At 35.4% G+C, this 110,152-nt stretch overlaps 12 protein-coding genes across 19 annotated transcripts; 3 read left to right on the forward strand and 9 right to left on the reverse strand.

The window, feature by feature from the left end:
• The first annotated feature begins 18,812 nt into the window (after nucleotides 1-18,812).
• LOC113712111 (uncharacterized) lies at nucleotides 18,813-24,509 on the forward strand. Of its 2 annotated transcripts, none has more exons than XM_027235401.2 (10): nucleotides 18,813-19,689; nucleotides 19,795-19,902; nucleotides 21,008-21,030; nucleotides 21,540-21,965; nucleotides 22,039-22,358; nucleotides 22,655-22,735; nucleotides 23,002-23,134; nucleotides 23,229-23,371; nucleotides 23,576-23,705; nucleotides 23,895-24,509. In XM_027235401.2, the coding sequence occupies exons 1-10, from the start codon at nucleotides 19,046-19,048 to the stop codon at nucleotides 24,260-24,262; spliced, it is 2,376 nt and encodes a 791-aa protein (XP_027091202.1). In that variant the 5' UTR covers nucleotides 18,813-19,045; the 3' UTR covers nucleotides 24,263-24,509. The 2 variants fall into 2 exon arrangements, with proteins under 2 accessions (XP_027091202.1, XP_027091203.1); XM_027235402.2 differs by having other exon boundaries at nucleotides 18,814-19,689; nucleotides 22,655-22,717.
• Nucleotides 24,510-24,845: 336 nt separating this feature from the next.
• Nucleotides 24,846-26,082, reverse strand: LOC140015260 (uncharacterized). Its single transcript, XM_072067189.1, has 3 exons — nucleotides 25,734-26,082; nucleotides 25,287-25,628; nucleotides 24,846-25,198 (listed from the first exon to the last, which is right to left on the reverse strand). Exons 1-3 carry the CDS (start codon nucleotides 26,080-26,082, stop codon nucleotides 24,846-24,848), a joined length of 1,044 nt encoding a protein of 347 aa, XP_071923290.1.
• Nucleotides 26,083-42,611: 16,529 nt separating this feature from the next.
• On the forward strand, nucleotides 42,612-43,295 carry LOC113711525 (probable serine/threonine-protein kinase PIX13). Its single transcript, XM_072067190.1, has 3 exons — nucleotides 42,612-42,676; nucleotides 42,735-42,784; nucleotides 42,940-43,295. The coding sequence occupies exons 1-3, from the start codon at nucleotides 42,612-42,614 to the stop codon at nucleotides 43,293-43,295; spliced, it is 471 nt and encodes a 156-aa protein (XP_071923291.1).
• A 1,510-nt stretch (nucleotides 43,296-44,805) lies between these two features.
• LOC113711147 (serine/threonine-protein kinase ZRK1) lies at nucleotides 44,806-50,263 on the reverse strand. Of its 3 annotated transcripts, none has more exons than XM_072067851.1 (2): nucleotides 48,955-50,261; nucleotides 44,806-44,824 (listed from the first exon to the last, which is right to left on the reverse strand). In XM_072067851.1, exon 1 carries the CDS (start codon nucleotides 50,065-50,067, stop codon nucleotides 49,039-49,041), a length of 1,029 nt encoding a protein of 342 aa, XP_071923952.1. In that variant the 5' UTR covers nucleotides 50,068-50,261; the 3' UTR covers nucleotides 44,806-44,824; nucleotides 48,955-49,038. The 3 variants fall into 3 exon arrangements, with proteins under 3 accessions (XP_071923952.1, XP_027090124.1, XP_071923953.1); XM_027234323.2 differs by lacking the exon at nucleotides 44,806-44,824 and adding an exon at nucleotides 44,872-45,257; XM_072067852.1 differs by lacking the exon at nucleotides 44,806-44,824 and having other exon boundaries at nucleotides 48,756-49,201; nucleotides 49,270-50,263.
• Nucleotides 50,264-52,213: 1,950 nt separating this feature from the next.
• Nucleotides 52,214-54,212, reverse strand: LOC113711933 (non-functional pseudokinase ZED1-like). 2 transcript variants are annotated; one of them, XR_003453183.2, is made up of 3 exons: nucleotides 54,020-54,212; nucleotides 52,699-53,875; nucleotides 52,214-52,406 (listed from the first exon to the last, which is right to left on the reverse strand). XR_003453183.2 is itself a non-coding variant. In XM_027235174.2 (2 exons), exon 2 carries the CDS (start codon nucleotides 53,849-53,851, stop codon nucleotides 52,790-52,792), a length of 1,062 nt encoding a protein of 353 aa, XP_027090975.2. In that variant the 5' UTR covers nucleotides 53,852-53,875; nucleotides 54,020-54,212; the 3' UTR covers nucleotides 52,563-52,789. The 2 variants fall into 2 exon arrangements, 1 of the variants encoding a protein (XP_027090975.2); XM_027235174.2 differs by lacking the exon at nucleotides 52,214-52,406 and having other exon boundaries at nucleotides 52,563-53,875.
• Nucleotides 54,213-55,886: 1,674 nt separating this feature from the next.
• Nucleotides 55,887-56,960, reverse strand: LOC113711526 (non-functional pseudokinase ZED1-like). The gene has a single exon (XM_027234685.1). It carries the CDS (start codon nucleotides 56,958-56,960, stop codon nucleotides 55,887-55,889), a length of 1,074 nt encoding a protein of 357 aa, XP_027090486.1.
• Nucleotides 56,961-58,258: 1,298 nt separating this feature from the next.
• LOC113711055 (non-functional pseudokinase ZED1-like) lies at nucleotides 58,259-59,541 on the reverse strand. The gene has a single exon (XM_027234197.2). The coding sequence runs from the start codon at nucleotides 59,452-59,454 to the stop codon at nucleotides 58,378-58,380; it is 1,077 nt and encodes a 358-aa protein (XP_027089998.1). The 5' UTR covers nucleotides 59,455-59,541; the 3' UTR covers nucleotides 58,259-58,377.
• Nucleotides 59,542-60,629: 1,088 nt separating this feature from the next.
• On the forward strand, nucleotides 60,630-66,275 carry LOC113710933 (UV-stimulated scaffold protein A homolog). Of its 4 annotated transcripts, none has more exons than XR_011821927.1 (4): nucleotides 60,630-60,894; nucleotides 62,116-63,958; nucleotides 64,913-65,281; nucleotides 65,768-66,275. XR_011821927.1 is itself a non-coding variant. In XM_072067492.1 (3 exons), exons 1-2 carry the CDS (start codon nucleotides 60,643-60,645, stop codon nucleotides 63,933-63,935), a joined length of 2,025 nt encoding a protein of 674 aa, XP_071923593.1. In that variant the 5' UTR covers nucleotides 60,631-60,642; the 3' UTR covers nucleotides 63,936-63,958; nucleotides 65,768-66,275. The 4 variants fall into 4 exon arrangements, 1 of the variants encoding a protein (XP_071923593.1); XR_011821925.1 differs by having other exon boundaries at nucleotides 60,632-60,894; nucleotides 62,163-63,958; XR_011821926.1 differs by having other exon boundaries at nucleotides 60,632-60,894; nucleotides 62,163-63,958; nucleotides 64,913-65,277.
• A 4,469-nt stretch (nucleotides 66,276-70,744) lies between these two features.
• On the reverse strand, nucleotides 70,745-75,303 carry LOC113711527 (serine/threonine-protein kinase ZRK1-like). The gene is made up of 6 exons (XM_072067191.1): nucleotides 75,084-75,303; nucleotides 74,695-74,946; nucleotides 74,241-74,298; nucleotides 73,419-73,470; nucleotides 71,728-73,047; nucleotides 70,745-71,567 (listed from the first exon to the last, which is right to left on the reverse strand). The coding sequence occupies exons 5-6, from the start codon at nucleotides 72,429-72,431 to the stop codon at nucleotides 70,976-70,978; spliced, it is 1,296 nt and encodes a 431-aa protein (XP_071923292.1). The 5' UTR covers nucleotides 72,432-73,047; nucleotides 73,419-73,470; nucleotides 74,241-74,298; nucleotides 74,695-74,946; nucleotides 75,084-75,303; the 3' UTR covers nucleotides 70,745-70,975.
• A 145-nt stretch (nucleotides 75,304-75,448) lies between these two features.
• LOC113713408 (serine/threonine-protein kinase ZRK1-like) lies at nucleotides 75,449-77,212 on the reverse strand. Its single transcript, XM_027237131.2, has one exon. The coding sequence runs from the start codon at nucleotides 76,710-76,712 to the stop codon at nucleotides 75,678-75,680; it is 1,035 nt and encodes a 344-aa protein (XP_027092932.2). The 5' UTR covers nucleotides 76,713-77,212; the 3' UTR covers nucleotides 75,449-75,677.
• Nucleotides 77,213-90,129: 12,917 nt separating this feature from the next.
• On the reverse strand, nucleotides 90,130-94,916 carry LOC113712942 (methyl jasmonate esterase 1). Its single transcript, XM_027236585.2, has one exon. It carries the CDS (start codon nucleotides 94,753-94,755, stop codon nucleotides 93,922-93,924), a length of 834 nt encoding a protein of 277 aa, XP_027092386.1. The 5' UTR covers nucleotides 94,756-94,916; the 3' UTR covers nucleotides 90,130-93,921.
• A 6,009-nt stretch (nucleotides 94,917-100,925) lies between these two features.
• Nucleotides 100,926-104,227, reverse strand: LOC113711530 (non-functional pseudokinase ZED1-like). Its single transcript, XM_027234688.2, has 2 exons — nucleotides 103,041-104,227; nucleotides 100,926-101,577 (listed from the first exon to the last, which is right to left on the reverse strand). The coding sequence occupies exons 1-2, from the start codon at nucleotides 104,078-104,080 to the stop codon at nucleotides 101,535-101,537; spliced, it is 1,083 nt and encodes a 360-aa protein (XP_027090489.2). The 5' UTR covers nucleotides 104,081-104,227; the 3' UTR covers nucleotides 100,926-101,534.
• Between the last annotated feature and the right edge of the window lie 5,925 nt (nucleotides 104,228-110,152).

Consider the following 110,152-nt stretch of genomic DNA (forward strand, 5'->3'; position numbering starts at 1 on the left):
AAAGAGGGAATGCAGTATATTCATTCACACCAACGGAAGTTCACTATGTTCTGAACTCGGAAGGATTTCATTCATGCCAGGAATGAAGTATTTTTGTATATTTTATGCTTATGGTTATTCCTCCCTGCTATGGAGAATCTTCCCTAGCGTGCCTGGAAGCATCCGAGTGCATTCACACCAATGTTCATTACCGAATATTCTGAGTCTTTGTCTATTTTTCTGTTTGTTTGTCGGTTATTTTTTTAGCATGATCATGAGTCTAATTGTGTAATTATCAATTATTGGCAATTCCACATTTATTATGAAATGATGTGATGCGGGGTGGAAGCGTAATAAACTAAAGGGGTTCACCAACACCATCCATAAGGAAGAAACAAGGGTTGATTTATGATCAAGCTTGAAAATATCATGATCCAAATAAAAATCTAGGAACATGAGAAAACTCACATAATTGGAATTTCCAATCAAATTTAAATATTATTTGATAAAAAAAGAGTTAATCCAACAGGGTCTAGATATGTCTATTTATTAGCACTACTATGAATACATAAGAAATACGAAATAATTAGTCTAGATACTTAACTAATAAGATTCACCTAAAACTTCTAATTAGGATAGGAAACAAAATAATACAAAAATAGGAAAACAAACATCAAAACGACCCTAAACGCCGGTCTTTAGGCCGGACATACTCTGATGATCACCAACAGGATATCCAGCGCCGATCATGAAGCCAGACTTGGCGTCGGGCTTCCTCTAAACTTTGACGCGCATGGCTTTCTTTTTCTTTCTTCTTGCTTTTCTTCGAATGGAACCTCGCCACCAACAATAACAATAATATCATACTAAAATAAATAAAAATAACAATAAAATGATAAAAAATATCCTAATTAAGAACCCTAAATTAAGCGTTACCGATACAAACAAGAGACTCGTGAATCCGTGGGGTCTCCATTTTGTATCAGACTTTCTCACTTAAAAAGAACTTGTCCTCTAGTTCTACAGAGAAGTTTAATAAGGAATCATGAAAAGACATAGCTATGATCCTGCCATGAATTTTATAGGGTCGATGCTTGCAATGAAACTTTTACACCCAATTGTGAATGTAGGAAGTTGTATATGATCCTGACACAATTTCAAAATCAACAACGTTGTAATCCACCATAGTCAAAATAAACTTTAGGATGTTTCCCTGATTGACAAGAAACTCAACCTGTTCTTCACATAAAATTGTCAATAGAAGAAAATTTATCAAACATAATTTTTCCATCAAAAGTGGTATTTTTTTGGCTTGGGAAAACAGCTGATCCCATGAATGTGATGGACAACCCAAGAAGTGCGATGGATTTGCAATTGGAGGAATTTTGTTGATTCAATATCCACAAGGTCTTTTATTTCCATCATCCTAGATCACAATTACATCGTCAAATTTACTAGACGCCAAATCTAGTTGGAGTTCAGCAGTTGAATTACGAACTTCAATGTCTTTGGCGCCTTCAACTTTCTTTGTACCTGTTTTAAAATTATAATCTATAAACAACAAATTAGTCTCTTTCAATTGATTAGACCAAAATTGTGAACTAGGCGTCTATTGCATTCGAATGATATTTTTGCCATCTTTGACAAATCAATAGACATTTTTCCTTCCATAGAAAATCACATCCCGATCATGTATTGCCACAGTCTCCCAAATAATACATAATATGCATCCATATCTACAACATCACGCATGACTGATTGATAAGCTTTAATCCAGAGGTTAAATTAATTCCCTAATTATTTTCTTGTCAAGCTATTAACGCATCACACAATTATATTTTGGATTATTTCTCGATGCATCTAAATTGTGCCTAACCAAATTTTACATCTCTCTCGAGACCACAAACATTCAATTAAACCCTTTAACAACTTTGGTGATATAAGTGCGTTATACAATCCTAACCTACTCTCGTAACTAAGTTAAATATGTTAATTTATCTGGTGCACGGTTGCATCTCCATTCTCAATTTGATACAAACCCTAAAGTCATGTTCATGGTGATCAGCCATAAACACGCAATAAAAAGGCAAGATAAATAAATTATAGAAAAAGAAAAGAACTTTAATTGAGAAAGTTAATCAAGGCTTCTTTGTAAGAAATCAAGTCTTCTTTATAAGAACCCTAACCCTAGCATAAATTGAGTGCAACATTGTGAAGGAATCAAACCACAAGTTCAAGAAGTAATACAAAGGGAAGAAATTGAGATAGAAAAACTTCCCAATGCTCGTCGCCAATTTTCTCCCTTGTGCTCCTTGATTCTCTTCTGTTGATCTTGATCTCTCAAGAACAAGCTATAAGAAGATGTAAAAGTATATTGCTCTTGCTAAAACTAGTGTTTTTCCTCCCTTAAAATGACCTAAATAACTCCTATTTATAACCTCTAGAAGTTACAAGTGAATCCCCTTTGGATTAGGTTTCTTTCAGCTTTAAAACAAACGTGCGCGTCAAGACCTGATGAAGACCGGCGCCGAAGTTCCTTTGGACTTCAGTTGCTCGCTTCGTCAGACCAACACCGGCGATAGGACCAGTGCAAACACTGGTGTCGGAGTTGGTCTCTCAAACTCCGATTCGTTTCCTTTCTTAGCCGTTTCTGATTAACACCTTGTTATTTTCCTGCAACATCAAAACAATACTAAATTAAGCGGCTCTACATCCTGATGGGTGCTATTAGGATCCAAGCGCGAAAAACACAACTATTGAGATATCAAGTATACAACGATTTAATGGAAAATAAACCACAAACATGAAAGATAAACGATACACAATATTTAACGTGGTTCGACTCTACCATCGAGTCTACGTCCATAGAGAGAAATCCGTTCTTTATTATGAGTGAAAAACCTTATACAAGAATACAACTTGAATCCAATCCCAACCCTTGTATACTATCTCTCATCTCCCAAGAACCCTCTCTCACACCCCATGTATAAGGCTACATGATGCATTTGTGTCTTCTTTTATGTCTCTTGTGTAGTATACCAACCCACCTATTTATAGGGAATATTATTTGGTCAAAATCCAAATAACAATAGAAAATCAATTCTAATTTCTAGACTTACACAGAATAGGAAATAACTTCTAATTTTAAACTAAATAGAATATTCATTGGCTACCACTTCAAGTAATTAAAACTAATTAGAAAACTACTTACTTCCACACAAAACAAAAAATCTATCTAAAAGAAATTAAGCCAATTATCTAGCAAATCTCCACCTTAACAAAAATTTCTTTTAGCAATCATTTGATTTCAATTACCAAATCATATGATATCGAATTATACACCCGAATCAATACAGTCCTAACACCAAATTGATTCAATCGGCAAATGAACATGTGTAGTTACCCCGAGTCCAACTTCCAGTTGACTCGTGAGAAGGTGGCTCAATTCACCATCTCCCTTTACAGGATTTCTTCTCACCACTACTTGCAATCCGGGATCCCCTTCTGTGAGCTCTAACCATAACTATTGAGGCAATCAAGTGGAAAAATCACCATATTTTTTTTCATCCTCAGGACTGTCTCGCCACATGTGATTTTCAATACTCCACCTAAAATAAAAAACTCGTAACTGGCAGAGTTTTCTGGCGCGTGAAAATTAGATCTCTTGATTTTTTTGGGACACGTGCCACACTACCCAAAGAACATAATCGAAATCTAAAATCCAACAGAATGGAATATCAACCGTTGGAGGTGTGAGAAAGTTTCTACCGATTCACGTCCATAATCAATATTGGACTCAATATTTTCCTTGACTCTTAAATCACCTGCCTAGATTCACCGTCAAGCGCCTCCATGCTTTTCAGCTTTCCATTCTTCACCATCAATGCTTTTTGCCAAGCCATTGAAACAAGAGTATCACCCATTAAATTATTCAATTGGTAACAACCACCAACCCACTTAATCTCAATAGTTAATCAGGATCCAACTTTGAACAACCAAGCACTTGATCCAACCATTCATTTGCTAGGATCCAAGTGTTTCTGAGCAACCCAATCTCGCAACTGAGTTCTAATACCACTTGTTAGGATCCAAGCGCAGAACATACAACTATTGAGATATCAAGTATACAATAATTTAATGGCAAACAAGCCATAAGCATGAAAAATAAACGACACACAATATTTAACGTGGTTCGACTCCACCATTGAGCCTACGTCCACGAAGAGAAATCCGTTCTTTATTATGAGAGAAAAATCCTATACAAGAATACAAGTTGAACTCAAATCCAACTCTTATATACCATCTCTCATCTCCCAAGAACTGTCTCTCACATCCCATGTATAAGGCTACATGATGCCCTTATGTCCCTTGTGTGTCTCTTGTATAGTATACTAATCAACTTATTTATAGGGAACATTATTTGATCAAAACCCAAATAACAATAGGAAATCAATTCTAATTCGTAGACTTACACAGAATAGGAAATAACTTCTAATTCTAAACTAAATAGAATATTCCTTGGCTACTACTTCAAGTAACTAAAACCAATTAAAAAACTAGTTACTTCCACATAAAATAAAAAATCTAGCTAAAAGAATTTAAGCCAATTTTCTAACAGGTGCAAAAAGATATCACTACTTTGTCACAAAACTACCCATATAGTTACAATTTACACCTTGTCAATAACACTATTGGTGTAATATTTGCCTATTGAAAAAAGGAACTAAACACTTCTCAACTACTTTAACAGGCTGTACATTTTTTATCCTACTAATCATGTAAGCCTTAGGATGTAGTTCAATAGGCAAATTCAATTGCCAAATCAGAAAGTTGATTAGAAATTTTGCACCTGAACCTAAAGATTTGCTCACGCTATGTTTTAGCTTCTTTCTTTGGCTCGATTCGATGAACCACATACACTAGTCGCTTATAGTCTTCTTCCTCTTCATCCTTGTCCTCATAGATATATTCCCTCCTCTTCTCCTTGTTTGCTTGTGGCTCCATTATTTTTAGTAAAATTCACTGGCTTTCGTTGTGGACAATTATTTGAATGATGTCCGAGTTGTTCGCACCTCCAACACTTATTTGTCATTGGCTTGGCATAGGGATTTGCATTAGTTTTTATTACTGCTTCTTTGTAGCCCCCTTCATTTCACCATTTTGCTTTTTATCTTCTCTATACCTGCCTTGATGAACCGTTGGTGCTGGCTAAGACTTCTTATCAATTGGCGGTTTTATGGACTCTTCTACATGATCCTCGCGAACTCATTCTCCTTGCATTTCTTTTCCAAGCCAAATTTAATTCGACATTCAAGTCTAAGTTGTTAACATTTGACAACGTAAGAATTATTTTATACCAATTTCATCCCATATATATATACTCTTTTTCAAACCATCTAAAAATCTTGACATGAGCTGTCCCTCGGTCTTTGTAATGTTGTTACAGGAAAGTAACTGCAAAAATTTAGTTTAATATTCATGAACAGACCTATTAACTTGGGTTTAGTGTTGAAATTGGGAGAACAAGTACTGCCATTATCTGGTGGTAAAAATCTAACAGTCACAAGATGCTTAATCTGGACCTATGTCCTTACAGGTTGTTTTCCCAAGTGACACCTTTGAGCTTGTAACTGCTTCCACCAAGACAACGTGCCACCCTTTAATCAATAAGCCACAAGCTTGGCTTATCAATTTTCTTGGATGTTCATGTAATCGAAGAATCTATCCATTTCTAAAATTCAATCCAAGAAATCATTGATTTCCAAATTACTGATGACAAAGGGAACATCCACCTTCAATTTGAACTTTGTAGGCTCTCAATTTCGACATTGATTACCCTTTTAATTAGGGCTTTCCCTACCAAAATCAATTAACATCTCATTGTTCTACTCCCTCCATCCCTTTGAAAGTATCCTACTTCTCATTTTGGGATGTCTCAAAATATTTGTCCTGTTGAGAAAGTTAAAGCACCTTTTTGGTTTTTTTTTTTCCAATGTAACCCCTCCCTCTAATCATATATATGTTATCATTCAAATTCAAATATTGAATTTGTGGGGGCAATTCAAAATTGGAAAGAGAAGTACAAACATCACAATCAAACTACTATTCTTAAAAAGTTGGATTCTTGAAATAGAACCAAATAATTGGGACGGAGAGACTACTTATTTTCCTGATAGGCCTACTCTCTATAAGATCTTCTTTGCTCTATGTTGACTAGGGTTTGGTTAAGAGATACTTTCTCGTCTTGATCGCCTTGTCAATTCTATCCCTGGTTGCTTTATAAATCCATGTCTTGAACACACACATCAAGGGTCTTTTTCATGCAAGTAAAACGGGTTCCTAGGTCATTGCAAATATGCTCCAAACAATCCAAGCATTCATTTTAAATCTACGCTTCAATTGTAAAGGCAGAAGATCTATCACCTAATTTGTTACCGACCATTGATTTAATTTAGGAACAGGAAAAACCTGCTCAAGTACCAAGTCACATGAGGCGAAAGTGTGATAAATCATAAGGGTTTCATGAACACTCTCCATAAGGAAGAAACAGGGGTTGATTCATGATCAAACTTGAAAATATCAAGATTTAACAAGAATCTAGAAACGTGAGAAAACTCACACAATTGGAATTTCCAATCAAAATTTGAATATTATTTGATAAAAGAGGGTTAATACAAAAGGTTCTACACATGCCTATATATGTGCTACAAGCACAACTATGAATACATGAGGAGTAGAAAATAATTAGTCTAGTTACTTAACTAATAATAAACTCCTTGAACATCTAATTAGAATAAGAAACTAAATAATACAAAAATAGAAAAATAGACATCAAAACAACCCTACACATGATTAGTCTTTAGGCCAGATGTACTCTAAGGATCACCAATAGGATATCCAACACCGGGTATGAAACCAGACTTGGCGTTGGACTTCTTCTGAAGTTTGACGTGCGCGACTTTCTTCTTCTATTTTCTAGCTCTCCTTCACATAGACCCCAGCTACCAACAATGTTAGATATTTTTCAAAATTTGAACATTTGCATGACGGGGACCCATCTAGGACCCGACATATGGCCATCATTGTCTGATTTTTGTAATGCTCAAAAGTTGTTCAAGTCTATTTGGCACCTTTTCATATTTTTTATAGTTAATTACCATCCAATTAGTATTTAAACATTTAAAAACTGTTTGAACACTTGCATTGAATTTGGGGAAAACTCAAATACACAAATCAGTGGTGAAAGGTTGCGACTCTTAATCATTTCCAATCTCAACTCTATAAAGGTCTAGTAGGGATGGTTTGCTGCAAAAGATCATTTTCCTACTATTAGAATTCTTTGCAAAAACACACCATAGTTCAAGTAGATTTGTCTAATTTTTTGCAAGAATTAAGGCAAAAAACTTTCAAATTATCCTAAAAGATATTTGTCCAAGGTTGCACACAAAATTTTGGACAAATAAAGTTTAAAGAAAAGTGATCTTGAGTCGCGATTTGAAATCTTTTTGAATTATTTGCTTTGTAACTTTTAACGATTTTCTTTTGTATTATCTCCAATAATCTTTAGACTTTATTCTTCTTGTGTAACAATGGCAAGTTCGTTGAAGGAATTAGCAACCAACTTTGTGAAGTTTGATCATTTTGATGGAGGAGATTTCATAAGGTGGCAAAAACGAGTTCATTTCCTTCTCACATCCCTGCAAGTGATCTATGTATTAACCATTGCAAAACCACTCACCATCAATCTTGAGGAAGATACTCTTGATGACATTCAACGGCATCAAAAGTGGGAGAATGATGATGAGATTTTTCACAGACATATTCTCAACATCATGAGTGAGGAATTTTTTGATGTCAACCATACCATTACAACCGTAAAGAAATTTTGGAACCAGTTGGAGTCAAAACACATGCATAAGGATGCAATAAGTAAAAAGTTCCTTGTTTCATCTTTTAATAATTATAAAATGGTAGACAATAAATATATAATGGAACAATTTGCTGAACTTGAAAGGTTTTTTAACTATTACAATCAACACGACTTACACATAGATGAAGCCATTGTTATGTGTTCTATTATAGATAAAATGCCAACTTTGATCTTGAAAAAATTTTAAGAGAGATCTTAAACATAAGAAAGAGGAAATCTCTCTTAAAACTCTTGCTAAATCCCTTTGTTTAGAAGAGGAAATTCACATGTAGGAAAAGAAGGATAATCAAATCTTTGAAAAGAATGAAGACTCTATCACAAAAGTGCATGTGATTGAAGAGAGACAATCAAGCAAGTTCTAAGGTAGCAAGAGAGGCCAACGGTCAAAGAGTCAACCCAAAAACAATAAGAAAAGGAAGAACGAAAAATGTTTCTATTGCGAAAAGGAAGGACACTACAAGTTTGAATGCAAAATCCTTAAAAACAAGAAGGAGAAGGAGAAACAAGACTCTTTGAACAACGCAAGCAAAAATCTAGTTGCTATGATTTCTGAAACCAACTTGGTAGAAGATGATTTTGATTGGTGGGTTGATTCTGGTGCTACATGACACATTTGCAACAACAAGAAATTCTTCAAGTCCATGAAACATTCAGATGAATGTGGTGCATATAGGAAATTCTACCACCATTCCGGTTCAAGAAGTCAATGAAATAGAATTAAAATTAACTTTCGAAAATATTGTAACTTTAACTAACGTACTTTATGTATCAAAAGTTAGGAAGAACTTATTGTCGGATGGTTTATTAAACAAATTTGGCTTTAAACTTATTTTTGAGCCTAACGAGTTTGTTTTGTCCAAGAGTAGTATGTTTGTATGCAAGAGTTATCTTTGTAATGGAATGTTCAACTTGAATATACTTGCTATTACTAACAATAAGAATAATGTTATTTCTGCATATTTGGTTGAGTTTTCTTTTAGTTTATGGCATAATAAATTTGGTCATGTTAATTATAGAAGAATGCATGAAATGATGAAACTTGATATTTTACCATATTATGACAAAAATGAAGGAAAATGTAATATATGCATGTTAACAAAGATTACAAGAAGTCCATTTTCGAAAATTGAAAGAATTTCCAAAGTATTGGACTTGATTTATAGTGGAGTATATGACTTACGACACACCTACTTTAGGAGGGAATAAGTATTTTGTCATATTTATAAATGATTTCTTTAGATACTACTATGTTTATTTGTTACATTCGAAAGATGAAGTCATGCATAAATTTAAAAGTTATAAAAGTGAAGTTGAATTTCATCATGAAACATTTGTGAAGTACTTAAGGTCCGATAGAGGTGAAGCATATCAACTGGGATTAAAATTGATATCAACTATATATTTTGAGTCAATAGGGACTAAAAATGAAGTTACGACTCCTTATATACCACAATAAAATGATGTAGTTAAAAGGAAAAATCGTGTATTAACAGAAATGGTTAATGCACTTTTGTGAAATTCTAACCTTAGTAAAGGTTTTTGGGATGAAACTTTATTGATGTCTTGTCACATTCTAAATAGAATGCCAAATAAAAGGAATTCTATACCCTCTATGATCTTTGAAATAAAAGGAACTCTAATCTCAACTATTTAAGAGTTTGGGATTGTAGGGTTATTGTAAAACTTCCAAAACCTAAGAAACGAGGTGTTGAGTGCATATTGTTAAAATATGCACATAATAGCAAAGCTTGTAGGTTCATGGTATTTGAATCTAATGATTCAATTTTGGTTAATATCATAATTGAGTTTAAAGATGTTATTTTTGAAGAAAATAAATTCACTGTCATTTCTAAAATAAAGGATGATATTTCAAAATCAAGTGGATTAAAAAAAGGATGAATTAACAAAAAATGATGGAAATGAATCTATTGAGTTAAGAAGGAGCAAAAGAGCTAAAAAGTCAAAAGACTTTGGTTTGGACTTTTATATGTATCTAGTCGAAAGAACTAGAGATATGTTAAGCAATCAAATCTCTAATTGCTTCAATACTGAGGCTAGTCTTAAGACATTTGAAGAAGCAATGAGATCACATGATAATCCCTTTTGGAAGGAAGCAATAAATGATGAAATGGACTCAATTATGGATAATAAAATTTAAAAATTGGTAGACTTACCACTTGGTTCAAAACCAATAGGTTGTAAGTGAATTTTCAAGAAGAAAATGAAAGTTGATGAAACTATTGATAAGTTCAAGACCAAGTTAGGTGTGAAAGGGTACACATAAAAATATAGTGTGGACTATTTTGACACCTATTCTCTAGTAGCAAGAATTGCTACAATTCAAGTACTGCTTACTCTAGTTTCAAACCAAATTTTAATCGTACACCAAATGGATGTTAAAATAGCATTTTTTAATGGTGATTTGGATGAAAAAATTTACATGCAATAACTTGAAGGATTTGTAGTACTTGGACAAGAGTACAAGATGCATAAACTTGTTAAATCCTTATATAGGTTAAAACAAACACCTAAACAATGGCATAAAAATTTTGACCAAGTTATACTTACTAATGGATTCAAGGTTAATGAATCTAATAAGTGCATTTATAGCAAGTTTAATAAAGGTAAAGATGTCATAATTTGCTTATATGTGGATGACATGTTAATATTTGAGACTGATTTAGAGCAAGTCAAATTCACCAAAACTTTACTTTCTAACACGTTTGATATGAAAGACATGGGTGAAACAAATGTCATATTGAGCATAAAAATCTCAAGAGACAAACAATATAATGTTGTCTCAATCACATTATATTGAAAAGATTCTTAGCAAGTTCAATCAAAATGAATGTGTGCCAACTTCAACACCATCAGATCCTAAAATAACCTTTGTGAAAAATGAAAGGAATCCAATTTCTCAATTAGAATATGCCAAAATTATAGGATATTTAATGTATGCAATGACATGTACTAGAACAAATATTGCATATGCTGTTGGTATATTAAATAGATATACAAGGAATTCTAATAGGTTACATTGGCAATGTGTAATTAGATATTTGAAGTACTTGAAAGCCACTAAGGACTATAGTATTTGTTATACTAGTTATCCTTCAATTTTAGAAAGATTTTCAAATACTAGTTGGATCACTAATAGAGATAATCACTCGTTGACAAGTGATTGGATTTTTATGTTAGGTGGTGGTGCAGTTTTCTGGGGATTTAAGATGTAAACTTGTATCATCGATTCCACAATGTTAGTTGTGTTTGTAGCTCTTGTTTCAGTTTGTAAAGAACTTGAATGGTTACGAAATTTACGTTATGATATACCATTATGGCCAAAATCATTGTCGCCTATCTCAATACATAGTAATAGTACAACTACACTTGTTGAAACATATAGTTAAGTGTATAATGACAAATCAAGGCATATTAGTTGAGACATAGTTATGTGAAAGATTTGATCACAAATGGTGTTATATCAATTGACTTTGTGAAATCTAGTAGAAACTTGAGTGATACTTTGACAAAAAATTGTCAAGAGACTTGATGTTAAAAACATCAATGGGGATGGATTTAAAGTCCAAACTTAATAACTATTAATGATGGAATCTCAATTCAACGTTAGATACAACGTCTAACCTTGAATTCAATGAGTGAAAGCACATCTAGGGGTGGCAATGGGGCGGGATTGGGGTGGGGGAAGTCCCCCACCCCCACCCCCCGCCCCGTGGGGGATCCTTCCCCCACCCCCCATCCCATTGTCAAATAACTCTCTCCGTCCCCCGCCCCACTCCCCGTCCCGTTTCCACCCCGGGGAAAGAAATTAACTTATCATAAATGTTTATTTACAATAATACAATTATAAACAATGTTAAATAAGATTAAAAAGCTGTCAAGATAGAAATAAAGCATAACAAGTCAAGTTACATTCAGTGCGGAGGAAGGGAACCGATCGAAATAAAAAAGGGTTAGGACCAAAACAGGTTGGAATTGGATAGCTTAGTCTTTGGGAAGGGGGCGTTACAAACAAATCAACAATAGTCCAAGAAATTTCTTCAGTTTTTGCGACGGCCGTTGATACTGACTAGCGTTGTACTTGTAAGTAAGGGTACAACTCTAGGAAATTTAGGATTGTATTATATATATATTTATTGTATATGGGGGACGAGGCGGGGGATGGGGCGGGTGTATGTTTCCCCACCCTCCCGCCCCGTTTTAAGGCGGGGGGAAATATTTTGCCCCTGTCCCCGCTCCATCCCTCGCCCCATTTCTACCCTCGCGGTGCGGGTGCCTGCGGGCACCCACCCCCATTGCCATCCTTAAGCACATCATTCTAATGATTGGAGCACTATTTCATTTTTCATTCCAAGGTAAAATAGTGTATTTTATTCTTCCTTATTCATAGTTAGGTTGAGTTGTTGACTTTTAATGAATCTTGAAAGTGCTATTAGTGGCGGGGGCACTAAGATGTTGCCTATATGAATGTAAGTTTGGCAAACTACAGAGTTAAGAATTTTGCTTTGAAACATTCATGAAAGGATAGTGATACAAGACCGTAAAATGTATCATTAAAAAACTATAGTTGTGTATTGATCTATGTGTGATGTCTTTATGATGTTAATCTAATGTACAAGTGGCTCAAAACTGGTCCATTATTTTGTATTGATTAGTTTCAAAGAACTCTAATTAAGATAGTGGTTCAATCAAAAGACACCATTATTTATATATATAATTGTTAGATTATTATGTGACCTTTTGAAAGTAGAAGTCTATTTTCTAAATCTTGAAAATGACGAGAGATTATTAGATATTTTTCAAAATTTGATCATTTGCATGATGGGGGTCCGTCTTAGAACCCGACTTAAGATCCATCACTGTTTGGTTCTTGCAATGTTTAGAAATTATTCAAATCTATTTGACACCTCTTCATATTTTTTATAGTTAATTACCATCTAATTGGTGTTTAAACATCCAAAAAATCGTCTGAAGACTTGTATTGATGTTGAGAAACCTTTTGGCCAACACAAATACACAAATTAGTGGTGACAGATTGCAACTCTTGATCATTTCCAATCTCAACTCTATAAAGATCTAGTAGGGATGGTTTCCTATTGCTAATTTTTTTTTTTGCAAAAGAACACCATAGTTCAAGTAAATTTGTCTAATTTTATGCAAGAGTTAAGGCAAATATCTTTCAAATTGTGCTAAAGGATATTTATCCAAAATCTTTGCACATAAATTTCTGGACAAATAAAACCTAAAAGAAAGTGATCTCAAGTCACAATTTGAAATTTTTCTGCATTATTTGCTTTGTAATTTTTAGTCATTTTCTCTTGTATTATTCCCAATAAACAACAACAATAATACCTTGCTAAAATAAATAAAAATAACAATAGAACTACAGTAAAGATACTAATTAAAAACTCTAAACTAAGTATTATCGATGCAAACGAGAGATTCTTGAACCTGAGGATTCTCAATCTATATCACAATTAAAGGGAACTTTCACCTCTTTTATTGTTTGAAAACCTGAATGAAAGTTGTAGCAAACTAGCAATAGTTCAAGAGGTCTTGGCCATATGATTACAATGGGAAGGATAAAGGATTTGATATTGGATAATTAGTTCAAAGACTCAAAAATGTTCAAAAGATAAATGAGCCCAAGCTTACGTGAAAAAATGAGCCCTTTTTGTAGAGATCATAATGGGATTTTGCCAATTGCAACCAATGTTTTAAAGCTCGGACCGTTAATTGAACTGGTGAGGTGTTCGGGTCAAGGTTCAACCGGTCGGACTGATTCAAATCTGGTTCAATGAATTTTTTTTAAAAATAATTTATATCAATATATATATGCACAAAATAAGACATGCAATGGACTAATTTAAAACTTTATATGATGAAAAGTTTAATATTTTCGAATAACTTGGATTTTCAAAAATAAATTTTTAAAATTATAAGTTGAAACAAATAAATTTCATCTCAATTTCAATTATATCTAACAAAAAATAATCTTAAATCCAACCCAAAAATACCACAATATTTTGAAATTATACAAAATTCACATCTATGGGAATTTAGACATTGTGAGTTTAAAATTTAATTTATGTTTTTGAGATTTAGATATTGCAATTAAAAAAAAAAAAGAAATTTGGAGTTTGAAAGAAGTTAGGAGAATCGAAAATAGAAATGTAAATTTGATAAGAAACAAAAAATGAGATAAAAGTGAATGGTTGTGGCATTTAATAATTAGTTTTTAGAGTTAAAGAAAAATAATTCTTTTTTTTAAATTTTTTTCAATTTAATGGACAAAAATAAAATTAAAAGATGGAAGAAAACATCAATAAATTAAAACTAAAGAGGTTTGATTAAAAAGGGAGTGACAAAAGAAAAGAAGAGAGAGAGAGAGAGAGAGAGTTGATCATTAGAAAAAAAGAATCATGATAGAATGAAATTTTGTAAGAAAAACAAAGAAAAAAAAGATGGATGTTTGTTTATATAAATGTGTTATAACAAAAAACTAATAGGATGTGATGGTACAATGGTTACTATATTGGTTTTCTATCACAAAGGTCTTGAGTTTGATCTTTGGTAATTGCGTTTTGCAAAACTTAAAAAAATATTGAGGGGAAAGTTGAAAAACTGGAAATCACCGGTTCGACTTGGTTCACCAGTTTTGATGAGTTTGACCGGTTTCATTACAAAGTCAACTTTAGTATAGAACTGGACCGGTGCCATGGCCGGTTCGTCCGGTTCGATTTTCAAAACATTGATTGCAACTTAGATCCAAACTTTGTTTGGATAGAATATTATTTGGAATAATTACTGTAACATTTTTTGTGATTTAATGTATGTGAGATAAAAAAATGGATGAAAATATAAAAAGATGGATTAAAAAATGTGTTTATGATGCAAACGAAATATTATTTAAAATAATTGGCTATCCAAACAAACTGCAACAGTAATCCGGACACAGTATTAGGTGTTTTCCAGATTAGGTGTTTTCCGGATAATTGGCTAAGAAATCCGGATAATTGGCTAAGAAATCCGGACACAGTATTAGTTGTTTTCCAGATTAATGTATGGACAGGAGAATTCTCAATTTTGTGGACATGACTTCGGCATTCGTGGCACGTAGCAAGAAACTTCCAAGCACTTGCTCTGGTGCTTTAATTGAAATTCCAAGAAACCAGATTTGCTAATATAGGATAAATTACAAATCCTGCCCAGTGATTTTACTTATTATCACATAATCCCCTATGGTTAGTAAATAGCAGCATAACCACCCCTTGGTTTAACTTTTTTTTTTTTTTGATAAAAAGGATAATTTCATTTCAATATTTGCACTAGTGACAACAAGTACATCAAACATGATACAAATATTTATCGATTTGAAAATCAAATGATACAACAAATCTAAAAAATTATAAATTTGATCATAGCATTGAAACTCCAGAAATATCTTCCAACAGATGTATATCATTACAATTTAACAAATCTGTATCCATGTCTTTTTGTTAGATAGTCGAATTTGATAAAAACTGCTTCAAGTTCAAGCTCAAAGAAAATTTTAGATTTGATTGTTGAGATTTACCAAATCTTTAATTTCTCCAACTGAAAAAGGGCGAAAAATGAAAAACACTCTCATAAGAATATTTTAGAAAAAATAAAACGTCCACTAAAAAATTTAGAGAAGAAGAATGTCTCACTAGGAAACCTAGGAGAGATCAATCTCTCATTAGGAAACCGTAAAAGAGAATTTATTCAAGAAAAGGAAATAACTAGGTAAAGAGTTCCTACCCGCAGGGGAAGACTAGATTGTCTAGTCTTTCCCTGTTGGAGAGTCAAATTGGAGGAGTGTTAAAGAGAAGGAAAAGAGAATGGATTCTAGAGAGAAAACGGAGGAAGTTTCAAGGAGAGGGAGCCATTCACATGCGTAACCACCGTTCGATTGTTAGATAGTTGAATTTGATAAAAATTGCTTCAAGCTCAAAGAAAATTTTAGATTTGATTTCCAGAATTGGTTGTTGAGATTTACCAAATCTTTAATTTCTCCAACTGAAAAAGGTGAAAAATGAAAAACACTCTCATGAGAATATTTTAGAGAAAATAAAACGTCCACTAAAAAATTTAGAGAAGAAGAATGTCTCACTAGGAAACCTAGGAGAGATCAATCTCTCGTTAGGAAACCGTAAAAGAGAATTTATCCAAGAAAAGGAAATAACTAGGTAAAGAGTTCCTACCCGCAGGGGAAGACCAGATTGTCTAGTCTTTCCCTGTTGGAGAGTCAAATTGGAGGAGTGTTAAAGAGAAGGAAAAGAGAATGGATTCTAGAGAGAAAACGGAGGAAGTTTCAAGGAGAGGGAGCCATTCACATGCGTAACCACCGTTCGATTGTTAGATAGTTGAATTTGATAAAAATTGCTTCAAGCTCAAAGAAAATTTTAGATTTGATTTCCAGAATTGGTTGTTGAGATTTACCAAATCTTTAATTTCTCCAACTGAAAAAGGTGAAAAATGAAAAACACTCTCATGAGAATATTTTAGAGAAAATAAAACGTCCACTAAAAAATTTAGAGAAGAAGAATGTCTCACTAGGAAACCTAGGAGAGATCAATCTCTCGTTAGAAAACCGTAAAAGAGAATTTATTCAAGAAAAGGAAATAACTAGGTAAAGAGTTCCTACCCGCAGGGGAAGACCAGATTGTCTAGTCTTTCCCTGTTGGAGAGTCAAATTGGAGGAGTGTTAAAGAGAAGGAAAAGAGAATGGATTCCAGAGAGAAAACGGAGGAAGTTTCAAGGAGAGGGAGCCATTCACATGCGTAACCACCGTTTGATTGTTAGATAGTCGAATTTGATAAAAACTGCTTCAAGCTCAAAGAAAATTTTAGATTTGATTTCCAGAATTGGTTGTTAAGATTTACCAAATCTTTAATTTCTCCAACTGAAAAAGGCAAAAAATGAAAAACACTCTCATGAGAATATTTTAGAGAAAATAAAACGTCCACTAAAAAATTTAGAGAAGAAGAATATCTCACTAGGAAACCTAGGAGAGATCAATCTCTCGTTAGGAAACCGTAAAAGAGAATTTATTCAAGAAAAGGAAATAACTAGGTAAAGAGTTCCTACCCGCAAGGGAAGACCAGATTGTCTAGTCTTTCCCTATTGGGGAGTCAAATTGGAGGAGTGTTAAAGAGAAGGAAAAGAGAATGGATTCCAGAGAGAAAACGGAGGGAGTTTCAAGAAGAGGGAGCCATTCACATGCGTAACCACCGTTCGATTGTTAGATAGTCGAATTTTGATAAAAACTGCTTCAAGCTCAAAGAAAATTTTAGATTTGATTTCCAAAATTGGTTGTTAAGATTTACCAAATCTTTAATTTCTCTAGCTGAAAAAGGTGAAAAATGAAAAACACTCTCATGAGAATATTTTAGAGAAAATAAAACGTCCACTAAAAAATTTAGAGAAGAAGAATGTCTCACTAGGAAACCTAGGAGAGATCAATCTCTCGTTAGGAAACCGTAAAAGAGAATTTATTCAAGAAAAGAAAATAATTAGGTAAAGAGTTCCTACCCGCAGGGGAAGACCAGATTGTCTAGTCTTTCCCTGTTGGAAGTCAAATTGGAGGAGTGTTAAAGAGAAGGAAAAGAGAATGGATTCCAGAGAGAAAACGGAGGAAGTTTCAAGGAGAGGGAGCCATTCACATGCGTAACCACCGTTTGGGTTAATGGAAAGTAGAAAATCAACGAAAATAACCTCTCTAATGCAAGACAGTTTCGTGCAACCAAATGAACTTATTGCAAGTATAGTACTAAATGACATTCTTTACAACTAAATTAACAAATTAATTCTAAATGATAACCAAATGAACTTATTCTAAGTACTAAATGTCATTTTTTTTTATCTTAGTTATAAATGGTCTAGAATTATTTCATTTTGATTATGGTACTACTTAAACGAATTGAACATTCCCAATTGATTCAATAATGTTAGTAATCAAAATAAAAACTAAAATGTTACCAATTGATTTAATAATGTTATTGATTAAGATCAAAATTTCTCCCATTTAAAACTATTTGTCAATATTTGCGCTCCATTTCCGTTTATCTTATGTTTACAATTTCTAGCTCAAAGAAATGCAAAATGTTAAATAGTTAGAATTTTAAGATTGTTGGATTCTTAGGAAAAGCTTAAAACATGCAAGAAAAGAATTTCTTTATTGACTTCAAAAATCTTTATAAAAAAATCATGGGCCATTTGCATAGTTATGAACTTTATATATATACATATAAGAAAAAATATACGGGGTTTATATAATAGTTAAGTATATAATAGTAACTATATACGGGGTTTATGTACTTTAAATAATAGTTTTGTATATGGGGTTTGCCAAAAAAAATATGAAAAAATGTAAAAAAAATGCCAAATTTGGATGGATATTTACACCCCTTATTTACCTTAATAGTACTCAAATAAAGAGCAAATAATCTAAGTTCAATGCACATTGCATCTCAATTAATGTGTTTCAAATTCAATTGAAGAAAAGAAAGTTAAATTGACATGATAAACAACAAATGTAAAAACAATTTAGCTTTAGTTGAAATTATGTTCAACTTAGCCATATCCAAGCAAGCAACAAAAACTGTTCAGATAATTTTTTCAATGTTAAATAATCAGCACAATAAAAAATAAATAACTTTTTTTTTAAGAAAAACATTAATTCAAAGGTGGCTAAATCATATATATATATATATATGTATATAAACTCTCATAATATAAACTAAAATTATAAAAAATTAGGAGAGCCAACTTTATTTTATACATATATTCACACATTATCAATTAAAATTTTCAAAACGTAGGCAACCCCTTGACTACGCCATTAATAATACGTGTATACAGACTAGTTCAAAATGCTTGCGAGAAGACTAGTTGATTACCTGTCAGAGTCAACTGAATAATACAACAACTAGTTCAAACACTTTTCCAGTGGTCTACATCTTTAGTTTCCAGTTGAAACACATGCTGTTCTTATTAGAGAACCCGAGATCATCTGAATTTGATGATTTAAGACTATTGATAACCTGATTTTCACTAGGAGAGTGTGATACTAGTCATGATCGAAATAGATTATAGATGGCTAGGAGTTATGACAACTGGGAAAGGCTGGTGACAGCCACCCTGAGAAGAGAAGATCTCCGCCTCACCGCTCAGAGGACCCCAAGTGACCTTTCCTTGGCGTCATTATCACCATTTTCCTCCTTCAATCTAGCTTCTTCCTCTCGACAAGTTTCATCTTTCAACTTATCCAGGTTATTGGTGGGGGAATCATTTTCATACAATCAAATTCTCCAAGTGACAGATTACTTGAGTGCATCCAACCTCATCAAGCATGGCAACTCTGGGGATCTCTTTTATGGAGTTTTAAAAAGACGGATTGGAGTTTTAAAAAGAGGGACTCAAGTTATAGTCAAGAAAATTGATCTTTCATCGGTCACCAAAGAATCCCGTTTCATAGCAGAACTGCAAGTTCTTGGGGAGGTTTCTCATCATCATAGATTTATCCCTCTGATTGGTCATTGCTTGGAGAACGAAAAGAAGTTTCTGGTTTACAAGAATATGGCTATCAAGGATCTGTCAACTTCTTTGCCTCGGAAAATCGATTCAGGTAATCTTAGACAATTACCATTGATGGACTGGATAACCAGGTTGAAGATGGCAACTGAAGTTGCTGAGGGTTTATGCTATCTGCATCAATGTGTCCCTCCCCTTGTTCACAGGTAGCTGAGATGTTCCTCACTTTGTTCCTAGAAAACTTTTGTTATTTGCATGTTTATTTTGGCTTTTGGGACATAAGCTGCAGCTTATCTTTCCTATTGTTCTAGCAACATTCAAGCAAGTAGCATACATCTTGATGACAAGTTTGAAGTGAGGTTAAGCCTTTTTGAGGTCTTTGCTGAAGAAAACAACATGCGTCAGAATGGTATTTCCAGGTCAGTGAAGTAGTCGAAACTTTAAAGGGTAAATTACATACAACCCCCTGTAGTTTTATCTATTACCACATGACCTCCATAAGGTTTCTAAATGTCCACTTCACCCTTATAGTTTTATGTGAAGTGAAAATTTGACGAAAAATAGCTATGTAATGTCATTAGTTGAAATACTAATAGTGTCTTTACTTAAATATTAAATTAAGCAATAGTTTAAACACCTTGCATAAAAGCATAGGGAGATTGCGTGGATAAATGCAAAAATCACACGGGAATAAAGTAATATTTATACAAATCATAAGAGGTTACATGGATATTAAGATTTTATCATATGCGCTTTTAAAAATGCATTTGGTATAAACACCATAACTAATTGTGCATTTCGTTCATTTTCTGCTTTACATAAAACCACAAGGGGGTTATGTGGCCATTTTAAAACCTTAGAGGGGTCATTTGGAATTCTGTAAAATCACAGGGAGGTGATAAGTAATTTACCCAACTTTGAAAGCTCTGAGCTCATTGTGATATTACCTTTCAACATTTCTCTAGCATTAGCTGTGTTTGACTTTTCTGTGGTTGCGGTAAAAGAAAGAAGTTGTGTGAGAATGCTTACATGTAAAATCTTTAGCAGAATGGAAGCACATACACATCAGCAACTGAGTCAAAATTGATTGGTGTAACAATTCATTTTCTTGTTTTTCACATCGATAGACATTAAAATTGTCCTGTTAAGGGCATTTGGCTTCACATAAAATGCTAATTTTATAGATGAAGGAGGGCGTACATATAAGCTTACCTCCTTTACAACAAAATAAATCAAGCCAAGATTGCAACATCCCCAAATAGCCGTCTGCTGTCTTGAAAATGGAAAAGGGACCAGGAATTAACTTCTTTAGTTGATATGACATCTATCAGTCAGATTGATACTTGATGCTCTTCTATTTTACATGTGAGACTGGTGTTACATTCATCTTTCCCATGATTCTACAAGTATTTGGTTCTTGGGGGTGTCTTAGCTATACCTGCCAAACTGAAACCATCACTCTTTTGCTTACCAATTTTACAAATTTTATGTCTGACTTGTATATTTCATTCTTAATATTCTCAGGGCATTTGGACAAGGCATTATTGGTACATAAAGTTTCACTCAACGATAGTTCCACATCATCCACATCTGTTATTCCACATGATATGGTTGAATAAGCATGAAGCATATTTAGTGTAACCTTAACTACCTAGAATTTTTGAGTTCAGTCTAGTTTATTCTATATAATTACATAGACCTGATTTTGCCAAAGAACCTCATGTATACATGTCTATGCCATAGCAATACTAGGCAAAACCATCTTCTTGATCATTTTGAGGTAATAAGGAAATATAGAGTAGTGTTGGACTGATATTCCCTATTAAAAGATGGAAATGATAAAGCTATTTTCACAAAGCCTTCCAGATTCAGCTATAGGGTTGCTATTCTTCCCCATGTTCCATGACAATTGCTAAAGCAGATAGATCATGCTGCGTCCTTTTCTTTTCAATACATTAAGCAACTTTTTGGTGACCCGGTAAACATTTGTGAATTTCATTTTGAAAGTAGTTATACTATAGATGATGTGCTCTAGTCTATTATCTTGAACAATCAGGTACATCTAAAGAAAGTCATACGTCATGTTCCAATGATGTTTATAACTTTGGAAAGGTCCTGCTAGAGCTAGTTACAGGAAAGCTGGGTTTAAGTGCCACAGATGATTCCACCACCAATGGTTGGATGGCAAATGTACTGTCTTATATTCTCCCAGATAATGCTGAACTCATTATGAACATCATCGACTCATCTTTAGTCATGGCTAAGCATGTCTTGGCCCAAGTATGGGCAGTTTCTTTTATTGCTAAGGCGTGTCTCAGTCCTGAATCTTCTAAACGTCCCCAAATGGCTCAGATACTTTTGGCTTTAGAGCATATCAAATCATCAGGTTTCACTAGTAGAACCCCCAAGACTACTGGTAATAATGACTCAGTTGGAGTAGCTATGGAGATTGCAGAGACACTCTGGGGATCTAAACTTGAAGGTTGGTTTATGGATGTCATTAGCATTTTAAGAACGTGAAATGACGAATGCGAAAATAAAAGTATATCTTGCAGGAAGGACAGGGCCGGCAACTGCTTATACAGAAACTTTAGGAAGTGGTACTGCCTCAAGTAACCATGGAATCTCACAAGCTGGTGGCTCTGAGGAGACTTGTCCAAATGGAGGGATCTTTGCTCATCCCAGTCTAACTACTTTCTCTTATTCAGAACTTTTGGAAGCAACCAGACATTTTGGAAGTGACCTGGCGGTTAGAGAGGTTGAATTCGGGAGAGTATACCAAGCCTGGCTTCCAGACAAATCCTCGTCAAAGCATGGCAATGGATCTCTAGTTGCTGTCAGAAATATGTCATCTGAATATATGCAGCTATTAAAGGTAATGGAAACCAATCTTGTAAGTAGCAACTAACTCTAGATCTCTAAAGAAATCCATTCCTTTCAATTGGTATCTAATTTCCAAGCTTTGCCCGTTCCTATTGCAAATGTACTTTCTGCCTCGCACAACACAAGAACATATCCTCCTAAGCTCTCTGGAAATTTTTTGCTATTATTTCTATATGAGAAATTTATCATTGGCAAACTCAGTGGTAATTGAACTTTAATTCTCTTTTTGGTTGCTTATTGAAACTTTTCTGTGTTGCTTTATATTTTTCTTACACATTTTCTGGGCAGTCTCGTATACGCTCACTTGCTGTCAGAAACATGTCCTCTGAATACATGAAGCAGCTAGTAAAGGTAATGGAAACCAAACTTGTAAGTAGCAAGTCACTTTAGATCTCTAACAAAATCCATTCCTTATGAATTTGTATCTTGCTCCTTCCTATATTAATTGTACTTTCTACCTCGTACAACACAAGCACATATCCACCTAAGTTCTCTGGAAATTTTTTGTTGTTATCTCCATATGCGAAATTTATCATTGGCAAACTCAGTGGTAATTGAACTTCAATATGCTTTTTGGTTACTTGTTCAAACTTTCCTGTGTTGCTTTAATATTTTCTTTTGCATCTTCTGGGCAGTCTCGTATACACTCACTTGGAAAACTATCTCATCCTAACCTAGTCAAGTTCCTCGGATACTGTGAGGAGAAAGAGCTCTTTGTTGTCCACGAATTTATGCAAAATGGCAGCCTAGACAACCATCTCTTTGCAGGTGAGATTTGGATTATATTGTTCTAATAGGATCTCAGACAATCTAAGCATGATCTATCTTTATTGAAATAATCTTGATACTTGGATGTCTTTAGGGGGCTCTGATGTTCAGCCACTTTCCTGGGACACAAGACTTAACATTTTAATTGGAGCAGCTCGAGGCCTAGCATTCTTGCATGCAACAGAGAAGCAAGGTTTTCGTGAATATTTCGGTACCTCAGATATCTTGCTTGATGTTGTAAGTTGAGAAGCAAAATATTTGACCAATACAAGTTTGCTGCATGTGCAATCAAATAATATACATCCACCAGAGTTTATCAAACTACTTTAGAAAATTTAAAATGCATGCCACCTTTTATATATCTTCAGTAAAACTGCTGACAAATCATTTACTGATGCAATTCTCATCCATCTCAAATTTGGTATACTATCTTGTTTTCAGGATTACAATGTGAAGATATTGGGTGTTGGCCCTGCAAAGATAGCCCCCTATGAAGTACATCCTAATTTTTTCCGGAATAGAAGAGATGTTGATCCTCCTCCTGGGAATGTCTTTCCAGGTGCAGATGCAGGTAACTCATCCAGATTGATCTCTTGAGATTCCAGACTAGAGGTTTCGGATCTTGTGGCACAAAAGCACTGCCAAAGGAAGTAAAGCTCCAGTAATAGCTTAATCAGATTCCAAAAAATTTATTTTTTGACTTAACAAAACAAAAAAAAAAGAGTTTATAATGCGAATAATTGTCTCTCCCATGCAACAGGGCTTATGAATGTGAAAAGCGATGTGTATGATTTTGGTGTGGTATTGGTTGCAATGCTAACTGGTTTATCTACAAAGAACAGACATCGACTTAGTTGGGTGGAAATCCATCCAATCACATACTTTATGAGTCTCGAAAGAAACAAATTGGAGAAAATTATGGATCCAAAGTTAGAAGGCAAATATCCTTTTAAACCTGCACAAAAATTGGCTTTTCTTGCGTCCATGTGTCTTCAACATGAACCGCAATTCAGGCCATCAATGAAAGAAGTTGTCGAGGAACTTGAACGTGTTGCAGCTGCTAAGGAGGAAGGAAATAGAAGAGCCCTGATAAAGCAGAAAGCACATCAACATATCCAGCAACTTTAGCAGTCTTGATAGTTCTAGGATTCTATCAATGCTTTGATGGAACCCAGCCGATAATAGCTTACTGTTGTTATCTCTCTTAAAAATTAACAGATCCTTTCGTATGTTTGTCCTGATTAGCTAACTGATGTCTTCTACAGCTTCCTGTTGCTTTGGCAATCTAAGACTCATTTGTCTGTAAAAGGTAACAGTGATCAGAGCTTTATAGTCCTTTGATTAAGAATCAGCTTGAGGGACCAAAATTTATTAACAGTTGCAAGTGATAATCATTGAAAACAATGTACATGCTCACGCATCAAAACACTGGTTCTGTAACTGTACATGGTCAACCACCAATCCATTATCAATCAACTCCCAAATGTTGTTTTTAAATATTTGGGCTTCAACTCTTAGCTTGAGAAAAGATTTACCCCATGTCAAAATTCAATAATTTTGTACTTTTAACAGCCTTCCAATTGAAGCTGAAGCTTTGCAACTCAAGAAAGTTGTGGCCACTCTAGGAAAGATTAACCGTACAATCTATTTTTTGTTTTTTACAACAAACGGAAGCAGTACTTTTATATATTAACACTTGATAGTACAAGAGTTAGTTATAAAAAGGAGCAACTGCTCTCATATCTTTCCTTGCTATATCCATTAGCCATACTGAGAACTCAATGTCCCATTCTATGTCATGTACTAGTTTGATTGCATGTTGAACTAGTATATAGCTACACATATTCCCTGCTCTATACACAAAAGAGAAGTCACACTGTTCAAAACCTTCTTTCATCTCCTCAATATCCTCTAGGACTGTTGCAATGCTAATGTCTTGAACATTGCTTGCATTGATTTGGTTGACCATGGATTTGCAGTCTGATTGGACTTCTATCTTAGTCCATCCTGCATCTTTGGTCATCATAAGCGCAGCTCTTACTGCCAGAGCTTCTTCCTCAATAGCTGTTCCATTCTTGTGTTCCATTATAGCCCTTGCTTTCATTAGTTTTCCAGTCTAGTTCCTTGCTATGATTCCCTGTCCTGTTCTTACAGATTGATTTGAGATGGCTGCATCTGTGGTTAACCCCTGGCTTTGGTGGTTCCCATCTCTCCTGTTGTTTCTGCTGTGTTGTTAATGTTTTGGCTTTTTCCTCTTCAGTTTCATTATCCATTTCGAACTCCATCCATTCCTGTTGTGCCATTTGCACTATGTCTCTCTCTTCTGTCACTCTGTGCTCAAAGGTTCGTTTGTTTCTTGCCTTCCACAGCTGCCACAAAAGATTGACTGTGAGGTTAATTCGATCTCTTCCCTGAGCTTTTTCCTCTACTTGAATTAATATTTCCCACCACCTCCATATATTATCTCTTAGCTCTGTGGCCCTTTCCCATTTGACTGGTGCCATTTTCCATGTCATTTCTCCCATTGGACAATGGAAAAACAAGTGCTCTACTGTCTCAGTTGCCTCCCCACAGCACTCACATATCTAATCTCCTTTACCTGTTCTCCTATAGATGACCTCTTTTATTGGCAAGCAGTTTTGTAGAACTTTCCACATGAAGTGTTTCAGTTTCACCTTCACATTCAGCTTCCAAAGTTTCTTCCAGACTCTGTGTTTTCTTATCTCCCAGCTTGTGTCCTCTCTCGCTTCCTTCCTCCTTCCATCACTATGTATGTCCTGCTTAGCAATTGCATAGCCAGATTTTACTGTATATGAGCTTGATTTGGAGTGTTTCAAGAACATCCTGTCTTTCCTCCTATATAGCCTCAGAGGGATGCTGGCTATTAACTCTGCCTCTTTTTGATTGAACAACTGTTGTAGCTTTAGCTGATCCCACTTTCCTTCCATGATTATATCACTTACTCTCTGAAATTGGCAGTTCTTAGGTCTATTTGATGAGGGCAACTTCCTGTTATCCACTTATCTTTTCAAATCTCCTCTGTGCTTCCATCTCCAATCCTCTTCCATAATCCATTAAATAACAGGTGTCTGGCACTGTGAATACTCTTCCAGGTCCAAGAAGCTGAGTTAGGGGGTTTCTTATTCATCCAGTGATCTCTCACATACTTAGCTTTGATAACTCTGCTTACTAACAAATTTGGAGCTCTGATGAACCTCTAAATTTGTTTTGCAAGCAGGGCTGTATTAAGTGCTTCCAAGTCTCTAAAACCAATCCTTCTTTTGCCTTTCACCTCTGTCAACTTCTTCCAACTAGCCCAATGCACTTTGTTCTGCTTTTCACCATTTTCCCACCAAAAGTTTCCTATTCTTGAGCTAATATCCTTACACAGGCTTTTAGGAAGTTTGAAGCAGGACGTTGTATAGTTTAGAATTGCCATGATAGCAGCTTTGATCCTTATTTTGCTCTTCACATACCCAAAAACTTGGTTCTTGGATTTTGCAATTGCCATTGGTAATCCAAGGTATGTCCCACTTGTGGCTTCTTTCATGTTTTCCAGCACCTCACCAATCTTCTTTCTATCTTGGTTTAGTGTGTTCCTACTGAATACATTGCTGACTTTTTAAAATCACCACTTGCCCTGGAGCTTTCTCATATTGTTTGGGGATCTCTTTTACTGTCCTTGCTTCCTATTTAGTTGCTTTACAACACAGTAAAGAGTCATCTGCCAAAAAAGAGGTGTGAAAGAACAGGACTAGCGTTGCAGATTTTTATTCATGTCAAGGATTTGTCATCCACAGCTTTCTTGAGTAATCCAGAAAGTCCTTCAGCACAGATCATTACTATATAAAAAGTATAAATGTTGGTATTGGGTAGTGCAAGTGTAAGCACTTTTTTATCTTAGTTTTTATTATTCCTAACTTACCCTCATGTCTTCTAATTAGAATTATTGCATTTTAATGTGGTACTAATTAAAAGAAATAAAACACTCCAATTGATTATATTTTAATGGTATTGGTAATTATAATTAAAAAATTCTCATTAAAAACTATTTACCTATCCTTGGACTTCATCTCCTATTATTATACGTATCAAAATTTCTTAATTGAAGCATGAAAAATTTCTCATTAGTCGTTAGTTGAGATTATTAAAAAAAAATCAATTTCCAAAAATAGATACCCTCTAGAAATGGAGAAACATACAATGACAAGAAAACCCTTATTCATCTGTATATCTTTACACAAATATCACAAGTAAATTTTACAATTATGCACTTTTACCAATATGAAGAATTTTTCATGTTGCATCCAATGAAATTTCAATATACAAAAAATGATGACACCTTTATAACTGATAGGTAAATAGTTTTTAATGAGGAATTTTTAATTATAATTACCAATACCATTAAAATGTAATCAATTGGAGTCTTTTATTTCTTTTAATTCTAATTAAAATGCAATAATTCTAATTAAAAGATATGAGGGTAAGTTAGGAATAACAAAAACTAAGATAAAAAAGTAACTATATAAAAAGTATGAATGTTGGTATTGGGTTGCACTACTTAAAGTGGCACTAATTAAAAGAAATAAAACACTCCAATTGATTACATTTTAATGGTATTGGTAATTATAATTAAAAATTCCTCATTAAAAACTATTTACCTACCCTTAGACTCCATCTCCTATTATTATACGTATCAAAATTTCTTAATTGAAGCATGAAAAATTTCTCATTAGTCGTTAGTTGAGATTATTAAAAAAAATCAATTTCCAAAAATAGATACCCTCTAGAAATGGAGAAACATACAATGACAAGAAAATCCTTATTCATCTGTATATTTTCACACAAATATCACAAGTAAATTTTACAATTATGCACTTTTACCAATATGAAGAATTTTTCATGTTGCACCCGATGAAATTTCAATATACAAAAAATGATGACACTTTTATAACTAAAATAGCAGTATTAAACTAGAAAAAAGAAATCTAAAATAGCACCATACAAACCACTATTATCATTAATAACAACTGATCAAAACAAGAAAAACTGAAATAAAATTGAAAACTATTTATAAAATGAAATAAAGTAAATAGCAAATGAATTAAAAAGCTAGAATACAATTCAAATAGTACCAAAGACAACATCCAAATCACTGATATCCAAGGGAAGACAAACATTGTTATTGACAATAATATAGTAATGCTTCATTTGTGTTGGTTTGAGCAGACTACATCCATCCATCAAGTCAGAAACCATCTCCAATGATAAAATAAGGATTATAATAAGAGTAAATATAAAATGAAAATGATATCTAAATTGTTTTTGGTGATATCCAAAATACCCTTATTTTTTTAAGGATTACATATATTTATTGTATTGTAATATTAGTGAATAATGGAAGCGATTATGAAATGAAAAGCTTTAAAATTAAGTAAATTTCATTTATGGTGACAATTGTAATTAGATAGATTTAATGTATTCCAATAATTGATAATAATGATAGCGGTTATGGATTAAAAGTTAGCAATTAAAAACTAAAACACTACAATATACAAAAAATTAATATTAAAATTATTAATTAGCCACAATTCTCATTCCAATTTCATGATCATCAAAAAAAAATATTAAAACCAAAAATATTGTCCTCATATGAAAAAAGTAGACCTGTTGCTCTTGTTTCGCATTGGATTGTGCTAAAAACATGAATAAAAGAAAAAGAAAATAGAAAAACTCCAACTATCTCTATCTATAAAATTTCAATTGTTAGAATGTATAAGCCAAAAAAACTTTACGTGGTGGATCGTTTATACTCCATTATTGACAAAAATAGAATTAACATAATACAAAGAATTTAAATACATGTATGTTTATTTTTCTAACTTAATTATATTCTTCGTTTATAAAAAAATTGTGATGATTGTGGTTTATATGCAATAGAGTCATGAATATACAATAATTTTGGTAAAACATGATATTATCAATATTTGATATATTAGAGTTCAAGCTATAAATCAAAAAGTGTTTTATTCATGATTTCAAATTCAATCCTAAGGGATATGTCAACTACATTGGAATGTTTTCTGCCTCATTTCATTTAATAAAATTTTTAAAAGTAACTAGTTTAAAAAAATAAATAACATTAAAATACTATATTAGGATGTTGATGATCAAAATTTTATAAAAAATTTTTAGTATCTGAAAAATATATATTTTAAGCTATGACAATCACGTGCAAAGCACGTGAACTATTACTAGTAATAAATAAGGGGATAAAGGATCTCCCTGTCTCAGGCCTCTGCTAGGTAGAACATGTCCTACTTTGCCACCAATTAAGTTAAAAGAGTAAGAAACAGAACAAACATAGACCATGATCCACCTAACAAAGATGGGACAAAATCCCATTTGCATCATCATTCTCCCAAGAAAAGTCCACTCAATTCTATCGCACGCCTTAGACCTGTCCAGTTTAATGGTCATGAATCCAGTTTTGCCTTTTCTTTTGTTTTTCAAAAGGTGAAGAATTTCCTGAGCAATCAAAAAATTGTCAAGAATCTGTCTTCTTGGGATAAAGATTGTCAAGATTAACCGTACCATCTATTGCCCTCAAAACTATGTACCTTCTGGTTTCTTCTACAAAGACTAAAATTAACGTTTTGCTCGAACAATTTGTCTTTTAAATTCACCCATTACCTCGGGCCTATTGTAATGATCAAATGATAATGTTAATGGATTCTGGAAGGCAAGAAGAACATATTTGTAATTGAGGTAGAAAAAGGAAGATAAAAGACCGTAAATGAAAAAGGAAAAATAACAAAACAGGAAAAGGAACAGAAGAAAAACTTTCAAGAAAGGGAAAACTATATATAAAGAAAGCAAATTATAAGGTCCATCTGTGGATGTTAGCCTAGGCTAAAAAGTAACAAAATTATGTAGTATTGGAAAACTGATTCTACACTGTCAGGTTCTTTTTCTTTTGAATATTTTGTGCTTTGGAACTACAGAGGAGGTAGCAAAGAGGGAATGCAGGTAATGAGTTTGGCGGCATCAAGTAGTTTCTTGGCAGATCAGAATATCAAAATCCAGAATAACCATAAGCCAGAATTGCTTCTGATCCCGGAAGCGTGCTTGTATAGCAAACTGAAGTATTTTGCGTGACAGTTGCAAGTGTTTTTATCCTATCAATGAGTTATCTTAACAGTTATGATCATTATCATCTCCGTATCACTCACTCAATCATGCTTAGATGGAAGTTTCTCGCTGCTATGGAGAATCTGCCCTGCATGCCGGGAAGTATCCGAGTGCATTCACACCAATGTTCATTGCCAGACATCCTGAGTCTTTGTTTGTTTTTCTGTTTGTCTGTCTGTTATTATTATTTTTTTTAGCATGATCAGTAAGGCTAATTGTGCAGTTATCGTTTATTGGCAATTCCACATTTATTTTGAATAGACTAAAAGCAAATTTCACCTCTTTTGTTGTTTGAAAACCTGAATGAAGTTTGTAGCAGACTAGCACTAGTTCAAGAGGTCTTGGTCCCAGGATTACAACAGGATGGATGAAGGATTTGATACCACATATTTAGGGTTCAAAGTCTCAAAATGTTCAAAAGATAAATGAGCCTATACTTAACCGAAATTTTGTAAAGAGATCATAAAGGGATGCTGCAGCCAATTGCAACTTAGATTTTGGAGAATAAATTAGTTTCCTGATGGCTAAGGAGTCAAGTATTGACGCACATTTGGGTAGATCCGATCTTCAAAGATCTAACGGTCCAAATTGTGACGCAACATCTCACTAAGTGACGTGGCACAATCTGAATTATTAGATTTTTGAATACCAGGTCTACCCAAATTTTGGCCAATACTATTGGGTGTGTCCAGATCAGTATATGGACAGGAGAATTCTCAATTTTGCGCACGTACCAGGAAACTTGCTCTGGTGCTCTAATTGAAATTCCAAGAAACTTCCAAGCATTTGCTAAATAGGGTAAATTACAAATACCACCCAGTGATTTTACTTATTACCATATAATCCCCTATGATTAGTAAATGGCAGCATGCATATCCTCCATTTTTGGTTTAATGGAAAGTGGAAAAATGAACGAAAGTAACCCCCACTAATGCGTTACAGAGCCGTGCAACCAAATGAACTTATTCTGAGTATTTAATGACATTCTTTACAACTAAATTGACAAATTAATACTAAATGATAAGTTGTACGATGTGTCTATATAATCCCGTCTAGGCAAGTGGAGTGTAAGTAATATTTAATTATGAATCACCTATACTTGGTTTTTTTTTTTAAAAAAAAAAAAAAAACTTTTTACTAGTACGGGAGGGATAGGATTTAAGAAATTGGAGAGGGAGATGGGGATTAGAGCTCGAGATTTCTAAATTCTAGAACCCCAATCTCAATACTAAATATGAATGGTCTAGGCAAGTAGAGTGTAAGTAATTTTTTGTTAATTATGAATAGTCTAGGCAAGCCGAGTATAAGTAATTTTTTTTAGTTTTGGCTATAACCAAATATTTTATTTCAGTTATGGTACTAATTAAATGAATTTAATGTTACCAATTAATTTAATAATGTCAGTAATTAAAATGAACACTAAAACATTACCAATTAATTCAATGATGTTGTTGATTCAAATGAAAATTTCTCCCATTTCAAACTATTTACTAACATTTGCACTTCATTTCCTAATATTTCTTGTGTTTAAAATTTCTTGCTCAAAGCAATGACAAAATGTTAAATAGCTAGAATTTTAAGATTATTGGATATTAATGTGGAAAAATACATGCTCTTGGGACAAACCGAAGACATGCAAGAAAAAAAAGTCCTTTATTGACTTGAAAAATCTTTATAAGATGATCATGAGCCATTTGCATAGTGCATAATTATGTACTACTACTTTATATGAATATGAAAAAAAATAAGAAAAAATGCCAATATCCGATGGATTATACACACCTTATTAACCGTAATGGTACTCAAATAAAGAGCAAACAGTCCAAGTTCAGTGAACATTCCATCTCAATTTTAATATGTTTCAAATTCATCAGAAAAAAAGATGAGTTAAATTGACCTACTACTCTTCTTCTCCAACTTCTCTCTACTGCTCCTTTTTTCTGGATGCCTTCGTTTCCAGGAGGGAGATCACCATGGTCTTCCTCTCATAGGTTTTGTTTTTGTTATTTTCCTAATAAAGTCTTCTAAATTTTCTTAGTGGGATTTCTCTGTTCCTCCTATGGTTGCTAGTGAGAATTTTTGTTCTCCTTAGAGTTCCTAGTGAGATTTTGTATTATTTTCCTTGTTTTGTTATTTAAATTTGAATTTACTTCAGATCTAGTTGTCAGATCTGAATTTATTTTAGGTTTCAGTCTATGTCGGCAGATCTCATCAACTTTATTAGAGTTTACAATTGTTGATTAGCAGATTTGACGATTGCAACATGCACAGAGTGGACTGCAGCAATTTATTCTATGAGGAGATGATTTTAAAATTGATGGTATTTTTAAGATCTATTCTTAATTTCTTAATTTTTTTGTATCTGTTAAATTGCAGATCTACAATTTTAGTACATGTTTTATCTGACATTAGGGCAACGATGTATATCAATCATGCTGGATGTTTTCTAGCAATCCATTAATGAAATATGTTTTGTTATAAAAAAATTGACCTAAAAAACAACAAACATAAAAATAATTTAGCTTTAATTGAAATTATGTTCAACTTAACCATATTTAAGAAAACAACGAAAATTGTTCATATATTTCATCTATAAACAACGAACCAACTCTAATTTCATTGCCATAATTCTTTTTCCTTTGATTAAAAAAATAAATTAGATGAATATGTATTCAAACAAACAAAAAAAAGGATAGTAGTATAATAAAATAAAATAAAATAAAATAAGAAAAAATTCCATAGTTGAAAAAGAAAAAATAGACAAATAGCTAGAAATAATTACATGTGATAGATCGTTAACACCCCATCAATGATATATCCAATCAAAATTATTTTTACAGCTTAAATCTTTATTTTACTAATGTTTAGCAATTTTTTTTACCCTTGGACATATGCATGTCCGAGAAATTTACCTTGCTAATGTCCATAATTTTGTTTCTTACTTCCAACTCGATGTATGCATGTACATTTCTTATAGAGAATCAATACCGGTACATCAGAGTTTGGATTATGATTTATCTAGAAAGGTCAAAAATACTTTAAGAAAACATTCCCATATAAGAGTTCAAAATTTAAAAATATTTTTACAAAAATTGATTAAAGGAACTAAAAATATATATAAGAATTATTCCATTCTAAAACTGATAATCAAAATTTTATAAAAAATTTTAGTATCTTAAAAGTGTTATATTTAAGATTAATACAATCACTTGCAAAACACGTTAAGTATTACTAGTCCAATAAGAAGTGCAAGTATCAAAATCACAAAAACTCAAACATTTTAGTTAAGTTTAAGTCTATATCAAAGGATGTACATTGGATGATACAACTGTAACATTAATAATAAAAAGATCACACAATTCACGAGCATATAAACAGAGTATATTACCAAAAATATCAAGATGTATAACCAAGCAAACAAAATATAAAAATATATTACTTCTAGGTATAATGGGCATTTTAATTAATATTATTACTACTAAGGCAACTTTTTTTGTCTGTTTCCACTTTACATGAAACCACGACCGCCAGGGATTGGGTGGCCTTTATCAAATCATAGGGAATTCCGTGGTATTAAGTGAAACTACAGGACAATTTAACACATGCATACAGACTAGTTCAAAGTGTTTGCGAGAAGACTAGTTGATTAGCTTGCAGAGTCAACTGAACAATACACCGACTAGTTCAAACATTTCTGCATCAAAAGTTTCCAATTGAACCTGAGATCATCTGAATTTGATGATTTGTTACCATTGATTTTCAATAGGAAAGTGATGATAGTCATGATGGAAAGATCATAGATGCCTAGGAGTTGTGACAACTGGGAAAGGCTGGTGACAGCCACCCTGAGAAGAGAAGATCTCCGCCTCACTGCACTGAGGACTCCAAGTGAGCTTTCCCTGGCATCATTATCATCATTTTCCTCCTTCAATCTAGCTTCTTCCTCTCGACGAGTTTCATCTTTCGACTTCTCCAGCTTGTTGGTGGGGGATTCATTGTCATACAATCAAATTCTCCAAGCAACGGATTACTTGAGTGAAAACAAGCTCATCAAGCATGGCGACTCTGGGGATCTCTTTTTTGGAGTTCTAGAAGGAGGGACTCCGGTTATAGTCAAGAAAATTGATCTCTCATCAGTCGCCAAAGAATCCCTTTTCATAGAAGAACTGGAAATTCTTGCGAAGGTTTCTCATCATCATAGATTTGTCCCTCTGATTGGTCATTGCTTGGAGAATGAGAAGGAGAAGTTTCTTGTCTACAAGAATATGGCTAAAAAGGATTTGTTAACTTTCTTCTCTAGAAAAATAGATTCAGGTAATCTTAGAAAATTACGATTGGTGGACTGGATAACGAGGTTGAAGATAGCAACTGAAGTTGCTGAGGGTTTATGCTATCTACACCAATGTGTCCCTCCCCTTGTTCACAGGTAGCTGAGATGTTCCTCACTTTTTCCTAGCAAACTTTTATTATTTGCATGTTTATTTTAGCTTTTGGGACATAAGCTGCAGCTTATCTTTCTATTGTTCTAGCAACATTCAAGCAAGTAGCATACTTCTTGATGACAAGTTTGAAGTGAGGTTAAGCCTCTATGAGGTCTTTGCTGAAGAAAACAACATGCGTCAGAATGGTATTTCCAGGTCAGTGCAGTAGCCAAAAGTTTAAAAGCTCTGTGCTCATTGCACATTGATAGACATCAAAATTGTCCTGTTAAGGGCGTTTGGCTTCGCATATAATGCTAATTTTATATATAAAGGAGGGCGTAGATATAAGCTTACTCCCTTTACAACAAAATTAATCAAGCCAAGATTGCAACATCCCCAAATAGCCATCTGCTGTCTTGAAAATGTAGAAGGGATCAGGAATTAACTTCTTTAGTTGATATGACATCTATCAGTCAGATTGACACCTAATGCTCCTCAATTTTACATGTGAAACTGGTGTTACATTCTGCTTTTCCATGATTCTACAAGTATTTGGTTCTTGGGGATGTCTAAACTATGCCCGCCAAACTGAAACCATCACTCGTTTGCTTACCCAGTTTTCAAATTTGATGTCTGACATGTATATTTCATTCTTAATATTCTCAGGGCATTTGGACAAGGCACCATTGGTACGTAAAGTTTTATTCAGTGATAGTCCCTCATCAAGAAACATTTGTTATTCCACATGAGTGGTTGAATTGGCACGAAGCGTACCTATTGTAACCTTAACATATAGAATTGTTGAGTCCAATTTAGTTTATTCTATACAATTACATAGACCTGATTTTGCTAAAAGGACCTCGCGTATACATGTCTATGCCATAGTAATACTAGGCAAAACCATCTACTTGATCATTTTGAAGTAATAAGGAAATACAGTGTAGTGTTGGACGGATATTCCCTATTAAAAGATGAAAATGATAAAGCAATTTTCATAGAATTTTCCAGATTCAGCTACAAGGTTGCTCTTCTTCCCCATGTTCCATGACAATTGCTAAAGCAAATAGATCTTGCTGTGTCCTTTAATTTTCAATACATTCAGTAACCTTTGGGTTCCCTGGTAATCATTCATTTGAAAGTTGTTACGGATTATATGCAGGCTGATTTGTAGGGATTAGATAGCTGTCACAGATTGATATAGGCTGATTTGTAGGGATTAGATAGCTGTCACAGATTGATATAGGCTGATTTGTAGGGATTAGATAGCTAACAAATGTAGACTAGTTTGTAGCCTAAATTATAGGAATTAGAGGACTGATTTATTGTAATAGGATATCTTCCTATTATAAGATGTCTATACCTGTATATATACCCTTACGATTGATGAATAAAAATATGGGGAATTTATTCTCTTCCTCTGAAATTCACATGGTATCAGAGCAAGGTTTGTTCATAAATTTTTTTTTTTCTGGGTTGTTGGGTGTGAGGGAAGCTGCTGCCATATTCAAGGTACAGGCTTTAGAGGTTCCTTTATAGACACCGCCAACTCAGGGAGGTACGTAGTACCGATTGGTCAGAACCCAGCACCTCTCCTCTGTCTCTCGACGCTATTTGCATACCTGTTTGTGGGTCAACATCGATCTAGGTGTGGGACTTGGCTACAACAGGTTTTTCTTGTGGGTAATCTGTTATCTTGTTGAATTTTCTTAGCAATTATGTCTGACAAAAAGCCTGGAGTTGTTTCTGATATAGTTCCGCTGGTTTCAAAAATCACGGAACATAAGTTAACTGGAATTAATTTTCTTGATTGGAACAATACTATTGAATTATATCTGCTCAGTATTTCTATGGATGGCCATCTGACTGATGATCCACCTACGGATGACTCTAAATTGTCTTGGATGAGAGAGGATGCTCGCTTGTATATACAGATCCGTAATTCTATTGATAGTGAGGTGGTTGGTCTGGTGACTCATTGTAAGACAGTAAAACAATTAATGAACTATTTACAGTTCTTATATTCTGGAAAAGGAAATTTCTCTCGTATCTATGATGTTTGCAAGGATTTTTACAGGGCAGATAAAGGAGACAAGTCTCTCACCAGTTATTTTATGGACTTCAAGAAAACATATGAAGAGCTCAATATGCTGCTTCCCTTCAGTTGTGATGTGGAGGAACAACGAAATCAGCGAGCGAAGATGGCGGTTATGAGTTTTCTAGCCGGTCTTCCGTCTGAATTTGAGACTGCTAAATCTCAAATTCTTTCCGGTTCAGAAATTTCCAGTCTAGAAGATGCTTTTCGAAGGGTTCTCCGTACAGAGAATACGTTACCTGTTCTATCTACTCAGCCTAACAGTGTTCTTCTTAGCCGAACTACCACAGCTGATTCAGGAAGACAACACTACAAGAGTAATGGCAACAGTACGAGCATGGGGTCGGGGCCCAACCACTCTGATAAGAATACTAGCAATCATGGACAGGAGCAAGGAGAGATTGTATGTCACTACTGTCATAAACCAGGTCATATCAAGCGAGACTGTCGGAAGCTGCAGTATAAGAAGGCTCACTCTGCCCATATTGCATCTAGTTGTGCGACCTCTGACAAGCATGTTACAATATCTGCGGATGAGTATGCTAGATTGACTCAGTTTCAAGAAACAGTGAAACAGCCATCTGGTCATGTTACTGCTCCTGTCGAGACAGGTAAACCCAATGCATGTCTTGTTTCCTCTTCTCCAAAATGGGTCATTGATTCTGGTGCTACTGATCACATGACAGGTAATCCTAGTTTACTTTCTAACTTTCAGCCACATAAATCTATCACTCCTGTTACTTTAGCCGATGGTTCAACATCCAGTGTTATTGGGTCTGGAACCACTCAGCCCACATCATCTCTCCATTTATCATCTGTTCTGAGTCTACCACAACTATCTTTTAATCTGATTTCTGTCAGCAAACTTACTCGTGCTCTTAATTGTTGTGTCTCATTTTTTCCTGGTTATTGTTCATTTCAGGATCTCATGACGAAGAAGATTATTGGTGAGGGACATGAGTCTGACGGTCTCTACATTCTTGATACACCGAAACCAGGGTCTATAGCTTGTGCTGGAACAATCTCTCCTTTTGAAGCACATTGTCGATTGGGTCATCCTTCGCTTTCTATGTTGAAGAAACTTTGTCCTCAGTTTTCAAACATTACTTCCTTAGATTGTGAGTCTTGTCAGTTTACTAAACATCATCGTCTTAGTTCTAGTCCTAGAATCAATAAGCGAGCTACTGCTCCCTTCGAGTTAGTACATTCTGATGTTTGGGGTCCTTGTCCAGTTACCTCTAAAACTGGTTTCAGATATTTTGTTACCTTTGTGGATGATTATTCTAGAATGACATGGCTTTATTTGATGCAAAGTCGCTCAGAACTATTTCTTCACTTTTCTTCCTTTTGTGCTGAAATTCGAACCCAATTTGGTAAACCTGTACAAATTTTGCGAAGTGATAATGCAAAAGAATATGTTTCAAGCAGTTTTCAGAAATACATGCTTGAGCAGGGTATTCTTCATCAGACCTCTTGTGTTGACACCCCTTCTCAAAATGGGGTTGCCGAGAGAAAGAATAGACACCTTCTTGAAACTGCTCGAGCTTTGTTATTTCAAATGAAGGTTCCTAAATGTTTCTGGGCTGATGCTCTATCTACTGCTTGTTTTCTAATCAATCGTATGCCTTCCTCTGTTTTGTCTGGTAATACTCCTTTCCACACTCTATTTCCAAATAAACAGTTGTTTCCTATAGAACCAAAGATATTCGGTTGTACTTGTTTTGTTCGGGATGTTCGTCCTCAAGTTACAAAACTTGATCCTAAGTCCTTAAAGTGTATGTTTCTGGGTTATTCTCGCATGCAAAAAGGGTATCGTTGTTATTGTCCTAGTCTTGGTAAGTATCTTGTGTCTGCTGATGTTACTTTTTTGGAACAAACACCTTTATCTTCATCTTCAGGCTCTTCAAGTTCTGTGAGTCCAGGGGAGGATGATGATTTGTTAATCTATAGTGTCATACCAAATTTGGGTCCGCCTCCTTCTACACCGGTTAAGCCTCCCATCAAATATACCTACTCACGTTGGGCACATCAGCCCAGTTTTGACTTGGTCCTTGAGTCTCCAGAATCATGTCCTGATGAACCAGTCTCTTTGTCATCAGATCCGGCTGCCAACGATGATCTTGATCTCCCTATTGCTCACAGAAAAGGTAAACGTGCATGTACTTATCCAATCTCTTCAGTTGTTTCCTACCATCATTTGTCTTCCTCTTCTTGTGCTTTTCTTACATCCCTAGACACTGTTTCTGTACCTAAGACTGTTCGAGAGGCATTAGCTCATCCCGGATGGCGGACTGCTATGATTGAGGAAATGAATGCTCTAGATGTCAATGGTACATGGACTTTGGTTACCTTACCTGCAGGTAAACAAGCCATTGGATGTAAATGGGTGTTTACTGTCAAAATGAATTCTGATGGCTCCATTTCTCGATTGAAAGCTCGACTTGTTGCTAAAGGATATGCTCAAATTTATGGGGTGGATTATCATGATACTTTTTCTCCTGTTGCTAAACTTGCTTCGGTCAGGTTGTTTATCTCCCTTGCTGCAGCTTATGACTGGCCTCTGCATCAGTTAGACATCAAGAATGCATTTCTTCATGGTGATCTTCAGGAGGAGGTATATATGGAGCAACCACCTGGTTTTGTTGCTCAAGGGGGGTATGGGAAAGGGAAAGTCTGTCGTCTGCAAAAATCTCTATATGGCTTGAAACAGAGTCCTCGGGCTTGGTTTGGAAAATTTAGCCAAGCTATTGAGAAATTTGGGATGCAGAAAAGCAAGTCAGATCATTCTATTTTCTATAGACACTCTAATGGAGGTATTATTCTGTTAGTTGTATATGTGGATGATATTGTAATCACAGGTAGCGACTCTAGCGGAATTTCGTCTCTAAAGTCCTTTCTTCATACTCAGTTCTATACCAAAGACTTGGGGATGTTAAAGTATTTCTTGGGAGTTGAAGTTAGCAGGAGTAAGAAGGGAATCTTTCTATCACAGAGAAAGTATGTACTTGATTTACTGTCGGAGTCGGGAAAGTTGGGTGCTAAACCATGTAGTACCCCAATGGTTCCTAATTTACAATTAACCAAAGAAGGTGAATTGTGTGCAGATCCTGAGAGGTACAGAAGACTAATCGGAAAGTTGAATTATCTTACTGTGACACATCCTGATATTGCTTATTCAGTGAGTGTGTTAAGCCAATATATGTCCTCACCAACTGTTGACCATTGGAAAGCAGTCGAACAAGTTTTGCACTATTTAAAATGTGCTCCTGGACGTGGAATCCTATATGGCAATCATGGTCATACTAGGATTGAATGTTTTTCAGATTCAGATTGGGCAGGGTGTAAGGAAGATAGGAGATCTACTTCAGGATATTGTGTTTTTGTTGGGGGAAATTTGGTCTCATGGAAGAGTAAGAAACAGAATGTCGTCTCACGATCCAGTGCGGAAGCTGAATATAGAGCTATGGCCAAGTCTGTGTGTGAAGTCATATGGGTATATCAGCTCCTTACTGAAGTAGGAATTAAGGTCTCAGTACCTGCCAAGCTATGGTGTGATAATCAAGCTGCACTTCACATTGCTTCCAATCCAGTCTTTCATGAACGAACGAAACACATTGAGATTGATTGTCATTTTGTTCGTGAAAAGATCCAACAAGGTTTGATCACTACAGGTTATGTGAAGACTGGAGAACAATTAGGTGATATATTCACAAAAGCTCTTAACGGGGTCCGGATTGATTATCTATGTAACAAGCTGGGCATGATTAATATCTATGCTCCAGCTTGAGGGGGAGTGTTACGGATTATATGCAGGCTGATTTGTAGGGATTAGATAGCTGTCACAGATTGATATAGGCTGATTTGTAGGGATTAGATAGCTAACAAATGTAGGCTAGTTTGTAGCCTAAATTATAGGAATTAGAGGACTGATTTATTGTAATAGGATATCTTCCTATTATAAGATGTCTATACCTGTATATATACCCTTACGATTGATGAATAAAAATATGGGGAATTTATTCTCTTCCTCTGAAATTCACAAAAGTTAACAACGGTAGATGATGTGCTGGATATTCTTGTCTAAGTTAGTCTATTATCTTGAATGATCAGGTACATCTAATGAAAGTTATGCATCGTGTTCGTATGATGTTTATAGCTTTGGAAAGGTCCTGCTGGAGCTAGTCACAGGAAAGCTGGGTTTAAGTGCCACAGATGATTCCACCACCAATGGTTGGATAGCAAATTTGCTGTCTTATATTCTCCCTGACAATTCTGAACTCATTATAAACATCGTTGACTCATCTTTAGACATGGCTAGGCATGTCTTGGCCCACGTATGGGCAGTTTCTTTTATTGCTAAGGCATGTCTCAGTCCTGAATCTGCTAAACGACCCCAAATGCCTCAGATACTTTTGGCTTTAGAGCATATCAAATCATCAAGCTTCACCAGTAAACGTCCCAAGACTACGGGTGATCATGACTCACTTAGAGCAGCTATGGAGATTGCAGAGATACTCTGGGGATCTAAACTTGTAGGTTGGTTTATGAACGTCATTAGCATTTTGAGAATTTGAAATGTCGAATGCCAAAAGTAAAAGTATATCTTGCAGGAAGGACAGCTCATGCAACTGCTTATACAGAAAGTTTAGGAAGTGGCACTGCCTCAAGGAACCATAAATTCTCACAAGCTGGTGGCTTTGAGAAGACACATCCAAATGGAGGGATCTTCGCTCACCCCAGTTTAACTATTTTCTCTTATTCAGAACTTAGAACCGCAACCAGACATTTTGGATGTGACATAGCTGTGACAGAAGTTGAATTTGGGAGAGTATACCAAGCCTGGCTTCGAGACAAATCCTCGTCAAAGCATGGCAATGGATCGGTAGTTGCTGTTAGAAATATGTCTTCTGAATATATGCAGTTATTTAAGGTAATGGAAACCAATCTTGTAAGTAGCAACTAACTTTAGATCTCTAGCAAAACCAATCCTTTCAACTGGCATCTAATTTCCAACTGCCAAGTGTTGCTCCGTCCTGGTTCAAACATACTTTCCACCTCGTACAACACAAGAGCATATCCTCCTAAGATCTCTGGAAAGTTTTTGCCATCATCTCCATAATCCATATGAGAAATCTATCATTGGCAAACTCAGTGGTAGCTGAACTTTAATTTGCTTTTTCGTTATTCAAACTTTTCTGTGATGCTTTATGTTTTTCTTTCATATTTTCTGGGCAGTCTCGTGTACTGTCACTTGGAAGGCTTTCTCATCCTAACATAGTCGAGTTCCTTGGATATTGTGAGGACAAAGACCTACTTGTTGTCCATGAATTTATGCAAAGTGGCTGCCTAGACAACCATCTCTTTAGAGGTGAGATTTAGATTATATTGCACTATTAGTATCTCAAACAATCTAAGCATCATCTATTTTTAGAAAATTTTCAATTGAAATAATCTTGATACTTGGATGTCTCTAGCTGGCTCTGATGTTCAGCCACTTTCCTGGGACACAAGACTTAACATTTTAATTGGAGCAGCTCGAGGCCTAGCCTTCTTGCATGCAACACAAAAGCAAGGTTTTTATGAATATTTTGGTACCTCAGACATCCTGCTTGATGGTGTAAGTTGAGAAGCAAATATTTGATCAATACAAGTTTATTGCATGTGCAATCAAATAACATAAATCTATCAGAGTTTATCAAACGACTTGAAAAAATTTAACGTGCATGCCGAGTTTTATATGTCATCAATAAAACTGCTGAGATATCATTTAGCGATGCGATTAGCATCCATCTCAATTTTGTTTATCTTGATTTCAGGCTTTCAATGCAAAGATATCAGGTTTTGGCACAGCAAAGATTATTCTTCCGATTCATGAAGTACATCCAAATTTTTTTAGGAATGGAAGATATTCTGATGCTCCTCCTGAGAATGTCTTTCCATTTGCAGGTAACCCATCCAGATTGATCTCTTGAGGTTCTAGAATAAAGGTTTTGGATCTTGCGGTGCAACAGCGCTACCAAAGAAAATAAAGCTCGATTACTAGCTTAACAGGACTTGGAAAGATGAGATCATAATGCTAATAACTCTCCCTCATGTAACAGGGCTAATGAATGTGGAAACCGATGTATATGGTTTTTCTGTGGAAACCGATGTATATGGTTTTGGTGTGGTATTGGTTGCATTGCTAACAGGTTTATCTACAAATGGATGGCATCAACTTAGTTGGGGTGAAATCCATCCAATTCCATATTTTATGAATCTCGAAAGAAACAAATTGGTGAAAATTATGGATCCAAAGTTAGAGGGCAAATATCCTTTTAAAGCTGCACAAAAATTAGGTTCTCTTGCTTCCATGTGTCTTCAATATGAACCCCAATTCAGGCCATCAATGAAAGTTGTTGTCGAGGTACTTGAACGTGTTGCAGCTGCTAAGTGGAAAGACAAGAGCCCTGGATAAATCAGAAAGCTCATCAGCAGGTCCAGCAACTTTAGCAGTCTTAATAGTTCTAGCATTCTATCAATGCTTTGATGGAATCCAGCCAATAATAGCTACCTGTTGTTTTCTCTTCTAAAAATTAACGGATCCTTTCGTATGTTTGTCCTGGTTAGTTGACTGATGTCTACTACAGCTTTCTGTTTCTTTGGTAATCCAAGCCTCACTTGCCTGTGAAAGGTAATGGTGAATACAGCTTTACAGTCCTTTGATGGATGTCCTTTTAAGAATGAGCTTGAGCGACCAAGGTGAAGCCCCTTAACATTTGCTAGTCATTATTACTAAAAACAATATACATGCTCACACATCAAATCACTAGTACTTACAACTCCATTATCAATCGACTCTCAAATGTCGGATGTAATTATTTGTGCCTCAACTCTTAGCTTGAGAAAAGATGTACCATCTCAAAATTCAGTGATTCACTTTTAACAGCCTTCCAATTGAAGCTGAAGCTTTGCAACCCAAGAAAGTTGTGGCTGCCCTCAGAACTATGTACCTTCTGGTTTCTTTTACAAAGACCAAAATTAACTTTTAGCTCAAATCGTTTTGTCTTTCTAATTTCACCCATTACCTCAGGCCTATTCTTGTGATCACATGATAATGTTAAAGGATTCTGGAAGGCAAAAAGAACGTACTGGTAACGGAAGTAGATAAACGAAGATAAAAAACGTAAATGAAAAGAAAAATTAACAAAACAGAAAATGGAACTGAAGAAAAACTTAAAAAAAAAAAAGGAAAACTATATGAAAGAAAGCAAATTATAGAAAGGCCATCTGTGGATGTTAGCCTAGGCTAAAAAGCAACAAAATCATACAGTATTGAATTTCTGTTTCTACACCGTCAATGATATTTTTTAATTTTTTGAATATTTTGTGCTTTGGAACTGCAAAGGAGGTAGCAAAGAGGGAATGCAGGTAATGAGTTGGCGCCATCAAGTAGGTTCCTGGCAAATTGGAATATCCAAGTGCAGAATAACCATAAGACGGAATTGCTTCTGAACTCGAATACGTGCTTGTATGGAAAACTGAAGTATTTTGCGTGACAATGGCAAGTGGCTTGATCCTATCAATTAATTATTTTAACACTTATCATCATTATCATCTCCATATCAATCACTCAATCATGGCTAGATGAAAGTTTCTCGCTGCTATGGAGAATCTCCCCAGGATGCCTGGAAGTATCCGAGTGCATTCACACCATTGTTCATTGCCAGACATTCTGAGTCTTTGTTTGTTTTTCTGTTTGTCTGTCTGTTATTATTATTATTTTTTTTTAGCATGATCAGTAAGGTTAATTGTGCAGTTATCGCTTATTGGCAATTCCACATTTATTTTGAATAGACTAAAAGCAAATTTCACCTCTTTTATTGTTTGAAAACCTGAATGAAGGTTGTAGAAGACTAGCACTAGCTCAAAAGGTCTTGGTTCCAGGATTACAACAATTTCTGTGATGAAGCTTTTGAGAGACGGTGTAATTTTCCCTTCCAGTTCCTGCGTCAAAAATGTAAAGCGAATTGAATCAATCATTCTGTAGGTGGTTCCGGATCAAACAATTTCCTAGTCCACGAGAGTTGTAATTATCATGGTCAAGGATCATAATTGTGAGAATATGCTGTGAAGAAGCCTAAGCACTTGGTTACAAGTTCATCAGAATGGCGTAACTCCTTGCTCAACAAGTTCATGCCTAGTTTCTCAAACCTAATTCCAGATTGCTTCCTATTAAAGCTGTCAGAGATTAGCACATTTTTCATATTTGCAGATATATTTTGCAGCATCCCATTTGCCTTCTACTTTAGCATGGACAAATTCATGGTACTATTTATAGGGTAAACTACGACACTGTCCACCCCTTACGCGCCAGCCATTCCCTCCTCGATCGCCACCTCTACCACTCCCGCTTGTCTCACCTGGTTTTAGCTGGAACCTGTGCAGAAATTCATTGTCCATGCTCAAAGGTTAAACTTGCCATTAAGAAAAAATGGAAAATTTGTATTAAAAAAAAATAATCAACAGATTTCAATCAATTGGTTTATGGTAATATAAGGGCAGAAACAATACGTTGTTACTTTTCAATTCCGTGGGATGAGACTCAGGTAGATTCATAAGCATCCAAATTTTGACAAGAATAAGGTATCACTATAAGAACAAACATTTTTCCAATTTAGTTATAAGGCTAATCTTTTTTGCCATGTTCCATGACAATCAATAGAGCGAATATATCTTCCTCTGTCCTTTTGTTTTCGATACCTCCGGCAATTTTTTGCCCCCCCCGATACTTCAGTGTTGAAATTCTTATTCAAAAAAGTTGAAATAGTCATCGATGTACTGGAAATTCTTCTCAAAATTAGTCTTATTTTGTTGAGCCACCAGGTACATCAGGGGCAACTTATGCATCATGTGCCCTTGATGTTTATAGCCTTGGAAACGTACTGCTTGAGCTAGTTACTGGAAACCTGGTTTAAGTGCCAGAGATGATTTTGCCATCAATGATTGGTTGGAAAATCTGATGGCTTATATTCTCCCTGATGATGAGGAACTCATTGTAATCATCATGGAATCACCTTTAGTCACAAGTAACTATTTTTTGAACCAAGCATGGGCAGTTGCTCTTACTGCCAAGGCATGTCTCAGTCCCGAATCTGCTAAACGACCCCAAATGGCGCGGATACTTTTAGCTTTAGGGCATATTAAATCAGTAAGGTTCAGTATTACCAGCTTCAAGGCTACTGATAAGCATGGCTCTGTTAGGGCGGCTTTGGAGATTGTAGAAATTCTCTGGGGATCTAACATCATTGGTTGGTTTATGAACATCTTTATCTTTCTGCGGATTTGAAACGACTAATGGTAAACAGATTAGCGTATCATGCAGGAAAGATACCAAATGCAACTGCATGTACAACAGCTTTAGGCAGTGGCTCTGCCTTAAGGAACCATGGAATCTCAGAAGCTGGTGGTATTGAGGAGACTTATCCATCCCTCAGCCCACTTTAACTATTTTCTATCATGCAGAACTTATGGATGCAATCACTAGACATTTTTGTACGAATGCAACCAGATATTTTGGAAGTGTACTGGTGAGAGAAGTTGAATGCAGGAGAATATACCAAGCTTGGCTTCAAGAAAAGTCCACATTGAAGAGTGGCCAGAAATATGCAACCATATAAGGTAATGGAAAGAACTTGTAATTTGTAACTAACTTCTCTCTAACAAACTTTATTCATTTCAAGTGGTATCTAATTTCCTTTTACCTTACAAGAATTGGTCCTACCCATTTCAAAGCTGGTCCTTTTTGCTTTATAAAACACTGGAAGATACCTTTCTAAGCTTTCTGGAATCTTTTGTTGTCATCTACATTAAAGTTATTTATAGTTCGAAAACTCTTTGATAATTAAAGGTAAATAGTGGAGACTGGAGACCCTTGTTGTTCTTTGCTGTTATATATTTTGAACTTTTGTAAGTTGTTTCAAGTGTTAAATTCACATTCTCTTGAGTATGCTGTCTCATATATGCTGGCTTGGAAGACTCTGTCACCCCAACCTGATCAAGCTCCATGGATATTATTTGGAGGACGATGAATATATGCAAAGGGGCAGGCTAGAGAACCATCTCTTTAGAAGTGACGTTTTAATTATTTTGCTCTGATAGCATCTCGGACAATCTGAGCATCATGTACTTGTGGTAATCTTCAATTTCAATAATGTAGATACATTGATGTCTTTAGATGGCTCTGATTTTCCACCACTTTCCTGGGACACAAGGCTCAAGATTTTAGTTGGAGTAGCTCAAGGCCTAGCATTCCTGCATGCAACTGAGTGAGAGGCAAGGTTTTTATGAATATTTCGGCACATCAGATATCTTGCTTGATCACCTAAGTTGAGATGCAACATTTGACCAATACAAGTTCATTGCATGTGCAACCTCATATTACTACCTATGTACTGCAGTTTATCAGACTGCATTAACAGTTTAAGATGCTTGCTGCTTTTGTGTTTTTGATCAATAAAATTGATGACAAGATCGTTTGCCAAATGAAATCCTCATTCCTTTTAGATTTTGGTTAAGTATGTTATTTCAGGCTTACAAATGGGAAGATATCAGGTTTTGGCACAGCAGAGTTACGTTGTCTAAGTGATTGCTATGAAGTACATCCTAATTTTCTTACGAGGGAAAGACATTTGGATGTTCCTCTTGAGATTGTCCCATATCATATCCCAAGAAGTAACAAGCCAGATTGATCTCTTGAGATTCTATCTATGTATGAGGTTGTGGATCTGTAGTACAGCAGGGCTACCGACCGAAACATAGCTCGGGAGCTTGCTTACAAGGATCCAGAAAAAGTCGACTAACTGAAAGATAAGGTCATAATGCCAATAACTGTCTCGTGTAACAGGACTTATGAATGTGAAGAGCGATGTGTATGGTTTTGGTGTGGTATTGGTTGCTGTACGCTAACAGATTTTATTCCCTAAGGGTAAACATCGGCTTAGTTGGGGTGAAATCCATCCAGTTGATTTCTTCATGCCTCGTAAGGATTTCAAGAGTCAGTTGGAGAAAATCATGGATCCACAGTTAGAAAGCAAATATTCTTCAAAAGTTGCTCAAGAAATAGGTTCTCTTGCTTCCTTTTGTCTTCACCATAATCCTAAATTCAGGCCAAATATGGAACTAGTTGTGAAGGACTAGAAAGTATTACATCTGCTTAGCAGCAGATAAAAGAGCTCTAGATAAATCAGAAAGCTCATCACCATGGCCCGCTAGCACTGCAGTCTTAGTTCTTCACTTGTACAAAGCATTGACGGTTATCTGTCCAATTATAGCTACAACTCTTGAGAAAGGGTAATCCGTTCAATAATAGCTATAACTCTTGCTTTCTCCAATAACATTTAGCAGATCCTTTCACATGTTTGACCTAATTAATTGACTTATAATTTCTACTGCTTCCTGTTTCAAGCCTCATTTGCATGTTTTTCGTGGAAGATACGATGATAGCTGTAATGTAGATAGATCATAATGGCTAGAGTTCTAAGACAACAAAGAAAGGGTGGTCACAGCCACACTGCACAGACACCATCCGCGTATCATTGGTCCAAGGATCCCGAATGGCATTTCCTTATCATCATCTTCCTGCTTTAGTTTCAGCTGCTTATTTCACCTAGTGACATCTTCCAACTTCTTGAGCTTACTGGTAGGGTATTCACATCAATTTACAGTATCAAATTCTCCAAGCCACAGATTACTTTTCTGATTCAAAATTATAATGTAGGCCGCTCTTGGGATCTACTTACAGTGTTTTAGAAGATGGAATCGAGTAGCCGTTAGAAAATTGATTCATCCTTGGTCAAGAAACAATCATATCATTTAAGAATTGGAAATTCTCTGGATAGTTCTTATCCTAGATTGGTTCCTCTTCTTCGCCATTAACTTGAGAATAGGAATGAGATTATTGTTTAAATCTGGTTAACAAACATATTGGTTCTGGTGTTCGATAAAGATACAGTAGATACAGATATGTTACTCTGCTTACTAAAAGCTTGGAAGTTCTACCGAATTTACTGAACTTATGACAACATTATTCATTGATCAACCCTAGTTCCTTTAAAAGGTTAACAAGCTTACCGTACCTGTCTCTTACACGCAATGATGTAGCTTCCAATTCAGCTAGTTCATGCCCTAGTTCTGAACCTCCATCCTGCAGTGCTTTCTACTTAATGCTGACCATGGTTAGCACAGTTCTCTATCTTGCAGAGCTCTTTAGCAACTTGAATCATATCAGGCCTATTGGGTGCCTTCGTCTGAGTACACATCATTGCAAGGTCCAAGAAAGCTTGAAATTGCTTGTCTTGCATTACATTTCCTTCCGTCCAAATTCTAGGATCCAGAATGTTGTTAGATTGATTCTTATCAATATAATACTTGACATAATCCACGATATCTACCTTTTCACCTCCATGATTCTTGCACATGGCTTCTTTTCCAGTTAAAAGCACCAGTAGGAGCACACCCATGCTGTACACATCAGTTTTCTCAGTAACAATGCCTGATTCCAAGTGTTCAGGATCTACAAAACCCCATGTTCCCATTACAACGTCTTCTACCTGTGATTTTCCTGGAGGAAGCTTTACGGAGAGGGAGAAATCAAATAGTTTAGGAGTACCATCCTTGTCTAAGATGACTGTAGACGGCTTTAAGTTCCTATAGACTATAGGTGTAGCAAATGCATTGTGCAGATAAGTAATTGCATTGGCAATGCCCTTTGCTATCTGCATTCTGCTTTTCCAAGATAACAGTTTCTCATCGTCTGGGTAATAGAGGAGATCAGCAAGCAGCTGAGTTGCAGAGCATTCATACACCAAAGCAGGAAATTTCAATTCCAGGCAGCAGCCTCTAAGCTTCAGGATATTCTTGACGTGGCTCATCTGCGAAGAAACCGTTATATCACGAATAGGTCCACGGAAAACATGAGGGCTGATGGCTTCATATTCGCAGAATCTCTTGACAAAGATTTGTTTTTCTCCAAGAGAACCTCGAAACATGCATCCACTGTCTCCCAGGAAGACTTTTTCTGTGAAGTCCTTCGTTGCTCCAAGGAGTTCTTTCAGCGAAAAGGTTCGAATTGGATTTTCATATCTTCCACCAAAAGAAGCCATTAACTCCTCTAGCAGGGCACCTCCATTCTCCAAGAAGAAGGGTGAGGTTTCATCTTCCTTCTGTCGTTTTCTGAAGAGAGGTATCATTTTTTGGCTTTGGTCCTCAAGAAAATTGCTCAGATATCATAAAACCAGTAATTCATTCTAAGGTATGGGAAGTATCTCTAGTTGCCTATATATCAAACTTAATTCTGATTTAAATAATTGATCAGCTTAGACTATGCATAGAACTTCAGAGAAGATCCGAGCAGATTTGGTGGTTTTACTTTGACATTTTGGCACGCATTTGTCTTGTTTTGGCCCCATTTCCTTACTGTCAGGTCCACTTCAATGAGTTCTTGTCTCGTACGCTACGGCAAAACATCAAACTCGGTTGCTTTTTCGTCATTAAAATCTTATCCGGTGATCAAGAGTTCAATAAATGGGATGTTGCATGAGACATACCATCCAATATTTTTTGTTGACTAGGGAACATTTTTTGTTGACAAGGGAACGCAGCCGCTATTCGAGAGTGCACACTACAATAGCTAGCAACCTCTTCTAGGACAGGGTTTGCCTAATACGTCTTATCCCTCTATGTGAAAATATAGTCAAGTTATATCATTATTCTCAATAGAAAAAATTGATGACTATGATATATCTCTGAAGCTGCATCCCGTTTTTGATGACTATGATATGTCTCTAAAGTTTTTGAGGATATTTAGGTAAAATTCGGCCAAAAGAGTGAAAAAAAAATATAAAGGATTCCTCATAGGATCAAATTTGATACCCCTACCATTAAATAAATAATAATATATTATGACGCCAAATTCAACAGCCATTTTTTTAGGGTTTTTTTTTTGAAGGAAGTGTATTTGTTTATTATAAGAAGAGAATTTGGAGTACAAATAGATTTAGGTTGAAATTAGATTAAAGTTGTTGTTTACATGGAAATGAAATCTTTAAACAACGGGAAGAACAAAAATTCCAAGAAACGTTAAATCTGGAAACGGCCTTCAGTAACTATAACTGAAGAAGTGCCAATAGTGCATTATCCCCTGTATACGAAAGAGAAACCATATCCTTGGCGTAGATAGAAACGGCAACTCATGAATATATAAGTCATTTTAGTATTGTAGTCATGAATATATTAAATGTAATTTTAATTTGGTAGTTAAGTGACTTGGACTTTTGAGGATTTGGGGCCGTAACAGTTGGAGGAAGCAACGGTTCCAGAAGGTTGATGATCAAGATTTGGCCAAAAAAATGTAAAGTCCAAATTTCATCTTGTACATCATTTTTCACATCATGTGTAGGGTTCACAAAATTTTGGTCTATAATTACGCATCACGCAAAGTGAGTTACATCATGTGTAAATTGAGTTATATCTTGCGTAAAATACACAAAATCGATCCGAACGGTTTCTATGCTGACTATTCCTGCCCCAAATTCAACTTTTGATATCATAGGTAATTCTAAGTGTCCTTTTTTAATTCTAACTCTTTCCTTTGAAATAGAGTTGTTGAGTGGTGGCTTCGCATGCAATCAGACGTTCTTAGAGGTATTTTTAAAAAATTTTAGTGTAACTATGCATGTGAAAATTTTTTATGTAAATAGATGTTTTTGGGGATGCTCTTGAGAGTGCTTTTAAGTATGCATTTTGGGATATTTTTAGAATTTAAAAATTTTTTGAAAAACATTTTGAAAATTAAAAACACCAACCACCGCCATCAGTGATCGCGACCACCTCCCTTCTCTTTTCTCCTTCCTCCTCCTCCCTCTTTCTTTCCGTCCGCCTCCTTCCTCCCCCAGCAGCGCACTTATATTCTCAAAGAATAAGAGTGAGATTTAATCTTTTTTCTGTCATTGTCTAAAGCACGGTAGCATTTTTTGGTTTTTGGTCCTTCAGGAAATTGCTTGGAGATCATAAAAGTAGTAGTTCAGCTAAAGGTATGAACAGAATCTCTAGGAGTGTTCTGATTGAGTTATAGAGAAGGTGAGACTATGAAAAGGACTTCTGAAACAATCCAAGCAGATTTGGTGGTTGGCTTTTAGCATCATTTGTCAAATTAAGTATTAGGTCCAATTCAATGAATGCCTGACCTCGAACGCCACAGTGACACATCAAAGTTATTGGTTTTTCATCATCAAAGTGTGGGACCTGGGAATAAAGAGTTCAAAAAACATCTGACAGTTGTTTGAGAAATACCATCTACATTCAATGAAGGAAAGATCAGTATACTAACTCAAAAAGCTCTTGGTAATATCCTTATAATATATATATATTTTTTGTAATTAATAGAGATAATGGACCTCCAAAAATATTAGCTGGGATTGAGTTCCTCTACAAAAAATGAGATAAGGAGGCGTAATATATAGAAACAACAATCTTCCTGCAGCATCACTCAGTCTGTTTTGGATTATCCAATGCAATATTCCTTCACTTCCTGAAAGATGGCTAAAAATCTGAACTCAACATTTGTTTGGTTGAGCTTGTTGGAAATCTAAAGAGTACAGATAAATATTTATGTTGCAGAACATATTTAGTTTCTAGTCAATTTTCAGTTACTCCAGATTGCTTTTAATGCCAATTATGAAGCCTATTTGATGTTATCTATGCAATAATTTTCTCAGAGATGAAGTTTGATTACACTGTTATAATGAAGCATGTCTCAGGAAGTCATGGAAAATTGAGAGAGATTTCTGTGTAACTGAAGTTCAGATTATTATTGACTTTACCTACAGACGTACTACTGTATCTTGAAGCTGTACTGTAAGAACATGGATCGGGCCTTTGAGCTCATTCAATGATCAGGTGGTGGTGGTAGAGCTAGCAACGAACAGCCTTCTCAATATGGAGGAGCTCTTTTGCAACATCAAGCATATCCGGTCTATCAGCTCTTTCATATTCTGTGCATCTTAAAGCCAGATCCAGGAACGCCAGCAAATTCTGCCTGAGCCCGTCACTGTTTTCTCCTTCAAAAATCTGTGGATCCAAAATTTGGTTAATTTGAGCATTGTCAAGGCAGTCTTTGATGTAATCTCTGACATGAATCCGTTCTACTGTTCCTTCTTGATACTTCACCATTGCTGTTTCTCCAGTGAAAAGCACAAGCATGAACATTCCAAAGCCAAAAACATCTGTCTTCTGAGTAATAAAGCCTGTAATCGTGTATTGAGGCTCTAAGTATCCAAATGTCCCTTTAACACGATCTTCCACCTGCAGTTCTCCAGGAGGAAGAGATATTGAAAATGTGAAGTCAAAAAGTTTAGCAACACCACATTGGTCTATTATCACTTTATTTGGCGTCAAATCTCTATAAATAATCGGTGTAGGAAACGCAGAATGAAGATAACCAATAACATTGGCGATGTCCTTGGCAATCTTTATTCTACTTCCCCAAGACAGTCGTTTAGCATCATTTTTGTGGCTGAGATACTTGGCAAGAAGTTCAGTTCCAGCACATTCATACACTATAGCTGGACACTTGAATTCAAAACTGCATCCAATGAGCTTGAAGACATTCTTGAGGTGGCTCATCTGTGAAGTAATCACTAAGTCGCGGGTAGCTCCACGAAGAACGCATTTATCAGAGTCGCCTATATTGCTGTAAAGTTTAACTAATATTGGACGGCCTTCTAAGTTACCTCTGAACATGTAACCATTATCAGTCATGTGAGGAACTTGCTCTGAGAAATTGTTCGATGCCCTGATGAGTTGTTTTGCAGTGAAGCTTTTAATTGGAAGCTTGTATCGTCCTCCAAAAGATTCAATTAGCTCTTCCAAGACTAGACTTCCATTCTTCAAGAAGTTGGAAGATCTCTCTTCTTCTTCTTCCTCCTCCTCGTTTCTTGCTTTAAGAAATGGTAAAGCTTTTCTGATACAATCCATGTAAGGATGTTTTTGAATATGGTTCTGAAATCACATTAGAGCAAAAGGAATTCGATTATCTTAGAACACATACAGAACAAAACATTATTATCAAAATGAAGCATCTGATATCAGAATTTTAGGAGTTAAGGTTTACAGCTTACAAAAGATAGATGAAAATTTAATTACCTGTAACTTCTGTAAAAAGATTGTGAAGGGAACCAGTTGCAACCAGAACGCTAAACAGAGAAACGTTGGACTTCTGATGATAGCTAAGAAAAGTCAGAAACAATTTGAGGTCTTTCGAGATGGAGATCAGCTTTCCTGCAGCAGAATATCCAATCGACTTTGACATTCAATGCATGTACCAAGAAAGATCTAAGCACGCGCTGTCAATGAAACTCCATGTGAATTTACTATTATGTCCTCAATATTTTTGCCTAATCTGCTAATTTACCCTTTATCAACTCTATTTCAGGGAAAAATTAATTAAAAAAAAAAAGAAGAAAGGTGTGCCTCGTGACCATTGTATAGATGTTTTTTTTTTTTTTTCCCTCCATACTTTTTATGTTTGATGAAGATCTTGTACTTACAGTAATAAAACTAGTGGTTAGTAACTAATCAGATTATTACATACATCACCAAAATAAGCAATTGACTCCTCTGCCTGTCTATAACGGAGCTACCAAAACAAGATAACTTGCCCTTGAAAAGAGATTTAAAGTCCGTTTTAAATTTTTAATCGAGAATTTAAATCTCCACCGTATAGTTAAAAAATTTCAAAGAGTATATTTGTGCACTCCTTTGGTCCTTTCCTCTAATCCCTTATTCGACTTAATTGGGTTGCCCCTCCCCTTAGTCAAGAAGAGTGAGATTTTTTCTTTCTTCTGCCTTTATTCAACACAGAGCAACATCTTTTTCCTTTTTGGGCTCCACAAAGAAATTGCTGAGAGTTTGTATTGAATGAGAAAGGTCGGAGAATTGGCTAGGCAAGTACGAATGCATTCAACAGCTACCCAATGCAATGACCATATGAAGTTTGGTTTAGACCTAAACTGTAAAGGCCATATTAAGATACTTCCCAGCAGATGCTTGGTGCTTTCCACGATTTTCAATATACGTGTGTCTGGAACAGAACTAGTCCCGCTGCAGAAAAATGTGTTTGCACCTCCTTATTAATTAGTTGGTACTTGTGACTATTGTAGTTCTTGATGTTTTTCAGACACTTAAATAGTTGAATTGAAGATCTCATCTACATTTAGAAAAGTAGAGCTTAACATATGTTGCTTAGATAAAAGAAATACTCTTACCTATCCGATCCATGGTTCGCCATTGCGGGTCGCGTTCCTATCGCGGTTTCGGTTGTTCCGCATCTGTCACGGCATATCAGTTGAATATCAGGTGATACGCACATTATAGCACATGAAAGTTTCCAAAAATTTTGAAAAAATTACTAAAATTAGAAAATACCAAAAAGGCACAATTAAAAAATTATCCGAGTGGACTCGGATATATCGGCCAAAAGTTACGACTCAGCCGATATTGCGAACCATGATCTGATCTGATGAATGTAACGGTAATCTTTGTAATGTTGGCTTTTTACCCTGTTCAAGGGCCTTGTTTTCTGTACTTCCTTCTCTTCTTTGATCATGACCTTCTTTTTTCCTGAATTAAAAAGCAATGTCTATTTAAGTAAACCATAATTGGAATTTGAACATGCTCTCCAACGCTATTCTTGTTATGACTGGATCTGTAGTTTTGAATTCCCCAATATACAAGACGTGATATTTATCAAGTAATAAGCTTCTCAATAGCCAGTGCCAATAGTCAGGTGCGACTCAACCTTGTAGCAGACTAGCAGCTAGTTTACATTTGTGATTCTCGAAACATATGCTAGAGATGTTATAGTTGTTCACACATATCAAATCTAGGACCAAAAGAAAAGAGATTTCATGAAATACACAATTTGAAATCTTATCCCTCTTTATGTGTGTAAAAAGAACCATGAAGCTCTTCTACCCAGTCAAGAAAACTTCAATTGTGAACAGGTTATAGACTAACAACGGTAAACAGACTTCTCCATCTGCCGAAGCTCTTTTGCTGCATCAATCATATCCGGCCTACTGGTTTGCTCATGTTCTGTGCATCTAAAAGCGAGATCCAAGAAAGCTAGCAACTGCTGCTCCAGCTCATGCACACAATTATCTCCTACCTCTTCCATTATCTTAGGATCCACAATTTGGTTGAGCTGATCATTGTCAAGGTACCCTTTGACATACTTTCGGATATGAATCAGTCTTTTGATTCCTGTATGATACATGACAGTATCCGTTTCTCCAGTTAAGAGCATGAGCATAAGAACGCCTAAGCTGTATACATCAGTTTTCTGTGTGACAAAGTATGATTTAAAGCATTGAGGATCTGTGTATACATCTGCCCACCTAAGCTGATTCTCCACCTTTAGTTCTCCAGGGGGAAGTGATATAGATAAGCCAAAGTCGAACAATTTTGCTTCACCAAATTGGTCTATTATCACTTTGTCTATGGTTAAATTGCCAAAAATGACAGGTGTAGAAAATGCAGTATGAAGATAAACCAAGACATTGGCAACATCACTCGCGATCTTTATTCTACTTCTCCAAGACAGTATTTCTTTACCATCATCAGCAGGCATGTTAAGGCAGTCAACAAGAAATTCAGTTCCAGTAGCATAACAATACACCATGGCTGGATGCTCGAATTCCAGGCAGCAACCAATAAGTTGTAAGACATTCTTGAGGTGCCTCATTTGTGAACTCATCACTATGTCGCGGATGATTCTGTTTGAAGCATTTTCATTCCACCTTGAATCTTTTCCCAGACCATTGTAAAATTGAACTAAAACCAGGCGTTTTCCCATGTTTCCTGTGAACATATCACCGATCTTAGTTTGACGGACTTGTTCTGAAAAGTTCCTGGTTGCCCTGATGATTTCTTCAGCTGTGAAGCTTCGGACAGGAAGTTCATAACGTGCACCAAAAGAAGCAATGAGATCCTCCAATACTAAACCTCCATTCTTGGAGAAGCAAAACAATCTTTTTTCTTTCTCCTTTCTCAGTTTTGGCCTAAGGACAGCAAAAACACGCTTCATTTTATCCTTCATTATTTTGGCAATGTAACCTGATTCAGACCTCAAACTGGGAACTGGATTATCTTATCTCAGAACAAAACTATGAAAGGAATGAAGCAGATGCTGTCAACTATAGATGAATGAGCTTAATTTCTAGTTACCTTAAAACTTGTGTGCAATGCTCATTGCCTTGAACTGGAGAAATCTTGCAATGGAGACAAAAGTATGATACTTGCATTATAGAGAAAAAATTGTATCTTTGTTACAGAATGGACCATACTATAGATTGGAAATAGAAATGAAAATATCCAAGTATGATACAGTGAAGTCCATGATCTAAAATCATTAGTCAAACAGCATCTAGCAGTCTCAAATATTGACTTTGGCTCATGAAGGCAAGTTCCAAGAAACATCCAGGTGCACCAAGAGAAGCAATGGGATCCTCTAATATTGAAATTCCATTCTTGTAGAAGAAAAATCTTCTTCTTTCTTCCTCCGTTCTTAGTTTGGGTCTAAGGAAAGCAAAGATGCATATCATTTTATTCAACTTCATATTTGCAACCTAACATGATTCACAGTTCAAATTGGGAACTGGATTATCACAGGAAGAACAATTAACAGGACTGAAGCAGACACTATCGACTATCAAGATTTAAGGGTCAAAATCTCCAAGGGATCAATGAGGTTTCTTGTTACCTTACTTCCTTGTAACTACAACTGATTATCTTGATCTGGTGAAGTCTGCATTGGACACAAAAGTACGATACTTCTGACGTAGATAAACAAAAATGATTTCTCTTTCAGTAAACAAACCATTCTAGGTTGGACTTTGGACAATGAAAACGTCGAAGTATGATCCAACTGAACATCCCATTAGTAAAAAACAACACACATATATTTGGATGATTTATTTGAACGTCCCATTAGTCAAAAACAACACACTCAAATCGGATATATTTGGATTGACTTTTGGCACATTAAAGCATGTTCCAAGAAATATCCAAGCAGTTATCCCTGACTTCAATTCAAGCTATTAAAACATCTTGAAAATGGCCACATTTATATGCCTTGCCTATTTTGAGTCAAATATACTTGTTTCAAATTGGAATTCTCATTTAATTAACTATTTATATGTACTAATTTCTCTAGAAATGAAAACTTTCAGTCAGATTCCAAAATCAGTCATGATGGACTGTAAGCGACTGATCACGATAACCACTGTGCCAGTTACATTCAAAACATATTACAAGTTCGGTTTTCTGATTCTTGGGGTTATACTTGATCATTATCTGCAAAAAAAAAAAAAAAAACACTCAAGTATAATTTCTCAACTATTTTTGTGCACTTGAAACATGAATTACAGAAGCTTTTTACAGTGAAAATACAAACATAAAGCACTTGATCCTCAGTCCATAGTCCATGGCAGTGGTAGAGCAAATTAAGAACAACGAACAGACTTCTCCATTTGACGGAGCAACTTTGCAACTTCAATCATATCTGGTCTATCCACTCGGTCATGTTCTGTGCATCTCAACGCGAGATCCAGGAAATCAAGCAACTGCTGCTGTACCTCAGGTTCATTATAATTACCTTGCTGTTTGAACATATTTTGATCCACTATTTGGTTGAACTGATTGTTCAAAATATGCCTCTTAACATAATCCTGGATGTAAATTCTCCCTCCCATTTCTTCATCATACTTGATTGCATCCGTTTCTCCTGTAAAGAGCATGAGCATAAGCACACCAAAGCTGTAGACATCACTCTTTAGAGTAACAATATTTGACTTGAAGCATTGAGGGCCAGACGGAACATGTATCCATTTCAGCTGATTTTCCACCTCTGATTTTCCAGGAGGAAGGGAAATAGATAAGCCGAAGTCAAACAATTTAGCTATACCGCTTCGGTCGATTATCACCTTATTTATGGTTAAATTCCCAAAAATGATGGGTGCAGAAAACGCAGAATGAAGATAAAGCAAAACATTGGCAATACCAGTCGCAATTGTCAGTCTATTCTTCCAAGATAGTAGTTTACCATCATTATTAGGAAGGCGCAGACGATTGGTAAGAAACTCAGATCCAGGAGCATAATAATACACCATAGCTGGATACGCAAATTCCAAGCAGCAGCCAACAAGCTGCAAGACATTCTTGAGGTGGCTAACTTGTGAAGTAACCACTATATCGCGAATAATTCTATCAGGGGCAGTTTCATTCCAAGAAGAATTCTTTGTCAGCCCACTATAAAATTTAACTAAAACTGGTCGTTCTTTCAAATTACCTGCAAACATATCACCAATGTTAGTACTACGAACTCGTTCAGAAAATTTGTTGGTTGCCTTGATGAGTTCCTCGGCAGCAAAGCTTCGGATAGGTAGTTCGTACCGTCCGCCAAAAGAAGCAATAACCTCCTCCAATGTTGAACTTCCATTCTTGAAAAAATATGATAGCTTGTCTTCTTCTTTCTCCCTTCTTGGTTTAAGAAATGGTAAAACTTTGATGATTTGTTCCATGAAGGATTTTTCTGTTTTCTCTGGAATGGGACTTCAAAGATCAGAACATAGAAATAAACACAATAATGAATGAACCATATGCTTATTTAGATTTCATTTCGTGTCAAAATTAACCTTCGATTATCTCAAACTTACATGGCTGCTACAATTGGATGGAAAGTCACAATATACTAACATAGATAGACATGGTTGACTTTGACAAGGAAGGCATGTACCAAGAAACATCCAACCAGTTCTCTGCCAGCTTCTATTTGGTTTTCATGTAAAACTAGCTTGACATTGAGTATACACATATGTCTTCAGGTCAACAGCATAAATATCAAGTGGCAACCTGCTACATTAACAAAACAGTACTATGTATATACCAACCCAACGATGATATCCAAGCAGAACCATATTGATGGAAAAAAAAAAAAACTTAAAAGGTAATTGAAGTTTGGATCATAATCTCTTCACTTTTTCCACTTGGCTTGAAAGTTTAAATAGAAGTAATCTAGTACTAAACTTACTCTTGGATTGAAAGGGGTTTCGTGAATACACAGTCTAAAATATTGTTTAGCATATGACTAATTTCAGAACAGTAATGTAGCTTTTTTCTAGTGTAAGAAAAGCACATGAAGCTCTACTACCCAGTCAAGAAAAAAAAATTGAATAAACCGGGCATTTTACCATGTTTCCTGTGAATATATTATCAATCTTGTACCGTGTTTGACAAATGAGTTTTTTGAGTGTTTATCAAAGACTTTACTGTAATTTACTGTAGAAGTTGTAGAAAAATTTTTTAAACTGTGTAAATTTTTGAATATATTGAAGTATAGTTTAAAGTTTTTGAAAAATTTTTTGAGGTTACTGTTGCTAAAATTGTTAAAAAAATTTGTAGCTGACAAAATTGGCCAAAAACTTATCAGCCAAACAGGCGACGGACTGGTTCTGAAAAGTTCTTGGTTGCCCTCATGATTTCTTCAGCTGTGAAGCTTCGGACAGGAAGTTCATTACGTGCACCAAAAGAAGCAATAACTTATAGTAAAAGTTTACTTGCTAGTAAAATCCTAAAAGTTGAGACACTCAAATGAAAATACTTAAAAAATTTTTTTGGGCGGTGAGGATTTAATGGTAATATTAAAACGTCCGCTGACCTTTCAACCCTTTCCGAAAACAGAAAACTGGGATGTAATCCCGGGAAAATTTATGCGTACTATTCTAGTCCTAAGCAAAATGAAAACCTCAAAAATGGAGGAGGAGGCGCGGGAGGAAGGGGAGGGGGGAAGAGAAGGGAAGGTGGTGGTGGTCGGTTTGATAGAAAAAGCTACGAATTCTACGAGGCCAGAAGTGGACCCTCGCCTTCTCAAAGCCATTAAATCAGCTGTTCGTTACTCCGATTCCGAGCTCCGACTCGCCGCCCAAACCCTAACGTCCCTCATGAAACGCGACCACTCTCAGGTGCTTCATTTTTCTCTTTATGTATTTATTTTTTTTTGGTTTTTAGGAAATTTCTTTCTATTATCTTTGCAATTATGTTATCAATTTTGTGGTGGTGGTCGAAGGTTGATCTCAACATTGCACATATTTACTCGGTAAAGGTTTTAGAAAAGAAAAGTTTTAACTTTGATGAAGAAGCTTGAGGATTTTGATAGTATTTGAGATTCATAAGCTTTGTTTGTGGTAGTGTCTTCTTTTTATCCTTCTTCTTCTTTCCTATTTCTTTTCTAATTCATGAATGTCTAGGTGTCTGCTTTATTTGTCTACTAGTGGAGCAAGATCGGGCTGCTGATTTTTTGCTAAATTAGTGCTGGCTTTTTTATAATCTTCTGGAAACTACAATATGCCTACATAAATCTTACTAAATTAGTGCTTTTCAAGTAGGTATAGGATGTTATAACTCTATTTGATGTGAAATATTATTGAATTCTGTGGTATCATGTATTAACTAGGTAGGAATGAGTATTTAGCTAAAACGAAAAGGAAAAGCTTGGGTAACTAAGTGTAATGTGGTTGCTGATAAATTTACGTAAAAATTGCATGTGATTGAATAATTTGTTGTTCTTTTGCTATATTTACTAAATCTAGTGTCTTGAGTTGGAACATGTACTATTTTGCTGAAAAAGTTAGGATGCGCCCGTTGACACAAGAGTATTGCTGACAAATTTGGGAAAATTAGTTTATGATGTAAAAAATGGCTTCAGGAGAGGAATATTTTTCTTAATTGCCAAAAAGAAGGCTGAGGGTTGGATGCTTTCCCAGAAAACATAGTAAGTTGCATAAGTTCTGACTTGTAGTCAAAGCCTTTGATAATTCTCCTATAATCCATTTTCAGCTCAGCTCATTTTGAAGAGACTGTGTTATAGCTAAAGCCAGTAAAAAACTTGTGTCTTTGTGTGTGTGTGTGTGTGTGTGAGAGAGAGAGAGAGAGAGAGAGAGAACAGAAGAACAATGAAACAGATCTGATTCTCAGCTATGGATTTGTGTGCATGAATGGATAAAACAGAAGAAAATGAAAAATTATGTGGAAGCTGGAGTGATAGCCTTTGCTTTCTCCAGAAGGCATTTGCTGTCTGATATGACATTACTATTGTTTCATAGAGAGAAATTGGGTTGTGTTATTTTTAGTCCTTTTTAAATCTTACATCTCCATTCTACTCAAAATTCCATCCCATGATACAGGAGTAAAATTGCATGGTGGAACTAAACATATTCAACTTGTTGTACAGGTACGATACCTTGCACTTCTCATAATAGATGAGTTGTTCATGCGGTCAAAGCTTTTCAGAACTCTTCTTGTTGAGAACCTAGATCAGTTGCTCACATTAAGTGTAGGATTCAGGAGGAATCTGCCGCTGCCAGCTCCTGCTGCTGTTGCATCTGTTCTGCGTTCAAAGGCTATTGAGTTCTTGGAGAAATGGAACACATTATTTGGTATACATTACAGGCAGCTGAGGCTAGGGTATGACTATCTGAAGAATACCCTTCGCTATCAATTCCCTAATTTGCAAGCAAATGCTGCTCGGATTCAGCAGGAAAGGAGGGAAAAAGAGATTAGGACAAAAGAAATATTGCTGAAGAAGTTTGAAAGCTTGAAGGAAAATCTGCCATCAATCAGAGATGATATTCAGTCAACAGTTGATGAAATTAGTGAATGTCTGGACATTATTCAAAATAAAGATGATAATGTGCCTTTGGTTCCTGTGGATGAAGAGGAAATAGAAGAATTCCACAATGCCGAACTGCGACAAATTCGTCTAGACTCCTTGAGAGAAGGTGAAAAGCTTCAAGAGAATAGTGAGAATAAGGTAATTTTTGATGCATTGAGAGAACTATACAAAGTTCTAGTAACAAAGCATTTGGCTGCAGTGCAAGAATGGACCTCTGTCCTCATAAGGGTGGAAGGGGCAGATAGCAGGTTCCGAGACAACACATTGAAGGAGCTCATAGATATTCGAAATCACCTTCAATCGGTGAAGAGAAAATGTGAAGTTTCAGGTTGTGCTCTTCCTAAAAGTACAACTTCTGAGGAAGAAGATATTTGGGAAGAGGGTACTCTGGAATCACATGCAAATGTTGAATCATTTATTGAAGAGAAAAAGAGCGAGTTATGTGTTGCATCCACTTCCAGTAAGTTTGAAGGCAAAGCTTCTGAAGGCAGCAAATCTAAGTTGGTAGCTGCCAAGAAACTGGATGGTGGCTACAGTCATATGGAACCTAATCCTGTGAGGAGCAAGCTAATGGCTGAAGCCCCAGTTCTGACGTGGGGTTCTTTCTTGGATAACTGGGGCTCAAACCAAGATGTATTGGCTAATCAGAGGGGTTTAGAAATTGAAAATCATTGGGGTAGGGTAGACTATGATGCAGTGATTCCGGCAGAAAAAATTGCTGAGTTGAATCTTCAGGCAATTGTTTACAAAGAGGAACCTGTTGAGATCCAACCATGTCGGGCCCCATTGAAGAAGGGGGGCCTTTGTCCAAGAAAAGACTTGAGAGTTTGTCCATTTCATGGACCAATCATTCCTCGGGATGATGAAGGGAGACCAATCAATCTGACTTCAAGTCCTGAGTTGGGGGGCGGTAACTCCTCAGGGGAAGAGATGAGTCCTGATTTAGTTGAGAAGCTAGTCAAGCAGGCTGTGAGAAATGTTCGTGAGAGAGACAAAGAGGCAGCTAAGAAGAGACACCATGACAAACAGGATTTGAAAAGAGCAAAGCTTGCAAAAGTTAGAGAACACAATGAAGCAGTTCTACGTGATGCTGCACTTGCTTCAACTTCAAGATCTTCATATATTGGTGAGGATACAGAGGCAGTCAGCGGCCCAAGATCTTTGCCTAGAAACAAGAGAGACACTCTCGCATCCATGCTGAAAAGGAAAGAAACTACTAAAGACAGGCTAGCCCAGAAGCTACTGAGTACCCGTGCTAAGGATGCTACAGTAAAACAGTTAACTGTGGAAGAGGAGTCAAATTACAAGGAAGCATTTCCAAACCAATGGTAGATGGAAATACATCTCTGATAATGGTGAGTTCAGTAAATCATACAAAATGTAGGGATTCTCTTGGATTTGTGTCATATTGAATGTACTGTATGACGGATATTTCATTCATTCAATGGGAATTTTCTTTGCACTTTGTTTCCTTGATTCTGTAACCTTAGCGGGTTTGATGAGATTCGCCTCCATTCTTCTTCTCATTTGAACATTAATTCCCAGTTTTCTTCTTCTACAAAATCATTGCACAACGTCAATCTCATCAACAACCAAAATGGTAGGGTCCTCTTTCCTCCCTTTCCCAGTATCCGTGAGCTCCTTAGCGGGTTTGTACCAATTTTATGTACCCTCCAATCTGTGAGGTCTTTTCTTTTCTCTATATTGTTTTCTCTCTTTTTCTCTATTTTGCTCTTGTAGCTGTCATTCCTCCTAATTTATGTCAAAGTTTGGATCTTTATTCCTCATGGGTTAACTGATGCAAGATTGAATATTTACTATGGAAATTTGTCCTTGAAATAACATATGTTTGACTCTCCAAATTTAATGGACATGTTATATTTCATTACTCCTGAGTTGGTCAAATTAAAATAAAGATACATCCTCATGAAAGAGAGATGGGTATATGAGTGCATGTGTAAGTACTTGAGTGCTAGAAGCATTCTAGACCCTCTTGTGGCATGTTTAGCTGTTAATGATGCTCCACTATTTACATTTATTTTCTAGCTGTTTATTACATGTTTCATGTCATTTCTTTTTTGGTTATTTTCCTGTGAGTTGCTTGAATGATTCCAATCTCTCTGTCTCTCTCTGCCTCTCTTCGTGTGTTTTTAGGATTTAATCTATTGAAAGTGGTTTGTTTTAATCTTGTTTAGGATCTTGTAGCATCTTAACTGGTATCCCAGAAAGATACTGGTTTTCCTTGTTTATCATTGCACGGATTCTCTTATAACATGCTTTTTAAGCAAGCATACTGTTGTTTACTGCAGTGACACAATGGGCATACACTCTGTTCTGCCTGTAAAGTGAGGGCACATAATCGCTATCCAACATGTATTGGTGATATAAGATGTTTAGCACTAGAGAAAGTGGCTGAATCACTTGAACTTCCACCCAAGTATTGCTTCCTTGGATGCCCTGAGATATTCCTTATTACATAAGCTGAAACATGAGGCTGTTTGTAAATTCAGACCTTACAACCATCCATACGCTGGTTCAGAGTGCTCAGTTCTTGGGGATATTTCTTACCTAGTTGCACATATGCGAGATGTTCACAAGGTGGACGTGCACTTTTAATCAGCTTTATGTCAAATCTAATCCTTGAGAAGTAGAAACCGCCACATGGACGCTAACTGTAGGTAACTTTGTTTTTGTGTACTTTCCTTAAATAGTGCTTCCAAACTATTTTGGTGTTTATGATGGATGTTAAATGTTAGTTGTAACTTGTGGGTCTTTGAACATGCTTAAAGTCTTGGAGCAGGCTATGGTCTGATTTAGTTAAAAATCATGTAGGTGATCGAGTTATACAAAACCAATTCATTTCATATTTCCTTTTTTCTGTTGAGCTGATTTTTTTTGCTCCCACAGTAGAGCTCTTATTTATACGATTTGCAATGCCAAGTAGTCAGTAAGTGCTAGTCTTTCCAATGAATATCTGCCCTCTTTAATTAAAAACATAACTAGAGAAAATGAAAGAAGGATAAGGCCTAGGGGAACCGAATGCTCATTATTAGCAGTGGTTGCGGGTAGCCTAAAGAGAATTTTGCCAAGTACTGCATTTTACTTTCCTCCTTTTCTCCTTTACCGTGAATGATGAACGTGTTGCACATTGTATCTCTTTTCAGGTTTTTAATTGTTTTGGCCGACTGCTTCTGCCTGCATTTTGAAGCTTTGCAACTTTGCATGGCTCCTGTTTGTATGGCATTTCTTCAATTTATGGGAGATAATATAGAAGCTAGGAACTTCAGCTACACCTTGGAGGTGGGAGGCAATTGCCGGAAACTCACCAGTGCCCTAGAAGCCTTAGAGACGATCACAAGAAAGTCAGGGACAGCCAGTATGGTCTGATCATGCAGTTTAACATGGGGCTATTTTTTTCTGGTGGAGACAGGAAAGAGCTCAAACAACAAGTGGCAGGGCGAATACGGAAGGAAATGCAGAATCCAGACAATGGGGCGCGAATACCTTATCTCTGTAGTTAAAATTACTCTTACTACACTAATCTTTCTGCATCTTTGCTGAATTTTTTTCTCATGTTATCTGTGCCTTGAGATGTCCAAAATCATTGAATATGCACATCAATTGGCTGGATTTTAGCTGCCACATGTTGATTAATAATCTCTCTTTCTGTAAGTCTTTCACATTTTTCAAGAATATCTACCCTAATAGTTGCAACAATGAGAATCAATGTGCAGAGGAGTGTGCTTTTTTGTGAATTGAGGAAAGAAGCAATGTGCAAGATTGTCATGTCCAAAATAATTGGATGAATTGCAAACTATTACCGAGAAAAATAAAACAAAACTTGAAAAAGAAAAGGATAAACGATAGAATGCAAGCCGTTTCGCAATTTGTATTCAGTATGCCTTGATAAGAATGAAAAACGTTTTGGTTTAAAACATATCTTCCTGTTGGAAGATGGCCATAGATGAAGCAAAATCTTCATTTCAAGGAATATGGTAGTTCAAATAATCATTGTCTAATTAAAATCAAGAAAAACTCACCGAATATGGTTTTCAATTTCCGAAAATTTGGGAGCCTGATAAAGCAGACAAATTTTTTTTTTTTTTAAAAAAAGGATGCACTTAATTTTAGTGTCTAAACAGACATCAAGCTCTTCTACCAATCCAAAATTCATGAGTGGTGATGAAAGGGACAACAGAGGTTTAACTTCCATATCTGATTTAACTCTTTTGCATCATATGTCTGAGCATCTCAAAGTCAGATCCAAGAATGCTAGCAACTGCTGCTTTAGCCAATGATCATGATAGCCTTCTTTTCAATAATCTTAGGATCCACATTTTAGTTGAATTGATCAAATCTCAAGGTGGGTTTATGTATATTTGCAGGTCCGGATCAATCTTCCTGTTGCTTTTTATCATACATGACTCTTACCTCTTTTTCCAGGTTTATGAGAGCATGAACGTTAGCTCACCAAAGCTGTAAACATAAAATATAACAGGTGAAAATGCAGTATGAAGTTGAATGACAGGCATTGATAAATGATTAACTTCACTTCACTTGCAACCTTATTATACTTCCTTCCCAGGACAGTGTGGCTAAGCCGGTCAGCAAGAAATTCAAATCCAGGGGCACAACCATACACCATCTCAGGATCTGGCTGCAAGATATTCTTGGTGTGTCTCAATTGTGAAGTAATCATTATGTGATGGATAATCCTGTTGAAGACATTCTATTCCACCAAGAAATCCCCCCTCCACCTTTGTGAGATTAGATTAAAGCTGGGAGTTCTTGAAAATTACCTGTAAACATGTTCCCCTATTTACTCTGGCTGAACTGTGTAAAACATTCTTATTTGTCCTAATGATTTCTTCAGGGCAAAATCTGTGAAAAGGAAGCGTTTATTGAAAGAAGAAATTGGATCCTTCAGTTATATACTTCCATTATGTAGAAGAAAACTAAGGTTTCTGCCTTCTCCTTTCTTAATTTTGGTGTAAGAAATGGAAAAACTTATCTCATTTTACCCATATGCCATTGTCTTCAGAATGCAAAAGGGTGTTCCAACTCAGAAAGGAGATAGATTATATCAGCAGATCTTTGAACAACAGATATAAACAGGAATGAAGCAGATGCTATCATGATTTAAGGGAAGATATATATACACAAAAATGAGCTTCCAAATTTGACGAAGCTCCTTCACAACTTCAATCATATTTGGCCTATCGATTCCGTTATCTTTTGTGCACCTCAAAGCAAGATCAAGAAAAGTTAACAATGTTCGTAAATATTTGTGTATTTCAAAAGATTTTGTCCCACATCGAAAAATCAGAGAGACTTCCATCATTTTATAATACTTAGCTTCTTATTGAACTTGTGTTAAGTTGGTAATTAATGTGATCTCGCTGCATGAGAAGAAGTTGAGTTGGGCTTATCCAGCGCAAAACATAATGGATTAGCTCTTTGCGCGTGGGCTAGCTCGGCTCAGTTTGCTTTAGAAAGCGCACACGATATAAGTTCCAGTGAACTTTTCTTTGTGGCTCATTCTTTCCTCCTCCAATTTTTTGCTGTTTAGCACGACTCAAGCTTGTTCCAATTACATCTCTATTTTCGTTAACATTTTCATTTCGTCAACATGGTCTAAGAAATGGAAATTCTTCAGTCCTTTTATCCACACATTACAGGAAATGCGGCATGCGGATGCTATCAATATCTGAGGGCAAATTCTTAAAATCTACATAAGATAAATGAGCTTTTAGTTACCTTATACTACTTGTATAGCTGATGAGGGGGGTTTTGAGAAACGTTCACTCTGTCAGCTTAGAATACTGAACTCAATTGGATATTAAGAACAAGAAAAATGAGATCTGCAGATATGTGATTCCCGAAAGTGTGTTCTTAAAATCAACCTTAATTTACTATGTAGAAAATTCTCAGGATTGATCTTGACCTTGAAAAGCATGCACCAACAACCAAGAAATGCCCAAGTGGTTGCCTAACGTTCATACTATCAGTCTAGACTCGAGAAATTTAACCACCAACTTCAGTTGAAATCTGACTGATTGTAATTTCGTTCAAAGTGTACAAAGAGATGTCTCTGATTACAAATTAATAGTTTATTAAGTTGAATGACAAGGAGCCAAAGGTAAGTTTCTCTAACCATTGGCTAGACTGTTATCTAATGTGTTATCAAGCAAGACATTAATCAAACCATTTGCTTTGCACTGCAAAAAGGTTGCAAGTTGAAGGAAAACAGATCCATGAGTCATCGTTAAAATTAACTGATATCGAGTTGAAGGAAAACATGAGTCAATTTGTAATGCACTGCAAAAAGAATGAAACAAAAAAGCCAACCAAAGAGGATCTCTTTTCTTTCTTCTGTGTGGTTATGGTTCACGAACCACTTCTAAAATTCCAATTTGTTATTCTTTTCAACAAGTTTAGCATTTTATGATCTGAATTATAACATATACAAAGCCCTTAAGCCTAGTCCTAAATTCCAGGTGGTGGTAATCTGCCAAGTACAGTTAGAGTTTTCATTTCATGGAGTTCCTTTTCAACTTCAATCATATCTAGCCTATCCATTATTGATGTTCTGTTTTTCTCAAATCAATATCCAAGAAACCTAGCAACTTCTGCTGTACCTCATGCTCATTTTAATAACAATGCTCTTGGAACATATTAAGATCCACAATTTGATTGAATTGATCATTTTCTACTTACCCTTTAATGATCCTGCATATTATTTCTTTCTCCCAATTCTAGATCAAACTTGATTGCATCTGTTTCTCCAGTAAAGAGCATGAGCACAAGCATACCAACGCTGTAACCATCCCTCTTCCTTGTAAAAACATTGGACTTAGCATGGAGGATCTGAGCTAGTAAACATGAGTCCACTTCAGCTGATTTTCCACTTCTGATTCTCTAGGAGGAAGGGAAATGGATAATCCAAAGTCGAACAATTTAGCAACACCACATTGATCAATTTATCACCTCATATATTGTTAAATTCCACAGATCATAGGTGTAGAAATTGCAGAATGAAGTGGACACAAGAAATTGGCAATACCAGTTGCAAACATTGGCAATCATTAGGATGGTGGAGACGATTACTAAGAAATTCAGTTCGAGGAGCAAAATCATGCACGAGAGCTGGAGATTATAATTCTAAACAGCACCAATAAGCAGTACGACATTCTTGAGGTAGCTCAATTTGTGAACAAGTTACTATGTTGCGTATTATTTGAATAGGGGCGGGTTCATTTATACCAAGAAGAAAATTTTTAGTCCAGTATAAAATTAAGCTAAAACTGCTCGTTCTTTCAAATTACCTGCAAACATGTTAGTAATGTTATTTTCAAGTCATTTTGAGAAAATATGTTGATTGCCCTTATGAGTTCCTTGGCAGTAAAGCTTTGAGTAGGAAATTTGTGTCGTCCAGCAAATTAAAGAAACAAAAAGCTCCCCTGGTTCTGAGCTTCCATTATTGAAAAATGATAGTTTGCCGTCCTTGGTCAAGGACATCTATGATTTGTTCCTTAAGAGAATTTTTAGTTTCCCTCTGAGAAGCAACTTTGCAGCTCAGAGCCTACAGAAAAATACAATGCAATGAAGCATATGCTTGTATCTGAGCTTCAAAATAACGAAAATGGATAGATTAGCCTTTGATTACCTTAAACTCTTATGGCTGCTACATTAGATATAGTTGACTTTGACAAAAAAGGCACGTACAAAGCAACATCCAACCATTAATTGCGAGCTTCTACTCGGTTTCCTGTGAAATTAGCTTGACATGGTATATACTTGTATCTTCAAGTCAACAGCACAAATTTCAAGTGGCGACCTGCGATTCTAACCAAATATTACTATGTATCCAGTAACCTTATGATGATATCCAATCAGAACCATATTGATGTAAAACTAGAATGGTACTTGAAGTTCGAATCATGAGCTTATTCACTTTTCCGACTCACTTGAAAGTTGACTGCAAGCAATTGTCTAACAATGAAGTATAAGCCGGTTACTTCTACTATCCTATAAGTAGTTTCCTTTGGACTTTATGGCAGTATAGTTTCAATCACCTGGTATAAAAATATTCCTAGGAGAGTGATGAAGAAAATCCAAAAGAACAATTTTTGTATAGACAGTTGCAGCTCAAAATCTTATTCAATTTCATTAATAGCTACTAGAGACAAGGAAGGGTGTAAAAATCCAGAACATACTTACAGAGATTTGCAAAATGAGCACAGATTCTGACATCTGGAGATGTCTGAATATGGATAAAGGAAACACAACACACAGACATTGCGAGATTAAAAAAGATGGCAAAAAACATCAAACCATTGATCCCAAAGCTTAGATTAATGGGGATGGTAGAGCTAATAATTGTGCAGAGACTTCTCGATTTGGCGGAGCTGTTTTGCAACCTCGATCATATCTGGCCTATCTTCTCCTTTTTCTTCTGTACATCTCAAAGCAAGATTAGTAAAAGGCAACAAATGCTGCTCTATCTCATGTTCGTTGTAGCCTTCCTCTTCAAAACTCTTGGGATCCAGAATATGTTTGAGTGGATCATTCTCAAAGCGGCGTTTGACATAAGCTACTGTTAGTTCATCATCCTTTAATACGCTTGTTTCTCCAGAAATTAGCAGAAGGATAAATACCCCTAAGCTGTACACATCACTCTTCTCGGTCACAAAGCATGACTTGACGTATTCAGGGTCGACGTATCCAAAAGTGCCACAAATCTCATCTTCAACCTTCTTTTCTCCAGGGGGAAGGGATATCGAAAGGTCAAAGCCAACCATGGTTCGAAGTCTCGGCCGAGACCGAGACGACTCGGCCGAGTCGTCACCGTCTCGGCCCCTGCCGATACGATACCGTGACGAAACGATACCGAAATACTTGACTCGCCGAGAAATCAGCCGAGTCGTCACCGCGACGGATTGACTCGGCCGAGTCACACCGAGTTATCCCGAGTCAAGACGAGAAATCAGCCAAGTCACACCGCGACGGATTGACTTGGCCTTTTCTTTTGCTATTTTTTAATTTTTTTTATTTAGCATACTTTTTTATATTATTAACAATTTTTAGAATATTAAATACTTTAAAATTTGCGTCTCATCGAGACCGTGACCGATATGCCGAGACCGATGTGGAACGTTCCAGGCCGCGACCGCGACCGCGACCGTGACTTTGAACCATGAAGCCAACTAATTTAGCTACTCCGCTATTGTCCAATATTACCCTGGCTAATTTCAAATCCCGAAAAATGATTGGTGAAGGAAATGCTGTATGAAGATAAAGCAAGACGTTGGCTATGTCACTTGCAATCTTTATTCTACTCTTCCAAGAAAGTAGTTTACTATTACGGGGATAGCTGAGGGAATGAGTAAGAGATTCCATCCCAGGAGCATAAGCATACACCACAGCAGGAAGCTCGAATTCCAAACAGCAGCCTATAAGATGTGAGACATTCTTGGGGTGACCCATTTGTGAATTGACAACTATCTCACGAATGACAAACTCAGTGATTCTTGGAAACTCCCTTCCTACCTCACCAAATTTAACCAAAATGGGCCGGTCTTGCAAATTCCCTCTGAAAAACTTCCAATCATCAAGGGCAATATGATTGACCTGTTCTGAAAAGTTATTGGTTGCCCTGATGAGTTCTCCGGCAGTGAAACTTCGGATGGGAAGCTCGTACCGCCCACCAAAACAAGCAATTAGTTCCTTCAGTAGTAAACTTCCATTTTGGCAGAAGTGTGATGATAAACTCTCTTCCTTCTCATCCTTTCGTTTATAGAACGGAAAAACATTTCTCAGTTTATCCATAGTTGGAAGTTAAAGCTCAGGAAAGGAATTGGAGTAGGAAAATTGGTGTACTTGGAAATCTGAAACTATGAGATGATGTCAATATTGGGCACAGAAAAGCATTCCTAGTAAACAACATATGATATTCAAGGTATGAACGAAGACAGTTCCAATTTCCAAGCAGTTGCCATTTGCTTGGGGAGCTTCTCCTGAATTTCCTGGAAAATCTGCTACTATCTGCAGTTTTACTTTTAGGCTACTGATTTGAGGTAGATTTGGAGCGGAAAGACTGCTGGCTCAGTCCCTATCAAAGGACCTGCATGTCAATCACTTGGTACATTTTGTATTACCAATTATTGATTGGACAAGTAAAATTATTGCAGCAGAAAAAAGTTGCAAAATTTAGAATAGGAGATGATATTGGAACTCTACTGTCTCTTAATTGCATTCCATTTCCTTCATGCCTTTTTGCAAGTAATACTATAAAGGAGGTAGAATTCCATTAATAATAAGTAGAGTGTCTTTTTGCTTGGTAGTTTTACTTTGTAGTCTACATGATGTTTGGAGTGTCACTATTTGCTAAATCTTTGGTATTCCATAGTAGAGATCCAAGCCCATTTTGAGGTTGACAGCCTACCTGAAAAAACAGATCCAGGCCCATGATGTCTACCTTTTCGCCATCGCTAAGTACGGGAGTTTTAACGTATATGATAAAATATTTATTCCAAAAAATTTATAAAAAAGATAGTAGAGTTAAAATTGCATGGTAATTGGTTTAATTGAATCAGTTTAAGTGCATGAAATTATAAGTAAATTGGCCAAATCAACAAACTTATAAAGGAAAAGAAATTTATAAGGAAAAGAAATAGGATTGTAATAGATAATCACACACAACAACAATAGCAAAAATATCATTACCTTTTGTTACTATACCATTATAACACAATCATAACCATATCCAATCAACAATTAACATGCATAAACTACAAGGTCAGATTTAGATCCTACCTTGGTCATGAAATTGTAGTCAATAGATAATCTTTAGTTGCAATTTAACCACCTGTAGCCATGAACATCAGATTTTACAAGTATAGTTAGAAAATGTAAAAAGGTTCCTATGGATATTCATATATATCATGTATTCCATAATGAAATTTCCATATTCACACAATAGCAATTGAGAAAATATTGCAATAGAAAACTCACAATTTTTATTGTATCAATTAAACATATAAAACTCCAAAAAGAGAGAAAGTAAACGCTCACAACAAAAAATTGAGCACATGCACTTGAAAATGACGAGTTGTACTGAGCAGCTTCCTAGAGAAACTACACGCCTATGATTCTTCACATTGGAATTGAACCCCTCCATTCATTCTACGACTTAAAGACAATCCAATGCATATTTTGCAATTTTTACACTAGGCCCATGATGGTTGAAACCTTTCAGCTATGATCATCAGTGTCTCCTAATTGGGGCATTTGCTTTGTCACTCACTCCACTTTGTAATTACGTCTATATGTGTGTGTCTATCTATATCCAAGAAACCTAGCAACTTCTGTTGTACAACATGCTCATTTTAATGACAATGCCCTTGGAGCATATTAAGATCCACAACTTGATTGAATTGATTATTTTCTATAAACCATTAATGATCCTGGATATTCTTTTGTACTCCCAATTTGTTGATCAAACTTGATTGCATCTGTTTCTCCACTAAAGAGCATGAAAGTAAGCACGCAGACGCTGTCAGCAGCCCTCTTGTAAAAATATATGACAAAGTATGGAGGATCTGAGTAAACATGAGTCCACTTCAGCTGCTTGTGTACCTCTGATTCTCCAGGAGGAAGGGAAGCGGATAATCCAAAGTCAAACGGTTTAGCAACACTGCAATGATCAATTTATCTCCTCATTATTGTTGAATTCCCGCAGACGATAGATGTAGAAATTGCAGAATGATGTGAAAGCAAGAAATTGGCAAAACCAATTCCAAACATTATAATATTCTTTCAAGATAATAGTTTACCATCGTTAAGATGGTGGAGAGGAATAGTAAGGTATTCAGTTCCAGGAACAAAATCATGCACGAAAGCTGAAGATTCAAATTCTAATCAGCAGCCAATAAACAGGAAAACATTCTTGAGGACTGGGGTGTCTCACTTGTGAACAAATTTCTATGTTGCGTATAATTCGAATAGGGCCAGTTTAGTTTCATTTATACCAAGAAGAATTATTTTTAGTCCAGTACAAATTAAGCTACAACTGCTTGTTCTTTCAAATTACCTGCAAACATGCCAGTGATGTTAATTTAATGAACACCTCCAGAAAATTTGTTGATTGCACTTATGAGTTCCTTGGCAGCAAAGCTTTGAATTGGAGGTTGTGCCATCCAACAAATTAAAGAAGCAACAATGTCCTTCTATTCTGAACTTCCATTCTTGAAAAATATGATTGTTTGCTTTCTTCTTTATCCTTACTTGGTTTAAGAAACGGTAGGACATTTATGGTTTGTTCCGTAGAGGACTTCTAGTATTTCTGTGAGAAGCAACTTTACATCTCAGAACATACAAATAACACAGTGTCATGAAGCATATGCTTGTATCTCAAACTTGTATGGCTGCTACAATCGGATGGAAATAGATATAGAAGGCATGTGCAAAGAAACATCCTACCATTAATTGCGAGCTTCTACTCGGTTTCCAATAAAACTAGCTTGACATGGATTATACATATATCTTCAAGTCAACAGCACAAATATCAAGTGGTGTCCTGCAATTTTATCCAATCAGATCCAGGTTGATGCAAAACTAGAATGGTACTCGGCAGTTTGAATCATGACTTGTTCACTTTTCCGACTTGGCTTGAAAGTTGATATGCAAGTAATTGTCTAATAATGAAGTCCAAGCTAATTACCCTTTACTGTCCTATAAGTAGTTTTCTTTGGACTTTATGGCAGTATAGTTTCAATCACCTGGTGTAAAAATATTCCTAGGAGAGAGATGAAGAAATTCCAAAAGAACAATTTTTGTATAGACAGTTGCAGTTCAAAATCTTATTCAATTTCATTAATAGCTACTAGAGACAAGGAAGGGTGTAAAAATCCAGAACATACTTCAGAGATTTGCAAAATAAGCACAGATCCTGACATCTGGAGATGTCTGAATAGGGATAAAGGAAACACTACACACAGACATTACGAGATCAAAAAAGATGGCAAGAGCATCAAATCATTGATCCCACCGGCTAGATAAATGAGGATGGTAGAGCTAATAATTGCGCAGAGACTTCTCGATTTGGCGGAGCTGTTTTGCAACCTCGATCATATCTGGCCTATCTTCTCCTTTTTCTTCTGTACATCTCAAAGCAAGATTAGTAAAAGGCAACAAATGCTGCTCTATCTCATGTTCGTTGTAGCCTTCCTCTTCAAAACTCTTGGGATCCAGAACATGTTTGAGTGGATCATTCTCTAAGCGGCGTTTGACACAAGTTACTATTGATTCACCGTCCTTGAACACACGTGTTTCTCCAGTAATTAGCAGAAGGATAAATATCCCTAAGCTGAACACATCACTCTTCTCGGTCACAAAGCCTGACATCATGTATTCAGGGTCGAGGTATCCATAAGTGCCACGAGGCTCATCTTCAACCTTCTTTTCTCCAGGGGGAAGGGATATCGAATATTCAAAGCCAAATAATTTAGCTACTCCGCTATTGTCCAATATCACGCTGGCTAATGTCAAATCCCGAAAAATGATTGGTGAAGGAAATGTTGTATGAAGATAAAGCAAGACGTTGGCTATGTCACTTGCAATCTTTATTCTACTTTTCCAAGAAAGTAGTTTACCATTACGGGGATAGCTGAGGGAATGAGTAAGAGATTCCATCCCAGGAGTATAATCATACACCACAGCAGGAAGCTCGAATTCCAAACAGCAGCCTATAAGATGTAAGACATTCTTGAGGTGACTCATTTGTGAATTGACAACTATGCCACGAATGATAAACTCAACCCAGGCTGGAGTCCCTCTTCTTCCTATCCCACCAAATTTAACCAAAATGGGCCGGTCTTGCAAATTTCCTCTGAAAAACTTCGAACCATCATGGGCAATACGATTGACCTGTTCTGAAAAGTTATTGGTTGCCCTGATGACTTCTCCGGCACTGAAGCTTCGAATGGGAAGCTCGTACCGCCCACCAAAACAACCAATTAGTCCCTCCAGCAGTAAACTTCCATTGTGGCGAAAGTGCTCCTTCTCATCCTTTCGTTTATAGAACGGCAGAACGTTTCTCAGTTTATCCATAGTTGGAAGTTAGAACTCAGGAAAGGAATTGGAGCAGGAAAATTGGTGTACTTGGAAATCTGAAACTATGAGATGATGTCAATATTGGGCTCAGAAAAGCATTCCTAGTAAACAACAACATATGATATTCAAGGTATGAACGAAGACAGTTCCAATTTCCAAGCAGTTGCCACTTGCTTGGGGGGCTTCTCTTGAATTTCCTGGAAAATCAGCTACTACCTGCAGTTTACTTTTAGGCTACTGATTTGAGATAAGATTGGAGTGGAAAAACTGCTGGCACCGTGGCTCAGTCCCTATCAAGGGACCTGCATGTCAATCACTTGGTACTTTTTTTTATTACCAATTATTGATTGGACAAGTAAAATTATTGCAGCAGAAAATTTAAGCACGGGAAATATTTCTCTTTTACACACGTACTCAATCAATTAAAATCAGTAGAACAGTGTGAAGCTCAATTAGAATTTCTAGAATATAAACTTAGAAATTTTAGGCATCATCATCCTTGGTCATGCATAAACAATATTTATCAAACACGAAGGAATCTAATTTGCTAAAAAGTAGCATTTAAACTAGGTTAAATTAATCTGAGCAAAATTATTAATATATGTATATGTATATGTTCATATGCGTATATGCATATATATATATAGACATATATATATGCATATATACATATATATATATATATGTATATATATTCTTTGCTTCTTCTTCTTATCTTTCTCTCTCCCTCTCCGAATCCCTCCCTCTCTCTCTTCCCCTTAGCATGTTGTAAACAAACTTGAAAACCTGCGTTATTCATCCAATTCTCATGGCAATAAGCACAGACAGTAAAATATGACTATAATTCCCCATAGGAACCAAAAGCAAAACTAGAAACAAGAACCACAATTTCTAGTTTATACTACAATATAGACAATACAAAAAACCAAAACAGATAACTAAATCAACTAGTTATATCTTCTGTCGGCACAAATGTTATGTTAAATCAAGGATTCGCACAAAAGTGCAACAGAAAGGTAAGCTCATATCCAGTTAAGCCGTTCAGGAATCACCAATCACCATGTTAAATGTCCTTGCAAGCTTTCCAACAAAGTATGCATTTTTATGTTGTAAAATTAGAAAATGCAAAAACCCACCACACAGCAGAAGCAGCTTGTGAGAAAAACTAAAGCTATTTAGGGTACCTACAATACTACCATTAATGACTACAGCATCGCGTATTAATGACTACGATAGCAAATCAAAACTTTTCAAATCAGAAAATTAACATATGTTCATTATTTGAGCTAGTATCAATCTTGAAATGATGTGGAGAAATGGTCACAGTCCATGAGACATAAAGAAGATACAAATATCCCCACGAACAACAATCAATGTGATAAAACTAGCAATATCTAAGAGAGACAATCTAGCAAGAAATCTGAAAGTGCCACTAAAGTACATTTGATTTACCGATAGCCACAAAAAGTACTTTGGTCACACTTGTAAAACAAGCATCACTTCATATCACAAAGCAGGCATAACTGATTTTTCAATCATAAAAGAAACATAATTAAGGTGCACCAAGCATCAGCGGTTACAAAAAGCAATCAGAAACTTTAAGAATTTAGTCAAATCATTAAATAGCACACAAGAGACATTGAAGAAACGATGACCATATGAAGCAATTTGTTTGTATAATTAAACATGACCAAATCGACCACAATGATGAAAAGTGCAGTCTCCACTGTGAACAAAAATCCATCTGAAGCTTTAATCAAAGAAACGAGCAATATGGAATAATCCACGTAGTAGAATTAAGGGGCCTCACCGCATCTTTAGTAACAAAGGCAATTGACAAGTTCAGAATTCCATCTGATCGTTAACGAGCACTACTTCAAACAGACTCCCTCAAAAAACTATGACCATAAAAAGTAATTTGACTATCTACTCAAAATTAACCATATCCATCACAATCATAAAAGTACCATAGAATCTACTGCAACAATCGGATGACTACGGTCTATTAGGCATGGAGAAGATGAGACGAACCACGAGTATTGCAAATGAACAAAAAACACTTTCAAAATCTGACAAAGAAGCAAACAACCTTAAATAGTCCACATAATTGTTTAACACCTGAATTAAGTACAATTCAGGTGTACCACCACACAAAGTGGTGACAAAAATAATTCACAAAGTCAAAATCCAGTCCACTAATAAAACAACACAACTTCAGATAAAGTCACTCAAGAAACTATGACCATAAGCAGCAATTTCTATGTAAACTTAAACACAACCAAATTGACCACAATAATACAATCATCAAATAGCACCAAACCAGGAACTAAAATACCAAGAAAGCCAAAGAAGTGTACAATATTAAGCATATACAAAGAATATCAGAATGGAAATGATGAATACTTCATCGAGAAGTCAGCAACAAATCCTTCTCTCACAAATTTTCCATGTTCGTAAGTTAGTATCACAATCCTTCCAACCTCAAAATCATGAAAAATGTAGTTCCAGGATGTCAAATTGCAAATCGAGATTTGAAGCAAATAAACTACACAAACACAATGGCAAACAATTTTAATCATTTATACTGACTAGCATTATTTATCAAGATGCAGAAATGTAAATCTTCATAAAGAAGCAACACCGGACTGCTAGATTGGCAAAAAGGAGCAAAAAAAATTTAAAACCACTCAATCGAGTCAAATCATTACAAAACACAATTCAAACAGAGTCAATCAAGAAACAATCACCATAAGAACTATAACATAAGATCACTTTTACTTCTGACAAAAAGAAGAAATCAATCTACAACAGTCCACATAAGTGGCAAAAATTCCACTCAACTACAATTCAAGTATAATATTAAGTACATTGAGAATTCAGAATGAAAAAGATGTATACCTTATCTATATGTCAATGCTAAATCCATCTATCACAAATTTTGCATGAATGTAGTGAGTATCACACAATCTTTCCATTTTCAGAATCATGGAAAAAAAATATAGTGTCCTAGGACGTCAGATTGCAAATTGGGATTTGAAACAAACAAAACCAGACAAAAGCCTAAGATTGGATGCAAGAAAACACAAGAGTTGACACCTTCAATCCTATAAACCGGATGGCACCAGTAGCAAAATCACTCAAGTCATTTAATAGTGCCCTAAAATTAAATCACTATCAGATTGGGACCATACGAAGCAGGAAACTTGAAATATCCACTCACTATCATCGACAAGAGTAGCACTATTTCAAGAGTGGTGATCACAATATCACTGAGTTTGTTTGGATAAGAATTTATTTGGATGATTTATTTGATCCAGTTACTGTAGCACTTTTTGTGATGTGATGTATGTGAGATAAAAAGATGATTGGGAATTGTATGTATGATGCAAACAAAACAAAATCTGAAATTTTTATTTCAAATTCTTGTTGTCCAAACAAACTCACTGCTTTAGAGTATTAACACCTCACAAAAAGTAAGAAACCAAGGGAACCAAACAACTTCAATTGACTGTGTATATCCTATATTCTAAGGTTGTATGATGCTAAATATTGATCTATATCCCAGGACTAAATTCTTCTGTCACATACTTTCATATCCTGTTCTTTAAGAGATTTTTCATTTTCCAAAGTCATGATCCATTAAAACAAGTTCATAGATCCCAGAAAACACCAACTAGGAAAAAAATTAAAAATCTAGAACAAACTTCAAGGAACACCAACTAAATATGCTCCATAATTGAGCTCACAAAGTTAAAACTCAATAAGCACAGCACATTCCTTACTAATGAATGAGTATCAAGAGTCATTTGGATTGAAACACATAATCACAAAGCATGACAATTGCAAGGACACTTCCACGAATAAACTTACAGTCTTATTAAGTAGAGATAATAGAGAATCTTGAGAATGAAGAACTTGTCGCAAAGCAGCACACATATCAAAAGTTGTAGACATTCCAAAGAAAAAAAAAATCAAAACATGTAATTTAATATGAAAAAAGAAGATATCATTCACCGAAGCTGACTGAAGGAGGACCCTCAAGATAAAAAAAAAAGATCATGGCAGTGAAACCAGTGAATGTTGACCAGAACAAGAAAAGCAAATTATAGCTCATATGAGAAAAACTTAAGAGGAAATAACAGAAACTAAAATGCTCCAAGCTTATTTCTTCTCTCTCTAAGCTATAAAATGTTACTCTCGACCAGATAATGATTTGAATAAAAAAAAGTTATTAATCTGCAGCTAGTCACAATTTACAATCTTAAAATCCTATACCAAAAGAAAAAAAAGGTCAATTTGAACCATCATGTCTGGTGCACTTCCAGGCATATATTACCTGAATGGGAATTTAAATCTATACCTATATCACTTCTTTAAACTGATGTCATAGACTAAACCACTCACTAAATGATCAAAACAAGAATAAGCTTGCAGTTATAGCAAAAGATAAAGTTTAGTAGTTCAAGAGTAAATACAGACAACCGCATCCTATATATATGGCTTTGGTCTCCAGCCTATCATTGCAAATTAACAGTAAATCTAATAGTTTCCATGCAGAAAGTTCCACATCACGTTTCTGTAGCAACTTGGTGATTATGTGGTGCCAAAACAAAAAGGATACTCCAAGTAATCTGAGCTAAGGGTAGAGCCTCTTAGTGGCTTGTAATCAAAGAGAAAACGGATACGCTATCCAAGTTCTCCAACAGAAAAGCTATCAACTGCAGCCTAAACTAGAGGGCCACTTAGTTCTCTTGAATAAAGCATCTAATTATACAAGCAGCAGCCTCTCAGACGCGCACTAGCTGTATTAGATATGGAGAAAAATTTAATCAACGAGACTTGTGATTGGAGAGTATTTTGATGCTACAAATGAAGTGGCTTGTTATCAAAGAGAATCACATATGAGATCCATGTAGTGCTACAGCACAAATGTTGGATTCAAGAAGCAACTACAGGCTACACTGAAAAGGCCACTTGTCTCTCTAACATTCACACTAGCTGGTACATTATGTGGAGAAAGACTTAATCAACAAGATTTATGTTTGCAACGTATCATGATGCCTCAAACCAAATACAATTAGTTCATAGATAACCAATTTTTGTACAAGGGTATGTTTGAAATAACTATACATGATCATGTTTAATTGTGTACAAAAAAATGAACCAATGTCAGAGAAAACACAAGGAATCAATTTTCTTCCAATATGTTTCCTATTATATATATCAAACAACATATGATTCTGCATCACAAAGATTCAGCAACGTGTATCTATTGACTTCAATCACACAACTAAAACAACAAAAAGTGGTGCTATCAGGGAATAACAAATCCCAAGAGCTTCTTGGCTTCCGGCAATTTTGCAGGATGTAGATTATTTTTAACCAATCTAATAAAAGAAAATGATCTTTAATTCCAAAAGACACAGTAAAACAAATACAAATAAGTATTTCATGATGAATCAATCCTCCTCTAAGCTTATAAACCTAAATCGTGATTCTGCAACATGATAATTCAAAATTCATTTACTAAAATCTCAAAAGCCAAACAATAACATTGCTCATGCTCAGAAAGAAAAATATTATTTAGCCAGTACTCTTAAAATAATGCATGACCTCAAACAGAAAAGCAGATCCTCTTCAATTAATGATATAGTAATGGAACCATCTAAGGGAACTTAAACAAGGTGCCAATCTTCTTCAAACCTCATAAATCATCCCATAAACTATGTATGATTCTGCATCTATTCTATTCTGTACTTAGTACCTAAAGTCAGTAAACTTTTCAACAATAACTTCTTCTTCTACATGACAGGCCAAAACTGTCCTAAGACATTGGACAAGTGCATATTTGAAAAATTACTAATTGAAGAGTTGTATCTAAAAGCATCCCAATTTAACCACTAATAAAACCCAACCATGGCTTATCACATGAAAAAAAACGGCTCTGCATTTTAAGAACAACTATCAATTCTGGAATTGTGAAAACAAAATCACTATAGCCCAAGAGGCATAAAGAAGATGGCAAAAATTATAAGTATCCCCATGAAAAAAACTCAAAGCAAGAAGCACTCTCAAATTGAGATCTAAAGAAACGCAAGCAACTTGAAAGAATCGACAGAACTGCAACAGTGTATACATTTTCAGAATCATGATCGGTTGGTACCCGGATGTCAGATTGCTAATAATTTGAGACAAATAAACCAGCCAATTAATGGACCCCAGAAAGCACAATAGTCAACACCTTAAACCCTATACACTGATAGGCATTAGTTAATGAAAATTAAAAGCACAAGTCATCACAAAAACTACAAACAAATACAAAAAAGACGCATAATTACACATATACTAAAAACAGAGTTGAAATTAATAAAGTAGATGGATGTAATAGAAGTTAGACAAGGAATCCATTTCCTTGAAGCTCATACATCAACCAATAATTCATGAGTATGCAGCAAAGCTACTCAGCATTCATATATTAACTAAAATCAGGATACTAAATCCAACAATAGCTCATGTTTATATAGAAAAAAGCCCTGAAATATTGCTCTGGACATTATTATGTGGCACAATCAAACTAACATGAGAGTATAAGTCAAACTCACCTGGAAAACTGAATTCCAATTTGTCACATTACAAATGGAACAGATTTGCACCTTTTACCAACCACAACTAGCATCTAGGGCTCTGAAACAATAATATGAATGAATAGCCAAGAACCATCAGACTTAAATAAGAACTTTGAACAGGAAACAGACATAAGCAATTGAAAAAGACATGATGCAAGAGAAACGTTGATGCAAAACAGAGGCACTTCCAATCTATGTCCACAACAAGCGAGCAATCTAAAACATTCTTGACAGTCATTGATCAATAATCAACATGGTTAATAGATGACAATCAAGTAAAAAGACAGTGCCGTTACAAAGTTATGAGTCTTTCCAGATGATTAAATAGCAAAAGTTTACCTGAATCTTAAATTGGCATATGATCCAATCAAAAACCCCTGAATTTGCATCTTTCTTTCTCCGCCATTTTCACACACAGAAATACACACCCAATCCCCCATCTCTTCTGGAAAACAAATGCTACACAAATAATTTGTGGAAACCAAGAACTTGTTCAAAGAAAACTCTGAAAATCTTGTCAAAAAAATATATAATTGGGCCCAAATTGAATGTTATAATTTGGGAAAAAATATTTTTAAAAAAGTACACAAATTTTGAAATGACAGAGAGGTAGGGAGAGAGATGGTGAATATCAGCTTTGATGAGAGAAATGAAGGGGGAAAGGCTGGGGAGAATAGGAGGGTTTATATAAGGAGATGGGCTTTTGAGAATTAACGGTCGGGTATTTCAAATTTCTCATGGTCGGTGACTGAGCGATGTTTTCTTTGTAATTCAAAGTGCCCCCTCATAAAATATTTGTTTCTCTTTTTCGCCCCAAGATTATTTTACAATTGGATTCATCTGCAGCCTAAGTTTTTCAGTTTTTTTCTAATGTCACACAATTAACTTCACAACCCCAAAACTGAATCTGATTTTATAACTGACATGCACAGATTGCAAGAAAAGGAGAAGAAGGTACAGCCTTGAGGGAAAAAGGTACACTCAAGGGCTTATTTGTTCATAAATTATATTTTCTATCTATTCTCATTTTAGGGTAATTTGTACATTTTGTAATTAATCAAAAATTAAAAGATTGAATTGAAATCTGTTTCAAATTGAATAAACCAAGACAAGATTATGGAATTTTTAAACTTCCATTTTCTATAAATTAGAGAATGTTAATTCTTCGAAGCTAGTTTAGCATTGTAACAAATCCATGTTGAACATTTAGTTGATTTAACCCCTATGTCAAAAAGAAAATCTATTTTGTCTTTTATTATTTATTTTGTTCATTTTACAAAAGAAAGTTTTCTTTTTGAATTATAGGTAAAAAGAGAATTCCTAATGAAAAGCTTTTATGCGGTCTAATATTTTGAATTAACATTTAAATTGAAAGGGATTTTATTGTTCTAACTACATGGGAAAGACATCTATAGTTCAAGTATTAAAAACCAATCATTTGGTCTGTTTATTGATGAAATAATCTTCTACTGAAAAAGAAACTAATTTTTTTCATAAGGGAATGATATGTTATCTTTAAAATTGAATCAATAAAATAGTACCTTACTAAAAAACTGAAATTTAAATAGAAAAAAGAACAATACATGTTTTTTTTCAAACATTTTCTATTACTTAACACATTCGTAAAGTGTTTTTTGAATGGTACCTTTATTTGGTATTCTTTCTTATTTAATACTATATCTTATTCCAAAAAAGGGTAGCTTGACATTAAGATTACTGTCGGTAATGTAGTAACAAATGTTTTTGCTTTTTTTTTTTAGTATAAGTTGGAGGACTCGAACCCGAAACCTCTCACTTATACTCCCTCCCTCCGTACCACCCAACCCATCCCTCCCCCCCTCAAATGTTTTTGCTTTTGTGTGAGGGCAACAACTATAATTGTAAGGGTGTGTCATTAAGTTCATGCAATTTAAAAAAAGCCTTAGTGAAAAAAAAATAAAAGAGGAGTTATAGGAGTTGTTTTTTGGGGGTATTTTTATTAAACCCAAGCTGTAGATGGGTGTTTTAATAAGACATTTGATTTGGTATTTTTAGAGTTTGCAATGTGTTTTTTATGGTATTTTTGAAGATAGTAGAAAAAATTATTTTGTGCTGCTGCAACCACCTCCTCTCTCCTCCCCTGCCACCCCCTAATCACTCCACTATCATTGAACCATAGTCATCTTAGCTGATATCACAATTTAGTTTGTCAAATTTAGGAATTGGTCCTAAATACCACTATATAAAGTTTTTGATTCCCCAATGTTTATGATATCAAACTGTTGTCATGACCTAAGGGTCTTGGCCTGGTTACCATGCAAAAAATTTACCATGGATGGGACTAATGGTCTATGGCCAACCCTTCAAAAAAATAACTGATGTAGGATACTTCCAATTATCAATTACTAAGCTGTACCAACCCTTTGATTAGCACAATGTGAAAAGTAGAAGAATTATTGTAAAACTAGACATGAGAAACCACATTCAATGAGTTAGAACGATGATAAAAACAAAAATTAAAATTTTATTTACTTTTGGTTTAAACAATTTTTGCTTTTATTTTCAATTTTACATGCTAAACATGCAAGTATACTAACTCCTTGTTTTATCATGACAGATGCAAATGAAAGTGGAAACTGTGAGGAAAGATGTTCCCATTATTGCAACATTAAGGGCTAGCGAAGTAGTACTTTGAACAAAAGAGTTAATATACGTACTGACAGTACATATAAGATTTACTTTAATATGGATTAATCTTATATATAATATCAGTCTGTATATTATCACCATTAGATATATGATACATGTTGAAAAAAACTGATGACAATTAATTGTGTATAGCTATAAAAGTTGGTCCTCCATCAATTTTCTCATTGACTTTTCAATTAAGTTCTTGTATTTTTAAATGTAGGTATACATTAGCTTGATTCTATTATATCATATTCGTGTATATATTACTTGAGATTTCACTAGTTTAAAGGATTTGACAAGTCTAATGGTTTGGAGACACCTAATTTTCATTTTAACCCGTGTTATTATAGAAATAGGTACATGTATATACCTTTTTATTTTGATTGGTGAAAATAAAAAATACTGAAAGAATAAATAATATAGGTCTTCAATTTGAATGAATAAATCTCTCTATTCTACCTTTTTTCCTTCTTTTAGTAAAACTTTTTCTCCTTTTTGCTTAGTATAAAAATCGTGCACAAGAAAACCAAAGAGTAAACTTATAAAGTCAAAACTATCAAGAGGACACAACTCTTAACTTTTGCGAGAACTAGAAGAGAGCTTATTATTAGTGTAATTTACCCTAAAATGAATATTCAATATATAGTTTGCACTAGAATTTTAAAAATTTTTAGTTGCAAACTTCCTGAGTCTAAGTCTAACCCTTTATTAGTAAAGATGTTATGACAATGATGTCAATGCATAAAATTACAAAATTAATTATTTTAACTAAGTAATTGTGAATCTTTTATGAAATTTCATCCCCTCGTGGTTAGTTCTTCTGGAAAGCAAGGATGAAGCACTCGAGAGGAGAACTCTTAAGATTGAAACAATAACTGTAAATCTACTTTGTACTCAAATTTGTACATAATAAGTGATAAATGTAAGAAAATTCTATGGTTCCTTTTTTTTTTTTTTTGAAAGGATAATTTATGCAAACCGGGGGAGGGGGGGGGGGGGGGCGTAGGAAATGCTGTATGAAGATAAAGCAAGACATTGGGCAATATCACTTGCAATCTTTATTCTATGACTATTCGCACTACACGCAACACCTTATAGTCAATCAGAGGACAAACTTTGAACCGTGCAAAAAATTTTCCTGTAATCTCTTGTTGACCAAAATATTGAAAGATGTTTATACATTTATCACCGTAATCGTCAAATCTTCTCAGTAATCATAAACTCGTATTCTCTTCTCTTGTTATAAATTTCTTCACCTAACAATTCTAAACTCCCACTAGCACGATCATCAAATAATTTTTCCGTTCTGATGAAATCAACATTTTTCACCAAATCAATAATTCATAGTAAGTAAAAAACCAAAAAGTAACATGTACATACCTTTTTAAAAACTCAGTAGACCCTTTTAGAGAAATACTCATGCCGTATTTATAACTAGAAAAACTTGAAGAATAGAAAACAACCATATAATTAATTGCTTGACGCATTTCTAAATAGGAAAACTATTAGAACTTGAATCCCATAGAATGATAGAATTAACGAAATTGAATAAGAAACTCCTAAAAGGTTATTTTATTATGCCAACATGGTGAAGTAAAATGGTGTACAAACGGTACTATCCGGTAGAATATGCAAGGACAGAGTATAAAATAGGACACCCCCAAAACAAAGATAGTAAATCATGTTTCTTAAGCTGGTCGAAATAGTAGAGTTTGTGTTATGCTTTCCTAGTTCAATTCAAGACATCTGTCCATTACACAAGACTTGTCTAGTGCGTTTTACCATTTTATGTGATTGGCAAGCTATTACACGGAGTAGGATTTACTCAGTGCGTACTCTTGCAGATTATTGCACTGGAAATGATTTATCTAATGTGTACTCTTGGGTGCATCTACCATTTCATGTGATTGGCGGGTTATTACACGGAGTAGGATTTACTCAGTCGCAGATTATTGCGCTGGAAATGATTTATCTAATGTGCACTTTTGGATGCATTGCACGGGACTTGTCTAGTGTGTCTTATTCTTTCATGTGATTGGTGGATTATTGCATGAAATAGAGTTTATTTAGTACATACTTTGTGGGTTATTGTCCGAGATAGTAGTATTTATCCAGTGCCCACTTTTGTGGGCTACTGCTGCAAATTCCCTTGTCAACAGAAAAGATTAGTAAATCCTTATCAAAATTCCCTTCTCAACAGAAAAGATAGTAAATCCCTTATCAACCGGACAACAGATGCCACTTGAGTTGATCCAAGGCAGGGGTACCTGAAGAAGTTCATATTCCAAGGCAGGGGTAGCAACGGTGTTGGCCGTCGGGTGATGGGCCAGACATTCTGTAATGTAATGTCGGCTCCAAACTCTTGGTCCCATAGATTTCGGTCGCAATTCGGCCACCTAAATATGACGCTTCAACGGCTATCATCTCTCCCCTGTCAAATATTGGAATTGCATCTCATTCATCTCTTTTTTCCTTCTGTTGTGTTTGCCGCCGTCTTCTGTTTCTATACTCAACAAATCCAAAAATTTGTTTTCTTCTTCTTCTTTCTTTCTTTCTTTTTTTTTTTTTTCCAATTGCTGTGCGAAGGCCATAAATCGGGTCGAAGAAAATTCTTTAAATACCAATTGGCAGTCTTTTTGCTTATTGACTCAAATCCTAAATTTATCAAATTTCTTTCATTTGCCACACAAAAGAAGAAACAGGGAAAAGTAATCTGTTTTTCTTGTAAATTAAATAGAAAATTTACTTTGAATAGTTAGAAACAAGCCATTTCCAGACTCAAAAAAGTTCAGGCTTGCATGGATGGTGCTCAAATCCTTCTTTTCTCTAAGTACCAACAGTAAACAGAAAAGGAAGATGACCCCAACTTTTCAACTCCTTTTCCCCACCTAAAAAGCAAGAAAACAAGACCCTTAGAGAGATTTTCCCCACTTCTTTTCTTTTTTCTTCTTGTAATCCATGCGACCCGAGGATCTGAACGTTGAAATGTCGTAATACGTGTAGACAAATATACACTTCATAAGCAATGAAAAGTTATTATGATTGGTCGTGGCAAAAGCGCTTAGGTAACAATATTAGTCCAAAACACATAAATCTGTAGCAAGAAACTCGCCGAGGCAATTTTCTTGAAAACTCATCCAAGCTGTTTTCGTTCCAAAAAATTACAAAAATCTCTTCTAAACTTGAAAATCAAGAAGTCTACCGATAGATAAAAATAGTTCAAGCAAAAAAAAAACAACAATAGGCTATTGATTTAAAAAATCATTGCTAAACGCTCTTAAATATAACCTCAAACCTGAAAAAGATGCCTCATTTATCATTGATCCCTTGCTCTATTGGGAAAAAACAGCAAAACCCACAACATATGGTTTCTTCAGAAAGCAAAAAAAAGTACAAAAGAACGCGGGCATAACAAAGTGAAGGAATTAGAAGAATCAAAACTTTTTCCTCTTTCCTTTATTTTATTTTAATCTAAACATTTTTTTGTGCTCAACTGATTTTTTCACCATCTATTCTCCCGTAACAAAAGGGAGATGGAAGAAGAGAAGACAACAGGAAAGTTGAATTTGATGGGGATCTCTTCAGATATCTCATTGACCACGATGGGCAATGTATGAGAGAGAAAGGCTAAAGAATGGATAGGGCTGAGTGGTCATCTCAAGTCCATCGCTTCTAGCAAAAGGCATAGATAGATGATTGATTGATTGATTGATTAAGAAAAGAAAAGGAAAAGGGAAAACAAAAGGGGAGAGGACGGCTCGAGACTGGAGTGGTTGGGGTTGGTGGAGCTTTCCAGTGAAATTTTACCGATTACGGATAGCACAAGAACATAAGTTAATTTGAACATAATCGTCCCGTAGTTTCTATACACTTACGTGATATTGTAGCAACTTTTCAGCTGGAAGTAGGTGGGCTACGTAAAACAATTCATATGACTCCATAACCAAAAGCTTTTACTGTTTGACGGAGAAAATTGTTTCCTGGGAAGAATCGGTCAGGATCACGCAAACTCAATATATTTTTTGACTGAAATCTTTCTATACTTGTGTGTCATTTTTCCTCTGGTCGGTGAGACGTGGTCCCTAACATTTTCATTTAAGATCTTAACTACGATGCTCTTTGTCAGAAATTTTCCTTGAAATGATTATCATCAATTTTAGTGCCCACAGAAGCATTGAAACAATACCAATAGGGAATAATTACATTGAAATGGAAACTTGGGAAAGGGTGGAAACCTTTATGGTAGGAACCTGCCTATGGTAGGAATGCCGGCAGAGAGCGACACGTGTTGGGGGTAAAATGGTCCAAACGGAGACGTTAAATTGTTGGAGAGCGCATGCATAGGGAATCAAGTAGAAGCGTGTACGGATGGAAGCAAACAGCAGACTGAGTTCCGTACTATGTTATTGCAAGTCTTTCCTTTGTACCAAATATTTGGTGACCCCACTTCTTCCCCATAGCGTCTGAAGTAAGCTTCAACTTTGGCTTTCCATTATTGAAGTTCGGCTTCCACTATGGACCCGAATACCGGATGACACAATGTAACTACATTTATTTTATATTCATTTTTACATTACATATGCATGTCATTCTTTTTAGTGGTTGCACCTTATATTCGTGAACTATCTGCAAAAAAAAAATAAAATTTTAGACTATACTAAATTTGTTATACCAAATATGTTATTCTTATTATTGTATTATTTGTTACGCCACTTTTCTCATTTTGTTAGGTCTACATTAATGCAAGTTTAATTCTTATTATGTCTCGTGTATCAGAAAATACATATTATCTTATTGACGTTGATACGTCCAATAGGTAATCAAATTGATGCTAAAATTTTAGAATGAATAAGTTGCTTTTGCATAACGGTTGTAAAGGTTTCTTGAGACTTTATAAATTATTCTTCTTGCGTTTGCAAAAACAATTGCAGAAGATTTTTTGTAGTGGAAACGGAGTTAAAACTTGCTATAAGTTACTTTCCTGTATTTCAATTTTATCCTAAAGGATAATTTTCTGTTCAACCTAATTTTATTCCAATTTTATCCAACTAGTAAATTAACTTATGAAAAATAGTGAAGTGGATAATTTATGGAGGCAAGCCGTAAATAGTGGGTGGTTAACTGTAAAACGCCTTTATGTTTATTTTATTTCGATAAATAAATTTGTTTTTGAGAAAATGGGTACTCTTTCCTTATAATGCAGGAAAGCCATAAACAGCGACTGTTTTATTAGAAAACGGGCTTATTTTCTTTTTTTTTTCGAAAAGAAAATTTGTTTTTGGAAAAATGAGTGTTAAAATAAATTTTCTTTTAATCCGATCAATAAATTTTATCTAGACATCCATACAAAAATTTATTTATCGGATAAAATAAAAATAAACCTGTTTTTGAATACAACACTAGCTCTTTATGACTTTCCGCCATTATAAGAATAGAGTACACATTTTTCCATAAAAAAAATTTATGGATAAAATAAAATTCTGCATAAACCCATTTTCCAATAAAACACTACCTCTTTATGACTTTCCTCCATTATAAGAACACAGTGCCCATTTTTCTCATAAAAAATTTTATTTATCGGATCAAATAAAAATAAACCCGTTTTTCAATAAAACACTAGCTCTTTATGACTTTTTTCCATTATAAGAACAGCGTACCCATTTTTCTATAAATAAAACATTTTATTTATCGGCTAAACTAAAAATAAACACATTTTTCTATAAAATACTAGCTCTTCCTGACTTTCCTCCATTATAAGAATAGAGTACCCATTTTTGCATACAAAAATTTTATTTATCGGATAAAATAAAAATAGATCCTTTTTGAATAAAACACTAGCTCTTTATGACATTCCTCCATTATAAGAACAAAGTACCCATTTTTCATAAACTAATTTATTTATTTGATAAAATAAAAATAAATATATTTTTCAAAATAAGCACCAGCTACTTATAGCTTTCCTCCATAAATTATCTATTTTCTTAAGTTAATTTATTAGTTGGATATAATCAGAAAAAAATTAGGTTCAACAGAAAATTACCCTTTACGATAAGATTGAAATACAGGAAAGTAACCTATAGCAAGTTTTAACTCCATTTCCAATACAAAAAATCTTCTGAAATTCTTTTTGCAAACGCAAGACACCTAATTCATAAAGTCTCAAGAAACCTTTACAACCGTTATGCAAAAGCAACTTATTCATTCTAAATTTTTACCATCAATTTGATTATCTGTTGCACGTATCCACCTGAATAGGATATTATGTATTTTCTGGGACACGAGACATAATAACAATTACACTTGTATTAATGTAGACCCAACAAAATGAGAGAAATAGCGTAACAATTAATACACTAATAAGAATAACAGAGTTGATATAACAAAATTAGTATAGTCCAGAATTTTTTTTTCTGCAGATAGTTCATGAATATGAGATTGAACCACTAAAAAACAGACATCTATATCTATCTATATATATATAAATTTGAGAAAGAATTTTTAGCAACAAGCCTTCACACGTCTTCCCACTACCAATTCTATTTTTCTAGCATTTCACATTTAATTTAATTTATAAAATATATTTCTCTTAACTTCCACATCTACTCTTCACATTTGAAATTGTTAGTTACTTTTTAAAATCATTTCATTTCAAATTGTTGGTTAATGTGCATGTTATCTTATTTGTACTTCAACCTATCACGTTTTCGATTACCTTGCGTTATTTATGATTCTACTCCAATTAAAACTTCTATAAGACCATAACAAGAGGTAACAAATATGACATCCTTTCATGCTTTCTTATTAATTTAAATAAGTAAGATTATTTACACTATATTTTTGTTATTCACACTTCAATAATCATTTTGATCATATAGTTTTCATTAATTAGACTATATGATAAAACAAATGGTGGAATTACAAATAATAAAAAATGGAGTGCAAATAACATTTTTCTAAGTAAGAAGTGCATTCCATGCCTTTCTAATTTAAATAAGTAAGAAGTGGCTCCACTTATATAGGAATTTGGTTTGAAATTTATTAGTGGGAAGGTAAATAAAGAGAAAACATTACCAAACTTAGTAAAAGTAAAAAAGTAAATAATAATATTTTATCTTTTAACTTAGTAATCCTAAGTAAAATAGCAAAATTATACAGAAAACAAAAGGAAATAATGTCGTGGATTTAAAAAATAAAGAATGGTACCATTCATGAAATCTAAATAAAAAAAAAAGTACTACTAGCCTTTTAACGTGGAAATTTTTTTTTGATAAATATGATAATAACAACACCAATTCTACCAAATATTTTAAAAAAAGTAACATTATAATTTAAGAAAAAAATATAGAACATTCGACCCTAAAATACTACTTAATTTGTATATATCTAACCCAAATTTGACCCTGATTAGATTTGAATAAGAATGTAAAACCCAAACGCTAAGGATAACTTTTGGTATAATTAATTATTTTATGTATTCTTATTACCATCTTCATTTGTAAGTATGTATTTGCTATGTTAAATAAAAGTTATCTTTAATTAGTTGGCAATATCTAGGCAGACAATTGAAATTATATGAATACAATAGTCTTTCAAAACAATTGACTATTGTATTCATATAATAGGCAATATTCGAACCTGTGCTTTTACCTTGCAGCCGCGGACAACATGTTAACGTTGCATCTCCACGCGCGATTCCACGGCTTAACGTCTCCGTTTGCAATCCATCCACCTGCAACACGTGTCGGCCTCTGGAGGCCTTCCTACCATAGACAAGGCCTTCCTACCATAGACACGGTCAACGGGTTCCTACCATAAAGGTATCCGGGAAAGGGTCCAAACACCTGCAAACGCATCAAGAAATGTCGAAGACCATATGCAAAAGGAAGCCTTAAACGTCTAATGTCGACAGACTAGATAGAAGCATAGTTCTTGAGCTGCACAGCTATTTCAAGCAAATAGTTGTAAAGCTGTTCCGGCTTAGAGATCATGACCATATGATCTGCACCGTCTATTACTCTAACCAAATCAGGCGGATTATTTTGTACCATCCACCTTTGAAGATCTACTGGTATTATCTTATCGTCTCCGGCTACAAAGTAAGCTCTAGCAATTGATCCAAACTTCTCCTTTGTAACTAGAAGTTGTCGTCTTGATTCATCATCATTGAAAGCCTTGCCCTCTCTCATCAGCAACGATGCAAGTGCTAAATCCTGACGCGGCGAATGTTGATATAGTGTTTTAAGATGATCCAAAGGGTTTCCATCTGTGGTAAATTTGCTGTCTCCATATGTATCCATCCCCGGATTGTAGTGCTCCGCGAGCTTGTATATACTCAGCTCAGGTCCAAGCATCTGTGCTGCAACAAATACTGCAAATGCGATTTTTTCAGGAAATCTTTCCATGGCGGAGGAAACTGCGAAGCCACCCATGCTGTGGCCAACAAGAATGACCTTATCATCGGGCGATAGAGCCTTTAGATAGGAGTATAGAGGTTCATGATAGTCGTCAATGGTGTGCAAATCTGACACCTGTTTTGTATCAATCCCGGAGGCAGCTAAGTCCAGGGCTGTAACTTTGTGCCCTGCATCTTGCAGGAGAGATACCAACTTATACCAACACCATGCTCCGTGACAAGCACCATGAACGAGCACAAAGTGTCCTGATTTTGCAGATATCGAGGGCCAAAGAATCAAAGAAAGCAACAGGAATAGTTGTGCCGATGGTGGCGAAACTTTTGTTGCCATCCTTATTCCTTAGCTTATGAATTTGCTAATTGGATGTTGTGGTTAGCGCATGAGCTGCTCTCAAAGGGCTCTTTTTATATTGAGAGTCAACAATACATAAGTTGTATGTTTTATTTTTTTTGGAAAATTTCTAAAAAAGTGTATGCATCGCAAAACAAAATTCATGAGGAAGGTGCATTTTTTTGCATATATTGTTACAAGCATTAATCAATGTTACGTAAATGCATTTTGTACAAAAGGTTGCATTTCAAACACGTAATCTTTCATGTTCGCAGTTGATGTCCTTGTAAAGACTGGCATAGGAGTACATGCATTCCACATTGCAAGTATTTGTTTCGGTATTTTTTGTGCCAAAGATGTTCCTAAAGTATGATATACCAAAACAATCAATTAGTGAATGGTATCACTTGACTTTTTTGCTCTAATTAATTGAGTATAAATTATAATTCGATGACGTAAAATATCTTTTTATTGGAAATTGGAAAAAATTATCTTATAAATCTATAACTAACGTAATATGTCTAATAATTTTTTGATATGACCTAAAATTATATTAGTTTGAAAACTAACTTTGTTTTTTTTTTAAATTATCTTACATGATTTCAAATGACTAATTTCTGTAAAACAAATCCTATCATAATGACATTCGCATCTCAAAGTTCACATTCAAAACGTAGAGTTCTAATGGTAGGAAGTGCATAGTTGCTATGCTTCACTTGCAAAGCAAGGACAGGGGCAAATGAGTCGAGCTCAATCAACTAGTTGGCGAGCTTGTTCGGTCACATTAACTAAGTTCGAGTTTAAGTTCGAGCCTAATATGCAAAGCTAAAAAAACTTGTTGAATTTAATCAAACTCAATTGAGTTTTACATAGAAAAGTTTTTTAAAATTTTTTTATTTGCAGTATAAAATGACGATTTGTCTCTTGCTTAAAATATAAAATATAAATTTACGTTTCTTAGATTCAATTATGCTCAATTGAGCTTGAATTAAGTTTGACTTGACTCAATTTGCACGAGTTCGAACTCGAGCTTGAGTAAGGCACAACAAAATCGAATTCGAGTTCAAACTCGACTTTTAAGAGTTCAATGAGCTAGAGATTGAGGTTGAATCCAAGTTTTTTAATTCGAGTCGAATTGAAATAGTGTACTGCTTAATCTCGACTCGACTTGATTTGTACCCTTATTCATGACCTTATCCTTTGTCATCTCTTACGCCATTGTGAGTAACGTGTAATTTCTGTGAAACACGTATTTGGTGGTGGATAACTCAAGACTCTGGAGCCAAGCCATTTTGAATTTCTTGGGCAATTTTTTGGGACCAGGATTCCTGATTCAAAGTTTGGACCTTAATAGACTCGAACACGAGCCCCCCAATAAACTGAGTTGCGTGGTACAAAGTAGGGTCCGTGTTCAGTTTTTAAATGCGTTTACCCGAATCAGAATGCGTGTGATCGATATTGCTAGAGGCTTCTATTGCTTTTCAAGATTGGACTCAGGAAAAATACTCAGCCAAGGAAAGACTAGGCTCTAGAGATCTTAAAAATACTTCTTTACATTTTTTCTTCTTTGATGTTGGATTTTTGGTTGACTTTACTTAGTTTTTCCCCTAAATTTCTATAGCTTTAATATGAGGAGCACTTTATTAGCAATTTTGGAGGATGGCTCCTTGTGGTCTTCAAAAGTTAGAAAAAGGTGGACATAAGATAATGCATCTGCCATTGCAAATATATATATATATATATATATATATATATGGCTTTATCAAATGATTTTATGCACTTAGAATTGATGGCGAAGGAGTTTTATTCCACCAATTGTAAAATATCATGTGTATCTAGTTGACACTTGACAGACAGCTGCCAAAACGGTTGAGGTGATGGTGATGACAAATTGGCAATGGTGGTTGACGTTGTGCATATCTTTCTCATCTGTTCTGACATTGGAAACAGCTAATGGAAAAATGCCTCTCTCGGCCCGTTTGGATTGTATTTTTCATGATTTTTCATGAAAAAATTACTGTAACGATTTGATGTATGTAAGAGAAAAAGATAATAAAAAAATATGATCAGAGAAAAAGACGCAATTTTTCTACAGAAAATGACAGTCCAAACAGGACAAGAATTCACTAACTCCAACTTAACACTGCAGCAGAGCATCAAGATAATATAACAATCATATGACAGAATCACAAACACTTGGTACACATATAAGGTTGATTTCTACGTGAAACCACAATCACGCAGTTTCTCAGTGCATTCTACTGAAATATCTTTCAATGTGCCCTTTTATATCTTTTCTCCAGACTTTTGTCAGATTTTATTGCCAGCACCAAGTATCCAGAAATTTTTGACAGGCATTTAGCAGATTATCTCAACGAAGAAGATGAAGAAGAATTAACATTAGAATCATCAGATGAAGACAACTACTCCACCAATTATTTCGATGACTTGGGGCCAGACGAATTACACAACATAGAAACATGATGGAAGGATAAGTAAGTCAACCCACTCAGCCTTGTCTGCCACAACCGGATTCCAAGACTTTGAGGTCCGAAGAAAGCTGTAAAACCTTTTCACATCCGAAGAAAGCATTTCATGTGGTATTGTCAGAAAAATCATTATCAAGAACCCACTGCATTCGTTAACCCTGTCCAGAGGAAGGCATGCATCAAAATCAGTCTGCAACGAACCACTTCGCATGAACCCGACTACACGAACGAGTTTTCTTGCCGGCTGACAAACCAAAGACCATTAGAGTTGCTGAAAATTATTGTACAACCGATCCATATTCACTACTGTTGATAAGACAACTCACGCATTTAGCATAGAACTTTTAGTGAGACTGACTACCTCATGTTGGTATGTTTTGAACCCATCAATATTTGTCATCTTCAACGAACTTTGCTTGCGTGTTGTAGAAACCTGAGGCATAGCTGATCTGAACCTGAGGCATACCTCATGTTGCTTTTCTCATAGTTGTAGGCCCAGTGAAGACAAATAACACTCAAATTCAATATGATTGTTATTATCAAGTATTAACAAATATAATACAATTGTGGGGCTCAACCAATTGAGTACAAGACGACATGCAGCTTCAAGCAACAAGATTTTGATTACTTATCCAACTAAAACTCTTGAACAAGACCAAGTGTTGTGCAAGTTTAAGTACTAATTTGATCAAATTTGACATAAAGGCGAGAGCTACATCTCGATTTTCTTTGCACTAAGAATTTCAAACATTGAATAACATTATTTGAATTTTTAATCTCTAAGTTCAATCATTTACATGGTAAGCAAAATTAGCGGAATTAATTAAGGAGAGTGCACATAATGTACAAGTATAGCAATTGCGGATCAGTAAAAAGACTAATTCCACTTTATATCCTTTAACTTGAACTTAATTTTTACTTTGCACCCTAAACTTTAATTTGGAATACATTGGACCCTAAACCCTAATCTCTCCTTTATCAATACACTAGTCTTGTCTTACCAAGTCTTTGAGTTAAATCCAAACTCAATTGCCAACAAAAGAGAGCAGATCTAACAAAAATTTGGGAAAATGAGGGCTTCAAGCGGATCTAACAAAACACTACGGATTCCAAACCTAAACTTAGAAAAAGTTTCCAGAGAATGTGCCAAACACCAAAATAGTGAAGTGAATTAGAAAGAAAGCAGTACCAAATTTCTGTTGTATAGTGCTCCATCGTGCATAGGCAAAATAGGGATAACACATAATGACAAGATTTTTTTATACCAAACCCAGCATAACATTGAACAATTATGTGCAGTGTACAATATGCAAATTCAAAGAAAAGCTGAGGATGGCAAGAAAACTTTCACTACTATCAATGTAAACACCACTACTGATCTTCTTGAATTCTTGGCCATTTGGCCCTTGACATTATTGATGACCATCATGAACATCAATATAGCTATCTAGAGGCTCTATCCCTCAATGATAAGGTCATTCTTGTTGGCCACAGCATAGGTAGTGGCTGTGCAGTTTCCTCTGCCATGGAAAGATTTCCTAAAAAAGTAGCATTATGCGGCATCTGTTGCAGCGTTTATGCTTGGACCTGAACTGAGCACATACAAACTCGCGGTGCACTACAATCTGGGGATAGATATTTACGAAGACAGCAAATTTACAACAGATGGAATCCCTTTTGATCCTCCATTGACTCTCCTGTTTGGGGCTAACTATAGTGAAAGACGCATCTTTGTTGATGAGAGAGGCAAAGTTCTTCAACGATGATGAATTGAGACGACAATTTCTGGTTACAACGCAGAAGTTTGGATTAATTGCTAGAGCTTGTCCTGTTGCCAGAGAAGATAAGGGAATACCACCAGATCTCCAAAGGTGGATGGTACTACAAAATAATCCGCCTGATTTGGCTACTGTAATAAATGGAGCAGATCATATGTTCATGATCTCTAAAACCAGAGAAGCTCTACAGCTATTTGCTCGAAATTGCTGTGCAGTTGATGAATCATGCTTCTAGCTAGTCAGTCAACATTGTATTTTATGGCTGACGTAAAATTTTACTTTTTTTTTTTTTTTGGTGTGTTTGCAAGTCTTTGGATCCTTTATTTTCGTTATATCTTTTGTTACTTATGAAGAGCATTGGTGTACACATGTACAATGGTGGATCTACCTGCCAAAGGAAATTTTCACTTTTAGGCATAAAATTTTTTTAAAAATTTTATTTTTGCCTTGCCAATTCATCAATGCATCCCTCCTGACCAAAGTAAAATATACATTGCACTATTGCAGGTATCAGATGGTAGAAAATTTATGTTTTTACCCATATAATTAGTAGAAATTCAATACATTATGTACCTACGAGTAATTTGATAACATTTTTCATTTAATAAAAATGAATACTACAAGAACAAATTCAATACTTTAGGGAGTTTAGTTTACTTGTAAGCTTTTCTATATTAAGAAAACAAAAGTACTTTAATGAGTTAAGAGCATTAGAGGATTCTTTATATTCTCTTATTTTATTCTTTTTAATAATGCATGTTGCTAATTGCCCTATAGAAATATTATTATTGCGCCTTTCTTTTTCTTTACTGCAACCTAAACCAATTATTCTATCCAAAGCTGTTTTACCTGTTGATTTTCTCATACTGGTAGGCCCAGTGAACACAAATAATACTTAAACTCATATGTATTATTAGCAAATACACTACACTACATCTGGGACACAACCAATTAATTGATCACAAGAAGATATGCAGCTTCAAACAACGACAACAGTTGATTACTTGACCAACTAAAACTCTAAAGAAAGACAAGGCAACTACCTCCTCGCTATTCTTCATTTGAGGTATACTCTATCGTACATATATGTGACTAGAACCGGAAGTGTAGCACCTGAACAGTGTAACATTTTCTGAATGTCTTGTAATTCTATGTAAACTTTTTGTGCATTCTTACAACAAAGGTATGATATTTTCTTACTATTTATATAGGTTTCATATATAATAATTGTGTCTCTATTATTAAGTTTTATAAATAGTTTACGTAGAATTACACCTTATTCAAAAAATATTATATCGTTCAAAACGGTTGTTACTGACAACTATTCATACCCTTGATCCACCAGAACCCAAGAGGGCAGCTCACTTACCTTACATTTGGTTAACACTTGGGGCTTTTTATAGTTTTGATAGGATGGTTAACCAGAAAACTACAAACCCAAAGCTTACTAATGTTGGAAGAGGGGTACGAATGATTGACTAGCAATCATTCTTAACAGCATATTTCATTTCAAAGGAGTTGTAATCTATCACAAATTAACTTATGCATCTTTTTAACAGGAAAACTATATTCATTCATTGTTCAAAACTACGTAGATGTGAGTTGTATCAAAAATTACGAGACATTGTTTGGACCTTACGTTTTAAATTTCTGCACTATTAATTGGCCAAGTATTAGTGACCATACCTTGTTATTGGGTCCCAATCCCTTGCTGCACTACCCTTTTTGTTTTGTGTTTAAGGCGATAAAATATCACCGGAGGAATTACCTACACCGACATTTCTATTTTGGTCCAAATTAAACAAATATTGACAGTTTTATTTTGTTTCCACAAATATGGAAACAGAATTCTCAAACTTTATAGTCGACTTAGAAATCAACCTTTTTTTTTCTCTTTGTCTCTTCATGCCCAGTCTAACGCCTATTGACAATAAATTCTCCACAAGGGGTAAAGATTCAGTATTATTTGAGGTTAAGCACTACTTCAACCTAAGCTAAGAGTGAGAGTTACGTCTAAAGTCTATACGAACCACCTTTAGAATTCTCCGCATCCTACGTAATGATGGGAGCCATAAGTAAAACTAGTAGAGCCCTTGTTAGGATGATATTAACTGGGTTGGAAAGCCTGCATGAGCTTTAGAATGATATGGACTGTCCATGTGAGGATTGTTAAGGCCTCGAGGGGCAGAAGTCAATACCCAACATCTCAAGTGAAGGCAAAAGTCACGTCTAGAATCTGTATCAGTCATCTCCGGATTCTCCACAACCAGGTGTGATTTGGATATGAATTGCGCTTTGTAACGCAAAGACTTGGAAGGAGATGAATATGACGCCCAAAAAGTTATGATTGGACAGGTTAAAGGCATTCGATTTGAACATACAGTTGCTGTGGGACACAGGACATTAAAAGAGGATCTTGCGCTGAAATTCCGAAGAAGACTCATGGAAAACCCCTGTCAGCCACGAACGAGTGTTCCACGAATTTCTTGAACTTGGACAAGATCAGGAAAGATCAGAAATTCCTATGAGCCCGAGAATTCCATGAATTTCTTGTACTTGGAGATGATATGGAAAAGAGAAGAAGAAGAAGAAGAAGAAAAGTCAATTGAGAAAATGAAAAATACATGCCTTTGAAATTGACTTGTACGTGTACCAAAAACAAACAAAATTATTAATATTTCTATCAGTGCATATTGGTGAGAATCTAGATTAAGCTTCTACAGGGATAAGTAGTGAACTCAATAATATTACCCTAACTTCATGAAAGCTCATTAAGGGAGAAATACACAGTTTTGGTCCCAATGTTTAGTATCTGCGGTATTTGGTCCCTAAAATTTTGGTAAAAACAAGTCTTGTCTCCGATATTTCTAACTTGAAGCAGATTCAAGATATTTCTCCAAGGACAGTTATGTGCAGTCATGTATTTTTTAAAATAAATTTAAAGACAAAAAAGAAAAATAGTAGGCGACTTTAAACAACAAATTAAAGGCTATAATAACCTGCACGTGAGTAACGAGTTAACCAAGCGAAAGCAGAAAAAAGAATTTAAAAATTCATGTGTTTGTTAAAATAAATTTAAAGACAAAAAGGAAAGAAGCAGGTGACTTAAATAACAGATTAAGGACTAATAACCTCCACATGAGGAAGGAGTTAATCAAGAGAAAGTGAAAAGAAAATAGAAATTTGTTAAAGTACAAAGATAAAACCAGTCGGTCTCCTAATTAATTAATTAATGAAGAACTCGTTTTCACTTCCTATCCCGTTACTCTAAGGAAAGAATTCTAACATTCAACTTATAGTTTAAGAAATCTCTTTGTTTTTTTTTTTTTCTGGTTTTTTAGGTTAAAATTACTATGTACCATCACGCGCATTATTCTTACTATTTAGAGTTAGTTGCTATCTTTTTTTTTCTTAATACAATTTATCAACACAGGACTACAGGTGAGTAATTGGGAAAAATCCGTCTGAATTTGCATCAAATTGAAAACATAAGGACTAAGTTTGTTATTACCGAAACTCTACAGACTAAAATCGAGCGAGTACCAAACACTAGGGAATAAGCCTCATTTCTCCCAAAAAGCAAACAAACTCACTAGTTGTGAGCCTTGAATCCAGCATTTTCAATTTCTGGGATCGAATCATTTATTGGTTTATAATAATTAGTTTCCAAAATACTTTGACATTATTTGCAACCTATTACGCGTCAGTTCATCTGTTCCTCTTGTCCTACTTCTGGTTGATCTTCAATCATCTACTTTGCTTGTGTATATCAGTAGCCAAAAAATTTATGGAAGAATGAACTTATTCCCATGGTAACACGTTCATCAGAAAATCAGCAGTTTTAGGGCAACAAACATTATTATAGTGTAGTTTTGGAATCTTTTACACCCCCTTAATTGCCAAATACCAAAAACTAGCCTTTTCTATATCAGTGGAAAAAGCATAATTCAAACCCCAGAACCTAGCACACAGAGCAGTAATGTTGGTAAAGCACTAGAGCTAAGTATTGCGAACAGACCTCTCCATCTGGCGCAGCTCTTTTGCAACATCAATCATATCTGGCCTATTTATTCCCTCATATTCTGTGCATCTCAAAGCAAGATCAAGAAAATCAAGCAACTGCTGCTCCATCTCATCCTTATTGTTCCCTTCATCTTCCAACATTCTCGGATCAGCAATTTCTTTGACTTGATGAGTCACAAGGAAGTCTTTAACATAATCCCGGATATGAATTCGCTCTCTTGTTCCTTCGCGATACTTCATTGCATCTGTTTCTCCAGTAAAGAGCGCGAGCATTAGCACGCCAAAGCTGTAAACATCAGTCTTCTCAGTAACAAGACCTGAAATCTTGTATTGAGGGTCCAGATGTCCACCTTGGCTTCCACCATGATCTTTCACTTGAACCTCTCCAGGGGGAAGGAATACAGAGAATGTGAAGTCAAACAATTTAGCAACACCGGAAGGGTCCATCAACACGTTAGAAGGGGTTAAATCCCTAAAAATTATAGGCGTACGAAATGATGTATGAAGATAAAGCAAGACACTGGCAATATCTTTTGCGATCTTAACTCTGCATTTCCATGATAGAGCTTTACCATAAATGCACCGGCTGAGGCATTCATCAAGAAATTTAGTTCCAGGAGCATATTCATACACCATAACTGGAAAGGCGGAATCTAAACAGCAGCCAATTAGATGTAACACATTCTTGAGGTGGCTCATTTGTGAAGTGACGACTATGTCACGAATTACTACGTTGGTTGGGGCTAAGTGCCAGACAACACATGTTGCTATACCGGTAAAACATCTGATCAAAACAGGGCGTTCTTCTAAATTACCTGTGAACATCTTGCAAAAAAAATTTCGACGGCCGTGTCCAGAAACATTTCGAAGTGCCCTCTGGAGTTCTTTGGTAGTGAAGCATCTCATAGGAACATTGTATCGTCCACCAAAACAAGAAATTAGCTCCTCTAGAACTAATCCCCCGTTGGTACATAAGTTAGACTCTCTGGACTTACTTCGTCTGAGAAATAGTAAGACTTTTCTGATTGGATTCATTAAGGATTGTGTATTGAGAAAAGTTTGTAGAATATATCAGAGCTCAGAAAATGGAATGTATGTGATGAAGCTGAAGAAAAAAGCAGCAGGATGAAGCAATATTTAAGGGATATCTGCAAAAGAGAGATATTATCAAGTCTTCAGGACAACATCCTCATCTTGACTTCTGTACAAAAGTATGAACGAAGAAATATCTGAGCAGTTTCTCAGTGCATTCTACTGAAATTCTAGTTAAAATATTCAATGTGCCCTTTTATATCTTTTCTCCAGACTTTTGAAGTTTGACCTTAATCTAGTAGTAAACACTCGTATTATACCCGTACAATACAAGTTCGCACGTATCATTCAAAAAAATCTTCCGTATTTCATACATTTCAAAAATATTCTGAAAAATGCTCATACTTTTCAATTAATCATATATAACTTGTAATAAACTTTTAACCTATTATACTTCACGAATTATACTTCAATTTTTCAAAAAATTTTAAAATTTGAGTAAGGATAATGATACGAACCCACCTAGAAGGCCTGAACTCGTATCCCATTTGTCACGGATCTAGACGCTGAAATCAAGTTAAGGGCGGAATTCCTTGACTCTACTAGACGAACAACTTGCGAACCTTGAATTTAATCGCAACCCACAAGAGTTTGAATAAGTGAACCTAGGAACAAGGTAGAAGACACCACAATCAAGTGTGATTCTTGATTGATAAGTCCAATGAACATTCAAGTAAATTCTCAAGTATTCAAAGAAGAATCTCTTAGAAAGAGAGTTGTTATCACACAAGTGAAAAAGAGAGAGTAAAATTCTGATTGTCCCCCTGATAACAGGAAGGGAGGCTATTTATAGCCTTTACAAAAGAAACCCTAAAATTATTTGGAAAACACTTCGGCCCACTTGAAGACTTAAGCTGCCCGAATTGGTTCCCTTTATGTAAACCAGCAATTAAACTAACAAAACTAACTTAAATAAACTAGGAAACATGGCAAAAACCATTCGGCCTTAGTGGAACCAATGATTGGCTGAGTTAACAACCTTAAATAGGAACTAAGCTTCTTCATTTTCGGCTTCAATCACTTGAACAAGTGTACAAAGTTTAAGATCATCAACTATGAGCCCTTGAGCTTCACTTGACCCTCCTGCTTGCACTTGAACTTGACGAACTAGGGCTTGTATAGCCTCTTGAAGTTGCTTAGCGTGACTCCTTGTAATTGGACCTCGGGGAACCACTATCTCTTTACTTGACATTGGTTGGCCCCTACTCAAGCTGCTATCAGATAATGGCATACTTTTTGAATTATATATAAAGTAACAGCAACATATATCATAATAAGTGTAGATTTACACAAATTAAAATAATAAGGTGATAAAACTTTAATAAATTTAACTTCTCATATATAAAAATAAGTTTAAAATTGGTATCAATGTAGCATAGTCTTCAAAAATTATAGTAAAATTTATCCATATTTTTAGTTCCATAACTTTCAAATATGTATAATTTTTTCAAACATGTATTTTTACGCCGAACTTTTAATCATACTATTGAAAAAAATTCCGTATAATATACATACGTATAATATATCTCATATTAGTAGTGCCCTCTAGTCCAAACCAAATCTGGGAAGAGCAAGTGTGAATAAATGCTAATTACAAACATCTTTCTACCATTGAATATATTTTAATATAACTGAGTCATTGTAAGTACTAGGCAACATTTGAACTCCCAACCCAGTACAAAATCGGACTCTAAGAGATCCATTCCTGACTACTGGAATAAAGTCTAGTGTAAAACTTTCATCAACCTCCCAACTTATCGTTCCTTTAATATCCTTATTTTCAAATTTTAGATACTTTCACCCCACAAGATGAACAATTTCATATGAAAGTAATCATTTGAATGTATATTGTATTTATAATTTTTTTAAGATTCGTATGTAATGCTACCATGATCCTTAGTAGTGAAATTTCAGAAACTCATTTGGTAAAATAAAGGAATGAATAATAAAGTAAAGGAAAGGAAAATAAACTCCATTTTGTAATTAATTTCTATTGTAGTTCTTCAAATCATGGTGGAACTCCAGAAGACCCTCAATTTGTAAAAGCTCATACTGGTGAAAATTTTTGGTCTTCGTCATGGGTTGATCTTGGATGATATTTTATAAGATGGAATGACTTACAAGGGGGGCAAAAAAAAGAGCCCCTTTGGCTATTTGAGTTGTTCATATTGTTTATCATATCGTGCACACAAGAACTCTTACCGAGTTGTTGCCTCGGTGAAGTTGATCCGAGATCCTGTTGGGAGTGGGCTAGCCCATTTGTGCAAGAAAGCAAGTGCTTGAGGGTTTCTCAAGCTTAAATATGATTTTGCAGCCGCGCAAGCATGGTGTGAGAGTTAGAAAAAATCAGCCGCCACTCCTTTATTGTGGTGAAGAACGACGAAGAGAGAAAAAGAGCTAGAGAGAGATAGAAACTTTAAGGTCTTGATTGGAGGGTAATTCGAAATTCGATTGAGACGAAATTTTACACACGCGATCCTCATGTCAGGCTCTACTCATCTACCGATTCAGATTTCAGATTTCCTTTTCGTTCGGTAACACCTTTCCAAACTCACTTCTTTGACAGTTGTAATTTTTGGGGGTGATTTTATAGCAGATTTGCTTGGTTGATATTGGTGCTATTATTGTCATCCGAATATTTCGAATAGACCTGTGTATTCCCATTATTGTGATAATGGAGTTTTTTTGACTGGACTAGGTCCCGTAATTTTTTCCAATTGGATTTTTCACGTAAAAATTTTGGTGTCCTGTGCCTTCTATTTTTCTTGCATTTTATTATCACTGTTAGCATTATTACTTGGTGATTTGATTTGTTCCTGTTTTAACTGGTACTTGAAAAAAGAGAAATTTATCCTGGGCTAACTCTGATATTTTGTACCTGTACTGATACCCCTTTCCCAACAAGTGGTATCAGAGCAGTCAGGTTAGACTGCTCATTTGTACTGGTTAAAAATTGATGATTCAGATAGTGGTTACATGATAAAATTGAATGCCATTAATTATTTAATTTGGAAACCCAGAATGGAAGACTACTTGTATTGTAGAGATTTGTTTGAACCTGTTCTAGGGGATAAATGTAGACCAAGTGATATGAGTGATGAAAAATGGGCTAATATGCACAAGAAAACTGTTGGTAATATTAGAAAATGGATTGGCTAAAATATTTTTCAACATTTTGCTAATGACACCGGAGCTGATATATTATGGAAAAAGCTTGAGAGTATGTATGAAAGAAAGACAGGTTTGAACAAGGCTAGTTGTCTGAAGCAGATTACTCGAATGAGATATAAGGATGGGGAAGATATGACTGAACACTTGAGTAATTTTCAGGGATTGATAAACCAGGTAACTACATTAAATTTGAATCTGGATGATAAAGTGCAGGTTTTATTACTATTCAGTTCACTACCGGATAGTTGGAAAATCATGGTGGTCTCCATCAGTAATTCAGCTCCGAATGGTGTATTGACCATGGCTATTGCAAAAGAGGCCGTGATGAATGAAGAGTTCAGGATGAAGGAATAAGGAATTGTTTATGAGACCCAGGCCTTGGTAACAGAAAAGAAAGAAAGAAGAGGAAGAAACAAAAATAGAGATCCCCACAACAGGAATGACAAATCCAGAGGCAAGTCTGAATCACGAAAAAATGTTGCATGCTATTATTGTAAAAAGAATAGGCATTATATGAAGGAATACAGAATCCTAAAACGGGATCAGGCTGAAAAAAAGGGTAAGGCGAAGGAAAAAGATGATAAGGACACTACAGCAGTTGTGATGTGACAGCTCATGATGATATGTTTGTGTTCTGTTACGATGGTCAGGTAAATATTATTCATTATGATAGTGATTGGGTAGTTGATTCGAGTGCATTCTATCATGTTATTCCTCACAGACATTTCTTCTCAACCTACACCGAAGGAGATTTTGGATATGTTAAGATGGGAAATGGGGTCTCATACAAAGTTTTTGGCATGGGAGACATATATTTGGATACAGATACCGGGTGCCAGCTGATATTAAGAAATGCTCGACATGTCCCTGATATTCACCTTAATTTTATTTCTACAGGAAAACTTGACGATGAGGGTAACCATAGTTTGCAAGGTAAAGGCAAATAGAAACTCAGCAAAGGAAATCTCGTTGTTGCTAGAGAAAAGAAGCAGAGTACTCTCTACTTGATGCAAGCCAAGTTGGGGAAGGGGGAAGTCAATGCAGTTCGTGATTTATCAATTGACCTTTGGCATAGACGACTTGGGCACATGGGTGAAAAAGGAATTCAGACACTTGTTCGCAAACAACTCCTATATGAAGTTAGAGGTAATGTACTTAAACCTTGTGTTAACTGTATTTATGGAAAACAATACAGAGTTGCATTTAAAAATTTTCTTCTATCTAGAAAATTGAATCCGTTAGAATTGGTGCACACTGATATTTGCTATATGAAAGATAAGTCTCTTGGTGGTGCTGTTTATTTTGTAACTTTTATTGATGACTTTGCTAGAAAGGTTTGGTGTTTTGCTTTAAAATCCAAAGATCAGGTTTTGGATGTGTTTAAAGATTTTCATAGCAAAGTTGAAAGAGAGACTAGCAAGCAGTTAAAGTGTATTCGTGCTGATAATGGTGGTGAGTACAGAAGACCATTTGAAATCTATTGTAAGTCCCATGGAATCAGATTGGAGAAAACTGTACCAAAAACTCCTCAAGAGAATGGAGTAGCATAGAGGATAAACAGATCCATCACTGAGCGGGTCAGATGTATGCTCTCTAATGCTAAACTGCCAAAACCCTTTTGGGGTGAGGCAATGAGGACTGCAGTTGATTTGATAAATCTTTCTCTATCAGTTCCTCTAGATGGTGATATCCCAGAGAGGGTATGGACAGGAAAAGATGTGTCCTTTAAACACTTGAGAGTTTTTGGTTGTTGGGCATTTGTTCATATCCCCAAAGATGAAAGGTCAAAACTTGATGTAAAATCAAAGCAGTGCATTTTCCTGGGTTATGGACATGAAGATTTTGGTTATAAGCTGTATGATCCTATTGAGAAGAAGGTGATCAGGAGCAGAGATGTTGTCTTCTTTAAAGATCAAACCATTGAAAACATTGATAAAGGTGACAACTCAAAATTCTCAGATGACATTCCTGCTAGCTCAAATTCTGATCCAGATCTAATTCCAGTACCTGTTGATTTTAATCAAGAGGGAGCTGAGACAGAGCAGAGAGAGGATGTTAATGACGGTGATAATCCTACTGCTGATGAACCTGACCATGAGGCACCACCTACTCCACCACCACCACTACCACCACAAGATGAGGTTCGGAGATCTACCAGAGAGAGGAGACCTTCTAGCAGATATAATCCTCATGAATATGTGTTGTTGACAGATGGAGGAGAGCCAGAGTCCTACGGTGAGGCTCTAGAGTATGAGAATAAAGAAGATTGGTTGCGAGCCATGCAAGAGGAGATGGTGTCCCTGCATAAGAATCACACTTATGAGCTAGTGAAACTGCCTAAGGGCAAGAGAATTCTGAAGAACAAATGGGTCTATAGGTTGAAGACTCAGGAGCACAGCTCACAACCAAAATACAAAGCAAGATTGGTTGTGAACGGATTTAGTCGAAAGAAGGGTGTAGATTTTGAAGAAATCTTCTCTCGTGTGGTAAAAATGTCATCAATTCGAGTTGTTCTTGGTATTGCAGCTAATTTGAATTTAGAGATCGAACAACTTGATGTGAAGACAGCCTTCCTGCATGGCGACTTGGAAGAGGAGATCTACATGGAGCAACCGGAGGGGTTCAAAGAAAGTGGTAAGAAAAATCTTGTATGTCGTCTCAAGAAAAGTTTGTATGAGTTGAAATAAGCATCGAGACAGTAGTATAAGAAGTTTGACTCCTTCATGACAGACAATGAGTACCACAGGACTATATCTGATCACTGTATTTATGTGAAAAATTTTTCAGATGGTAATTTTGTTATTCTCTTGCTATATGTTGATGACATGTTGATTATTGGCCGTG

This window comes from Coffea arabica, chromosome 10e (assembly GCF_036785885.1).
Source record: "Coffea arabica cultivar ET-39 chromosome 10e, Coffea Arabica ET-39 HiFi, whole genome shotgun sequence".
Classification (NCBI taxonomy): Eukaryota; Viridiplantae; Streptophyta; class Magnoliopsida; order Gentianales; family Rubiaceae; genus Coffea; species Coffea arabica.

Bases quoted from the DNA above. Each gene is read 5' to 3' on its own strand.
- LOC140015260 (XM_072067189.1), bottom strand. From the start codon at position 26,082: ATGGAAGGAAAGTGGGATCAGCTAAAGCTACAACAGTTGTTCAATCAA. The intron at 25,629-25,733 runs GTAAAGGAGATT...AAATGGCACCAG, and splicing joins GGTCATCTATAGGAGAACAG to TCAAATGGGAAAGGGCCACA. The intron at 25,199-25,286 runs GTAAGAACAGGA...AGAATGGAACAG, and splicing joins CAGCCATCTCAAATCAATCT to CTATTGAGGAAGAAGCTCTG.
- LOC113711147 (XM_072067851.1), bottom strand. From the start codon at position 50,067: ATGATACCTCTCTTCAGAAAACGACAGAAGGAAGATGAAACCTCACCC.
- LOC113711530 (XM_027234688.2), bottom strand. From the start codon at position 104,080: ATGAATCCAATCAGAAAAGTCTTACTATTTCTCAGACGAAGTAAGTCC. The intron at 101,578-103,040 runs GTCTGTTCGCAA...ATCATCTCCAAG, and splicing joins GAGCTGCGCCAGATGGAGAG to TACAAGAAATTCATGGAATT.
- LOC113710933 (XM_072067492.1), top strand. From the start codon at position 60,643: ATGCGTACTATTCTAGTCCTAAGCAAAATGAAAACCTCAAAAATGGAG. The intron at 60,895-62,162 runs GTGCTTCATTTT...CTTGTTGTACAG, and splicing joins TGAAACGCGACCACTCTCAG to GTACGATACCTTGCACTTCT.
- LOC113711933 (XM_027235174.2), bottom strand. From the start codon at position 53,851: ATGGATTGTATCAGAAAAGCTTTACCATTTCTTAAAGCAAGAAACGAG.
- LOC113711527 (XM_072067191.1), bottom strand. From the start codon at position 72,431: ATGGATAAACTGAGAAATGTTTTTCCGTTCTATAAACGAAAGGATGAG. The intron at 71,568-71,727 runs GTCTCGATGAGA...TGACTCGGGATA, and splicing joins GTCTCGGCATATCGGTCACG to ACTCGGTGTGACTCGGCCGA.
- LOC113713408 (XM_027237131.2), bottom strand. From the start codon at position 76,712: ATGGATAAACTGAGAAACGTTCTGCCGTTCTATAAACGAAAGGATGAG.
- LOC113711526 (XM_027234685.1), bottom strand. From the start codon at position 56,960: ATGAAGCGTGTTTTTGCTGTCCTTAGGCCAAAACTGAGAAAGGAGAAA.
- LOC113711525 (XM_072067190.1), top strand. From the start codon at position 42,612: ATGCGATTAGCATCCATCTCAATTTTGTTTATCTTGATTTCAGGCTTT. The intron at 42,677-42,734 runs GTTTTGGCACAG...AAATTTTTTTAG, and splicing joins TTTCAATGCAAAGATATCAG to GAATGGAAGATATTCTGATG. The intron at 42,785-42,939 runs GTAACCCATCCA...CTCATGTAACAG, and splicing joins GAATGTCTTTCCATTTGCAG to GGCTAATGAATGTGGAAACC.
- LOC113711055 (XM_027234197.2), bottom strand. From the start codon at position 59,454: ATGGAACAAATCATCAAAGTTTTACCATTTCTTAAACCAAGAAGGGAG.
- LOC113712942 (XM_027236585.2), bottom strand. From the start codon at position 94,755: ATGGCAACAAAAGTTTCGCCACCATCGGCACAACTATTCCTGTTGCTT.
- LOC113712111 (XM_027235401.2), top strand. From the start codon at position 19,046: ATGGCTAGGAGTTATGACAACTGGGAAAGGCTGGTGACAGCCACCCTG. The intron at 23,135-23,228 runs GTGAGATTTGGA...GGATGTCTTTAG, and splicing joins AGACAACCATCTCTTTGCAG to GGGGCTCTGATGTTCAGCCA. The intron at 23,372-23,575 runs GTAAGTTGAGAA...TCTTGTTTTCAG, and splicing joins CAGATATCTTGCTTGATGTT to GATTACAATGTGAAGATATT.